Consider the following 136813-nt stretch of genomic DNA (forward strand, 5'->3'; position numbering starts at 1 on the left):
GCTGTGACACCCTGGCACTCTACAGAGGGCAGCTTAGTGAGACTCTGTCTCAAAAGGAAAAAAAGAAAGAGGGGGTCTTGGGAAACTCCTCCTGCCTCTGTGGTCCCTGGACCGTACTTTGAGAATTGCTGCTTTCTCTAAGTGTCAGTGAAGGTGGCACCAACCACAAGATGGCACATCATGTACTTAAGAATTCCAGGTCCACACCCAAGACCTGGGAGTTTCACTCAGACTTCTCTTTCTTTTAGGACTGGAGGACCCAACCTATACAATAAGAGGCTGTGCAACCAAGTCATGGTGCCAACATGTCCATGTGGCTGATGCCTTCCCCATGATGCATCTCAACGTTTCATGCTGTAATGGAAGTGGCTGTAACCACCCAGCCCGGGATGTCCAGCACCGCAGAGCGGGTGCCCCTCAGCCTGGCCCTACCCACCTCAGTCTCACCATTACTCTGCTTATGACTGCCAGACTGTGGGGAGGCACTCTCCTCTGGACCTGAACCCAATCCCCCACCTCTACCCCTTCTAGATCTGGGGAAACTCCTTTGCCCTTCCTTCAGCCCTTGGCCCTGAAGACTTGCTGCATGATGTCAGGCCAGTGTGCTAATGTTTCTGGGTCTCAGTCTTCCCATCTGCCAAACACCTACCTATCTTGGCAGGGTGTGGTAGTTCATGCCTGTAATCCTAGCACTCTGGTAGGCCAAGGCTGGCAGATTGCTTGAGCTCAGGAGTTTGAACAAGACCAAGACCCTATCTCTACTAAAAGTAAAAAATCTAGACAGGCGTAGTGGCAGGTGCCTGTAGTCCCAGCTACTTGAGAGGCTGAGGCAAGAGGTTTGCTCAAGCCCAAGAGTTTGAGGTTGCTGTGAGCTATGGTGTCATGGCACTCTACCCAAGACGACAGAATGAGACTCTCTAAAAAAACAAAACAAAGCCAGCTGCAGTGGCTCATACCTGTAATCCTAGCACTCTGGGAGTCTGAAACAGGTGGATTGCTTGAGCTCAGGAGTTTGAGAACAGGCTGAGCAAGAGTGAGACCCCCATCTCTACTAAAAATGAAAAACTGAGGCAAGAGGATTGCTTGAGCTCAAGAGTTTGAGGTTCTGTGAGCTATGATGCCATAGCACTCTACCAAGGGCAACAGAGTGAGACTCTATCTCAATAGTAATAATAATAATAACAACAAAACAAAGCAAAATGCCTATCTCATAGTAGAGTTGTTGTAAGAACCAGGGGAAAAAAGCTGGAGAAAAACTTTGGGCCAGGAGATATGATATAGAGAACTGTTGTTATTAATAATGTCACTATTGTTATTATTAATTAATATTCACATTATTTATTTTATACTTAAATAAAGGTTTTTGATACTCAGTGATTTTTCTTTTTTTTTTTTGGTAGAGACAGAGTGTCACTTTATGGCCCTCGGTAGAGTGCCGTGGCCTCACACAGCTCACAGCAACTTCCAACTCCTGGGCTTAAGCGATTCTCTTGCCTCAGCCTCCCGAGTAGCTGGGACTACTGGCGCCTGCCACAACGCCCAGCTATTTTTTGGTTGCAGTTTGGCCGGGGCCGGGTTTGAACCCACCACCCTCGGTATATGGGGCCGGCGCCCTACCGACTGAGCCACAGGCACAGCCCGATACTCAGTGATTTTTATATCAGTGAACAAGGTCAGGTGTGGCCTTCTCCATAGCATCTGTGTTTGGGAGGATGAGTGGTGGGGGGCACCTTTCCACAGGCTCTTGGAATTAGAAATCATGTTGTAGGACCCAGGCATTTGTGGCCCCTGCCTAGGGGACAGTCCCTGTGGGCTTCTACACTAAGCTGCCTCCACAGCTATTTCTGTCTTCCAAATGCAACCTTCCAACTCACCCACCCAACACTAACCTTTAGTCTCTTCTCCCAAACTTCAAAGGTTAAGACTATTTTGTTGGTCTAAAGGAGACATGTCTGTGTTTCCCAGGGTGCTCTGAGACAGGAGCTGACCTGAGGGCTAGACCTCCCTTGATGCACTGCAGTGAGAAATAAGGACAAGATTGGGCGGTGCCTGTGGCTCAGTGGGTAGGGCACTAGCTCGATATACCAAGGATGGCGGGTTCAAACCCCACCCGGGCCAGATAAAACAGCAGTGGCAACTGCACCAAAATAGCTGGGTGTTGTGGCAGACACCTGTTGTCCCATCTACTTGGGAGGCTGAGGCAAGAGAATCGCTTGAGCCCAAGAGTTGGAGGTTGCTGTGAGCTGTGACGCCAGAGCACTCTATGGAGGGAGACAGAGTGAGACTCATAAAAAAAAAAAAAAAGGACAGGACTGCATTTCCCCTGATGCTCTCAGGGCAGGGCATAAACACTGGGCTATATTTCCCAGAATGCCTTAGGACCTTCAGACAAAAAGCCACAACTACCATTTCAATGACACTTTTGGAGCATATTATTGAAGAATTTGTGTTTTCTATGGTTCACTGAGGCAACCTATGGAGACAAAATTACATTCCCCATGGGGCCTTGTGGTTAAGGAAGAAAAAAATAGAACATTTTCTACGGTGGTATTTGGGGGCAGGTGAGGGACAGGGTTTCTTTTTAGGACTTCCTGCAATCACATATCACCACTGGTCATTGTGGTGGCTTAAAGAGGTGGGATCCTTTTGAATATGAATGACTTTATGACTGCATGACTGCTTTGGCCAGTAGAATGTGGAGGAAATTTTGCTGTGCCATGTTCCGAAACCAGGCTTTAATAAATGACAAGCTTCTACTTCTTGGTCTGGGGAAGACAGTTGCCATGTAAAAGTCTTACTACCCTGAGACTGCCATGCCATAAGGAAGCCCAAGCTACTCATATGTAGATAAGATACCACATGGAAAGAAAGCACCAGGCGTCTCAGCCATCTCAGCCCAGGAACCAGACAAGTGGCTAAAGGAGTCACCTTCAACATGCAGCCCCTGCAGATATGATGTAGAGAAGGAAACCCAGCTGTATTAGTTTCCTAGGGCTGCTGGAATAATTACTACGAACCTACAAACTAGGTGGCTTAACACAACAGAAACTTATTCTCTCACAGTTCTGGATGCTAGAAGTCCAAAACCAAGGTGTTGGCAGACCTGTGCTCCTCTAAAGCCTCTGGAGAATAATATTTCCTTGCCTCTCCTTGGCTTCTGCCAGGTGCCAGCAATCCTTGGCATTCCTTGACTCACAGTTACATCACTCCAATCTCTACGCCCTGTCTTCACAAGGCCTCTTCCCTGTGAGTGTAGCTGTGTGTGTCCAAATGTTTCTCTCTCTCCTTATAATGATATCAATCACTGGATTTAGAATCCACCCTAATTTTCTCCTCCCAACCCCTGGGCATGGATTAATCTAATCATTAAATTTAATAAAATCTGTAAAGACTTTTCTAAATAAGGTCATTGGCATAGATCCCAGGGTTTAAGACTTCAATATATTTTTTAGGAGGATACGACTCAACACCCACAACACCAACCCAAAGCCTCAGATAATATAGCCCCAGATGAATATTCCCTCCATCTCCAGCTGTTCAAGCCACTTCATTTTTGTTTCTAGTTCATCATGAAATAAATACACATCAATCCTGCTCAAATTCCTGACCCACAGAATTGTAAAATAAAAAGATTGTTGTTTGAGGTCTCTAAGTTTTGGAGTATTTTGTTATTGGAACCGTCTTTTTTTTTTTTTTTTGAGAGAGAGTCTCACTATGTTGCCCTCGGTAGAGTGCTATGGCGTTATAGCTCACAGCAACCTCAAATTCTTGGGTTTAAGAGATTCTCTTGCCTCAGCCTCCCAAGTAGCTGAGAGTACAGGTATCTGCCACAACGCCCAGCTATTTTTTGTTGCAGTTGTCATTGTGGTTTAGTTGGCCCGGGCCAGGTTCGAACCCACCAGCCTTGGTGCATGTGGCCGTAATCACTGTGCTACGGACGCTGAGCCGGAACAGTCATTTTTTGTTTGTTGTTGTTGTTTTGCTAACTCCCCCCGTTATAATCACCATGGAGGGTAAAGCCTTTTATTTGCTTGCTACGGTAGTCCTAGTACCTGGAACGTGGCAGGCAAAGAAGAAAGAAAGGAGAGAAGGAAAAAAGACTACATCTTCCATGGCGCCTCATAACAAAAACTGGGCCAGAACTACTTCTCCCATGATGTTCTACAGCAGAGATGAGGCTAAGATGACATTTTATGAGATGCTCCATAATTAATATTGAGGAATTTCACCTTTCCCATGATCCTCTACAACATATATTGAGGTTTGGGATACATCTCTCAGATGACAGGCATTGAGGTTAGGACTACATTGCCATGAGACCCTCATAGATTGGAGGCTAGCATTATATCTCTGAGTAGTCCTACAGTGGGGCTCAGAGGACAGAAATGCATGTCCCTTGATGCCTTATAGAAGATACTGAGGCTACGTAGAACATTTCGCACGTCCTACACCTTAGCTTGTGATCAGGCCTTCTTTGGTAATAGCTCCCAAATTTTTGTTCAGGAACATTTGGTTGTGAGAAATAAAATTTGTTTATGCTGATTTGGCAAAAATAATGTTATTGAAAGTTTAGAATTTAAGCAAGAGCTAGGTCTCCATGCCTCACCAGGGATAGGAAACAATTGAAAAGCTGTGTAAAGCAGGGTTATCTCCCTCCTACGGAATCTCAATCAGTCATTCTCTCTTGCTCTTGTATTTTCTCTCTCTCTCTTTTTTTTTTTTTGAGACAGAGTCTCACTTTGTTGCCCTTGGTAGAGTGCTGGGGCGTTACAGCTCACAGCAACCTCAAACTCTTGGGCTCAGGTGATTCTCTTGCCTCAGCCTCCCAAGTAACTGGGACTACAGGTGCCCACAACACCCAGCAATTTTTTAGAGACAAGGGTCTTGCTCTTGCTTGGCTGGTCTCGAACTGTCTTGCTCAGGCAATCCACCCACCTCAGCCTCCTAGAGTGCTAAGATTACAGGCGTGAGCCACCACACCCAGCCTGTTCTTTCTTTCTGTCTCTCCCTCTCCATTTCCCCCTAGACTTCCACTTTATTTTTCTGTCTCTCCACAAACTACCTTCTTTTGCTTCACATGTAGTAGCCAAATACAACCATGGAGATGTTAAGTACCAATAACTACTTGAATCTCAGCTCTAAAATTTTAGCCAAGAGACTCTGACTGGGTCCTGTTTGGGTCAAGGTTCTGTTCTTTATTTCCACTCTACTAAATAAAGGGAAATTCACATCAAATCCACTGTATAGACTGGGTGTGGTGTCTCATGCCTATAATTCTAACACTCTGGGAGGCCAAGGCAGGTGGATTGCTTGAGCTCAGGAGTTCTAGACCAGCCTGAGCAAGAACGAGGCCCCCGTCTCTAAAAATAGCCAGGTATTGTGGTGAGCATCTGTAGTCCCAGTTACTCAGGAGGCTGAGACAAGAAAATCGCTTCAGCCTAAGAGTTTGAGGTTGCTGTGAGCTGTGATGCCACAGCACTCTACCCAGGGTGACAAGAGGAAAAAAAAAACAAAACAACCCAAGAGATCATGCACTGGGGCAGTTTCCGAGTTGACTAATGGTGCCCTCATTTCCTAAGAGACTCATTCAGGCTTATCTACCTCATGGCTTCAAAACGGTTGCTGCAGTTCCAGACATCCATGTTCAGAGGCAATAACAAAGAGGCCTGGAAACTTCCATCGTGTTTCATTTTCCTGACTTTTTTTTATAATTGAGGCAGAGTCTCACTTTGTCACCCTCAGTAGAATGCTATGGAGTCATTGCTCACAACAACCTCAAACTTTTGGGCTCAAGCAATTCTCTGGCCTCAGCCTCCTTCGTAGCTGAAACTACAGTCACCTGCCACAATGCCTGTCTATTTTGTTGTTGTTGTTGTTGTTTGTTTGTTTTAGCAGGCCTGGGCCAGGTTCCAACCCACCAGCCCTGGTGCATGTGGCTGGCGCCTTAACCACTGTGCTATAGGCGCCCAGCCTCCTGACTTGTTTTATACACCTATGCCTACAGCAATCATTGGAAGGGGGCATGGAAGCAAAACACATTTGACAAAGTTTATTCAGAGCCCATTCCTGGGGTCTCCCCACATCACTTGGCTATTAAAGAAGGTTGGATAGCTGAGCAAAATCCATATTCTTTTAAGAAGAAACAAAAAGGGAGGGAATAATACTGGGAAACAACTAACAAAGTCTGCACTATCCCAAGACTTCTCTTGTAATAACTTGTGTCTGAGGAAGCTGATTTCACCTCTAACGTGGAAGCAGAGCCTATGGCCCATATCTAATTTAAGCAGCATAATCCTATTACCCTTGGCCATAAGGTATTGCTCCAGGTAAATGGCATCATTTGGGCCAATGAGACACAAAGAAAAAGTTTGTCAGGGGGTGTTCAAGGGACACAAATTTTAGGTTTGGGGGCTTCAAGAGGTTTCAAAAAAGGACACAAAATCCCCACTCTGCTGGGGGAGTTTCTTAAAGTCTCTTCTTTTTCTCCTTTTCTCTCTTCCCCTTCTCACAATCTTTTTATCTGTTTCCCCTGCACCTCCTCAAATATGAATCTGGCCCCAGAGGCATTTGCTAGCTATCTTGTAACATGAGGGGAGTCATCCATTCTTAGGACAGAGAGATGGACAGACCGTGTGCCAAAATAAGCCATACTCAGAACTTTCTGCTATGTGAATCAGTTCTCTTTCTCTCTAGCCAGTTGGGTTAGATTTGCCATTACTTGCAATAAAACCCTAATGGACAGATTACTCTGGAGTATAATGGGGAGTGGAACATCACTTTTGTGGTATCTTCAGATGGAATAAATAGTGGGACTCAAAAATGAGTCCCTACGGTGCCCCATAGCTGGCTCAGGAGACATCAGTTAGAGCCCCGAGTGAAGGGGCCTCTTGGTTATTATGGGAAAATACAACTACTAGTTACCCTTTGAACCAGTACCCTGAATGCAGTCAAACACCTCTCTCCTACCTAGGACTAGTCACAGAATGTGAGCCCTGGAAGGAAAATTAGGAGACTATCCAGACTGACTCTTGCTTTCCCCAGTCTGCAGTAGCTGGGAAGCTGAGAACTGAAAAGGAAAGAAGTTGCTCAGAACTGTAGTCCTGGAGACACAGGAGTTGATAGGAGCTTTGGTCCTGAGGACAGAGAGGATGCTAGGAGCCGTGGTCCTGTGGGGATACAGGAGTTGATGGAAACTTTGGTCCTGAAAACAGAAAGGATGCTGGGAACTGGGACAGTGAGGATAGAAAGGGTGTCGTGGCCAAAGTCCCTCAGTGTTCCTGGATATGGAACATTTTAGTAGTGATAAAGAGTAAGGATTTTCATAATTGACATAATCTGGACCTAGGTTTACTTAATTATCAGACAGGCATAGGAGAAATTGAGGCCTCCTACTTGCCCTGGTTTCTCACTCGTGTGATAATCCTGCATTTGGTGTACAGGGGCACACAGAAGTGGGCTCAGGGAGACCCACTCTCAAGAGGAAGAAGAAAACTAAGTCTGGAGGGTGAGTCAGTATCAACGATGAGGAGAGGAATGAGAAAGCCTGAGTCAAATATTCACGGAGGGGACACAGAGGGACTGGGGCAGGAAGAACAGCCAGACGGGCGGGGAGCTGGGACGCGTCCGCAGGATCCTCTCCCTCTCGGGGCCCAGAACTCAGGCTTCCTTCCAGTTGGTTCACATTTGGGGGCCCCTCCCCGGGAATGACGCGGAAACACCGGGTTTCGGGTCAAGACAGGAGGGAGGGAGAGAGGGAGCGGAGGCGCTGACCCCACCCCATGCCTGAGCCCCAGCTCCTCCCCTCACTGGGAGATCCTAGACCTGCCCGGACCTCCGGTTGCTGCCCTCCCTGTGCTGGCTCAGCTCAGCCTCTTACTGGACTGGACACCTGCACGTTCACGCTCACCTGTCCACAGAACACCTCTCACACTCACCTTTCCCATAACACACTCCTCCTCCCCCAGAGTTCACACCCTTACGACGCACGCAACGCTCTCTCCTGTCACCCCCTCCCGCACACCACGACACCCACACCTTCGCACACTGCCCTTCTGCACAGCACACTCACCCTCACACTCTCACACAATGTCCTTACCCTCGCACACAACCCCTTAGCCCTTTACCAAACGCCCACAACCTCTCACCCAACTCCCACCTGCCTCCACAACGCAATCGCACTCACGCTCAACCCCTCCCGCCCTCGCCCCTGCCCTCCTTTCCCCTCCTCTCTCCAGCGCGCTTACCCCCACCGTTCCCCTCCGTACCCTCCCCCATTGTCTGGTGGCCTCCTTGCGGTCTCCCCCTCCCCTCCCCGGCCCCAGCCCCGCCCCCGCCTCGGCGCCCCGCCCCAGGGCGGGCAGGGGGCGGGGCTCAGGGGGCGGGGCGGGAGGCGCGGGCGGTGCAGGTGCCGGGCCGGGAGCGAGCGGCGGCGGTGGCGGCGGCGGCACCATGGGCCGGGCCCGGCGCTTCCAGTGGCCGCTGCTGCTGCTGTGGGCGGCCGCGGCGGGGCCAGGTAGGGTTGGGGGCTGGGGCAGCCAGGCCGGGCTGGGGCGAGGGGCGCGCCGCGGTGACAGCCGGATCGCCTAGGGGCCGCAGAGGCCGAACAATGCGCGCGGGCCGGGCCGGGAGCCGGGAGCTGGGAGCTGGGAGCCCGGAGCCGCGAGCGGGGGAGGGGGCGCGGGCTCCGGCCGCCGTGCCGCAGCCCCCCCACCCCGCACAGGCCCGCTCCGGCGGGGACAAAGGGCCTGAGCCCACCCCCCCTCCAACAAGCCCGCCTTTCCCAGGCTGGTCCTGCTGTCCTACTGTCCGATCTCTGCGTCCCTCTGTCCACCCGTCTCTGGATCCCTTTATCTCTTTGCTTGTTCCCCTAGTCTTGTCCTCTGTGCCTCAGTGTCGACTCCTGTCTCTCCTTCCGTCTGTCTCCCTTTCTCCTTGCCTCCCTGTTCCCCATCTCTCTATCCTGTCTTTGTCCCCTACCTCTGTCCCCTGGTCTCTATCCCCTTTTTCTGGGTCGCTTACCCCCCACCCCCGTCATCCTCTTTATTCTCTGTTCCCCTGTATTTCTGCCCTCCCTGTCTGCCCCTATTCTCCATGTAGTCCTATCTTGCTGTCACCCTGTTTCTCTGTCCCTTATTCTCTGTCCCCCATCTGCTCCATCCCCTTGTCTCTCTGTGCCCATCTTTCGGTCACCCATTTCTCTAGCTCCTCTGTCACCTCTCTCCCTCTTTCCCCCTCTGTTCCACTGTTTCCCTGTCCTCATCTCTCTGCCTCCTCTCTACCCTTGCAACCTCCATCCCATCCTTCAGTCTTTTCTCTCTGTGTTCCCTCCGTGCCCCTGGAGGGGAATTGAGTCAGGCAGGGCAGCATAAAGAGCCCTGAGGGGGAAATGTCTTGTGTATGTGTGTGGGGAAGTGGGAATGAGGAATCTTGGTGTGTAGGCACACACCTGGATTCAGCAATTGCCTTCCCAAACCCTCCTCACCCATTCACACATCCAGGCTTGACTTACAGAGAAGCCCCCTCCAGGACACCCAGGGAGCTATCCACACATCCTTAACACACACCCCAAGGAACAGATCTTTGGAGGTGAGGTGCTGGAGATAGCCTAGATAGGGTGACCCTGAAGCTGGGGACAAGGTCAGGAAATGTCACCCATACACAATCTCACACTGCGTGTGTCTTGAACCTGTCATGGGTCACCCACTTCCTAGTAGGTAAAAGCCATTCTTTGGAGGAGCAGATTATTGAGAGGTGGCTGGGCAAAAGCAGGAGGGCTGGATGTTCTGTAGAAATTTGGAGAGGCCTTGTAACCAGGTAACACAGGGCTGCAGGCCTGAGTTTAAATCCTGGCTCTTGCCATTTGCCACAGCAGCCAACAGTAAACATCCCTCTCTCCTGGCTTCAGTTTCCCTTTCTGTAAGGTGAGGATGTTGAACTCAGTGACCTGAAAGGGAATCCCAGCTCGGACTGTGAAGGGGTTTGTGGCAAGTTGAGTGTGGTACACTGCCCCACTCCAGGGTTTGAAGCATAGCTTCCCAACCTCCTGTCAAGACAAGGGGCAAGACTGACCTCTCACTCTCTGCCTTTCTCTCTCCTGTAGCCTGTGATTGCTTCAAAACTTTCATCACCACCACCCTTCTTTGCAACAGACAGGTCACAGTTTCCCAGATGAGAACTTTGGTATCTTAGCTACATTTCGATCAAATTTTATTTTTCTTTATTTAATTTTTAGGCTAAAAACTAGGCTCATAGAATCCTGGAGACAATGAATGCAGTAAACAGAACCTGAGGGTAGCTTAGGATGTTGACATCTTTAGCGACTCAAATCCAGATGCTTTTAGAATCTTGACACCTTAGAATTTCTAGAACCGTGATAGTGCTAGCATTCTAGCATCTTAACAACTGTAAAATTCTGAAATCTTGATCTTTAAGTTCTTGGATCTTGACATCTCTGGCGTCTAGTATCTTGACAGCTTAGACTGATAGGACTTTGGATTCTCAGAAGCAATATAGCCTAAGATGACCACCTGCCCAGTTCAAGAATCCTTTCTCCAGCACTTCTGGGAAATAGCTCTACAGCTTTGTCCCTTGTTTGATTTTAAAGTCACTACTTCCTGGCACCCTAATCCTCTCTTAAACCTTCTCTAAATTAAATGGTGTGGGGCTTTATACTAGCTACTAAGAGAGCTAGTAGCTTAGTGATGCAGGAAGAGCTCTGGGCTGGGAGCTAAGGAACTTGGGTCCCATCCTTATCAGGCCTCTGGTATAATTTTGTCAGTCTTTATCCCTATCTGACTCTCATTTTCCCCTTCTGTGAATCATGGAGTTGGGAGCTGTATAGCACCTTTGGAGGGCCCTTCCTGCTTTCCTTGTCACTGGATATTTCTGAATGGCCTTGGCCACCAAATTTTAGAGGGTATCAATTATCCCTGTAGTCACCCTCTTCCCCTCTCACTTTGCCCAGCCAGCAGGAGTGGGAATAGGAGATGAGGACCATTTGTGCCCTTCCAAAAATGTATTCTCTCTTTCCTGGCTCACTCTGGCAAGAATACCAGAAGAGGATGATAAGACTTATGCCAAAAGAAAGAAGAGTCTGAGGTGGGCAGGAGAGAGGAAGTGAGAAAGAGAGAGAGATGGTTTGCCTTCCCAGATATGCACACAGGCAGAGACAGGGATCCACAGGCCAGAAATTGGGTAGAACAGAAAGAAGCAGAGAAAGCAGATATACAGATATAAAGAAAGAATAGAGAGGGTGTTAAGAGTTGGGGGGCCCTGTGGAAGGGGGGGTTGTTGTTCCCAAATATTGTTTCCCTCCCAGTATGACTCACTTTTCCCTGCTGAAATTCTGACCAACCACTCTAAGAATGGGGGGACCCTCCCCCCATTGTGAGTCACCCTAAGGAATAGTTCTTCAGAGATTTCTATCACTGAACCCCCCACCCACCCATGAGCTAGATGCCTGAGTCCCCAGAGCCTGGGCGTGGGGGTCAGGTTTCGCAATGGATTCCAAGACCTTAGACACAACAGGGCTGGAGCCCAAGGGTGGGTTAATGTCGTGCGAGCCTGGCCTGTCCCCATCTTGGAAACACAAAGGCAGCTTTCTCTCTCTGAGATGGGGCGGGGAGGTCCTGGAGACAGTCAGACCTGCCAGCATCCAATGGCTTGTGGCACCAGGACCCAAGCACCCACTGGTCTCCGCCTATGCAGACCCCAGGCCCACAGGAACCAGGCACCCAGGCTCTTCCACATGTACCCAGTGGAGCAAGGGGCAAGGGCAGAGCCTGGGCTCTTCTGGGAAGGGGGTGAATAGAGGACACTGGGGGTGGAGGATTGGACAGTGGCAGCTCAGTGCTTGCTTGTACCCTTCCCAGAGTTGGAATTCCTCTCCACCCCACACCCGGGAAGAACCTCGGAGGACTCCCTGACCCCTGGCTGGGCCTGAGGCTTGGAATCCAGGGAGTCCTGAATATCCCAGGAATGTGGGGCCACTGGGGGGACTTTGTGTGTGAAGCTGCTGACTCACCTCTACGCCCCCACCTGATGCCTAGGTCCCTAGAAAGGAGTGGGACAAAGGACTGAGAAAAGGCAAAACTGTGGTTCTAGGAGTTGAGGACTGTGGACTTAGAGTCAAAAGTTTCCAGGAGTGGAGGGTTTTGGGGTCCCAGACTCTTGGGCCTGAGGGAGGAGGGCTGAGGGCCCAGACCCCTGGGTCTAAGGGAGGAGGGGCTGGGGCTGGACCCCTGGGTCTGAGGGAGGAGGGATTGCGGTTGGACCCCCAGGTCTGGGGGAGGAAGGGGCTGGGACTGGACACCCAGGTCTGAGGGAGGAGAGGCTGGGCCTGGATCCCTGTAGGGGTCTGCAGGAAGAAGGCCTGCGGCCCGGATGGGTCTGAGGGAGGAGGGACTTGGGCTGGGACACCCCCCCTCCTGCCCCCCAGTCCGAGAGCTGGGGCTGGACTCCCCCAGTTGAGGGAGGAGGGGCTGGGGCTGAACCCCTGGGTGTGAGGGAGGAGGGGCTGGGCTGGACCCTGGGTTTGAGGGAGGAGGGGATGGGGGCCTGGGGTCTGAGGAAGGGGAAGCTGGGATCTTAGATTCTCAGATCAAAGGTAGGAAGGTGCCAGGGCCTTGAACTCCTGCTTCCTGAAGGAGAAAGGGGCTGAGAGTCTGCACTCCTAAGTCTCAAGGGAGGAAAAGGAGGGAGGGGTGAGAGTACAGACTTCTAGGTTCTGAGACAGGAAGGGGCTGGGGGGGTTCCACTGCAGGTTTCTGAGGGAGGAGGGGCTGGGACCCTGATGCCTAGGTCCTCCGAATACAGGCGCCTTCAGAAGCCTGAGCAGGGGAAGAATTGACGCTTTGTGCGAGGATGTTCGGACTCCGCCATTGATGGGGGGCCGAGGGGAGGGTTGGTTAGGATCAGGGATGTACCACATCCCTAGGGGAGGAAAAGGGAAGGAGGCATGATGCAAGGAGCCCCCTGGGGAGTGGATACAGAGGGGGTGGCTGTGACCTTCCCAGAAACATGACCTTGAGACTCCCTTGGGTATCTGCTGACTCAGGACCCAGGAAGTGCTCCCCCATCCTGCTTAGTCTCCGTGGAAACATCCACCAGCTGTGTACTCTGGACCCCCAGCTCCTAGGTCCTGAAGGAGGAGGGGTTTGAAGGCCCAGACTTCTGGGTTTAAGGGGAGAGAAAGCTGGGAGCTCAGACTCTTGGGTTTGAAAGAAGAGGACTCTGAGGGCTGGGACTGCTGGGTACTGACTGGACAGGGTGCTGGGGGCCTGAACTTCTGAAGCCTGAGAGAGGAGGTAGTTGAGACCTGGATTCCTGAGTCTAAGGGAGGAAGAGCCTGGGGTCCTAGACTCCTGATGAAGGAGAGGCTGGCAACCCAGACTTCTGGGTCTTGGGAGAGGAGGTCGTTGGGAGCTGGATTCTGGGGTCTGTATACATCACCTGCTCAGCCACTCTGTCCTAAACTCTCCCCATCCCTTTTGCCAGGCACTATCCCCATGACGACCTCTGGCTGTCAACACAGTTTAAAGGGCCAGTGCCCCAGTCCCAAAAGCTCAACCCCTCTCTGACCAGAAAGTCCCGCCCCCACCACCCCCCAAACCCCTGAAACAAAAGCTCCTGGGATATTAATATTCCAAGCACAGACACTGTTGCTTACTGACTCCTCAGGAGGGGGAGGGAATAAGACAAAAGCCCCCACCCTCACCCCATGTGCACCCTCAAGCAGAAAACAAGGGATAGATTTGGGGGTGGCAGGTCCAAAGGACTTGATGGCTCCCATGAGATGCTAAGTTTTGCCACTGACTTGCCTGAGACCCTCTGAGCCTCATTGTCCACATCTGTGAAATGGGGGTCTAGCATTGGACTAGCTCTGAGGGTCAGAATCCAGGGATAGGCTTTGGGATGTTTTTAAAAGCGCCAGAATGTGCATGCCAGTTTTCACGTGCATGGGCAAATTTCCAGAGGTATAATAACAACAGCCTTGCAGAGAGGCTCTCTGTGCTGAAGGGCCTGGGCTAATCCCAATAAGGCAGACACTAAGGGATGCATACTAGTGTCATCCCTATTTTATAGATTGGGGAACTGATGCTCAGAGAAGTGAGGCCACTTGCCCAAAGTCACACAGATGGCAAGGGGTTAAGCTGGGATCAACCAAGGTGTTTAATATGAGAATAATGATGTCATTAATTTGCTGTGAGGACTCGGCGCCCATAGCACAGTGGTTATGGCACCAGCCACATACACAGAAGTTGATGGGTTCAAACTCAGCCCAGGTCAGCTAACCAGCAATGACAACTGCAACAAAAAATAGCCAGGCGGGGCGGCGCCTGTGGCTCAGTTGGTAAGGCGCTGGCCCCATATACCGAGGGGGGCGGGTTCAAACCCGGCCCCGGCCAAACTGCAACCAAAAAATAGCCGGGTGTTGTGGCGGGCGCCTGTAGTCCCAGCTACTCGGGAGGCTGAGGCAAGAGAATCGCTTAAGCCCAGGAGTTGGAGGTTGCTGTGAGCTGGGTGAGGCCACGGCACTCTACCAAGGGAGACATAGTGAGACTCTGTCTCAAAAAAAGAGAAAATTTTGGTGTGAGGCTGAAGTGAAATCCTGTCTGACATATGCAGTTCATTCACCAAACTCCACAGACATTTCTCAAGTGCCAGGCACAGTTCTAGGCAACAGGGGTGCAGCAGTAAACCCAGCAGATTACATCCCTGCCTTCATGGAGTGTTTATTTTAGTAATGGGGGAGAAACAGACAAAACAAACAAATTATTCAGATAATTTCAGTGAAATGTCCTGAAACTTTTATAGATGAAATAAAACAATAATGAGGAAACAAAGTGTTCTGGAGGTGTTCTGGATGGTATGGGGAGTGAGAGAGGGCGTCTCTGAGGAGGTGTTGGTATAATCTCAGACCCTGAGTGTAACAGGAGGCAGCTCTTGGGGGACGTGGGGAGAAGAACATTCCAGGCAGAGGGAAGAGCAAGTGTAAAGGCTCCGAGGTGGGACCCAGCTCAGCGTGTTTGAGGGACACTGAGGCCAGTGAGCCTGAAGTGAAGTGAGGTGAGAGGGGCCAGGCCATGTAGCCCCTTGAAGGATTGGGAAGGAGTCTTGATTTTATTCTAAGTGTAATGGGCAGCCATATGCAGTTTAAACAGAGAGGTGAATTGATCTGATTTCCTATTTTGAAAAATCCATCTGGCCACTGTGTGGAGAATGGCCTTGAAGGAGGCAGACACAGAAGCTGAGAGACCCATAAAGTAGGCTCTTGAAGGGTCCAGGTGAGTGATGATGTTGCTGGATATGGGTGAGGGTAGGAGAGGTAGACAAACACGAATAGATTTGGCATTTGTTTTGGTGGTAGAATGGACATATATTGCTGATAGGATGCATGTTAGGGGTGAAAGAAAGGAGAACTTTAATGATTTCCAGATTTTTGACCTGAACGACTGGGTGGAGGGTTGTGATATTTATTGAGATGGGGAAATGTGGTAAGGAGTATATCTGGGGCAAGGATTGCATGTACTGAGCTTGGTATTACAGGAGGTGCTAGATAAACCTCAAATAGTGGCTTAAATACACAAGTGCTGTAGTCTTAGCTGCTCAGGAAGCTGAGGTGGGAGGATCATTTGAGCCCAGGAGTTTGAGTTCAGCCTGGGCAACACAGCGAGATCCCATCTGTAAAATAATTAAATAAAAATAATAATGCCCAGTGCTATATTCAAATATAAAGGAAGGCTGGAAGGAGGAGTCCAGGGCTGTTACAACAGCCCTATGTCTTCACCAGAAACCCAGGCACCTTCTAGTTCTGGTTCTACCATCCTCTACTGCCCTTGTCCTCATGGTCCAATCTAGCTGCCTAAATTCCATACATCACATCCTAGTTCCAAGTATTACAGAGGTGACTTGGTAGAAAAGAGATTTGTCCCCTTTCTTTAGGAATTCCTCTCAAAAATACCACATGGCACTTTTTCTTATATCCAATTGTATAAAACTTTATCACATGGTCCCATTAAGCTGCAAGGAAGACTGAGCAATAGCCCTGCTGGACATACAGCAATCACAAAATACAATCAAGTTTGTTTTCTTTCTTTCTTTTTTCCTGCCTTCCTTCCTTTTCTTTCTTTTTTTCCTGAGGAGAAAGGGAAGAATGGATGTTGGGATAGGAAGCCAGCAGCCTCTGCCTCCACCCCCCAGAATTAATCTTTTCTACCTCTCAGCCCCCAAATTATGTTACCTACCCTCTTATGGGGAATATAACACTTTTGATGGGATATTACAGTGATTGGTGTTTATTGCTCCCTAAATCTTTTTTTTTTTTTTAGAGACAGAGTGTCACTTTATGGCCCTCGGTAGAGTGCCGTGGCCTCACACAGCTCACAGCAACCTCCAACTCCTGGGCTTAAGCGATTCTCCTGCCTCAGCCTCCCGAGTAGCTGGGACTTCAGGCGCCTGCCACAACGCCTGGCTATTTTTTGGTTGCAGTTTGGCCGGGGCCGGGTTTGAACCCGCCACCCTCCGCATATGGGGCCGGCGCCCTACCGACTGAGCCACAGGCAGGGCAGGGACTTCCTCTGACATGTCTCTAGATACCTAGCCCCTGAAAAAGTACCCATTGCTTAGGAAATACTTGAATGAACTGAAACAATGTAAGAAACATGAATAGTTAGCCACCATTTAAAGACAAATAACCAGATCTAATCATGACATTTCCCTGCTTCAAAACCTTCACTGGCCTTTAGGATAAAAGTGAATTGTCTTGACATTTGAGGCCTATCACAAGCATATCCCATGAACCCTTGCCAGTGCTTGCTACTACACCCAGACAGCCAAGAGTAGACATAGATGCAGGATATGGGATCAGAGAGATCTGGATGCAGAGGCTGGCTCTGACACTCTTGGCTGTGACCTTGGGCAAGTCATTTCATCTCTATAGGCCAGTTTTCTCATCTATAAAAATGGGGATTGGGGTTCGACGACTGTGGCTCAAGCGGCTAAGGTGCCAGCCACATACACCTGAGCTGTGGGTTCGAATCCAGCCCGGGCCTGCCAAACAACAATGATGGCTGCAACCAAAAAATAGCTGGGTGTTGTGGCAGGCGCCTGTGGTCCCAGCTCCTTGGGAGGCAGAGGCAGGAAAATCGCTTGAGCCTAGGAGTTGTAGGTTGCTGTGAGCTGTGATGCCACAGCACCCTACCCAGGGCGACGGCTTAAGGCTCTGTCTCAGAAAAAGGGGTGGGGGATTGGGGAAAAAATGGAGATTAATAATAGTGCCCACCTTATACAGGTACCATGAAGATTAAATGGAAATGATATATAATGCCCTTAGTGCATGGCCCAGCACAGCAAATGCCCAATAAATGGTAGCTATGGCGATTATTGCTATTGGGAAGATGACCATGATAATGATGGTGACACTGATGATGGTTAGTCTTAGCTTTTAGCTTTTCTCTAGGCTGCTTCCTCTGCTGGTGCTCCTTTCTAATCCCTCACCATTTTCCTCTGATGGATTAATCTATCACGGTAGGTTAACTGCTGTAACAAACAGCCCTGACATTTCAGTGGCTTAATAGAAAAGTATATTTCTTGCTTATGTCACAGTCTTATATAGGCAGGTCATGAGACCTGAGCTCCTTCCAGCTTGTGATCCTGCCCTCCTCCAGGCCCCTTGGTGGACTCTCCAGCAACCAGAATGAAGGGTGAGGAAGGTGGGCCAGGCTGGAAGGGGTGTTTCTCTCTTCCACCTATATCCCATTGCCCAGAAATCAGTCACATGGATCCACCTAACTAGAAAGGATGCTGGGAAATGTAGCCTAGTTGTGTATTGTGTCAGCTAGGGTGGAACAGACCACCCAAAACTTAGTGGGTTAAAACAGCTGCCACTTTGATCCAACATGGTAGCTCACATCTGTAATCCTAGCCTCTAGGAGACCAAGGCGGTTCCATCGCCAGAGCTCAGGAGTTCCAGACCAGCCTGAGCTAAAGCAAAACACCATCTCTACTAAAAATAGAAAAACTAGGCCAGGCAGGATGGCTCATGCCTGTAATCCTAGCACTCTGGGAGGCCGAGGAGGGTGGATAGCTTGAGCTCATGGATTCGAGACCAGCCTGAGCAAAAAGTGAGACCCCGTCTGAACTCAAAATAGAAAAACTGAGGCAAGAGGATCACTTGAGCCCAAGAGTTGGAGGTCGCAGTGAGCTATGATGACATGGCACTCTACCCAGGAAGATGGCTTGAGACTCTGTCTCAAAAAAAAAAAAAAAAGTAAATAAATAAAAATAAAAATAGAAAAACTAGCCAGGCATTGTGATGGGTGCCTATAGTCCCAGATACTTGGGAGGGTGAGGCAAGAGGATCACTTGAGCCCAAGAGTTTGAAGTTGCTGTGAGCTAGGCTGATACCACAGCACTCTGCCCAGGGCAACAAAGTGAGACTATGTCAAAAAAAAAAAAAAAAGGAGTGAGACCCCGTCTCAACTAAAAATAGAAAAATAATTAGCTGGGCATTGTGGTAGATGCCTGTAATCTCAGCTCTCAGAAGGCTGAGGCAGGAGGATTGTGTGAACCCAGGAGTTTGAGGTTGCTGTCAGCTAGACTAATGTCACTGCACTCTAGCCTGAGGAACAGAGTGAGACTCTGTCTCAAAAACAAAAAACACGAAAAAATCAACCACCAGCAATTTGGGATGGTTCAGGTGGGCAGATCTTCTCTTGGTTTCAACTGTAGTCACCTATGTGGCTGCAGTCTTCTGGTGGTACACCTGGGGATGACTGCACTCACAGGCTGGCAGTTGGTGCTGGCTGCTGGCTGGATTTCTTTCTCCCTGTGGTCTCTCATTTGCAAAGTGGTTAATTTCAGCACCTTAAGCAACAGTGTTAGGGCAGTAGAGGACAAGAGCAGAGAAGCTACTAGTTCTTTGCAGGCCTAGGCTCCAGAATGCTTACAGTATCACTTCTAGCAAATTATATTGATCAAAGCAAATCACAATGCCTTCCCAGACTAGGGAGGGGCAAAGTGCCTTCTCTGGAAGGAATGGCAAAGGCAATTTGCAAAGGGCATGTCCAGAAGACACGGGAAGAATATTATGGTCACTTTGGCAGACAAGTTACGTGTCCAGGTGTGACGGCTGAAGTTGGGTAGACATACAACACTATTCCACACCTCGTGAATTTCTACTTCCAGAGCCCTCTCTAACCACCCATCTCTCTAGGCCCGTGGTTCTCAACCTTCCTAATGCTGCAACCCTTTAATATAGTTGCTGTGGGTCATGACCCACAGGTTGAGAACCGCTGCTCTAGGCAATTCCTCTCTCCCCTTCCGCTGGGCTCCTAGTACACCCTTACGGCCCCCACTAAAGCATCTACTACTGAATCTTGACTGCAGCTCTTCTGGAGTAGGAAGCAGACTTCCTGCATGTCTTGGACTCTAGCCCACAGGAAATGTTGGGTGTAATGAACTGAAGGAGAGGGGAAAGAGAGGGATTGGGGAGTTAGATGGGAGAGGGAGCAGAGGGAGAAAGAAAAGATTTAATTGCAGCCCTCCTTGAGTCTCCTATCCTGTTTCTGTCTAATGGTTCAGGGGCGGGGCAGGAAGTACAGACAGAGAATGTGACAGTAGCTGAGGGTGGCGTGGCTGAGATCACCTGCCGTCTGCACCAGTATGATGGGTCCATAGTTGTCATCCAGAATCCAGCCCGACAGACCCTCTTCTTCAATGGCACCCGTGGTGAGTTCTGGGGATAAGAAACCTGAGTTATGAAGAAAGAGAGGGCTGGGCCTGGACTCCTGTGTCCTGAAAGAAGAGGCAGCTGAAGAGTCTGTATTCTTGGGTCTGAGGAAGAAAGGGACTGGGGTCTTGAATCCTGGGGTTGCGGGCATGAGAACCCCAAGGAGTATATAGTTGGACACCTCCGACACTTAGGTATGGCTGGAGAAGAGGCCAAGGGCTGTGCTCTAAGCTCCTGGAGGAAGGATGGGACTCTTGAAGCCAGGATTCCCCAAGTTCACGCCTACCCTTTGACTCTCTCTAGCCCTGAAGGACGAACGATTTCAGCTTGAGGAGTTTTCCCCTCGCCGGGTGAGGATCCGGCTCTCAGATGCCCGCCTGGAGGACGAGGGGGGCTACTTCTGCCAGCTCTACACGGAGGACACCCACCACCAGATCGCCACTCTCACTGTACTAGGTAATGCCTTCCGTCTCTTGGACCTATCCCCTGCTCCTTTCTTCTCTGCTTCCCTCTTCTCCTAAGACCTTCTGCCTCTGGCTGATTTTAATATCCTGGACATCCGGCTCCAGTAAATACAGCCGGCCTTCCCAGCCTCTGTCTTTGGCTTCTGCCACCTGGGACCCTGGTTCTCTTTTGGTCTCTGGGATCCGGCAGCCTGATTGCTTTGAACCCACTTCGGAGCCCATCTCGACGCCTTCTTTAATTCCATTATCCCTCTTCTCCCTACGGCAGTGGCCCCAGAGAATCCCGTGGTGGAGGTCCGGGAACAGGCGGTGGAGGGCGGCGAGGTGGAGCTCAACTGCCTGGTTCCGCGGTCCCGCCCGGCCGCCACCCTGCGCTGGTACCGAGACCGAAAGGAGCTCAAAGGTAACCCGGTAGGGATGCTAGGGTAGGGTGGGGGCGGGGCTTGAGAGGAGGTGGGGTTCCCGGAGGCCGGGCTCAGCCCAGACTGGTTTCATATGTGAGCGGGGCTTGGAGAAAAGCGCACCATTTCCAACAGAGCTACCTTTAAATAGGTAGCTACTGAATGAGTTATACATATAACTCATTGTATGTATAGAAAGTCTGGTAGTGAAAGAGGTAAGAGCTTTGGGAAGAGGCACGTGGGCTTGGTTTGGGGAGAGGTGTGGTTCCGCGGTTGAGGCGAGGCCTGTATGTACGGGGCGGGGCTTAGCTAACATCCTGCTTTGGGATTGGCTGAGGGAGTGGGCGGAGCTGGAATCGCTGCCTGACTATTGGCGGGGCGCGGCAGGAGTGAGCAGCGGCCAGGAAAGTGGCAAGGTTTGGAGTGTTGCTAGCACCGTGCGGTTTCGAGTGGACCGCAAGGACGACGGCGGTATCATCATCTGCGAGGCGCAGAACCAGGCGCTACCCTCCGGACACAGCAAGCAGACGCAGTACGTGCTGGACGTGCAGTGTAAGTGCCTAGCAGGCTGGCACCTAGGGGGTCCCAACGCCAGCTGTCCGTCCCCGGGAGGGTCCCCAGCCCCGCGTGATGACCCAGAAACCATTCTCTCTTCTTGCGTTCCCCCAAAGACTCCCCCACGGCCCGGATCCATGCCTCCCAGGCTGTGGTGAGGGAGGGAGACACGCTGGTGTTGACGTGTGCTGTCACAGGGAATCCCAGGTGAGCTCTAGGGCCCGAGACTCCTGGGTCCTGGTGAGACGAGAACTGGGGATCTAGACACCAGATTTAGACTCCGGAGTCTCCAGGAGGGGCCTGGACTTCTGGGCCCCGAGGGAAGAGGGGTCTGGAGGCTCAACCTCCTGAATCCTGAGGATGGAGGCTGTGCGCCCCGCGGATTCTGAGAGTGGAAGTGTGTGGAGAGGACTAGGATATCAGAGACTGGTGATGGGTGGAAACTGGGCCTGGTACTGTTGGTTTTCCGGGAAGGAAAGCGGTGGTAGGGAGCCTCCTGTTTGGAGATCCTTGCAGGCCTAGATTACTGACTGACATGTCAACATTGTGTGCTGGCACCTGAGTTCTAGGAACTCTCACTGTATTTTACCGCCTCCCAGGCCAAACCAGATTCGCTGGAACCGTGGGAATGAGACTTTGCCCGAGAGGGCGGAGGCCGTAGGGGAGACGCTCACGCTGCCGGGTTTGGTATCTGCGGATAATGGCACCTACACTTGCGAGGCATCGAACAAGCATGGCCACGCGAGGGCGCTCTATGTACTCGTGGTCTACGGTGAGGGCAGGCTGCAGTGGATAGAGGGCTGAGGGGGGCGGGCATAGGCCAAGAGACTATGTAATTTGGGGGTGAGGGGGTGAACAGCCAACAGAGTTTTACAATTCTGGGGCCAGAGTTCACCAGCGGTTCAAATTCCGATGGGCTGCATTCTATTGCAGGTAACATAATCTGTCTGCGCCTCAGTTTCCTCATTGGTGGAAATAAACAATAGCACCTGCCTCATAATTATATGACCTAAATATGTAAAGCAGTTGGAGTAGCCCCTCACGCCTAATAAGTGTTATATGTTTAGCTCTTATTACGATGGGGCAGGAAGTTTTTTTTTTTTTGAGAGTCTCATTTTGTTGCTCTCAGTAGAGTACTGTAGCATCATAGCTCACAGCAACCTCAAACTCTTGGGCTCGAGTGATCCTCTTGCCTCAGCCTCCCAAGTATCTGGGACTATAGGGACCCGCCACAATGCCCGGGTATGGGGCAGGAATTTTAGAAGTGATTTGGTCCTAGCCCAGCATTTTACCTGATAACGTTTTAGACAAGGGCAAGGATTTTAGACCTGTTTCTTGGACTTGGACTTTTTCTTTAGTGGGAGAAAAACTGAATCAAATGAAAAGGGATATGCTGCTTCTGTTCTTTGAGGTGCAGGGAGGAAGGTGAGGAGGAAGGTAGTGTATTAGCAAAATGACTTGGGGAGGGATCAGGTAGTATACAAACCAACACGCATTGTTTTGAGAAAGTGGAGCATCTAGAAAGAGGGAGCTATAAGAAGGAAACTAGGTGGCATTAGGTTTTGAGGGGCTTGGCACATAAAGGTTAGACGTGATTTGCAGAACGGTTTAAGTGCATGGCAGCAATGGGTGGACAGAAACCGTCCTGGGATTGACTTGCTTCTGTACCCTACCCCTGTCCCTCTGGCAGACCCCGGTGCAGTGGTAGAAGCTCAGACGTCGGTTCCATATGCCATTGTGGGCGGCATCCTGGCACTCCTGGTGTTTCTGATCATATGTGTGCTAGTGGGCATGGTTTGGTGCTCTGTACGGCAGAAAGGTAAGTGGGGGCGGGGCCTTAATATGTATGGTTGGTTGTGAGATTCAAAGGAGGCAGGGTGAGAACCAGGACTGTAAGTGTGTGTGTGTGTGTGTGTGTGTGTCTGGACCCAGAATTAGAAATCAGGGGACCTGAGGCCAAGATTCCAAGGGAGGAGGGCTTCTGGCCCAGTACTCCAAAAGGAGTGGAACTTAGAAGCTGAATTAAGAGCATGGATTTGAATTAAATAACTTACCTTCCTATTTGCTGAATTTCTTGGAAGCAGAGCAAGGGGATGCCACCAAGAGAAGGGCTAAATAAGGGTAGCTCTCTCTCTCTCTCGTTTTTAATAAGGGTAGCTCTTACCCTGAGCTTTTGGAGTCTTCCTAATTCTGTTTTTCCCTCTTTCTTTGCCACTATTTTGCTATTCCCTGCACATAACCCCCTATGTGTTCTGTTTCTTCCTTTTCATCTGGTGTCTGTCTTGTCTGTTTCCCTCCACCCCTATATTTCTGTTCATCTCCTGGGTCTACCTATGCTTTCCCTCCACTCTGGGGAGGGGTCTGTCACCCCCTCAGGTTCCTATCTGACCCATGAAGCCAGTGGCTTGGATGAGCAGGGAGAAGCGAGAGAAGCCTTCCTCAATGGCAGTGATGGACACAAGAGGAAAGAAGAATTCTTCATCTGACCCCACCCCCAATCCCAGGCCTGGGCCTGGGCTGGGATTCCCCCCACTGCCAGCTGCAAGGAACCAGCAAAGACATTTGCCAGAGTCTGGGATGGTGGGCTTCTCTCCCCACCACTAACACCTCAGACACTTTGGCAGGGATGGGGGTGTTAGAGGTCTGGATCTCTGCAAGGGCCAGAAGTAAGCGCCCAGAGGTCTGGGTCCCCCATGGGGCAGGGGCCAAAGGTCCAGAGCCCCCAAGTCCAGGGAGGGCAGTAGGGATTGGGTTAGGGGAAGATAACTGGGGGAAGGCCAGAGCCCCTAGGCTACAGAACCAGGTAATATGGGGAGGGGGTCAGATTCTGGGAAGGGTGGGTGGGCAGGGAAGGGGAACACAGATTTCTTTGGGGGTCTCAGACCCCATGCCAGCCATTGTAAGAGTTCCACAGAACTCTGGGCACCTCTTTGCAAAGCCATGTTTGCACGGTGGGAGGGGAGGGGCGGGGGAGGGCATGGAAACAGGGATTCTGTGTCTTTGTGTCATAACTTTGATGGGGACAGTGAGTGAGACAGCCCCAACCTTTTTCTCCAATCTTCCCTCTACCTATTTCCCCCACGTCTGTCCCACCCTTATTTGTCTCTGTCCACCCGTCCTAGGGGGGCCTTCCCCATCTCTCCTCCAGGCCCCCCGGGGAGGGGGAAAGGAGTTTGGGGGATGCGTGGTCTCTATGGTTTTATATATAATATATTAAAAAAAAAAATCAAAAATCTGTATGAAAATATCAGATTGCACCCCCTCCCCATTCCTGGCTTTTGCCCCCTTTTTCTTGTTTAGAACAAAAAAAAAAAAACACACATTTTGTACGGGCGGGAAGGGGAATGGGGAGGGGTTTGGCAATCCCACTAACCACCATTAAACTGAGGAGAGAACAAGTGCCAGGGTGGCTGTGTGTCTGTCCCTCTGCCCAGGGATGCACCACAGGGAGAACTAAGGGAGGTGGGGTGGGGGTGGGGGGTTGTAGAGAACAAAGTCTCCCTGGCCCCCTAAAGATCTGTCAAACTGTAGGTAGGGTAGCAATAGCCCCCCTCACATGTTTGCTGAAACATCACTTTCATGGGGCAGAGGATAATAGAGGAAAAATACACATATTTATTTTAACATGCATATATAGTACATGGGAACCCTTAGAATGAAGATGGGGTTCAGAATTTTAATGTTTTTCTGGTAAAATGGGTATGGGAGAGGGGAAAAGTTCTGTTGGCTTGGAGCCCATCACTCAGCAGTTAGGGGTCTGCTAAACAACAATGACAGCTACAACAAAGAAATAGCCAGGTGTTGTGGCTGGTGCGTATAGTCCCAGCTACTTGGGAGGCACAGGCAAGAGAATCGCTTGAGCCCCAGAGTTTGAGGTTGGTGTGAGCTGTGACACCACCAGCACTACCAAGGGTGACATAATGAGACTCTGTCTCCAAAAAAAAAAAAAGAAAAGAAAAGTTCTGTTGAGGGGCAATAAAGGATGCTAGGAAGAGGAAGAGAGATTAACTGATAAATAGTTCTCTTTGAAATTTGAATGAATCTGAAAGAGGGGACTTCTTAAAGTGTCAGGTGTGTTTTGGTCACATTCCTGGTCTCACTGGGAGGGGAAGAAAAGAACAATTGTTCACTAGGGGTGTCTAGTGTCTGGATCATTAGAAGATAAAATTTTGGGGGGGGTGCCAGTGGTGGGGGAGAGAGGTCAGGGAGACTGATGCTGCTGAAATCAGTCCAGCATGTAAAAATGCCTTATTTGGGAGTAAAATATAATTTCCTTCACAGGGGGAATGTGATGGTTGCTGGAAATACTCACTGGGAGTATTTCCACCCTCCCAGGAAACCTGGATTTTTTCCAGGCCACTTCTTCAGACAGATATTTATTAAGTTCTGTCTCTTTGGTAGCTACTGAGCTGTTCTGTCTCCATTCCCATCCTCATGGCCTGGACCCTCACCCTGATTTCCCCCATACTGTTATCATTCATCTCCAGGGGAATTTCAATTACATCTCACCTTGTCTCTGCCCCGTTCAAAATCTTTTCCTAGCTCCCCACCACCTGTAGATCAAGTCAAAGCTCTTTAGTCTCCTACTCCAGGGCCCACATTAATCCATCAAAATTTTAGATGTTTCATTCTAACTTTAGATTAAAAAATAGCCTCTTGGCTCAGTGCCTGTAGCTCAGCAGCTAGGGAACCAGCCACATACACCAGAGTCTGAGGGTTCGAATCCAAACTGGACCCACCAAACGACAATGACAACCACATCCAAAAAGTAGCTGGGCATTGTGGCGGGCACCTGTAGTCCCAGCTACTTGGGAGGCTGAGGCAAGAGAATCGCTTAAACCCAAGAGTTAGCGGCTACTGTGAGCTGTGATGCCACAGCGCACTGAGGGCGACATAGTGAGATTCTGTCTCAGAAAAAAACCAAGTCTTATTTGCCTGCTTCTGCTCAAAGTTCTGGAGAGTCCATAATGGATAAAACAGGTAAATGTTAGCTATAACAGTTTAGCACTAATCTGAAATTTGATCCTGTTCTAGGAACAGAGGACCCAAAATGAAAAAGGATGATTCCATTCTTAGCTTCCTGAAGCTTTCATGAAGAAAACATACTATGAGCAAAGAAGCAAAGAAACTTACATTCACATTGTGATAAGGACTATTAAGATAAAAAGCACAGTGCTGGGGCATGGTGGCTCACACCTATAATCCTAGCACTCTGGGAGGCCGAAGAGGGTGGATTGCTTGAGCTCAGGAGTTCAGCCTGAGCAAGAGTAAGACCCCCATCTCTACTAAAAAATGAAAAACTGAGGCAAAAGGATCACTTGAGCCCAAGAGTTTGAGGTTGCTATGAGCTAGGATGCCAGAACATTCTACTGAGGGCAAAAAAGTCAATCTCAAAAAAAAAGATAAAATGCACAGTGAGTGGGTGTGGGGTTCTGCTTTAACTTGTTATTATGGAAAACATAAAACACCCAGGAATAAACAGGACACTGAAGTCCCATGTACCTGATAAGTTGGGGAAAAGCTCAGTGGTGCTACATGTGAGGTGAGAAAAGAATTTCTCTAGACCAAGATTAGGATGTAGAGTATAAGTTTAATTTTATATTTTAGAAGGAGAGAGGTGAAAGAGAGAAAAGCAGGGAGAGGGCTTAGCATCCCAAAAAAAAGAAAGAATGCTTGCCCTGAGATTCAGGGGGTAGCTGAATTTAAGGGGGACAAAAAAAGGTAATTGTAGTCAAAGTCACTAGGTATTGTGAAAACTGGTCTATCTACTTTTCCTCTGGTAAAGTTGCAGACATACTCTGTTGTTCCTCCTAGACACTCTGGAACTGCTTGAGGCTTAATGGAACAAGTTCTAAAAGACAAAGACTGGTGAATGTAAAAAGAAGAAATTACATTTCCTTTTGGTCTGCTGGCTCCTCTGCGGTTTGTGAAAACAAATCCACAGGGTGCTCAAAAAAAAGGATTTATAAAATTGGTATTTAACTGTTACCAGCAAATTGAGGATTAGGTATTTTCATTATTTTTGTAATTTTTACAAAGGTTTTTTTCCAACCACTTAGGACCAATCCCGCTTTATCTATACCCCACTCAAATATAGAGGTGCTATTATAGATCAGGAAAAGTACCTCAGATTGACATCTGTGCCAACACATGAGCAGCTATTCTGAGAGCAGAGGGAAAAGCATTTTCAGGGAAAGGGGTCAGCAAGAGCAGAGACATGAGATGGTGAAGAAATTGAGATGTTTGAGGGGAAATGTGGCTGGAATGGTTAAAGAAAAGTGGTGGGCGAAGTCAAGAAATCTGAACGTGGGCCAGACATGTATAGCCTCTGAGGCCAATGACAAAAGAGTTTGGGTTTTATTATTATTATTTTTTTCTCTAAATGCAATGGGACGACATTGAAAAGTTTTAAGCCAAAATGTGACAAAGTCACTTTTCTGAAGACTGGAATGTTGCAATAGCTTCCCATACTTGGCATAAAGTCAACCCTTTAACATCACCCATAGGAGACTTCCCCTCCCCAATTCTGTGTTCCAGAAACGCTAAATTGCTTTCACTTTCTCAATCAAACCAAGCACGTTTTTGTTTATTTTTGCCTGTAGGCTTTTGCCCTTGCAGTTCCTCCGCCAGAAAAACTCCCATTCTGGTAGGCTGCCGTTCATACTTGTCTTAAAGACCACCAAGACTTGCAGAACCCCAGGCTAGGACAGGTGTCTCCAAGCCCCACCTACTCCTGGTCCGACCGTCTGGGTAGCAATTGTCTCATTAGGTTTATCTCCTTCCTTTTGGGCACCAAGAGGACAGGGGCAAGATTAGTCTAGTTCACTGCATAAATCATAGTGCCTACTAGCACAGGGCCAGACACGTAAAAGATCAATAAATATTTATCTGGTTGGCAGGGATCCCCGCCCTTGTATTCCCTTCGCAAACTGATTTTCAACTGAAAAAAGGATACCCACTTCCCGCTAGTCTGAACTCCCTGTGTGCAAGCGCGTTCACAGTCGCTCTCCTCCCCATATGCTAATCATTGCGCTCCGGGTAAGGCCTCTCCGGAGAATATGTAAATCACTCGTTCCAGTGAGGGAGGCCTTCCATTGTCCCGCGCTTGAATTATGCAAATAAGTAGGCCTCCGGTCCAGGATCTGGGCTGAGTAGGCGCCCTCCAGCCCCAATGCATCCCATATTTACAAGGCGCATTCCTGTTCTGTGCACGCACGCGCGAGCCCTGCAGCTCCTAGTTCTTTCAGGCCGCGGACTGTACCAAGTAAATCCAGGCAACGAGGGACAAAGCACATCCCGTGCGCGAGTCTCGTCCACAGCCCGACTGGGATAGCCCCTCTACGCGCAGTGCTGCAGGAACGGTCCACCTCGCCGCGCAAGCGCCCTAGGCTCCTGCGCCCCCTCCTACCCTACTTGCAACGCAGGCGCAGAGCCGGGGCGTGCAACCGCCACCGCAGAGCCGGAGAGGGGGTCTGCAGTGCCGGTGAGTGTCCGCTGCAGGGGTGCGCAGGGCATGTTGGGAGCGGCCGCTATGGCCCTGCTGCATGATGGGAGAGGCGGCTCTCGACACCGAAGAACGGGCGGCGATCTTGGGTTGTGATAGCCCGAGGGCGAGACTCACTCCCTTTTCTCCCCCCACGCGGCCCTGTACCGCCCTGGGGCATCCCGGGAAAACCGGACGCTCTGCCTTAAAGCATTGTGGGAGTCGGTCTGCTGGTCGTTATAGGACTGGTGCATTCTGGGACAGATTGTCCCAGCACCTTTGGGAAACCGATCCCTTTTGTCACACACCTTCCGCCGAACATCCTGGAAGCATGGAGTGCTTGTCTGTAGGGTATCTTGGAGGGTGATCGTTATAGGCCTGAGTCATCCCTGGAAGAATTGCCACAAGGAATTATGGGAACTGGTCCTTATTGTCGTGCAGAAGGTTTTGCTCCGGTTTCCTTGCCCTAGCATTCCCAAATAGATGCCTATTGTGTTCACGCGGGGCATCTTGGGTGTTGGTTGTTACAGCCTGGAGCATTGTGGGGTCTCTGGCAGTGTTTGTCTTATGGTAGTGAAGTAGCTTAAATTTATGCTTGGGAGTTAGTTGAGCCACCATAGGTGAGTGGGACTTGTGCACCAACGGATGCCTCCACTTGACAGCTGGGATACTCTGGAAAGGGCCCTGTGTGGGGGAGAGAGGTGGGAAAGGGTAGGCTGGTGGGCATTGTCTCCTGATAATCTCTTCAGAAGTCCTGATTGTCTTTGGTGTATGGTTGCGGGATAAAATATGGAATGCTTGGATGGCGCCTGTGGCTCAAAGGGGTAGAGCGCCGGTCCCATATGCCGGAGGTGGCGGGTTCAAACCCAGCCCTGGCCAAAAAAAAAAAAAAATATATATATATATATATATATATATATATATAGAATGCTTTGTTAAATTTGAATTTCAGATATATTATATTTTATTTATCTTTTTGAGACAGTTGCATTTTGTCGCCCTTGATAGAGTGCTATGGCATCATAGCTCACAGCAACCTCAAACTCTGGGCTCAAGTGATTCTCTTACTTAAGCCTCCCAAGTAGCTGGAACTATAGGCAACAAGACCCAGCTAATTTTATTTTATTTTATTTTATTTTTTTAAGACATTGTCTCAATTTGTTGCCCTCAGTAGTGTCGTGTCACAGCTCCCAGCAACCGCCAAACTCTTGGGGTTCAGCGATTCTCTTGCCTCAGCCTCCCAAGTAGCACTGGCCCCAGCCACAACACCTGGCTATTTTTAGAGATGAGGTCTGGCTCTGGCTCAGGCTGGTCTCCAACTTGTGAACTCAGGCAATCCACCCACTCTCCCTATAATGATTACAGGTGTGAGCCACCATGCCCACCCCAACAAATTATGTTTTAGAAAAGTATGTCCCAAGTATCACATGAAACATGTATATTAGTTATTTGTTGCTTATTTGAAATTCAGATTTAACTGGTGACCTCTATTTTTATTTGGCAAAGCTGGTAATCTTATCCTGGCATAAAGTAGAATTTCCAAATTAAACGTGGCCCTACAGACAGTAAGGTATCATAAGAACCCTCTGCCAATGCTTTCTGTCCTTTAAAAGGCCGGATCCAAGTGTCATGTTTAGGACTTCCCCAGCTAATGATGCCTGTGCTCCTATGCCACAGGCTCCTGTAGACTTCAATCTGAATTTTTTCTTAGTCTCTAGCATTCAAACCTTGATTATAGGATTTGAAGGGACTGTGTATTGTGCACCATTGTAGCCCCAGTGCCTGCCATAAGCCTTGGTGTGTATTAAGTGCAGCTGGCCAGGTGTGGTCGCTCACACCTGTAATCCTAGCACTCCAGGCAGGAGGATCCCTTGACCTTAGGAATTTGAGACCAGCTTGAGCAAGAGCAAGACCCTGTCACTAATAAAAATAGAAAAAATTAGCTGAAACTGAACACCATCTCCCATCACTGAAAGTAGCACTAAGACAGGGAGGGATGTTGCTGCCCTGCATTCATAATCCAACTCTGCCACTAATAGGCTGAGTGTCATTGGGGAAATCATTTTCCCAGTTACATCCTACTTACAATTGTACAAGTGAAAAAAAAATCTAGAGAATTTAGTAAATTTAATTCTTTGGAAAAGTAATGTCTTGCTATGCCTGTAGTCCTAGCACTCTGGGAGACCAAGGCGGGTGGATTGCTTGAGCTCAGGAGTTGGAGACCAGCCTGAGCAAGAGGGAGACCCTGCCTTTACAAAAAGAAAAGATTGTGGTTTGTTGCAGAATTTGGGGCATGGCAAATAAAGGCTCTTAAAAAAAAAAAAAAAGAAAGAAGAAGAAAAAATTATCTAAGCATTGTGGTGGGTGCTTTTAGTCCCAGCTACTCAAGGGGCTGAAGCAGGAGGAACACTTGCACCCAGGGGTCAGAGGTTGCTGTGAGATAGGCTGAGGGCACAGTGCTCAGCTAGCTGAATGCAGCAGAGGCTGCCAGGCCCTTAACTAACCGACCTTGCATGGCTGTATACCATCAGGGAGTACAACATGAGACAAAAGAAGTGTGTAGGGGGTTTGTTGGTAAAGAGGGAAAGAAAGGAAAAGAGTGAAGGAAGCCTTCCTGGGATAGGCAAAACAGTAGTTGGGCTGCAAAGAAGTATAGAGGTCCTTATGTTTGTGAAGGGTGGAAAGGCATTCTCCAGGCTAATAAAGTAGAAGGAGGACATTCTAGACTCCTGACAAAATACCTGACACATACCAGCAATTTAAAGAATGAGCCGGTTGGGGCAGCGCCTGTGGCTCAGTGAGTAGGGCTCTGGCCCCATATACCGAGGGTGGCTGGTTCGAACCCAGCCCTGGCCAAACTGCAACAAAAAAAATAGCCAGGTGTTGTGGCAGGTACCTGTAGTGCCAGCTTCTCCGGGGGCTGAGGCAAGAGAATCACCTAAGCCCAGGAGCTGGAGGTTGCTGTGAGCTGTGATGCCACAGTACTCTACCGAGGGCAACAAAGTCGGACTCTTGTCTCTAAAAAAAATTAAAAAAAAAAAAAGAATGAGGGGCGGCGCCTGTGGCTCAGTCGGTAAGGCGCCGGCCCCATATGCCGAGGGTGGCGGGTTCAAACCTGGCCCCGGCCAAACTGCAACCAAAAAATAGCCAGGCGTTGTGGCGGGCGCCTATAGTCCCAGCTACTCGGGAGGCTGAGGCAAGAGAATCGCTTAAGCCCAGGAGTTGGAGGTTGCTGTGAGCTGTGTGATGCCACGGCACTCTACCGAGGGCCATAAAGTGAGACTCTGTCTCTACAAAAAAAAAAAATTAAAAAAAGAATGAGCTGGTTGAATGGTTAAAAAAAAATGTTTCGAGGCTCAGCGTCCGTGGCTCAGTAGTTAGGGCACCAGCCACATGCACTGGGGCTGGTGGGTTCAAACCTGGCCAGGGCCTGCTAAATAACAATGACAACAATAACAAAAAAATAGTCAGGCGTTGTGACGGGTGCCTGTAGTCCCAGCCACTTGGGGGGCTGAGGCAAGAGAATCGCTTAAACCCAAGAGTTTGAGGTTGCTGTGAGCTGTGATGCCACAGTACTCTACATAGTGAGACTCTGTCTCAAAAGAAAAAAATATGTTTTGATCCAGGAACTCATTTTATGAGAGGTAGGATGACATGGTTTCACATCCTAGTTTAGCCATCTACCAGATGATATCCCCTTTATTTAGTTTTCTCATCTATGTGAGGGAGATAATCTTTCAACCTGGTTGTAAGAAGTACATGAATAAATTAAGGCCTGGAAGCCCCTTTCCTAAAAAGGAAGAAGTAGGTCCTTCATATGACACTACTTCCCACTGAATTCTAGGCTAGAGAAGTTAGGTCCTTCACATGACACTACACAGCTAGAGTGGCAAACCTAGACACTGTCTTGTCAATTGATAAGGAACTAAGGCTCATATTCACAAAGTACTGTCGCAACACCAATTGTATAAATACTGAAATATTTCCAGACTGGTTGGTGTGTTGTTGCTATACATGTACTCTTTTTGTATACTTTAGACTCTCCCACCCCAGATGTCTCCACAGTATAGCAACTACAGGGTTAATGAATGCCTGGTGTAAGCCCCTGGTCCACTCTCAGTTCAGATTGGTGCCATGCCACAGTACCTACTACTAAGTATTTAGAATGTCCTCTCCCTACCCACTGAATAAGAACCAGAAGGCAGCCTTGTTGCCCAGATGGGGAAGTTAAGACCAACAGAGGGGCAGGACTTACAGTCAAGGCCCTGTAGATAGCCAGGGATAGAGCTGAAGCCATCTTTGCCTGACCCCCAGCACTGAGCACACAGTTGGGCTTGTGCTGGGGATGGTAGCTATGTAAAAATTTATTGAGTCACTGCAGGCCTTTCCTTTCCCTGTCCAGCATCCCTCTCTACTTGCCAACATCCTGTATTAGAGAACTTTGACTGGAGGTGTGGTTGTGGAGAGCCGGCTGGGGAGGGACGCTGCTCAGCTGCTGCTCTGCTCCTGTCTCCTGTCCTCTCCCCTGGCCATGACAGAGACCCGTGAGCCAGCTGAGACTGGAGGCTATGCCAGCTTGGAAGAAGACGATGAAGACCTCTCTCCAGGTGAGATGGCCTCAGAGGCTGTGGTATTGGCTTGTCTGTAATCCTGGTTTGGGGTATGGCCTCCACTGGGAAATGTTGATGGGGAGGGGCTCCTTTTCTTGCTAGAGGTTTTGTTCTGACTGGGACTCCTTGTCCTGCTAGAGGATTCCTTCCCACTGGAACCTCTGTGGATTCTAGGTTGACTGGGATCTCTCTCTTTGCTGGGTGTTCTAGATTGGCTATGAGTTTTCTCCTGGCTGGGGGTTCTAGAGCAACCACAAACTCTCTTCTTACTGGAGGTTCTAGATCGACTGTGGCGTATCTCCTTGCTGGGGGTTCTAGATGGACTGTGAGTTTTCTCCTTTCTAGGGGTTCTAGATCGGCCACACTCTCTCTTCTTGCTGGAGTTTCTAGATCGGCTATAATATCGGTCCTTGCTGGGGGTTCTAGATCTACTGTGTGCTCTCTCCTTGCTGGGGGTTCTAGATCGGCTGTAGTCCCTCTCCTTACTGGGGGTTCTAGATCGGCTATAGTCCCTCTCCTTACTGGGAGTTCTAGAATGGCTGTAGTCCCTCTGCTTGCTGGAGGTTCTAGATCTAGATCGACTGTGATCTCTCTCCTTGTTGGGACTTCTATACTGGCTGTGACATCTTTCCTCACTTGGGGTTCTAGACCAGTTGTGACTTCTTTCCCTTCTGGGGATTCTAGATTGGTTTTGACATTTCCCCTTGTTGCAAGTTCCAGAGTGGCTGTGTCTTCTTGTCTCACTAGGAGTTCCCTTTAGGATGTGACTTCTTGCCCTAACATGATTTCTTTTCTGACTGTGACTTCTCACCCTGCTGTGGGTCCTCTTCCGACTGTGACTTCTTGCCCTTCTAGGCTGGCTGTGACTTCGGGTCCTGCTGGGGGTCCTAGACCTGCTGTGACTTCGGGTCCTACTAGGGGTGCTAGATGAGCTGTGACTTCGGGTCCTGCGTGGGGTGCTAACCTGTTTGCATCTCTTGACCCTGCTGGACATTGGGCTGTAACTCTGTTCTCTACTAGAGGTGGTCACCTCACTGTAACTCTTCACCCTCCTTGATGATGATGGAGACAGGCTGTACTGCTTTGCCCTAGAGGAAATTGTAGTTGGGCTGTGACTTTTTGCCCTACTGTGGATTACAGCCAGTCTAGACCTCCTCTCCATACCTGAGGCTCCTGGTGGGCTGTCACTCTTCTCTCTGCGCAGATTTCTAGGCAGGCTGTCACTCCTTTCCCTGCTGATGGTTCTAAGCCGGCTATAACTCTTCCCCCATGTCAGTTTTTGCTGGGAAGTAGGAGTTCTCACCCTGCTGGCAATGCCTGGTCTGGCACCATGAGTTCTTATCCCGCTGGGAGTGCTGGCTCTGCTGGGTGACCTCTTGGAACTGTGGCTTCCCCTTCTACCGGGTGTTCTGCCCCGGCTACGTGTACCTCTCCGTCGGTGGCGTCTCATACTACTGCCCTTGCTGGCTTTGCTGGCCCTGGTGTCGGTGCTTGCCCTGCTGGGTGTCCTCACCTTGCTGTGGACTCGGGACCTACTGCTGTGATGGTTAGAAGGGGCTCTTTTGGTACTTGGTGATTTGATGGACTTGGAACTGCTTGGGCTCGTGACTGAGGTAGGGGATGTTGATGTCTTGGTAGGTACTGATGACCTGTTGGGCGTTGATGATTTGGTGGTCTTCAAGGATGGAGGAGATGTGGGAGCCACAGGGGGCATGGAGGGTCCAGTGGATGCCAGAGGCATGCTGGGCTTCGAGGATCTTTTAGGTGGAGAGGGCATGGTGGGAGCTAAAGAGCTTGTGGTCCTGGAAGTCACAGTGGACACGAAAGATCTGGTAGCCATGGGTAACAATCTCATTGCCTGTCACAGTCCCAACTGTGTGAAGTCATAGTGGCCATTGAAGACCCTGGAGAGTGGATGGTGTGAAGTTAGAGTTGGGAGGAGAAGGGGGGGGCGTGCCTTGGCTAGAGGGTAGAGATGTTTTCTGTGTTTTGCAGTCTTTTGGCAAGTATCTCCAAAGGCTGACTTATGCTTAACATTGTTGGGGTCACAAAGATGAGCCAGACCCAGTTCCTGCTTTCAAGGAACCTCCAGACACAGATCACTACCCAGGGTGACCAGGGTGCAATGGGAGGATGGTCCAGGGGTGGGGGAGCTCAGACCAGAGACTCCCTCTGGGGAAGTCAGGAAGGACTTCACAGAGGGGCTACATATGAGCTGGATCTTAGAGAGGATCAGGAGTTCACCAGCAGGGAAGGAAAGGGTCACCCAGGTGGGAGAGGGGCAGAGGCAGAGACTTAGGGAAGGGATGTCAGGGCCTTGGGCCACAGTCATCTACTGACCTTCATGTCCTCTGCTGGGCACTGTTGGGGCCCCATTATCAGACCTGCCCTTGAAGAGTTGCAGTATGTCTGATAGCAGAGACATACTGGGGCCCAGCTGGCTATAGTCGGCCCCCAGCACAGCCAGGGTGGGGATGTGCTGGGGTAGGGGGAGCTGGAGAAAGAACCTCTGACTGGAGCTGGGTCATCTTGGTGGTGGCTTCATAGCAGATGGAGCCTATGACAGGTCTCAAATGAGGAGCAGGGGTCGCCAGGTGGACAGTTGGGGAGCAGCATTCCAGGCAGAGGGAGCACCTCACACCAAAGCCCCAGGAAAGATTTGTTAAATGGCAGGGAAGCAGGACAGGGCAGGAACTAGTGAGAGATAGAGAGGGAGGTAAAGGGATGGACATCCAGCAAACAGTTAGAACCTGTTCTGGGATGGTGATGCTAAGGACCCAGCAATGAGTCAAACCAGGTTTGTCCTCTGGTCTGGTGGGGAAGGAACCTGGCAACAGACAGCCACGGCCCTGGGTGGTTGGGGCTGGGACAGCATGACCAGTTTAAAAAGTGATTTGTTGGCTTGGCGCTCATAGCTCAGTGAGTAGGGCGCCAGCCACATACACTGAGGCTGGCAGGTTCAAGCCCAGCCCAGGTCAGCTAAACAACAATGACAACTGCAACCAAAAAATAGCCTAGGTGGATGGTGGGCATCTATAGTCCCAGCTACTTGGGAGGCTGAGGCAAGAGAATCACTTAAGCCCAAGAGTTTGAGGTGCTGTGAGCTGCGACGCCCCGGCACTCTACCCAGAACGACATAGTGAGACTCTGTCTCAAAAAAAAAAAAGTGATTGCTTTTTTTTCTCAAAAAAAAAAAAAGTGCTTGCTGCCTGGGATGAAGGACTCTGGGGGGACTTCCTGCTGGGTCCTAAAGGATGGTGGGAAAAACCAGGGCAGGACATTCCCAGAGGGAACAGCATGTATAAAAGCCTCAGAAAACATTTGTCAAACTGAACACAGAGATATCCATGCCACAAATATGTATAAGCACTTTTTTTGCACAAAGAAAGTGATCTAGATTCTGGGGCTACAGTAGTGAATTGAAGTCTCTACTCTCAGGGACAGGCAATAAACAAACATACAAGTTAAGTGTTGTGTACTATGAGTCTGAAGATGAGAGAAAAATAAAAAGATTGAGGGGTATAGAAAATGGTTGGGGAGGGATTGCTAATTAGACCAGGGTGCAAAGGTGTCACTGAGAAGGTGACACTTGAACAGAGACATGGAGGAGGGAAGGGTGTGAGCTTAGTCTGTCAGTAGAAAGAGTGGTTATGGTTAAAAACCCCACGGCAGGGTAGATGGCTGGGGTGTTCAGGAGCCCACAAGTGGCTGGTGAGGATAGAAGTTAGGGTGGGGATAGGGTGCCCTGGTGGGCTCAGTGATAATAGAATCCCTCTGGGCTACTGGGGTAAACTGAAGAAGAGAGGCCATGATGGACACAGGGGAAGGGAGTCCTATAAGATGTTTATGGCCAACCCCTGGCTTGCTGGTATTCCCCATACTGCTGTTATGGGGTTCCCCAACTCTGTCCTGACCATTCCTGTGTGTAGGTCCCCCATAATGACTATTCAACTAGTGATGTCGCCTTTTCCTGTACATCGTCTAGAAACACTTTCTTTTTTTTTTTTTTTCTTTTTGGAGATAAAGTCTTACTATATTGCCCTGGGTAGAGTACCATGGCATCATAGCTCACAGCAACCTCAAACTCTTGGGCTTAAGCTATTCTCTTGCCTCAGCCTCCAAGTATCTGTGACTACAGGTGCCTGCCATAACGCTGGCTGTTTTTTGGTTGTAGTTATTATATGGCAGGCCTGGGCTGGATTCGAACCCACCAGCTCTGGTGTATGTGGCTGGCGCCCTAGCTGCTGAGCTACAAGCGCCAAGCCTAAACTTCCTTTTTGTAAACTAAACTAGTCCTAGGCGTGTCCTTCATACCCATGAGATTACAATAACATATCTATAATTATAATTATTTTCATTCACCTGTGTATGGCCACATATATACGTGCATGTGTGTGTTTGAGACAGTCTCACTCTGTTTCCTCAGGCCAGAGTGCCTTTGTGTCATAGCTCACAGCAACCTCAAACTCCTCTTGCCTCAGTCTCCCAACACTATACCCAGCTAGTTTTTCTATTTTTAGTAGAGATAGTCTCCTTCTTGCTCAGGCTGGTCTTGAACTCCTGAGCTCAGGTGATCCACCTGCCTCTGCCTCCCAGAGTGCTAGGATTACAGGCGTGAGCCACCATACCTGGCTACGTGTATGTATTTTAATTGCACAAATACCCTTTCAAATGTTTGTCTCCTTAGGCCAGGCATGGCATCTCATGCCTATAATCCTGGCAGTCTGGGAGGCTGAGGCAGGTGGCTTACTTGAGCTCAGGAGTTCAACACCAGCCTGAAGGGTCTCTAAAATATAGCCAGTCATGGTGGTGGGTGCGTCCCAGCTATGTGGGAGGTTGAGGTGAGAAGATCACTTGAGCCTAAGTGTTGGAGGTTGCTATGAGCTATGATGAACTCTACCCAGGGCAACAGAGTGAGACTGTCTCCAAAAAAAAAAAAAAAAAAAGTTTTGTCTCCTTATAGTGATCCATCACCTGTGTTCAGCTTTCCATGTTAGAGCTGTGTAACTGTAGGTGATTGAGTCATCTAGACACTCTGAGCCTCAGTTTCAGTTTTCATCAATTAGAAATAGTAACAGACCTGGGCGGCGCCTGTGGCTCAGTGAGTAGGGCACTGGCCCCATATACTGAGGGTGGTGGGTTCAAACCCAGCCCCGGCCGAACTGCAACAACAAAAAAATATATATATATCCGGGTGTTGTGGCGGGCGCCTGTAGTCCCAGCTACTCAGGAGGCTGAGGCAGGAGAATTGCCTAAGCCCAGGAGTTGAAGGTTGCTGTGAGCCGTGTGACGCCACGGCACTCTACGGAGGGCAATAAAGTGAGACTCTGTCTCTACAAAAAAAAAGAAAAAAGAAGAAATAGTAACAGACCTTTCTCAAAGAGTTGTTGTAAGGATTGAGTTGACATAAGAATCGGGCCCTTAAAATAGCAGTGGATGCTGTTGTTGTTTTTTGACTATTTCTGCTTGTGCTTTCTTACCCTCCTTCCGCCATGTATTTCCTTCAAGACCTTCATTTGTTAGCACACAGATACGGAGCACCTGCCATGTGCCAGGCCCTGTTCTACCCTGTTTCCCCGAAAATAAGACAGTCTTATTTTAAGGTGTGCTCCCAAAGATGCTCTAGGTCTTATTTTCAGGGGATGTCTTATCTTTCCTGTAAGTAGGTCTTATTTTCGGGGAAACATGGTATGTCTTGGGGACCTACCTATGGGGAGGGGAAGGGTTTTATGCATGCTACCGTCACTGTACTGTGGCTAGTCTGAAGGGGGCTCAGGGAGGGGGACAGCTGGGCATAGCCTCCTGACCTCTGGTGCCACTGTCATTCCCTGTCTGTCCCCCTTCAGGCCCTGAGCATTCCTCTGACTCAGAATATACCCTCTCAGAGCCGGACTCTGAAGAGGAAGAAGATGAGGAGGAAGAGGAAGAGGAGACCACCGATGACCCTGAATATGACCCTGGCTACAAGGTGAAGCAGCGCCTGGGTGGGGGCCGGGGTGGCCCATCCCGCCGGGCCTCCCATGCAGCCCAGCCCCCAGGCCCCTCAGCCCAGCCCTGCCAGCTCTGTGGCCGCTCACCCCTTGGGGAGGCCCCACCGGGAACCCCACCCTGCCGCCTCTGCTGCCCTGCTACAGCCCCCCAGGAAGCACCAGCCCCTGAAGGCAGGGCCCTTGGGGAGGAAGAGGAAGAGCCAGAGCCACCCCGGGCTGGGGCAGGCCAGCCAGCTGGGCGGGGGGAGGAGGAGGAAGAAGAGGAGGAGGAGGGCGCCTACCACTGCACAGAGTGTGAGGATTCCTTCGACAACCTGGGGGAGCTGCACGGCCACTTCATGCTGCATGCCCGGGGTGAGGTGTAGGCAGAGCCCCTCACCTGGGGAGCTTGGCAGAAGGGTGGGGTGGGAGGAGGGGGCTGAAGGAATTGGGTGCTCACAGTGGACGTGGGGGATAGGGTACCACAATCTGTGTTGTCCTAGGAGTAGATGTGTGAAGGCCAGAATAAAAGCCAAATTCTGTGTGTGTCAGTTCAGTGTCTGTTTGGTGTTTGTGTGTGAGTTTGAGTGTGATGAGCCTGGCATTTATCCCCTCATCCCTCTGGGCTCCTTCTTGGGGATCCTTAGGTCATTGTTGCCAAGATAACTAACACTTACTATGTGCTTATGTTCAGTGTGATGTCCATGTGTCTATTCACAGACCCCGTAAAGTAAAGGCTCGGGCACAACAGAATTTTGTTTCTCACTCATATAATAGCCCTGGGCAGGTGCTATGGGGACTCAACCCATCTCTTAAGCCTGTCATCTTCCCCCCAGCCCAGACCAGGTGGCTATGACAGAAGAAGACAGGGAGCCTGGCAGGGTGCATGTGCCTTGTTGTGAGTTCTGGCTTATTAGGGGCACACACTGCCTCCACTGATGTGCCTTTGTTGAGAAATAAGTTACATGGCCACAGCTAACTGCAGAGGCACCTGGGAGAGCTGGTCTAGTTAAGCACCTAGAAAGCAGAAAAACAGTTTGTGGAGCACAACTAGTCATCTCTGCTGCTTGGCCTAAGAACCTTACACAAAGAGGACTTAATTATAATCATAGATGTGCTTTCTGAGCGCTTCTCAGGTGTCTGGTGCTAGTCCAAGGGCTTTATGGATATTGGCTCATAGAAGTTGTGCATCTAGGAACTTACAAAAATAGAACCTTAATGATAATTACAGCTGCCATTTTCCCAGCACTTATACAGTACTGCACTTTATTTGCATGAGATCATCAGCTTCTAAGAATAACCCTGTGAGGTAGGGACTGTGATCCATTAATTCATTTAACAACTATTTTTTGAGTCCCTGCTATGTGCCAGGGAACACACCAATGAATGAAATAAAATGCTTGTCCACATGGTGCATATGTGAGGGTGGGGAGAGGCTGTGGGTGGAGACAGACGATTAATAAGATATAGCACATGCTGGATGGTGGTAAGTGCAGTAGAGAAAAATAAAACAGAAGGGAGAACAGTTCTGGATGGGGGTTGTGATTTTTTTTTTTTTTTTTTTGTAGAGACAGAGTCTCACTTTATGGCCCTCAGAGTGCCGTGGCCTCACACAGCTCACAGCAACCTCCAACTCCTGGGCTTAAGCGATTCTCTTGCCTCAGCCTCCCGAGTAGCTGGGACTACAGGTGCCTGCCACAATGCCCGGCTATTTTTGGTTGCAGTTTGGCCAGGGCCGGGTTTGAACCTGCCACCCTCGGTATGTGGGGCCGGCACCTTACCGACTGAGCCACAGGCGCTGCCCTGTGATTTTTTTTTTTCTCTTAATTTTTTGAGACAATCTCACTTTGTCACCCTGGGTAGAAGTGCCATGGTGCCATGGTCAGCTTACAGCAACCTCATACTCTTGGGGTCAAGCAATCCTGTTCCAGCGTCCTGAGGAGATCAACACCTGGCTAATTTTCTATCTTTAGTAAAGATGAGGTCTTGCTTTTGCTCAGGCTGGTCTCAAACTCCTGCACTCAAGCATTTTACCTGCCTCAGCCTCCCAAAGTGCTGGGATTACAGGTATGAGCCACCATACATGGTGCGTGTGTGTGTGGCGGGGTTGGGGGGGGGTGCAATTTTAAATAGTGTAGTCCTCCCTGGGAAAGTGACAGGGACCTGAAGGGGGGGAGAGGGAGCCAGCCAAGTATATATAGGTGGGGAGGCAGGAGCCTTTCTGCTGCTCATATATTAAGCAGGCCAAAATGGCTGGAAGTCAGTGAGAGAGGGCCAGCTCATGGCAGCCTCATCAAAACGTGGGCTTTTGCTCTGAGATGGGAAGTTCTAATTCACAAAAGCTTGGCACTGAAGCTACTATGAAAATAGAAGCCTGGGCGGCGCCTGTGGCTCAGTTGGTAAGGCGCCGGCCCCATATACCGAGGGTGGTGGGTTCAAACCCGGCCCCGGGTTTTTGGCTGAACTGCAACCAAAAAATAGCCGGGCGTTGTGGCGGGCGCCTGTAGTCCCAGCTACTCGGGAGGCTGAGGCAAGAGAATCACTTAAGCCCAGGAGTTGGAGGTTGCTGTGAGCTGTGTGATGCCACGGCACTCTACTGAGGGCCATAAAGTGAGACTCTGTCTCTACAAAAAAAAAAGAAAGAAAATAGAAGCCTAATCAAAGTGATAGTAGCTAAGGTGCTTTACATATGTTAACTCACAGAAGCTTGGCAACTCAAGGATAGAACCTTATGAGGTAGGGATAGTTATTTGTTTACTACTTAGTCATTCAACAATGATTTATTGACATGATGGCAGGCCCTGTTCTGGGAGGTGGGAATACAGCGGTGAACACAATGGACAAAAATCCTGTGCCTTTGTGGAGGTTATAATGGAGAAGACACTAGTCAGATATTTAAGTTAAAAAACACAAAGTGTATAGAATATTGGAAGGTAATAAGTGCCATGGAGAAAAATGAAAGGGGATGGTGTGTGTGTGTGAAGTTTGCAATTTTAAATAGGGTAGTCAGGGAAGGCTTTACTTGAGAAGGTGACATCAAAGCAGAGACCTACAGGAGGGAAGAAGTGAGCCATGTGGCTGACTAGGGACAGTAAAGACAAAGGCATGAGGTGGAGCTATTTTCATGACCATGTTACAGCTGCTACAAGAGGAGCACAGAGAAGCTGAATTACCTGCCAGAGGCCACACAGCCAGTAAGCAGAGCCCTGGTTTGAACCTGGACAACCAGATGCAACCAACTTAGCCACTAAGTTATTCACCAGAAATGGCAGTCTGCTCACAACCACCATTGGAATTGTAGGAGTGTATTTGGTCTCAACAGAGCTATTGAGGTTTTTTAAATCACGTTGGTTGCAAACATTGAAAAATGGGTAATTTCACATAATAGTGGAGATTTCTGGCTTCTTTTGAGAAATTGTGAGATCTGGATTGCTGAACCCTTAATCCCGTGGGCCAGTAGTTTGCTGGAGCTAAGGGTTACTTCCTATAGGTGAGCCATTCACTTTGTGTGCCAGGTCCCTGTGGTTCCCACCATCTCACATCTGAATGCCCCGTGCCCTCTCTGCATGGCCCAGAAGAACGTGTGCATGTTTTACTCCCATTACAGGAGTTTAGACAAAAGCCTTTTCAAACCCCACATTTCTCATCCCAGAATCTCAGAACCTGACATCTACCAGTCTTTGAACTGAGACTTTCATAACCACTATAGCTTAGCATCATGGACTCTCAGAATTGCTGAAGCAGAAATTGACAGCTCATTAAAACAATATGGTATCTTAGTCCATTTGTGCTGGTATAACAAAATACCCAAGACTAAGTAATCTTTCATAACCATTATAGTTTAGCATCATGGAATCTCAGAATTGCTGAAGCAGAAATTGACAGCTCATTAAAACAATATGGTGTTGGGCAGTGCCTGTGGCTCAGTGAGTAGGGAGCCGGCCCCATATGCTGAGGGTGGCAGGTTCAAACCCAGCCCCGGCCAAACTGCAACAAAAAAATAGCCAGGTGTTGTGGCGGGCGCCTGTAGTCCCAGCTGCTTGGGAGGCTGAGACAAGAGAATTGCGTAAGCCCAAGAGTTAGAGGTTGCTGTGAGCCGTGTGACGTCATGGCACTCTACCCGAGGGCAGTACAAGTGAGACTCTGTCTCTACAAAAAAGAAAACAAACAAACGAAAAAACAATATGGTGTCTTTGTCCATTTGTTCTGCTATAACAAAATATCCGAGACTAGGTAATTTATAAAGAACAGGATTTATTTCTCACAGTTCTGGGAGGTCTAACAGCCAGGTACCAGTCGATTTAGTGTCCAGTAAAGCTGCTGTCTGCTTCCAAGTTAGTATTTGCTTGCTGCGTCCTCATTTGGATGCAGAAGATGGCAAAAAGAGATGTCCTCACATGTCAGAAAAGATGGAAGGGCAGGAGGCCTACCTAGTTACCTCAGGGTACTAATATTAGTCCCCTTATGTCATTATAAGGGTATTAACCTTATATTGTTTTTTTTTTTTTGTTTGTTTGTTTTTTGTGTGTGTGTGTTTTTTTTTTTTGGCCGGGGCTGGGTTTGAACCCACCACCTCCGGGGCGTATGGGACCGGCGCTCTACTTCTTGAGCCACAGGTGCCGCCCAACCTTATATTGTTAATAGGGGATTAAGGGTACTAATCCCATTCATGAGGGCCGACTTAATCACCTCCTAAAGGCCCCACCTCTTAATACTGTCACATAGGGTCTTAGATTCCCAACATATGAATATTGGGACGACAATCTTCAAACCATAGCACATGAATAAGCATGGTAACAGGTTTTGTTTTCCTGGGGCAGCATGCCTAACTCTTTTGCCATAAGACAGGGCTCTCTAAGCACAGATGTAGAGAATTATCCTACCATCAGCAAATACCAAGGATCCCAAGAGACACTAGCAATAAGGAGTCCTTGGTCTGCTGCCACTTGGGTCATTGAGTCAGTACCCAGTCAGGATACAAAACTAAGCTAGGCATTTCTAAGAGAGGATTACATAGGTGTTAGAAGGCTACAAGTACTAACTTGGACAAGTGAGCTAACCCAAAAATTAATGTGTGCAAGAATCCATTCCACTCTAGGACTGACAAGGGTATGAAAAAGTGAGATTACCATAACCCAGTAGGAGCCTGGAGGACAAGCTGTGTGTAGCTGGTGCAAGGACCAGTGACAAGGTGCCACATGTCTGGGGCTCAAACCTGAAGGAGGCATAGTGCCTCTTGTGCTGAGTATAGAAAGATGCTAGAGGGTGGTGCCTGTGGCTCAAAGGAGTAGGGTGCCAGCCCCATGTGCTGGAGGTGGTGGGTTCCAACCCAGCCCTGGCCAAAAACTGCAAAAAAAAAAAAAAATAGATGCTAGAGTCCACCTGCTGCTGGGGCAGTCTCAGCAGGGCCTCTTTTGCCATAAGACAGGGATCTCTAAGCCCAGATGTAGAGAATAGGTCTTCCATCAGCAAATCTCCCCTCCTTCCATTCTGCCTGTACCTTTCATGGGAGGAGTCTGGCAAACAGTTTGCAGAAAGCACATCACAGAGCTGCATAGAAGGCTTCTGTGAATATTTGCTGATAGATGGATAATTCTTTACATCTGTGCTTAGAATCGTGTCCTATGGCAAAAGAGATCAGGCATGCTGCCTCAGAAAATAAAACCCATTATCTGGCTTCTCTGCTGTGGTCTGAATGTGTCCTCCCAATATTCTTTGGGAACAGTAACTATGAAGGCTTCATCTTGAAGGTAAGAAACAGTAAATAAACAATAGGCACAGTCACCGAGTATTTTTTGAGCCTCATGGTAGGCATTGTTGTAGGCAATGAGGATGAAGTAGCAAGGGAGACAGACTTCTTTGCCCTCAGGAGCTTGGATTCCAGTGTAAGGAAATACTCAAATAAACAACAGTGTGATAATTCCAGATGCTGGAGAGTGGTGGGAAGAAAATAAGTCAGAGCAAGTGTTAGGAGAGCTCCTTTAGCCAAGCAGTCTGGGGACTTTTTTTGTTTTTTTTTGTAGAGACAGAGTCTCACTTTATGGCCCTCGGTAGAGTGCCGTGGCATCACACAGCTCACAGCAACCTCCAACTCCTGGGCTGAAGCAATTCTCTTGCCTCAGCCTCCCGAGTAGCTGGGACTACAGGCGCCCGCCACAATGCCCAGCTATTTTTTGGTTTGCAGTTCAGCCGGGGCCGGGTTTTGAACCCACCACCCTCGGTATATGGGGCCGGCGCCTTACCGACTGAGCCACAGGCGCCGCCCCTGGGGACTTTTCTTAAGAGGTAGCTTGTATGGAGACCTAAGTACTAATGAGACAGACTTGAGGGACTTGGGTAAGAGCACTCCAGAGGGAAGGAAGGGCAAAGGCCCTGAGGCAGAAGCCAACCTGGCTTGTGTGGCTGGAGTACAGTGTAGAAGACAAGCAAGGAGGGCGGCGCCTGTGGCTCAGTGAGTGGGGCGCCGGCCCCATATGCCGAGGGTGGCGGGTTCAAACCCAGCCCCGGCCAAACTGCAACCAAAAAATAGCCGGGCGTTGTGGCGGGCGCCTGTAGTCCCAGCTACTCCGGAGGCTGAGGCAAGAGAATCGCTTCAGCCCAGGAGTTGGAGGTTGCTGTGAGCCGTGTGACGCCACGGCACTCTACCCGAGGGCGGTACAGTGAGACTCTGTCTCTACAAAAAAAAAAAAAAAGAAGACAAGCAAGGAAGGGGTTGAGATTGCTTAGTGGGTTGGGGCCCAGTCATTGGCTGGGTTTGTGGGTCTGGGTAAGGTCTTTGGATGGTTTTTATGGAATGCCATTGGAGGGTTTTAAATGAGTGATGTAAGCTGATTTACATACACGAGGGGCTATGGTAGAGAGACTGGAGGGGGCAGCAAGGGCAACAGATAGAAAACCAGGGCTGGCTGGGCATGGTGGCTCATGCCTGTAATCCTCATACCCTGGGAGGCTGAGCAGGTAGATTGCCTGAGCTCACAGGTTCAAGACCAGCCTAAGCCAGAGCAAGACCTCGTCTCTAAAAATAGCCGGGTATTGTGGCGGGCGCCTGTAGTCCCAGCTACTTGGGAGGCTGAGGCAAGAGAATCGCTTATGCCCAAGAGTTTGAGGTTGCTGTGAGCTGTAACACTAAGGCACTCTACCAAGGGTGACAAAATGAGACTGTTCCGCCCCCCCCCCCCAAAAGGCTGGGCGCCTGTAGCTCAAGCAACTAAGGCGCCAGCCACATACACCAGAGCTGGCAAGTTGAAATTCAGCCCAGGTCCGTCAAACAAAGACAACTACAACAAAAACTAGTTGGACATTGTGGTGGGCACCTGTTGTCCTAGCTACTTGGGAGGCTGAGGCAAGAGAATGGCTTAAGCCCAGGAGTTGCAGGTTGCTGTGAGCTGTGATGCCACAGCACTCTACCCAGGGTGACAGCTTGAGGCTCTGTCTCAAAACAACAACAACAAAAAAAAACAGGCCACAGCTGGGGTGATGAACAGGCTCAAAAGCAGAGTGCACAGTTTACTAATATGATGGCACTTGGGCAGATCAGGGCCATAGGAGTCACACTGACCCATTTTGAGTTTGAGATTTCCATTTCTCATCCATGGGGCATGTCTGGGGTTTGACCTAGAGGTAGAGATTTGGAAATCACCAGTGATGCTATTTAAAGTCTTGGGAATCTATGACGTCGTCTAGGGCCTATAGAGAGAACAGGAAGCCTGGGGAGTACTTGGGCAGGCTGCCATCTACCTCGGGACAGCATGTGGGATTAGATTTGGGACTAGGGGAGCCACCATGGGAGGTGGCATGGAAATATCTGGGTCAGAAACTTCTGGGCTTAGGCCCTGCACAGTGGCTCATACTTGTAATCTAGCACTCTGGGAGGCCAAGGTGGGTGGATTACTTGAGTTCAGGAGTTCAAGACCAGCCTAAGCAAGAGTGAGACACCATTTCCAAAAATAGCCAGGTATTGTGGCAGGCACTTGTTGTTTCAGCTACTTAGAGGCTAAGGCAAGAGGATCACTTGAGCCCAAGAGTTTGAGGTTTCTGTGAGCTGTGATGCCATGGCACTCTACCAAGGGCATCAAAGCGAGACTCTTGTCTTGAAAAAAAAAAAGAAAGAGGGTGGCGCCTGTGGCTCAGTGGGTAGGGCACTGGCCCCATATATCAAGGGTGGCGGGTTCAAACCTGGCCCTAGCCGAACTGCAACAAAAAACAAAATGGCTGGGCGTTGTGGCTGGCACCTGTACTCCCAGCCACTCTGGAGGCTGAGGCAAGATAATCGCTTAAGCCCAGGAGCTCAAGGTTGCTGTGAGCTGTGTGATGCCATAGCACTCTACTGAGGGCGATAAAGTGAGACTCTGTCTCTACAAAAAAAAAAAAGAAAAGAAACTTCTGGGCTTTCACCAGGAGCCAGAGGAAATATTTGACTTTGGTGAAGTTGTTATCTTGGAAAAAACTGATGGCCAACTGACTAATCAGTTTCCTCATACATCACTCCAGCAAAGAAATCCAAGCAACACACATACTCAGTAAAGGTAATATTTCCCATGGTAGGAATCCCTGCTTCCAGACTCTGAGTCGTATGTCAGTTAGACAAGGGGTCAGCAAACTTTTACTGTAAAGGGTTAGATGGTAACTGTTTTAGGCTTTGCCAGCCATAAAAGCTCTGTTGCAACTACTCAAATTGGCTGTTCTATGCAAAAGCAACCATAGACAATACTTAAGTGAGCAAACATTTCTATGTTGCAGTAAAAGCAGGCAGCAGGCTAGATTTGGCCATAGTTTGCAGACCCCTGCCTTAGGCTGTAAATTCTGCTGCATGTAACAAGAGACCCAAAATAATGGTGTTAAATAATACAGAGGTTTATTTCTCTCTTACATAGCAGTGTGGAAGTGGACTGGTATGGTCGTTCTGTTCCATGAAGTTCACCAGAAACTCAGGCTCCTGGTGCCTTGTTGCTCCGCCATGCCATGTGTGCCTCTTGTCCTCATGGTCCAAGAAGGCTGGATACCACATCCAGTAAGAAAGGTGGAGGAAGGGCATATCCCTTTCACAAGCTTGAGGAGTCTACCCAGGAATTTAGCCAGAACTTATGCCTTGTTGCCACAACTAGCTGCAAGGGAATCTGGGAAATGTAGTCTTTTAAGATACCATGTGCCTAGCTAAAAATTAAGAGACAGCTATGAGTCTCTACCACTTCCACCTCATCTGTGGGCTTTAAGAACATTTCTCAATTGAAACAGTATGAGTACTATATGCAGGGCATCAGCCACCGTCTCTAGAAGCAGGGCAGGTAACATAAGGGAGTAAGACTGACTTGGGGGGACTCATCTCCTGTCTGAGGGTGACACTCATTGCTCAGCTCCTGTTTGTTGTAGCTTTTGCCCTGCACCCCCCCCCTTACAATGTACGTCTGGGTTGGGCCTTTCAAGAGAGCTGAAAATAGGATCTTAGTGGAAAAATCTCCCAATGTTGGCCAAACAGAAAATGAAACAGAAGGTATCTCTGTTTGATTCCAAACCAGTTTCCACACAAGGCTAGGCCAACTCTGCCCTGAGCTCCCGCTCCCACACCCTTATGTTCTCTGGAAATTCCCACTCAAAAGCCAGAGCTTCTTCCTTGGACATTCTGATATGGATGTTTTCTGTTGTTAGATACTATTCCTGTTAGTCATCTCACTTCATGTATAAAAAATATTCCACAACTTAGAATGGTACACAAAATTATTTAATTGGGGCATAACTTATCTGAGGGGCTAGTGCCATCCAATGCCATAGCCCCACTTTGAGTGGGGAAGGCTGGTGGGGGTGGGATGATGACAAGGTCTCAAATTAAAACCCCCACTTGATGGGCAGTGCCTGTGCTCAGTGGGTAGGGCACCGGCCCCATATACAGAGGGTGGCAGGTTTGAAGCCAGCCCCGGCCAAACTGCAACAACAACAAAAAAAATAGACAGGCATTGTGGCGGGTGCCTTAGTCCCAGCTACTCGGGAGGCTGAGGCAAGAGAATCAACTAAGCCCAGGAGTTGGAGGTTGCTGTGAGCTGTGATAACAGAGTGCTCTACAGAGGGCGAGAAAGTGAGACTCTGTCTAAAAAAAAACCACTTAATTTAGGATCCAGATCCCGACTCTGCTAACCCATCCCCAAAGGCCCAAGATATTTGATGATTGGAACTCATCTTGCGGCATTACAGGTCAGCAACACCTCACCCTCGCTGCTCCCCATTCAGGCATGGGTCCAGAGCAATTTGTTCCTACAGCCCATGGCTTCCCATCTGGGAAGAATTAAAGGTCACACTCATTGCTCAGCTCCTGAGCTAGTTATAATAATAATCTGAAGCTAGTTATTTGGGAATAAGAGAGATACAAACATTTTTCCCTCTTGCTCTTTCTTGCCCATTGCTTAAAAAAAGATCTCATTGTCTGATTTCAGTTTCCCTAAAGACCCTGTATCCTCCAAAGACTAAAGCTCTAAATAAAAATCTTCTGGGTCCTACTTAACAAGGAGCCTTCTGCCTGCCCAAGGAGTGAAGCAAATCTCTCCAAGGCCCCAAGAGTTCCTGTGCCCCATATCATAGTAGGTCCTGCCCACTACAGAGTCCCCTATCACCAGAGAGGGGGTTATGCTGCACTCAGAGCTCTCCCCGGGCATGCCGAATGTAGTGTTGATGCAACCTTGCTTCCTGTGCAAAGTCCTGACCACACTCGGTGCAGGCGAAGGTGCCAGGAGGGGCGCGGGCCTCGTGCATCTGGCGGTGCCGCTTCAGAGAAGCAGCCTGCCCAAAGATTTTGCCACAGTCTGGACAAGGGAAGGTGGCCTGGCCAGTGGTGAGTGCAACCGGCGGGGAGGGCCTGGTGGCTGGACCGTGGCTTCGCTGGTGGGCAATCAGGGCCTTGGAGGAGGGGAAGGAGGAGGCACAGGTGAAGCAGATGAAGAGTGCCCCCTGCAGCTTCTGGGCCACGAAGTCAGCTGGGTGCTCCCGCTTCATGTGACGCTCCTGGAACTTGGAATCTGCGAAGGTGATGAGGCAGCGGGTGCACTGCAGGGCTCCAGGGTGGCCTAAGGGATGTGGGGAGAGGTTTGGGGAGGCCAGCAGGAGTCTCGAGGACCTCTGCTGAGCCCCAGAATCATGGCGACGATTAATACTGAGTGTGCAATGTGCTAGGCTCTATGCCAGTGGTTCTCAACCTTCCTAATACAGTTCCCTTTAATTCAGTTCCTGTGGGTTGCAACACACAGGTTGAGAACCCTGCTTATGCTAATGCTGGAAAGCAGTATAGGAGAACTGTCAGTGGACTTACGTTATGAATAAGCAGACTGAGGCTCAAAGAGGTTAGGCAGGTTGCTCACAGTCATGAGGCTAGGAAATAAAGCCAGGATTGGAACCCAGAGCATTGCCCTATCCAACAGAGTGGTATGGTGATTAGAGCACAGCCTTTGAAGCCAGACTGCCTGGAGCTGAATCCTGGCACCACCACTTCCTAGGCAATTAGAACAGTTTCCTCATCTGGAAAATGAGGTAATAACAGTATATACTGTAGAGTTGCTGGAAATAATTGATTTGTTTAAGTGCATAAATAATACTATACGATGTTTTTCATTGTATAGTATTTCATTTCAACTTCAATGTTTTTCATTATTACTACTTTTTTGTTGCCTCTGTCACCTTGGGTGGACTGCCATGGCATTGTAGCTCACAGCAACCTCAAACTCCTGGGCTTGACCAATTCTCTAGCCTCAGCTTCCTGAGAAGCTGGAACTATAGGCGCCCACCATGTCACCTGGCTATTTTTTTTCCTCTAATTTTAGTAGAGATGGGGGTGGGTTGCTCTTGCTGAGGCTGGTCTCAAACTCCTGAGCTCAAACTCCTGCCTTGGCTACCAGAGTCCTGGGATTACAGGTGTGAGCCACCGCAACCAACCCAGTTATTACTACTGAGACAGAAAAGCAACCTGACATCCGGGATCTCGCCTGGCACTTCCAGCTGGGCCTTGATATTCTTGATTATGTTTAATATAAACAATTTCATAGAATATTAACAGTCAAGGCCATGCTGTGACTGGAATGAATCAAGAAAGCAAGACAATACCAAAATAATACCTGAACATAGACAAAACGTGAATGTTGTCCAAGCCTGAACAATAACCAAACACCCTATCCTGCTAATGTGAATTAACTGCTGCTGTTTTATCATTCACACCTTTTTTTTTTTTTTTGGAGACAGGGTCTCACTATGTAGAGTGCTGTGATGTCACAGCTCACAGCAACCTCAAACTCTTGGGCTTAAGTGATTCTCTTGCCTCAGCCTCCCAAATAGGTGGGACTACAGGTGCCTGCCACAATGCCCGGCTATTTTTTGGTTGTAGTTGTTGTTTAGCAGGCTCTGGCCAGGCTTGAACCTGCCAGCCTCGGTCTATGTGGCCGGTGCCCTACTTACTGAGCTACAGGCGCTGAGCCTATCATTCATAGCTTAAGCCTCACGTTTTTCTCTTCTCCTTCTGGATAAGGTTTTTAAGGATAGCCAGTCATGGCCAGGCGCGGTGGCTCACATCTGTAATCCCAGCACTTGGGAGCCCGAGTGGGTGGATTGACTGAGCTCACAGGTTCGAGATCAGCCTGAGCCAGAGCGAGATCTTGTCTCTAAAAATAGCTGGGTGTTGTGGCAGGCACTTGTAGCCCCAGCTACTTGGGAAGCTGAGGCAAGAGAATCACTTAAGCCCAGGAATTTGAGGTTGCTGTGAGCTATGACGCTACGGCACTCTACCAAGGGTGACAAAGTGAGACTCTGTCTCAAAAAAAAAATTAAAAAGATAGCCAGTCATGGAATTGCCCCTGCTTTTCCATGAGGCAGCATCCAATCCAAAGCAAAACCCCTTCTTTGAACCCTCCTTAAAATTGCCACACACAAAATCCTGTAAGTCACTTTTAACTCTTTTAATGAGACATCCCAGTTTCCCCAGTGTTCTTTGTTGTAATAAGCAATAAACCCAACTTCATCAACTACAGGTGTGTTCTTCGGCGGTCTTTGACTTTGGGCATTAATACTACCTTTCTTTTTTTTTTTTTTTTTTTTTTATTTTTGGCCAGGGCTAGGTTTGAACCCGCCACCTCTGGCATATGGGACCGGCGCCCTACTCCTTGAGCCACAGGCGCCGCCCAATACTACCTTTCTTGTTGCAAATACTTAACCTCTCTCTGCCTCAGTTCCCTTATCTTAAGTAATAATACCAATTACATAAGGTCAGTTATTAGAAGGGATGAATGAAACAAGAAAGTTAAAACTCATTCATAATATGAGTGCACCTTGCACATAATAAACATCTGGTAGGAGCTGTTTCTATTACATGTCATTAAGATCCAAGCTTTCCTCTTTATTGCAGCTAATCCCCATAACCTTGTGAGGTGGGTAGTTGCAGCCTCTTTCAACAAGGAAACAAAGGCCCAGGTCACACTGAAAGTCAAGGGTAGAGTTGAGACCAGAACCTTGCTTCTCTCACAGTAGAGACATCCCCAGCCACATCTCCAGGCCAGGCCTCTTCTGAAAGCCACCCTATCCCACTGAACTGCATCCCATTTCTCTGTGGCTAGAGCAGGGTGAGTATACATGTGATTGTTGGAAGTGTGAAGGGTAGGGCAGTTCAGGGCCTTTACAGCCCCTTCCCAAATAGGCAAGGCCCTAAAGCATTGTGGACATTGAAATGCTGTAGAGATCTTTTCAGCATCAGCTCCAGCATCCCACCCTCCCTAGCCAGCTAACCGTCTGTACTCACATATGCTGCCTCCTGGACTTTGGGGGCTCCTCTCATTGGGTGAATCCTGCTGCTCCATGGGCTCTTCAGGGTGTGGGTCCTCAAGGGTGACTGTGACCCCACTGGTCAAGAGAGGAGCATACAGGAGTGAAGCCACTCACTTGTCACAATCCTTAAATGGCATGCTAATTCTATGGCCTTTGACATTGGTAGATGTCTGGAATCCAGATGATTGGATTCCCCAGGTCTGTGACTTCCCTAGAGCCTTATTGCCTGTGTGACCTATGACCTCCTGCATCAAACTAACTCCCTGAACTCAGCGTGTGAATCTTGATCTTTGACATTAGCTTCATCTCAGTCTTTAAAAAAAAAAGTGCTGAGCTTTCAGTAACAGTCGCAAGTGTCTTGGGACAGATAATGATACCCACCTTTTAGCTCGCTTCTTCCCAGAAGACATCATTCTGTGACATGTGACTTTTCTTCTACCCAGAGCCCCAGCCTCCCCGTGTTAGCACTGCCTGCTCCTGAGGCCAGTCGTCCAGCCCTCTGCTTTTCTGAGTATAGCAGAGGGGTGCCTTTCGCTGCACCTGTCAATCGCTTGACACAGCGCCACAGGGAAGTAGGGTACGGCCCACTGAGTCTCAAAGTTTCCGTGTTTTCGCCTGAGGAGCCTTTCAAAGGTGAGACCCTGGATTGCCATCCGACAGTAGTACGGTTGTGGTAACCCGGTCCTCAAAAATAACTGGGGGGGGGGTGGTCCTCCTTTGCACTAGGGTGCGTTCTGATGACGTCACCAGCGGTCAGTGCCTTGCAACCTTACGCTTACTGCGCAAGTACGGGTGGCGCGCAAGCGCCTTGGCTCTCATTGTTCTTGGGATACTCTGAGACAGCCGAATCCGGGAGCGTGCACGCTTTGGTCGTTCTGCGCAGGCGCTGAGAAGCTTCCAAGACACACCCCTATTGCCAAGGCAGGGACATCAGGTCTGAGCCACAAGACCTGGTCCCCGCATCAGTAAATCCCGGCAAGTGTTGCCTCTTCGGCCTCCGTCCGTCTGATCCCAGGGGCGGGGTTTCTCGGCAGCAGACCGGTAGCCACCGAATGCGCTCTCCCCCCGTCTCTGTCGGCTCTTTGCTCGGTTGGTGAATTGGAAGGGGAGAGGGAGGGATAAAATCATCAGAGTCTCTGAGGGATGATGAATTGGAGCCCAGATTTCTGAAGCTTGGAAACGGCAAGAGAAATGGTTGCATGCAGAAAGCGAGAACAGGACGCCTAGGTCCCTGGGGAATAGGGCCTGGGCTCTGGATTTCTAGGTCATGGAGAGTGACGCCCGAGAATAAATGAAGGGAGCAGGGTGGAGAACTGTTGGTCTAGAGTGAGGCTCTTAAGAAAGAAAAAGCTGGGTGCTCCCTGACCTGGGTTTTCCCCTCACCCTTGCTTTCCAGCTATGCCTCTACCACAGGGTGACGTGACCGCCTTGTTCCTGGGGCCTCCGGGCTCGGGAAAGTCTGCACTGATCTCAGCGCTGTGCGACAAAGATATCCAGACGTTAGAAACCCACGAGGGACGTCCAGACTCCGGGGTCCCCAGCCTGAGAGCTGCTGGCCCAGGCCTCTTTCTGGGCGAGCTGAGCTGCCCACCTGCAGCGCCAGGGCCCTGGGCGGCGGAGGCCAACGTTCTGGTACTGGTGCTACCCGGATCCGATGGTAACGGGGAGCCTTTAGCCCCAGAGTTGGGAGAGGCAGCGCGGGCTGCCCTGGCCCGAGGGACTCCGCTCCTGGCTGTGCGGATCCTCCGTCCTGGGGATTCGCAAAATGACACCCAGGTCCGGGATCAGACAGCAGCTCTGCTGGACAGCGCGGGATTAGGATCCGCGGCTCTCTACGTGGTACCAGCCGACTGCTGCAGCAGTGAAAGCCACCGGGAGCTAGAGCGCCTGCGGACTGCGCTGCAGAGCCAGGCGGAGGCACTACAGAGGTGAGCGCCGGGTTTCCGGCAGGGTTGAGAGGGCTTGGTCCCTTAGTCTGACCCCATACCCCTAAGTTGCTCTTTGAGGTCCCCGAGACTACAGCTCTAGTGAATTGGGGCGAGGCTTAATTTCATATCTGCAGAGGCCCTGCTTGGTCTTTCAGGCCTCGCCTCTCAGCACAAATTTTTGAGACCTGGGACACTCAATCCCTAGCGTACCCTTGGCGCTTAACCCTTTTTTTGTCATCTAGGTCCCACCCTAGCAGAGAGTCAAGTGTATGTCCCCAGTGGGAGCTCTGAATTGTAGGCGATGCCCAGATCTATTGCTCAAATACGGCTCTACAGGCAAAATTTTGTTTTTTGTTTTTTTACAGGCAAAAATTTGAAGGAGAGCAGCTCCCCTTTGCCACGCAAGTTTGTGATCCTCTCAAAAAAAAAAAAAAAAATTTTTTTTTTTTTTTGCAGTTTTTGGCCGGGGCTGGGTTTGAACCCGCCACCCGCGGTATATGGGGCCGGTGCCATACCCCTTTGAGCCACAGACACCACCCTCGATTTTGTTTTAACCCAAAGATTCAAATTCATTTTTTAAACACATTCAGAGAAATTTATCTAGTAATGAACTATAGAAATGATTCCTGAAAGTATAATCTTTGAAAACTTGAATTCTTGAGCCTTCTCATCTTCCCTACCATCAGCTGAGTTCTCAAGTGACCCCAGTTGCCCTAAAACCACACCCTCGATGAGTTTTATCATTTCTGGATGTCTTCCCCCACTTCCTTTCTTCAGTCTCCTCTCATATCTATGACTACTTGCTGGTTACCTCCTGAATGTTCTCCCCCAACTGCCAGCTGTTTCATTTTCTACATGTCAAAATGAGGCTCAAAGCAGGCAGCCTCTTGTCCGGGTCCACTGCTCACCTTTTATCGTTAGCCTCACCTTAGCCACACCCCTCTGGTAAGAACTAGAGAGACTTCCTCCCCTCACCTGCCCGCCCTAGGGCCAGCCTTAAGAAGGAGCGCCCTTCGGGCGGAGACTGTGGCTCAAAGGAGTAGGGTGCCGGTCCCATAATGCCAGAGGTGGGGGATTGCAACCCAGTCTCGGCCAAAAACTGCAAAAAAAAAAAAAATCCTTGGAGACCTTGCCTGCGCTTAATTTTGGACTTTTTGAAATACAGTCGCTATTCTGTCTTTGCTCTAAGGCACACCTTCTGTGAGCTTTGTCCCACTCAGCACTACTTTTTCTTTTCTTTTTTTTTTTTTTTTTTGTAGAGACAGAGTCTCACTGTACCGCCCTCGATAGAGTGCCGTGGCATCACACGGCTCACAGCAACCTCTAACTCTTGGGCTTATGCGATTCTCTTGTCTCAGCCTCCCGAGTAGGTGGGACTACAGGCGCCCGCCACAACGCCCGGCTATTTTTTTTGTTGTTGTTGTTGCAGTTTGGCCGGGGCTGGGTTTGAACCCACCACCCTCGGCATATGGGGCCGGCGCCCTACTCTCTGAGCCACAGGCGCCGCCAGCACTACTTTTTCTTAACTGGGCAGGGCGTAGTGGCTCACGCCTATAATTCCAGCACTTGGGAGCCTAAGGCGGGTGGATTGCCTGAGCTCACAGCTTCCAGACCACATCTCTAAAAATAGCCTGGCTTTGTGGAGGGCGCCTGTAGTCCCAGCTACTTGGGAGGCTGAGGCAAGAGAATCGCTTAAGCCCAGGAATTTGAGGTTGCTGTGAGCTATGACGCCACCGGACTCTACCGAGGGTGGCAAAGTGAGACTCTGTCTCAAAAGAAAAAAAAAAAAAGGAGTGGCTTGGTACCCTAGCACAGTGGTGCCCTCAGTGTGGCCCTCTCCCTTTCCTGTTCCTGCCTAGCTTTGGGATCATTCTGAAAGCCCTACCCTTAACTCCATCCCTCCCTGCCCCCACAGGCTCTTGCCACCGGCCCAGGATGGTTTTGAGGTGCTGGGTGCAGCGGAGCTGGAGGCCGTACGTGAAGCCTTTGAGACTGGTGGCCTGGAGGCGGCACTGTCTTGGGTGCGCGCAGGCATAGAGCGCCTGGGCAGTGCGCGCTTGGACCTAGCTGTAGCAGGAGCTGCTGACATGGGCCTTGTCCTGAACGTGCTGCTCGGATTGGATCCGGGTGACCCAGGTGCTGTGCCTGTTTTGGTGCCCACGGGACCCACTCCCTTCCCAGCCCCAGAGCGCCCCAATGTGGTACTCTGGACTGTGCCTCTAGCCCCCGTGGGCACTACCACTGTCGCCTCTCACCCGACCCACTACGACGCCCTTATCCTCATCACCTCTGGGGCCCCCACTGAGAAGAATTGGGCCCAGGTCCAGGCCTTGGTGCCACCAGATGCGCCACTTGCCTGCGTGAGAACAGACGGTGAAGGCGAGGATCCAGAGTCTCTGGAAGAGAGCACGGTGGAGAAACCCAGCAGCAAGAGCTTTGAGAACACAGGCAGAGGCGGTGCAGAGAATGCACTCAGTGAGGGAAGGGAGAGATGTGGCACTGGGTCACAGAAAGCAGGCAGTGGGGAAGGTTCTGAGAAATCTGGCAGTGAGAATGTGCAGCACATTGTTGTTGGCCCGAAGAAATCAGGCAGTGGGGATTCAGAGCCGGTAGCAGCGGCTTTGAGCCCAGATGAGACATGGGAGGTGCTAGAGGAGTCACCACCGCCAGTGTTCCCTCTGCGTTTGAGTGGACTCCCTGGGCTGTGCGAATGGCTGCAGCAAGCGCTCCCCTCTGCCCAGGCTGGGGCGCTGCTGCTAGCGCTGCCACCAGCGTCTCCCACTGCAGCCCGAAAGAAGGCTGCGGCGCTCCGGGCTGGGGCATGGAGGCCAGCTCTGCTGGCTAGTTTGGCAGCGGCGGCAGCACCAGTTCCAGGGCTGGGCTGGGCATGCGATGTGGCCCTTTTGCGGGGTCAGCTGGCAGAGTGGCGGCGGGCGATGGGGCTGGAACCTGGGGCGCTAGCACGGCGTGAGCGTGCCCTAGGCCTGGCTCCTGGGGTACTGGCAGCGCGTACGCATTTCCCAGGGCCAGTGACACGCAGTGAGGTGGAAGCGAGGCTGGGCGCCTGGGCTGGAGAGGGCACTGCTGGGGGCGCGGCCCTTGGCGCACTCTCTTTCCTGTGGCCTGCGGGTGGCGCGGCAGCGACTGGTGGCCTGGGCTATCGTGCTGCTCATGGGGTCCTCTTACAAGCCCTGGAGGAAATGTTGGCAGATGCTGAGGCCGTGCTGGAACCCCCTGAGCCCGCCCAGTGAGAGGTGAGATGGGGTTTGGGCTTCCCCAAGTGTCATTTAGAAGGGGGCTTTGGAGTCCAGACCCCGGCATGGGATATCAGGACCTCTATGATAGGAGTGGGGAGACTCACTCAGAATTCTGGGTGCTTGAAGGAGCTCTGGTTTACTTCTGGTTGGCATTTGTGGCTTCTCATCAGCTGGATTTGTGGTTCCTCACCAGGACATGGAATCCTGGGGACAGGACTCCTGATTTCTCTGGGAAACAGAAGACACAATATCTAGTGTCTTATGTCCAAAAGGTGTTGGCCTGAACTCTAGAAGTGGATAGGTCTTGGTCTTCTAGGGAATAGAAGTGAGTTATTGGATGTCTTGTCCCTCAGGGGAGAGGAGGTAGAGGGTCTGTTTGCTAAGGGGGGTTACCATGACTGTTACCTCAACTCCAATATGGGGAAAAGGCCTGCATTGCAGACTCCCAGGTCCCCAAGGACCCTTTGAATTGGCCTTTGAATCTTTTTTTTTTTTTGTAGAGACAGGGTCTCATTTTATGGCCCTCAGTAGAGTGCCGTGGCCTCACACAGCTCACAGCAACCTCCAACTCCTGGGCTTAAGTGATTCTCTTGCCTCAGCCTCCCGAGTAGTTGGGACTACAGGCGCCCACTTGGCCTTTGAATCTTTATTGAGGGGTACCTGGGATCTCAGACTCCTGGCTCCCAAGAGGGCTATGGACCTTGGTGCCTAGTTCTTGGGTGGTGGAAAGTCTACATCTAGAAAAGGGATCAAGGGGCTTTGGGGGAAAATTTGGAGACCTCTTGCTCTCTCTTGGGGAGTAGAAAGGTGTCAACTCTCCAAAAGTCTGGTTGTAGGGAGGATGGTCTGGCAAAAATGACAGAGAGTAAGAGGTTTGGGCATGGTGGACCTGGGGTAGCCAGGGACTGGGATTGAGGCTTTCTGGGTATGAAAGGGCGGGAAACCATACCTCAGAAATTGTCTCCCATAAACCTTATATTTGGATTCTGGCAATTGCCTCTCTGTGAGTTTGACTGGGAAGGGATGTGATGACCTTCGTTTTATAGGTGCCGAGTGATTCAGTAGTCTCTGGGGAATATGTTCCTCTTTCCTTTAGGGTTTTTTAATTTTTTTTCTTTATTGTAGTCTTGGTTACTCCTGTCATTAAACCTTAACCCATTCTGGCCTTGGTGTTTTGAGCACTTGACCTTTTGAAAAGCAGCAGCATTGCTGCACCGGTCCAAACATTTTTGTGTGGCTACCTCAGGTATCCTCAGGAGGCTTGGCCTTCTGGTATACACAGTGGGTGCTGCAGTGAGCAAGGGTCCCACAGAATGGCTAGGTGGTATTCCAGATCATAGGAATGTGCCAGAAGTGAGGCAAAGGCAGAAACCATAGTGCCTGGAATGTACTAGGCTGCGAAATACATGTAGGGGGAAAACTTCAGGTTATATAATTCTTCAATGTCAAAAACATAAAGGAAGGCCTGCGCTGCCATGAAAGAGAATCTCTTTTGTGATAGATGGGGAAATCAAAGTCCAGAGAGGGCAGGCTCAAGACTCAGCAGCACAGAGCAAAGCCCTGCCATTCCCATCCCCAACCAGCCAGATAGGTCTTCTTTCTGCTGCTTGAGGGGGCCACCTTGAGTCCTGCCTCAGGACCTTTGCAGCGCCCTACCCTCACAACTTTCCATGACTGGCTCCTTGTCAATCAGATCTCAGCTCAAATATCCCCTCACAGAGGCCTTCCCTGACCACCCTAACTGAAGTAGCTCAGCTATCCCCATTATTCATCTGGCCAGTTGATTTTTCTTGTAGCAATTATTCCCATCAAAAATGACCTTATTTATTTATTCACCTATTTATTGGCTATTGAGCCTTGCCTATCTTCTTCTCTGCTGTATCCCCAGCATCTAGAACAGCAGGTGCCTGACACATAATAGGTGCTCAGTAAATATTTATGAAAGGGCTGGATGAGAACCATAAATACTTCCTGAGATCCTGTTTCCCTCCATAGCTCTGTTCGTATATGGAAAGGAACCTGTGGCCTTGGGGCCACATGTGGCCTTTCTGGATTCTTAAATGTGGCCTTTTGACTGAATCCAAATTTTACCAAACAAGTCCTTTTAGTAAAGGGATTCATTCTTTACTATGAAGTTTGGATTCAATTGAGGGGCCATACTTGGGGTCTGGAGGGCCACATGTACAGCACAGGGTTATTGTGAGAATTCAGTGTGTGGATGTGCATATGTGCATGCTTGCACACACACAATATACTGTCCCCTTTCCTGAGAAGCCTGGCACACTGGGATCTCAAATATGGGTCCTATTGCGCCTGCTCACACACCCTCCATCCCAGGCAGCACCAAGACGACTCTAATCTGGGTGCCTCTGTCCCAACCCCATGCCTTTGCTCACAAGAGTGGCCTCTTCTTTTTTCTGCCCCTGTGAGGCCGTCTCTGATTTGTTCTGTTTGACATCTCTGCTCTGTGCTTCACTGCTCTAAATTCCCTCTGCCCTCATGTCAGCAGGCAAATCATACCAGAGATCATATCTGAGAAAGTATGATAATCTTGTTTGTGTGTCTGTGTCCATTGAGGAGTGTGTGTTGTGCTTATATTGTTGTATATTGGCACCCTTGAGTGTCACAACTACTTTTTGGGGTGGTTGCCTCTGAAATCATGACAGGATTGAACTTTAGGCATTGTGAAGGCATAAGGTTGCTAGTGATTCATATCATCTCTGGGAGTATCCAGGCGGAAAAGACTTAAGACTCCTTTGTGGACAGATCACTGGCTACCATCAGAGTGTGTCACCGTAGCACCACAGGGCTGGAAGACCTTTGAAGGCAGGAATTCCAGGAAATGTTTGATGATGAACGTTGCTGTTGCCATCGCTGGAAGGAGGATAGGCACAAAAAACTTGGGTGAGTGGATGAGACAACCTCATCACCATAGCTGAGTTTCATACATTCTAGATAATGATGGAGGGACTTGTGTCTATTGTAGTGGGGAACTGTGAAGGACACATGAAGGGTGTGGTCAACCTGTAGTGCTTTTTCAAGGGATGAATAAAAATGAGTAGAAATCCCATTGTGTGTCTGTTCTTTTGGGATTTGACTGGGCTGCAACCTTGGACTTCTGGGTTGGAGGGAGGAGAAAGTTGGAGGCTTAGACTCCTTGGTCCTGGGATAGTGGGGAATCTGTCCAGGAAAGCATTTCCCAGCATTTTTGGCTGGGATCAAGACTCTTTATTTACATCTGAGTTTTGCCACTTTGGAAGGAGTGACTGTTTAAACATTGGGAGTTTGTAATGATAATGCACCTTAGCTCTGGACCCTTCTCAGCCCATTAATGTCCTCAGTTTGTTCAGCCTTCCTATAGCCAGGCCCTTGAATTATCCCTCTCATCCTAACTCTAGAGTTGGCTGTGTGATTTTTTTTGGTCACAAAAAAACAATCACAACAGCAATCATGATATAAGCAGAGACTTGAAAAATGCTCATGTACTGGCCATCCTCGCACTGCCTTTGGGACCCCTGCCATCCCTGCCACATCAAGATGCCCAGGCTGGCCAGGTGAGGTGGCTCACACCTATAATCTTAGCACTCTGTGAGGCCAAGGTGGGAGGATCCCTTGAGCTCAGGAGTTCAAGACCAGACTGAGCAAGAATGAGACCCTGTCTCTACTAAAAATAAAAAATCTAGCAAGGAGCATTGTGGCAGAGGCCTGTAGTCCCAGCTACTCAGGGGGCTGAGTCAGGATGATCACGTGAGCCCAGGAGGTCAAGAGTGCAGTGAGCTATGATCCTGCCACTGTACTCCAGCCTGGGATACAGAGCAAGGCTCCATCTCTAAAAAAGAAAGAAAGAAGCTATATTTCTCAAGATGGATCAGAAGTAATAGTAAAAAAGGAGTTAATTCTCTGAGAAGATGTAACCATCCTTAATGTATAAGCACTTGGCCAGGCATGGTGGCTCCTGCCTGTAGTCCTAGCATGCTGGGAGGCTGACACAGGTGGATTGCATGACCTCAGGAGTTCAAAACCAGCCTGAGCAAGAGTGAGACCCCATCTCTACTAAAAATAGGAAAACTAGCCAGGCGTTGTGGCAAGAGCCTGTAGTCCCAGCTATGTGGGAGACTGAGGTAAGACAATAGCTCGAGCTCAAGAGTTTAAGGTTGCTGGGAGGTATGACACCAGGGCACTCTATCCATGGTGATAGAATGAGATTCTGTGTAAAAAAAAAAAGTATAAGCACCTAACAAGAAAGCATTAAAATATGTAAGTCTAGAACTTCAAGGAAAAATAGATGAACCCAATGATACAGTTAGAGACTTTAACACTATTCTATCAATAATTGACAAATCCTGGGTGGCGTCTGTGGCTCAGTGAGTAGGGCGCCGGCCCCATATACTGAGGGTGGCGGGTTCAAACCAATTTGGCCGGGGCCAAACTGCAACAAAAAAATAGCCGGGCATTGTGGTGGGCGCCTGTAGTCCCAGCTGCTCAGAAGGCTGAGGCTAGAGAATCATGTAAGCCCAAGAGCTGGAGGTTGCTGTGAGCCGTGTGACGCCATGGCACTCTACCAAGGGCAGTAAAGTGAGACTCTGTCTTTACAAAAAAAAATAATAATAATAATTGACAAATCCAGGGTGGCATCTGTGGCTCAGTGGATAGGGCGCTGGCCCCATGTACTGAGGGTGACGGGTTCAAACCTGGCCTCAGCCAAATTGCAACAAAAAATAGCTGGGCGTGTGGTGAATGCCTGTAGTCCCAGCTACTCGGGGAGGCTGAGGCAAGAGACTCACCTAAGCCCAGGAGTTGGAGGTTGCTGTGAGCTGTAACATCATAGCACTCTACCGAGGGCAACATAGTGAGACTCTGTATCTAAAAAAAAAAAAAAGGAAAAAAGTAATTGACAACTCCAGCAGGCAGAGCATCAGTAAAAAATCAGTTGGGCTCAGTGCCCATAGCTCAGTGAGTAGGGCACCAGCCACATACACCGAGGCTGGTGGGTTCGAGCCCTGCCGGGGCCTGCTAGACATCAATGACAACTGTAACAACAACAAAACAATAGCTGGGCATTGTGGCAGGCACCTGTAGTCCCAGCTACTTGGGAGGCTTAAGGCCAAGAGTTTGAGGTTGCTGTGAGCTGTGACACCCCAGCACTCTACCAAGGGCAACATAGTGAGAGTCCGTCTCAAAAAAAGAAAAAAAAAGAATCAGTTGAAATGAGCACCATCATCAATCAAATGGATCTAACTAATATTATAGAAGAATTCATGCAAAAAACAGCAGACTACACAGAACTCTCAAGTTCACATGGAACATTCAGCAAGATACACCACATTCTGGACCAATAAAACACACCTTAGCAAATTTAAAAGAACAGATATCAGAGAAAGTTTTTTCTCACACCACAATGGAATTAAGTATAAATAAACAACAGGCAGGTAGCTGAAAAATCCCAAAACACTTGGAGATTAAACACTTCTGAGTAACACATGGGTCAAATAAAACATCACAAGAGAAATCTAAAAAATGGTTTTTTCCTTAGCAGAAGGTGGCTAAAGAAAAAATAAAAAAAAAACAAAATTTTAATACATTTGGCTTTTGCGCTCCTGTGCTCTGCCATGAGAACATTTTCCTAGGAGCCACTGATCGCAAAATATTGTGTAATCCCAAAGAGAAGACCTGAATCACATCCCAAATGGGAGCCAAACCCACAATGCCTTAGAAAGAAGAATGCTTGTTACTAAAAGTTTCAGTTTGGAAATGATTTGTTACACAGCATTATTACAGTGCTAGTTGACTAATATGATTTTGTTATTTTAAACCACAAGGTGAGGGACTGACTTGTTACTATAGCATCATCTAGTCAGTCACAATTTTGCCAATGTTTAGCACCTGTCAACTAATAGCCACTCAGTAAGTGGCAGCTATTATAATGATTACTGTTTACTCAGACATACATACTGTCTCTAGAATCAACAATGTCTTAAAGATGTCAGGACCTGCACTAAGTGACTTCCACCGCCACCTCTGCCCTTTCCTTCACCTGCACTAAGTACTTTTTAAGTTGCCTTTTATTTGACACAACAACTCCATGATGCTGTAACTCAGTGATTTCCAGCTGGTGTGCTTGAAAGGATTTTAGGTATGCCATGAAAAATTTTAAAGATGATCAATTAAATTATTTTCAAAACTTCAAAGCACAGGCTTGGCAGCTAGGGCGCCAGTCACATACACCAGAGCTGGTGGGTTTGAACCCAGCCTGGACCTGCCAAACAACAATGACAACTACAACCAAAAAATAGCCAGGTGTTGTGGGCGTCTGTAGTCTCAACTACTTGGGAGGCTGAGGCAAGAGAATCTCGTAAGCCCAAAAGTTTGAGGTTGCTGTGAGCTGTGATGCCACAGCACTCTACTGAGGTTAACGTAGTGAGACTCTTTGTCTCAAAAAAAAAAAAAGTTCAAAGCACAGTATTTTTTTTACTTTTTTTTTTTGAATCAACATAATTTAAGTGTGCTGTGGAAGTTTGTACGTTCAATTGTGCCATGAGATAAAAAAGGTTGGAAAACACTGCTATAACTATTAATGTCTACATTTTGCAGGCATGAAAAATGGAGCAAAAAGAGAGAGGGGTTAATCAGGAAAGGTGATCTGGAACCTGGAGTCTATCACATTCAGGTTCCAATCAGGGCTGTTTCCTAGCTGTTTGACCCAAGGCAAAGGCAAGTGACACCTACACTCTGTGCCCCAGTTTGTTCATCTGTAAAATGGGGACAACACCAACTTCATAGAGTTGTGATCATGAAATGAGATATACTATGGGAAACACTTACCATAGGGACCTGGCAAAGAGTAATCCCTTATAGAAGGAAAGGTATTCCCTCACTTCCTTGAAAAAAGGGGATTTGAAAAGATTATGGCCGGGTGAGGTGGCGTATACCTATAATTGTAGCACTCTGGGAGGCCAAGGTGGCTGGATTGCCTAAGCTGAAGAATTCAAGACCAGCCTGAGCAAGAGCAAGACCCTGTCTCTACTAAAAAAAAAAATAGAAAACTAGCCAGGCTAGTTTTTCTCCCTACTTGGGAGAATGAAGCAATAAGATCACCTGAACCCAGGAGTTTGAAGTCGCTGTGAGCTACCATCCCACAGTACTTTACCCAGGGTAACAGAGTGAGACTCTGTCTCAAAAACAAAAACAAACAAAAAAAAAAAGAAAAGAAAGAAAGAAAAGATTAAGACCCCTACTCTCTGCACACACCCCCTTCCCAAGATGCATCATATTACAAGGACTCAAGCTTGCTCTCTCTTGTTTAATTTATAGGAACATGGGGAGCTGCAGACTACAGACAAATGGGGACTTCAAGCCACATACATACTCCTCAGTTCTTCACTCAGCCCTGCCAGGGGGCTGGGGGGCTGGTAGGCAGTCTGCTCTGCGGAGGAAGTAGAGATAGGAGGCTGAGGGTACCTCAGCCCCAACCTTGGTGTAACAGGCACTCTCTGTGGCACAGCCACGAGTAGCAAATTTGGCGTTGAAGATACCTGTGAAGGAGATTTCAGATGAGAATTAGGAACTCCAACCCCTTTTTCCTCATGACCCAGGAATCCTGGCTCCAATCACCTCCTTACCCACTTCTCTAGAGCCCCCTCTTCCTCCGGAATCTAGAAGTTTGGCCCTCTAGTTCTAGGGACCCCATCTCCTGCTCCAGAGATCTACGCAGCCTCACCAGCCTGCACGCTGCCAGCAAAGTAGATGCAGTGGGTTTCCTGGCCAACACAGCGGGATGCCTGGGTCCCTGGGCATGTCTCCTGGAAGGGTGCAATGCAGGCAGGGCAAAGCAGGCCATTTTCAGTACGATTGTTCTGGGGAGCTGAAGGTGAGGATAAAGTGTAAGGTGAATAGGGATGTTTAAACTGTTCCCAAACACCCTAGAACCCTGGAGAACACCAGGGTTACTAATGGACCCTGCATTTTACAGGTAAGAAAACAGAGGCTCAGAGCAACCAAGGTGCATGCCCGTTGTTACAGCGCTGGCTGGCGGTGAGCCAGAGCACACACTGCGGGCTCCTGGGGTGCAGCTGAGCTGGCACTTACGCGGAACAGAGCCACGGTTACAGCCATCACTCTGGCAACAGTGCGCGTTGGATACCATGTAGTCCTTGGGGCTCATGGTGGTGGACACAAAACCAGAGTAGCAGTCACTGAACTTGATGCAGGCCTTGTAGGTGTTCACCGACTGTTGGCCCTCTGTCCAGTGGGGAACAGAAAGAGGGGGCTCTGGCTGACCACTTCCTGGCCTACTGCCCATGCCTCAGGGTCTCTCCTAATCCTACATCTCCCCAAACCTGCAACTTCCTGATGTGGTCCCTTCCACTCCACTCCACAGCCATCCTTCTCTTTTTCAGGCCAATTATGGCCTCCCCAGGGCTGTGTGACACGTTCTCTTCCAGCCTTCATCACTTTGCCCTTCCCTCCCTGTGCTATAATCTCTTCCTACAAACCCCAGGATGCTCCCTGCACCACATTCTCAGATTCTTCCATTGTCACTCCTCAGACCTTGCATTTATGGTCTCATTGCAACCTCAAATTCCTGGGCTCAAGTGATCCTCCTGCCACAGCCTTCCAAAGTGCTAGGATTAAAGGCCTGAATTACTGTGTCCAGCCAACAGCATTTAATTCTCCTTCCCTCCATCTGGGAATAGTCCTTCACACTTTCTTGCCCTCCTCTGATTTTCTTCCCACACCCAACCCATCCTGAGAACTGTAATGGTTCTGTACCCCCTCCCCTCCCCACAGTATCTTCTACTTGGATGGTACACCTTCCCCTCCCCCACTCACACCCTCGTACTTGTACTGGACTCCCCCACAAGGATGACGCATGCGTCCTTGCCAGCATCACACGTCTTCAGTTTTCCACTGCACGTGGGCCCAGAGCCCTTACATACCTCGCAGCTTAGTGGGCACCCTGCAGTGTAGAGGGTGGGCTTTAGTTATGGGTCACAAAGTCTTGGGACTTTGACTTTGGAGACCAGAGGGAGAGGGGGGCAGGAGAGATGGACTTTGGGGTCCTGAGGAAGGAAAGGACTGGTGTCTCCTGACTTTTTACTGGTGGGATATTGACCACTCTCCAGGGAACTGTCCAGAACCTGATAAGGAAGTGGTGATGATGCCCTAAAAGCTGTTTTGAGGAGCTGGAAGCAACTCCACCAAGAAGCCTGCTTCCCTAATTACAAGGTTGAGGACTTTGGACGCCAGGGTTCCCGGAGAAAGCCCAGGGGCAGGGAGGGGTCAAGGTGAAGGTTTTCATGGGCTTTTGTGAAACTTCAGGTCCAGCTGGTTCTTGGGTGTGGGACTCCCCCTTGCAGGTACCACATAAGTCTTGCAGACAATAGGAGCTCAGCAGGGGTGCCTGGGGCTTGGGTCTGCATCCCAGGTCAAGGAGGGATGGTGAGGACGGAGGGCTGAGGGCATAGACTCCTTGGTCCTATGAGAGGAGGCAACTAGCGCCCATAGATTCCTGGGGCCTGGGTAAAGTGAGGTTTTCCTGGACTCCCATGTCCAAGAGAAGAGGGAACTAGGGCATGAACTCCTTAGAGGGCAGGGAGAAAGGAAATATCTCCTCCCTTTATTATTATTGTTGTTATTACTTTAGAGATGGAGATCTGCTAAGCTGCCCAGGCTGATCTTGCCATACTGGCTATTTTTTTTTATTATTATTTTTAAAAAAATAGATTTCCCTTCTAGTCATGCTGTCATTTGATTTTCTAGAATTCAGGTATCTTATTTTGGGACTCTGCCTGGGAGACAGAAGATTCAGAGCCCACCAAACACCCTCTCTCAGGGATCCACTCACATGAGCTTTTCTTCCCTTGGAGCCCTAGGCTTTCTGTTCCTTTATCTCTCTGCCTCCTCCACGAGCCTGAATTGCCAGATGCCTCCCTTTCCCAAAATCCCCTGAAGACCTTGCTGAGTGCTCTCTCCCAGTCTTTCTTTTCTTGAGGTCCCACCAAGGAGTCCAGGTCCCTTGTCACTCACCAAGACCCAGGAGGGTGCAGAGCAGCATGAAGGCCAGCAGAAAGGTCCCTGGTCTTGTGGAGGACCTCATGGTGTGTGAACCTGCAGTCCCAGGTCCCCAGCCCTTATAGGAAGCTGAGGAGGGGCGGGTCCAGACCCACCTTCACCCGGAGGTCAGAACCCAGGGCAGTCCTCTGTGGCCTGGTTGGGAAGGCTAAACCTGCATCCAAAAGGGACCTAGGCATCTTGTGCCCAGGCCCCTCCTCCACAAGGGACCCAGGAGATCAGACTTCCAACTCCCTTTTCCCTCAGGTCCAAGAAGATCAGTTCCTTATTTTATCACCTTCTCAGCACATCTTTCATTTATTTATTTGATGGAAGAACAAGGTCAGAGTTGGGTCACTTCATTCCCTGCGGGTGTAGAGTGGCTGCAAGACTGGGATCTCCGGCGCCCAGCATGGCAGTGTGGGTGGACCCCTGTCTGGGAGCGTCCAGCACGTCCAGACTCGTCTTGCGGGGCCTGGGTGCCTTGTCTCCCTTCCTTTCTCTTTCACGTGCTTGGCTCACACTTCTGTGTCTGAGCTGTCTACAGCTCCGACCCGCCCGAGGGTGCACCCTAGTCTCCAGGGGACCGAACAGAGGGGAGCCTGTCAGCGCTCAGAGGCGGGCGTGGTAGGGGACAGATGCCTGCAGGTCATATATTGGGAAACTGAGGCATTTGTGGAAGCACCCTATGCTCGGAGAGTGTGTGAGTGTGAGGTTTGGGCTCATGCTTTGTGTTTTATTTAAGGACCTTGACTCACTCTCTCTTGGCTTCAGGCATAAGGCTGAGTGAGATCTGAGAGATTTTTGGGGTGGGGGGGCGGCACAGGGGAGGATGGGGAAGAGTGTAGCAGAAGGAGCCAGCGCGGGAGGATAGTGCCATAGCCGGATTTGGGCTCCCCGCGAAAATTCACTCAGGTGTGCGGCCCTCCTACTTTCTCGGGTTCGGTTTGGGTGGTGACTGTGTTGTCCAATGAGAATGGCGAGTTTCTTCTAGCCACCAATCTCGGAGACCGCTCCTGTTGCTAGGCTCCCAGAATGCTGGGTGTAGACGTCATCAGGAACAAGGGCCTGAGAATGGTGGAGCCCAAGAGAGGCGGGGCTAAAGAAAAAGCTCGTTGCTAGGGCAAACAGCGCTTCATTGCCCACCTCCATGGAGAGGCTAGAATGGGCATGCGCGGTGTCGACGCGCGCTCCGGCGCGCCGCGTTTTGAAAGGCCCGACCCTCGCGCGCTTGCGCACTGAAGCCCGCGCAGGACGCCCCTCCTCTCCGCCCCCCAATTCAGGCCCTCACTTGTCCTTTGGGCCAAGAAAAGCCCACCACTTTGACATGCCCGAGATCCGCCTTCGCCACGTCGTGTCCTGTAGCAGCCAGGACTCGGTGAGGGACCGGCGTATGGGAGGTCGGAAGGCATAAGGGAATTAATGAGAGAGCACTAAAAGAACTTTTGGGATTCTTGTAGAAGTGTAAGGAGGGTCATTGGGATTTCCAGGAGGTTCAAAGTGAATTCTGAGAGAGATGTGGAATCCGGGAACTTCCAGCGTCTCTGTGCAACTTCCGGAGAGAAAAGGAGGAATAGGGGAGCCCATATGTGAATTTCCAGGGGAAAGTGTCCGGGAAGTTTAAGGCAGAGTGCGGGGCGGGGGGAGATTAACGGGGGAGTTTAAATCTGGAGAATTGCAGTAGAGTTGGGAGGATTTGAAATAGTCTGAGAGCTGGAGGCCTACCTCTCATCTCTGTGCCCTAATTCTCCTTTCCCACTCTTGTTTCCAGACTCACTGTGCAGAAAACCTTCTCAAAGCAGACACTTACCGAAAATGGCGGGCGGCCAAGGCAGGCGAGAAGACTATCTCTGTGGTCCTACAGGTGATCCTGACCCGCCCCTATACTTATTTACTAGGAGCCTGGAGTCCCACGGTCCAGATTCTGCTCCGGAGCCAGCTGGCAATGGGTTGAGCCACTTTCCCTTCTGGGCCTCAGCTTCCTTTTTTTTTGTGGTATTTGGCCAGGGCTGGGTTTGAACCCACCACCTCCAGCATATGGGGCCGGCGCTGTACTCCTTTGAGCCACAGGCGCCGCCCAAGGGCCTCAGCTTCCTTACCTGGAAAATGGACAGCATAATCCCTGGGCCCCTAGGCAGAGTAGAAAGGAGACCCAAGAAGGATGAGGTCTAAGATGACCACAGGAATCAGTGAGTGGCCTCTGTAGGTTGCTTTCATTTTCTGAGCCGTAGTTTCCTCAGCTGGAACAGAATGAATCGTTGCTGTTTCTCCTGCCTCCCGAAGTCAGTGGGCTCAGGGCTGGAAGGTGTCCTGGAAGATCAACTAAGCCAAATTAACTGCGTTTTAAAGCGGGGGGTGGGGGGGGCCGACTGAAGTGTAGGCAGGGGAAATAAGTGGCCAGTGTAAGCTACTATTCTGGAATGCCGGCTGTGTCTTTCTGAGTGTGTTCTATACATATAATCACTGAATCCGAACCACAGCCCTGTGAATCTGGAGGGAGACAAACAGGAAAGATCATAGAATTCCAAACAGGCTGTTCCTGTCAGAGATAAGAAACCATTGAGAGAAGAGAGCTAAATGGGTTTTAAGCGTCTTCTCCTTGCCAGGAGGTGGCCAGGGTGTTTTACCTGCATGATCTCACCATTCATAGGAGTGGTATGATGTAGGGGCTGTGATCACTCCTAATAAATAACAGTGCCAAGATCAGAGCCCACAACTGAGTGTTGGTGCTCAGCATCATACTGCTTTGTGTTCACATGCTGGCTCTCTTGATTCGGGCCACATTTCCTTAGTTCCGAATGTAGAGGTTTTAGGGGAGGGATGTTGGGGAAGCAAGGCTTACAAGATTGTGTTTGATAATTGGACATATTCGTGTTCTCTCTCTTGCTCATTGGTTTCAAAAAAGTTTTGGGTCACAATGCCTTTTGAGAATTAGAAGCCGAGAATTCTTTTGCCAGGAAAAATATACACACTCACAAATTGTCGTAATGATTTTAGGATTTTAAGCATCTCCTAAATTTCTTTTCTTTTCTTTTCTTTTTTTTTTTTTTTGCAGTTTTGACCAGGGCTGGGCTTGAACCCATTACCCCTGGTATATGGGGTCAGCACCCTACTCCTTGAGCCACAGGCACTGCCCGCATCTCCTAAATTTCTAATCTAAGAATAATAATGAGGCTTGGCGCCTGTAGCTAAAGTGGCTAGGGCCCCAGCCACATACTCCAGAGCTGGAGGGTTCAAATCCAACCTGGGCCTGCCAAACAACAATGACGAACGACTACAACCAAAAAATAGCCCAGCCTTGTGGTGGGTGCCTGTAGTCCCAGCTACTTGGCAGGCTGAGGCAAGAGAATCGCTTAAGCCCAAGAGTTTGAGGTTGCTGTGAGCTGTGACGCCACAAGCACTCTACCCAGGGCGACAGTTGAGACTCTGTCTCAAAAAAAAAAAAAAAAAGAATAATAATGAGAGCTAATATGATTCAACATTACAACCTGCTGGTCATTATTTTATACACCTCACATGGATTAACTCATTGAATTCTCACCAAAATCCCATGACCTAGGGTCTGCTTTTGTCTCCATTGTACAGATGAGGAAACTGAGGCCCAAAGGTGTGCAACTTGCCTGACAGCCAGTTTTTTAAATTGTGGGAGATACAGGTTGCTGACTATTTAGTCCTACGACCTGGATTCAAGTCCCCAGCTCTTCTTCTTACTCTGTGACCTCAGGCAAATTGTTTTCATTTCTTTTTTTTTTTTTTAACCCACCAGCCTTGGTGCATGTGTCCAGCGCATAACCAATGTGCTACTGGCACTGAGCCACGTTTCATTTCTTTAAATCTGTTTTCTCATCTGTCCTTTGGGACTAATGACATCTAAGCCCAGGGATGTTGTGAAAATTTCATGACATAATGTCTGCAAAAGTGCTCTGTCAACATGTAGGTGTTTGTGTAAAGGGAGGGATTTGTGTTTTTATTACTGGCGGATGATTCTGTGGGCTTTCTTATGATCAGGTGACACCAAAGAAGTCACATTCAGTTCAGTTATCTCAGTTGCTTTGGGAACAGAGAGACTGGAGGCAGAAGAGGCAGGACATGGGAGGTGGAAACCAGAGAGGTGAGGCAGAGGATTCTCTGGCCTGGGAGAGACGGAGTATTTTTGTGCCCACAGAAGGCACAACTTGCATTTCAGTTAGGATTTCCAGCTTTGATGTAAATTTGGGACATTGGAGGGATCCCCATCGTTAGGAATCAGACATGGAACTATAGACAGGGCATTGTCAATACAGGGCTAGGACCTGCAGACTTGAGAGTAGATGATAGATTTGTTAGTTCATTCATTTGTTCATTTATTCAACAGTTATTTATTAAGTGCCTACGATAAGTGAAACATTATTTTAGGTACTGAGCCTACATAGCAGTGGACAGCATTAGACAAGTATTCAGTTGTGTGGAGCTTTCATGTTAGCAGGGAAAGACTGACAAGTCGAGAAGGAAATTAAACTATTTAGGGAAAAGGGAGTACCTCAGCTAGGTGTGGGCTGTGGCAAGAGGTTTTTGTTTTTTTTTGAGACAGAGTCTCACTTTATCACCCTCAGTAGAGTGCTGTGTCGTCACAGCTGACAGCAACCTCCAACTCCTGAACTTAGGTGATTCTCTTGCCTCAGCCTCCCGAGCAGCTGGGACTACAGGCACCTGCCACAACACCTGGCTATTTTTTTGTTGCAGTTTGGCTGGGTCTGGGTTCGAACCTGCCACCCTCGGTATATGGGACCAGTGCCCAACCCACTGAGCCACAGGCATCGCCTGGCAAGAAGTTTTTTTTTTTTTGTAGAGACAGAGTCTCACTGTACTGGCCTCGGGTAGAGTGCCGTGGCGTCACACGGCTCACATCAACCTCCAACTCTTGGGCTTACCCGATTCTCTTGCCTCAGCCTCCCGAGCAGCTGGGACTACAGGCGCCCGCCACAACACCCAGCTAAGAAGTTTTTATTAAAATGGGAGGTCAGAGAAGGCCTCCCCAAGAAGATGACTTTTAAAAATTTTTATTTTATTTATTTATTTATGTTTTTGAGACAGAGTCTCACTATGTCACCCTGGCATCACAGCTCACAGTAACCTCAAACTCTTGGGCTTAAGCAATTCTCTTGCCTTAGCCTCCCAAGTAGCTGGGACCACAGGCTGTTTTTTATTGCAGTTGTCATTGTTGTTTAGCTGGCGTGGGCTGGGTTTGAACCTGCCAGCCTTGGGGCATGTGGCTGGCGCCTTAACCATTGTGCTATGGGTGCTATGGGTGTCGAGCCAGAGGATGACATTTAAACAAATGAGCTACACATGTTTCTGGGGAGAAGACAAAGACTCTGAAGTGGGCTTGTGCCTCTCATGTTGGAGGACAGGAGGGAGGCCAGTGTGGCTGGGTTGAGTTAGCTGGGATGGGGGGAGAAGTAGGAGAGTAGCTAATGGAGTAGTTGTGGAAGTCCCTCAGACACCTGGGGTCTGGAAAACCACTGTTAGTACTTAATCTTTTACACTGGGTGAGACAGAAGCTGCTGGAGGGCTCTGAGCAGACAAGAGACACATTCTGACTTAGGTCTTCACAGGATCCTGCTAGTTCCACGTTGAGAATAAATTGCAAGGGTCGGGCTTATGCCAGTAATCCTAGCACTCTGGGAGGCCAAGGCTGGTGGATTGCTTGAGCTTGGGAGTTTAAGACCAGCCTGAGCCAAGAGTAATATCCCATCTCTACTAAAAATAGAAAGCTAACCAGGTGTCATGCCAGGCCCCTGTAGTTCCAGCTACTTGGGAGGCTCAACAGAGTGAGACTCTGTCTCAAAAGAAAAAAAGAGAGAGAGAATAAATTGCAAGAGCCAAGCACAGAAGCAGGGGGACCAGTACTGCCACAGCTGTTAACTTATGTCACATTGGAGACCCTTTGGAAAGTCTGATTACATGTGGCGATTGCCAATATGTGGGGTAACTGAATCACTAACTGCTAATTTGGGTTCTTCTAAAGTGAAACTCTGAAAGCAGAAATCTCTGGGCACCAAGACAGTAGGCTCATCTGTGAGTTTTTCTACTACCCTTCATTTTCTCCTTCAAATACTATTATGCAACATCTAGATACTACCACACAGGGTTCAGCCTTCTGCTCGTGACAGCCTCACACACCTTTTTTGTTTGGTGCAGCCACAGCAGGCTCTGTCACCAACCTATCACCTGTTGGTGGGGAATTCCACCTTCTTTGCTAACCACTCCTGGGCCGGAGGGGATGGCTGGGACATGGTTCAAATGGAATTCCCATGTATCACTGGAGGTGCATTTTTTTTTTTTTTTTTTTGAGACAAAGTCTCATTATGTTTCCCTCAGTAGACCCATGGCATCAGAATTCACAGCAACCTCAAACTCTTGGGCTTAAGTGATTCTCCTGCCTCAGCCTCCCAAGTAGCTGGGTCTACAGGCACCTGCCACAATGCCTGGCTATTTTTTTTTCTTTGGTTGTAGTTGTCATTGTTGTTTGGCAGGCCCTGGCTGGGTTCAAACCTGCCAGCTCCAGTGTATGTGGCTGATGCCCTAGCTGCTGAGTTTCAGGCACTGAGCTGTGAATTCAGGTTTTGGACTAGAGGAGTTGGATTGGACTAGAGGAGTTGAGAAGAGTTGTTAGAGCTGGGTGTGGTGGCTCACGCCTGTAATCCTAACACTCTAGGAGGCCAAGGTGGGTAGATTGCCTGAACTCAAGGGTTCGAGACCAGCCTGAGCAAGAGTGAGACTCTGTCTCTAAAAATAGCCAGGCGTTGTGGCAGGCACATGTAGTCCCAGCTGCTCGGGAGACTGAGGCGAGAGAGGATCACTTGAGCCCAACAGTTTGAGGTTGCTGTGAGCTATGACGCCAGTGTACTCTACTAAGGGCAACAAAGTAAGACTGTCTCAAAAAAAAAGAGTTGGTATTAGACAGGGCTTTGCACTCAGGTATGTGAATCCACATTGCCCTGCTAGTTAGTACCTTGTGTAATGTGTAAGTTGTTGATTTAACTTGCCTGAGCCTCAGTTTCCCCATCTATAAAACTGGAGTGGTAACAGACCCTTCTACTTAAAGTGGTTCTGAGGCTTCGATGATGCCTAGCCTGGTGATGCTTAACTGTGGTAGGTGTAGCAGACTAGGTCCTAGTCACCAGAACCTGTGATTATCTTATTTTAATGACAGAAGAAACTTTGCAGATTTGATTAAGTTAAGGATCCTGAGGTGGGGAGAGTACCCTGGATTACCCAGGGGGCCTCAGGTAATCATGAGAGTCCTTGTAAAGGAAAGAGGGAGGCAGGAGAGCCAGAGTCAGAGACAGAGCCATGACGACAGGAGCAGAGGTCTGAGTGATGCTGTCGCCAGCTTTGGAGATGGGGAAGAGGCTTCAAGTCAAGGTCACCAGCAGCTTCTAAAAGCTGAAGAGACAAGGAAACAGATTCCCCTCTTGAGTGTTCAGAAGGAGCATGGCCCTGCCCACACCTGCATTTTAGCCTCATAAGATGAAATTTGAGACTTCTGACTTCCAGATCTATAAGATAATAAATTTGTGTTGTTTTTAGCCATGAAGTTTGTGGTAATTTGTTATAATAGCAATAGGAAACAATAGGAAGCATACCAAGCACCTGGTACACAGTGAGAATCTAGAAACATTAGCCTTAGTGACCACTTTATGACTTGTGGGACACTGAGGCAGGGAACAGAGAAGTGACTCCCCAGAGCCCCTTAGTGAGGGAGGGCAGAGCCAGAGTTACTACTCAGGTGGTGCTTGTTCCATTAGAAAATGCCACTTCCAGGGCGGTGCCTGTGGCTCAGTGAGTAGGGAGCCGAGGGTGGTGGGTTCAAACCCAGCCCCGGCCAAACTGCAATCAAAAAATAGCCGGGTGTTGTGGCGGTGCCTGTAGTCCCAGCTACTCAGGAGGCTGAGGCAAGAGAATCACTTAGGCCCAAGAGCTGGAGGTTGCTGTGAGCTGTGGTGCCACGGCACTCTACCAAGGGTGACAAAGTGAGACTGTCTCAAAAAAAAAAGAAAGAAAGAAAGAAAGAAAATGCCACCTTCCTAGGGTGGCGCCTGTGGCTCAAAGGAGTAGGGTGCCAGCCCGGCCCCATATGCCAGAGGTGGTGGGTTCAACAGCCCTGGCCAAAAAAAAAACTGCAAAAAAAAAAAAAAAGAGGGCGGCGCCTGTGGCTCAAGGAGTAGGGCACCGGTCCCATATGCCAGAGGTGGCAGGTTCAAACCCAGCCCCGGCCAAAAACCAAAAAAAAAAAAAGAATTACATCCACTGGTCATCCATTGCCCCCACTTGGCCATGCAGCCAAAACCCATCCATTTGGGCGGCGCCTGTGGCTCAAAAGAGTAGGGTGCCAGCCCCATATGCTGGAGGTGGCAAGTTCAAACCCAGCCCCGGCAAAAAATGGAGAAAAAAAAAAAAAGAGAGAGAAAGAAAGAAAATGCCACCTTCCTGTTCATCCACCTGTCTATCTCATCAGGAATGTATTGAAGACCACCTGTGGTGATTGTATTAGCAGCTGACATTTACAGTGTGCCAGGCGCTATTCCGGGGACTTTGTATGTATTCCTCATGTAAATTTTCATAGCAACTTTATCAGATTGAAGTTGTTCTAGGTTAGGAAATAGGCAGAAGGGGTGGAATGAAAGCATTTGCTCTAGACTCACACAGCATACCAGGTGCAGTGGCTCAGGTCTGTAATCCCAGCACTCTAGGAGGCCAAGGCAGGATTGCATGAGCTTAGGAGTTTAAGACCAGCCTGAGCAAGAGCAAGAGCAAGACCCCATCTCAACTAAAAATAGAAAAATTAGCCGTACATGGTAGTGGGCACCTGTAGTCCCAGGTACTATTTTTCTTTCTTTTTGAGACAGAGTCTCAAGCTGTTGCCCTAGATAGAGTGCTGTGGCATCATAGCTCATAGCAACCTCTAACTCTTGGCCTCAAGCGATCCTCTTACCTCAGTTTTTGTATTTTTAGTAGAGATGGGTCTCGTTCTTGCTCAGGCTCGTCTTGAACTCCTGAGCTCAAACAATCCACCGGCCTAGGCCTCCCAGAGTGTTAGGATTATAGGTGTGAGCCACTGCACCCAGCCTTAGTCCCAAGTACTTAGGAGGCTGAGGTGGGAGGATTGCTTGAGCCCAAGAGTTTGAGGTTTCTGTGAGCTAGGCTGACCCCATGGCACTCTAGCCTGGGGCAACAGAATGAGACTATCTCAAAAAGAAAACGTCTAGTGGGGGGGAGATAGATGCTATACAAATATAAACAACAAAGCTGGACACAGTTGTGTGCACCTTTAGTTCCAGTTACTGGAGAGACTGAGGCAGGAAGATCACTTGAGCCAGGAGTTCAAGGTGCAGTGAGCTATGATTGCACCACTGCATTCCAGTCTGAGTGACAGAGTGAGATCCTGTCTTTTAAAAAAAGGACAGATATAAACAAACAAACAAAACGTGTAATAACAGGTGGTGATAATGAAGAAAAATAAAGCTGAGTCAGGGGATAGAGAGTGGCACCCATAGGTTGTGAAGGAGGCTACTTTGTTTGATTTGAAGAGTTAACATTTGAATAGAGACCAGGATGATGGAGGGTATCAAATCAACCATGGGAGGGTTTGAGGGAAGAGTGGCCCAGGCAGGGGGAAATGACAGCTATAAAGGCCTTGAGGTAGAAGGAGCCAGCCTGTCCTTGGCACAGAAGGAAGGCTGATATGGTTGGAGGAGAGTGACCAAGTCTGGCAGGAGGCTGAGCAGCAAGACTGGAGCTTCTTGTGTCTAAGCCACACCATATACTGCACGGGACCAGGGCTGGGAGCAGATGGGAGTCATCAGGGGGCCACCTGGCCTCACCCTGGGGAAGGCCCTGCGCTCTGCACTGCCTTTTTTTTTTTTTTGAGACAGAGTCTCAAGCTGTCGTCCTGGATAGAGTGATACAGTGTCACAGCTCACAGCAACCTCAAACTCCTGGGCTTAAGTGATTCTCTTGCCTCAGCCTCCCAAGTAGCTGGGACTACAGGCGCCTACCACAATGCCCAGCTACTTTTTTTGTTTTTGTTGCTGCCGTCGTCCTTGATGTTTTAGCTGGCCCTGGCCAGGTTCAAACCCTCCAGCCTTGGTGTGTATGGCTGGCGCCCTACCCACTGAGCTACAGGCACCACCCTGCACTGCCTTTCTCTAGTGGCATGGTGGAACAGCACACACGACTTTAGCCATCTGCCTGGGTTCCGGTCTGGCTTTGCCACCCAGCAGCTGTGAAGTTACATAACTACTTCCTGCCTCCTTGTGCTCATGTGTAAAATGGAGATAATTATAGCACCTGCCTGCAGAGCTGTAGCGAGGAGAATAGTACGAGTCTGGCACATCGTGGACACTCAGATGTCAGCTGCAACTGTTGTAGTTATTCTGTGTCAGCTCCCTTCAGAAGGACGGTTATTATGACAATCTTTTCCTTTTGCATATGAAGAAACTGCTTTTCAGAGACGTTGGTTTTGTCACCTAGGGTTACACAGCTTAGAAATGGCAGGGCTGGATTTGAGCCCAGGCCTGACTTGCCCCAAGTCCAGTCTCTGATACAGCACCTGTGTGTAGGTGTGTGCAGGTGATGTTTTGGTGACCTCCTGATAGGGATGTGACAGAGCAGATTAGAAAATAAGATAGTCTCAGGGATGAGGGAGGGAAGTGTAGGGTGATGGATTAAATATGTTGGAGGATTTTAATAAATTGTGATTCTAGGATCCTAATAAAAGAGCCCCAAACTGGAAGACAGGAGACTTGCTTCAACTGTTCCTAACTGCCTTTCATGGACACACAACGTTCTGCACCTTCAGTGTCACATAGGAATGGCAGATCCTTTGAGGGAAGCCTTCCTACAGATAGATAGCACTTTTCTTCTTCTAATAGACAATTATCGGGCATCAACTAATAATGCCTCCTAATTGACAGCATGCCAGGGCCACTTAGTGCCATGCCTCATAGCCATTATTTATGTGCATGATCTTAGGTAAGATGATCAGTCTAATTTACAGATGAGAAAACCAAAGCTCCAGGTTAGCTGGCAAGGCCATTTAGCTAGTGTACTGCAGAGCTGAGATTCAAACCCAAGAATCTAGGGAAAAGTGTTGAAATCTTTTACCGTTAAATTTGGTGGTGAGCAAAACCAGACAAAGCCCTGCCCTCAGATTGCAGGTCAGGGATGACACATGCTGTTAATCTGCAAGATGACTAGAATAAAGTTATAACTCTGGCAAATGCCACTAAGAAGAGCGCCGTGGTGGTGACCTGTTACAAGCCAATCTGGTAGACTCTGGAGTGCTCAGGAGAACAGGTACATGTAGGGTGGGGGTATGGGTTCATTCAGCCAGTCTTTTTCAGGCTCTGCTCTGTGCTAGGCCATGTGCTACATGCAGGGACACAGTGGCACCACTCAGCTGTGGTTCCCACTGTCAGATGACATTTCAAGGTACATGGCACTCCAGATGGGGGTTATCCTCAGGTCTCACAGTGAACCCGAGGACAAAGAAGGCACTTACAGTGGCCTTTCTCTGCCCACAGCTGGAGAAGGAAGAGCAGATACACAGCGTGGATATTGGAAACGATGGCTCAGCCTTCGTGGAGGTGCTGGTGGGCAGCTCAGCTGGGGGTGCTGGAGAACAAGACTATGAGGTAAGCACAAAAGTGACACAGGTCTCCTGCCCACCTCTGGCCCACATTCCCCCATGAATGTTTCCCTTGGGGCCTCTGGGAGGGCCACATGGGGCACAGGGACACCTGACTGATTGCTGCCCTCTGGCGCTCTGGAGGATCTCTTAGTGTACTGAGGGGACAAAGGGCAAATACAAGGTAGTAATCTTCCTACATAAGGGAGGAGACTGAGTTTGCATCACAGCTTAAAACAGCACAAATTTGGGCTGAGTGCACTGGCTCATGCCTGTAATCCTAGCACCCTGGGAGACCAAGGAGAGTGGATTGCTTGAGCTCAAGGGTTCAAGACCAACCTGAGCAAGAGCGAGATCCCCATCTCTACTAAAAATAGAAAAAGTAGTTGAGCGTGTGGTGGTGGACTTCTGTAGTCCTGGGAGGACTTGGGAGGCTGAGGTAAGAGGATGGCTTAAGCCCAAGAGTTTGAGGTTGCTGTGAACAATGATGATGCCACAGCACTCTACCCTGGGTGGCAGAGTGAGACTCTGTCTCAAAATTTTCTTCTTTAGAAGTTGGATTTCATTATGTTGCCTAGGCTGGTCTTGAATTCCTGGCCTCAAGCGATCCTCTTGCTTTAGTTTCTCAAATTGCTGGGATTACTGGCATGAGCCACTACATCCAGTGCTATAGGTAATCTTTATGTCTTTATAGTAGAAGTACATACTGAAAGTAAGTTGCGTTGGGCTTCCAATGCTAGTCTTCTTCAAGATTCTCTTGGCTATTCTTTTTTTTTTTTTCTTTGAGACCAAGTCTCACTCTTGCCCTGGATAGAGTGCTATGATGTCAGCCTAGCTTACAGCAACCTCAAACTCCTAGACTCAAGTGATCCTCTTGCCTCAGCCTCTCAAGTAACTAGGACTTCAGGCGCTTACCACTACACCCAGCTAGTTTTTCTGTTTTAAGTAGAGACAGGTAGTAGAGACAAGGACCAGCTCTTGCTCAGGCTGGTGTTGAACTCCTGAGCTCAAGCAATTTACCTGCTTCAGCCTCCCAGAGTACTAGGATTATAGGCCACCATGCCCAGCTCTCTTGACTGTTCTAGATCCTTTACATACCAATTTGTCAATGACTTTATCTTTTTTATTTCAGACCTACACAAAAGTTGCAGAAGTAGTGTCTATACTCTTCACTCAGATTTCCCAAAGTTAACAAATTTGTACACATTTTTGTCTGAACTGAGTAAGTTGTACACATGAGACCCCTTTATCCCTGCATACTCCAGTGGGTGTTTCCTAAAACCAAAAAAATTCTCTTACTGGGCGACACCTGTGGCTTAAAGGAGTAGGGCGTCGGCCCCATATACTAGAGGTGGTGGGTTCAAACCCAGCCCTGGCCAAAAACTGCAAAAAAAAAAAAAAATTCTTTTACTTTTAATACAATTACCAAAATTACAAAATTAACACTGATATAATACTATATCATCTGGCCTCAGAACTTATTCAGATCTCTGTCCTTGTCCCAATAATGTTCTTTATGGCAAAAGAAAATTCAGCATCATGTATTGCTTTGACTAGTAACACCTCCTTGGTTTCCTTTGCAACAATTTCTGTGACTTTCTTTGTGTTTTGTTCCATTGACATTTTTAAAGAGCAGAGGTTAGTTAACGACTTTTGTCAGATATCACTTATTTTACAAAACGTCTCATGTTTTCTGTGGTTAAACTTAGGTTACACACATTTTTGTGTGTTGACTTTGTATCTTGTGACCTTGCTGAAGGTACTTGTGTTGTGACCTTGCTAAATTCATTTATTAATCCTTGTGGTTTATATAGATTCCTTGGGCTTCTCTACATAGACAGTTGTGTCTGTGAATAGAGGCAATTTCCTTTTTTTCCTTTTTCTCACCTTGTCACACTGACTACCTCCAGTACCATGTTGAATAGAAATAAAAGTGGAAATCCTTGCTTTGTACTTGATCTTAGGGGAAAGTGTTGAAATCTTTCACCATTAAATATGGTGTTAGCTAGCTGTAGGCTGTTTGTTTTTTATAGATACCTTTTGCTAAGTTGAAGAAGTTGTTTTTCAGTTTGTTGAGAGCTTTTTTCTTGAATGTTTATTGACTTTTTTTTTTTTTTTGGAGACAGAGTCTTCACTATATCGCCCTCAGTAGAGTGCTATGGCATCACAGCTCACAGCAACCTCCAACTCCTCGGCTTAAGCGATTCTCTGGCCTCAGCCTCCCAAGTAGTTGGGACTACAGGCGCCCGCCACAACACCTGGCTTTTTTTGGTTGTAGTTGTCATTGTTGTTTGGCAGGCCTGGGCTGGATTCGAACTCGCCAGCTCCAGGGTATGTGGCAGGGGCCCTTAGCTGCTGAGCTATAGGCACCAAGCCGAATGTGGACTTCTTATATCCAAGTTCAGGAGAAAGGCATCCTTCTCCAGGGAAGAGAGAAAATTCACCCTTCTTTTGCCTGTTCATTCTATCCAGGGTGCCCACTCATATTGAGGGCAGATCTTTCCTACTCAGTCCACAGGCTCACACATTGGTCTCCTCTGGAAACACTCTCACAGACACACTAGAAACAATGTTTCACCAGTTATCCAGACAGTCCTCAATCCCCTCAAGTTGACACCTAAAATTAACCTATGCTAGGTCAAGATTTGTCTCTTCAAGGAGACCTGTGCCAACAGTCTCCCATTTATTAAACTTCTGCTGGAGTCTCAGGTTTCTGTTACAACTTCTAGCTAAGACTGAATTAAAGACTCTGGGGCTTATAATATTTAGTTTCCACCCAGAAATTAGAAGATTAAACTTCCAGATATAACTGGAAGAACCAAGAAAGAAAAGGAAAAAGGGCAGAGTGGGGATGGTCAATATTAATGTCACCTACAAATCAAGTATAAAGCACATTTTTTTGTTGTTGTTTTCATTTTTTTTTTGAGACCAAGTCTCACTCTGTTGCCTTGGGTAGGGTGCTGTGGCATCATATTGCTCACAGCAACCTCAAACTCTTGGGCTTAAGCCAATGCCTGGCTAGTTTTTCTATTTTTAGTAGAAATGGGCCAGTCTTACTCTTGCTTGGGCTGGTCTTGAACTCCTGAGTTCAGGCAATCCACCCAGAGTGCTGGGATTACAGGCCTGTGAGCTACTATGCCCAGCCATTAAATATATATATAATAACTAATACTGTTGTCTACAAAATCAACACGTTCGGCTCCACCCACCAAATTCTACAAAGGAGATTCATAAACTTTTAAAGTTATCACAGACTAGAGTTTAAAGGTTTAATTCCCAAAGTTTAGACAGTGTTAGATAATATAAGTCAGACAACTAGAGTTGTTCTCTCTTTTTTTTTTAATTCAGAGACGGGGTCTTGCTATGTTGCTCAGGCTGGTCTTGAACTCTTGATCTCAAGGGATCCTCCAGCCTTGGCCTCTCTAAGTGCAGGGATTACAGGACTGAGCCACTGTGCCCAGTCAGAGTTGTTTTCTCTATTCAATGAATAGGAGTAGAGTATATTCAGAAAAAATCTACCTCTTAGTGTGGATAGCAGCTATCAACCATAGCTTGCCTTATGCCTTCATTTTAGTCACTAAATGATAAATTCAGCTTTCCTGTTAGCTCAAAATAAGGCATTTATAAACCAGTCTAGTCAAGGCCAGGGAGATAGCTTTCCTTCTGTGTAATTTTCTGCCTTTGTTATTTCCTTTTCACAATAAGCTGGATGCAAAAAGACAGATAGTTAATTATATTCTGTGTTTTTCTCAGCAAAAGGCTTTATTTTCTAATTTTACAAATTTCACAGTATGGGCTCGGTGCCTGTAGCACAGTGGTTATGGCGCTGGCCACATAGACCGAGGCTGGCGGGTTCAAACCCAGCCTGGGCCATCTGAACAACATTGACAACTGCCACAAAAAAATAGCCAGGCATTGTGGCGGGTGCCTGTAGTCCCAGCTACTTGGGAGGCTGAGGCAAGAGAATAGCTTAAGCCCAAGAGTTTGAGCTTACTGTGAGCTATGACACCACAGCACTCTACCAAGGGCGACACAGTGGACTCTGTCTCAAAACAAAAAACAAAACAAAACAAAATTCACAGTATGTCAGTTAGAAAAGAGACTAAGTAGGTAACACAATATACCAACTAAAAGTAGCTTACTGTGTGAGTGAGAACATTTTTTGTTTTCTTTTTTTTTTTTTGTAGAGACAGAGTCTCACTGTACCGCCCTCTAACTCTTGGGCTTATGCAATTCTCTTGCCTCAGCCTCCCGAGTAGCTGGGACCACAGGCGCCCGCCACAACGCCCTGCTATTTTTTTGTTGCAGTTTGGCCAGGGCTGGGTTTGAACCCGCCACCCTCGGCATATGGGGCCGGCACCCTACTCACTGAGCCACAGGCGCCGCCCTTTTTTTTTTTTTAATTTTTTTATTGTTGCAGTTTGGCCGGGGTTGGGTTTGAACTCACCACCCTCAGTATATGGGTCCAGCACCCCACTCACTGAGCCACAGGCACCACCCACATTTTTTGTTTTCACAGGAGAGGGAAGTCTGGCATTAGGCAGACCTGGAGTTTATCTGGCTGCTCAACAACTCAAGATAATGGTTGGCATTTCTTTTTTTTTTTTTTTTTTTTTTTTTTTTTGTGGTTTTCGGGCAGGGCTGGGCTTGAACCTGCCACCTCCGGCATATGGGACTGGCGCCCTACTCCTTTGAGCCACAGGCGCCACCCGGCATTTCTTTATTCTTTTGGACTTGCACTTGTCACTGATGATTGCTACTGCTCTATCATTTGGTAGCATCCAAAGCAGAATGTGGGGGAGGAGGTAGAATGGCAGAGATGAAGCAGCTGTCTTTCTGCCTCTGTTTCTCTTTAATCAGGAAAATCTTTCTCAGATTCCCCTGCAGCCTTCCTCTTAGATTTTATTGGCCAGAACTGTAAATTTTGATTGTCATTCATTCCTTCATCATACCACCAATATCTTCATATATTTCTTTTTTTTGTAGAGACAGAGTCTCACTGTACCGCCCTCGGGTAGAGTGCCGTGGCGTCACACGGCTCACAGCAACCTCCAACTCTTGGGCTTACGCAGTTCTCTTGCCTCAGCCTCCCGAGCAGCTGGGACTACAGAACACCCGGCTATTTTTTTGTTGCAGTTTGGCCAGGGCTGGGCTCAAACCCGCCACCCTCGGCATATGGGGCTGGCGCCCCACTCACTGAGCCACAGGCGCCGCCCAACTTCATATATTTCTTTAAATACTATACATACTTTAAAAATATTCTATCTTATAATTTCAAATAAGTAGCTTTTGTACATATAAGTCTATAGTCTGCAATATCTGCTGACTCTAAGTCAGGGCAGCTTGTGTTCTTGTATTAAAAATATGTGTGTATTTTTAATCATTAACTTCTGTTCTTCAGAATATGTCTGTGGAAATTCTTTAATGACCTGCTTTGAGGTACCTTCCTTCAGAGAAGATCTGCCCTGCCTTCAGGCAGGACTGTGGACATAGGACCACTTAATATTTTCAGCTTGAGTTTGCATTTCCTTTCCCTTTCCTTTCCTTTCCTTCTTTTTTTTCTCTCTCTCTTTTTCTTTCTTTCTTTTTTTTTTTTTTGTTGAGACAGAGTCCCTCTATGCCCTGAGCAGAGTGCAATGGCATCATAGCTCACTGCAACCTCAGACTCAGGCTGTGGGCATCCTACTGCCTCAGCCTCCAGAAGCCACTGGGATTACAGGTGCTTGCTGTGGCACCTGGCTGGGTTTTTCCATTTTTTTTAGGAGTTGGGATCTCACTCTTGCTCAGGCAAGTCTCGAAATCCTGAGCTCCAGCAATTCTCCCTCCTCAGCCTCCCACAGTGCTAGGATTGCAGGCATGAGCCACTGGGCCTGGCTGCTTCTTTTCTTTCTTTCAAGACAGAGTCTCGTACAGCCCTAGGTACAGTGCCATGGTATCATAGCTCATAGCAAACTCTTGCCTCAGCTTCCCGAGTAGCTGGGACTAAAGGGACCTGCTAGTTTTTCTATTTTTTGTAGAGACAGTCTCACTCTTGCTCAGGCTGTCCTTGAACTGAGCTCAAGTGATCCACTTGCCTTGGCCTCCCACAGCTTGGGCTTTTCAATGCAGATAGCTAGTATAAAATTGTGCTCTAAATCCTTGTGAGTACAGACTTGTGAGGAGTTCTGCATAGAGACTTTTTCATCTTTTCTCTGCTGTTCCCCAGAGCTGAAACCAAGAAAGACATCCCACTGACTCTTTCCCAGACACATTACCTCCCTATTTACTTACTGAAGGTGTCGCCTTTTGGGTAGGGATGCCAGTGATCTCAGAGATGTTGTTCTTCTGCGCTTGGAGCCAGGTTTGGTTTTCTGTTCTCTCCTGACCCACCACACACAGCTCTTTAAAATCATGTTCTGGGCCAGCCAAAGTGGCTCACACCTGTAGTCCTGGCACTTTGGGAGGCTGAGACAGGAGGATCCCTTGAGCTCAGGAATTCAAGACTAGCCTGAGCAAGAGTGAGACCCTGTCTCTAACAAAAATAGAAAAACTAAAGGCCAGGTGCGGGGCAGCGCCTGTGGCTCAGTGAGTAGGGCGCTGGCCCCATATAATGAGGGTGGCAGGTTCGAACCTGGCTCTGGCCAAACTGCAACAAAAAATAGCCAGGTGTTGTGGCGGGTGCCTGTAGTCCCAGCTACTCAGGAGGCAAAAGCAAGAGAATCGCCTAAGCCTAAGAGCTGGAGGTTGTTATGAGCTGTGATGCCATGACACCCTACCGAGGGTGACAAAGTAAGACTCTGGCTCTAAAAAATAAAATAACAAAATTAAGTAAAGGCCAGGGGCAGTGGTTCATGCCTGTAATCCTAGCACTCTGGGATGCCTGAGACAGGAAAATTGCCTGAGCTCACAGGTTCAAGACCAGCTTGAGCCAGAGTGAGACCCCTATCTCTAAAAATAGGTGGGTGTTGTGGTGGGTGCGGGTAATCCCAACTACTTGGGAGGCTGAGGCAAGAGAATCTCTTAAGCCCCAGAGTGAAGTTTCTGAGAGCTGTGATGCCATGCCACTCTACCAAGGGCTACAAAGTGAGACTCTGTCTCAGAAAAAAAAAAAGAGAGAAAAACTAGCCAGGCATTGTGGTGGGTTCCTGTAGTCCCAGCTACACAGGAGGCTGAGGTAGGAGGCTCATTTGAGCCCAAAAGTTTGAGGTTGCTGTGAGCTAAGCCAATATCGTAGTACTCTACCCATAGCGACACAGTGAGACTCTGTCTCAAAAAAAAAAAAAAAAGAATCTTGTTTGTCACCTGGAATCAGTATCCAGGCAAACTACCAGCTGCCAGATGATGAGACAACACAAGTTATCTTAACAGAGAGAATTTATTTATGTATTTATTGAGACAGAATCTCACTTTGTCACCTAGCCACAATGCCCAGCCAACAGAGAGAATTTATTTATTTATTTATTTATTTTTGTAGAGACAGAGTTTCACTTTATTGCCCTCGGTAGAGTGCCGTGGCATCACACAGCTCACAGCAACCTCCAACTCCTGGGCTTAGGCGATTCTCCTGCCTCAGCCTCCCGAGTAGCTGGGACTACAGCACCTGCCACAACGCCCGGCTATTTTTTTGTTGTTGTTGCAGTTTTTTGGCCGGGGCTGGGTTTGAACCCGCCACCCTCGGCATATGGGGCCAGCGCCCTGCTCACTGAGCCACAGGCGCCGCCCAACAGAGAGAATTTATTATAAAGAACTAGTAACTGGGCATTACTAGAAGACTAAGGTATGACTAAGAAGCAGGGAGCAACCACTCGTAGGATTGGGAAAAATAAGTAAAAGGTTGAAGTTACTTTATTTTATTATTATTATTATTATTATTATTATTTTTTGAGACAATGCCATGGGTAGAGTACCATGGCATCACAGCTCTCAGCAACCTCTAATTCCTGGGCTCAAGTGATTCTCCTGCCTCCGCCTCCCAAGTAGCTGGGACTACAGGCGCCTGGCCATTTTTTTGGTTGCAGCCGTCATTGTTGTTTGGCGGGTCCAGGCTGGATTCGAACCCACAGCTCAGATGTATGTGGCTGGCACCTTAGCCACTTGAGCCACAGGCACTGAGCCTGAAGTTATTTTATTATTATTTTGTTGTTGTTTTTGTGAAGTTATTGTTTTTGGTAGAGATGGGATCTTACTATATTGCCCAAGCTGGTCTTAAACTTCTGGCTTCAATTGCCCCTCCCACCTTGGCTTCCCAAAGTCCTGGGATTACAGTGTGAGCCATTATCCCTGGCCTAGGTTGGAGTTATTGAAATATGGGTGTTATAAATCATCGCTATTCAAACACCTTTTGGAAATACACAAATGAGTCAGCAGAAAGGTAAAAGGAATTACTGGAGGCCAGAATCGAGAGAACAGAGTCCAAAGATGCAAGGGAGCTGCACTAATTGCTGACTTTAGCTCAAACCCATTCTCTACACTCAGTTCTGAGTTTCATGAGCTGAAACTCAAACACTGAGGGAGTACTGCTCTCGCTCCAGGAGAAAGGCTGGATGAGGCTGGTGCTGTAAGGTATTAGGACCTGCAAATTGGATTCATCTGCTGTTGAAGAAGGAACAGTGCACAAGCGGAAGTGTCCTGGGGTTGATGCTCATGGGATCTGCAAAAGCACAAGCAGCGTCCTCCTAACTCATGCAGCTCTGCAGCTTCTCTCTAGCTTCCCCTCTTAGCGGAGCTGAAAAGGAGCAGATGACAAAGCAGAAATGCAGGTTGCCACATTCCCCATAGTGCACAGAACTGAGTGTAGAGGGTGGGTTTGAGTGGAGAGTCAGCAACTAGTGCAGGTCCCTTGCATCTTTGGATCCTGTTCTGTCAATTCTGGTCTCCGATAATTCCTTTTACCTTTCTGCTGACTCACCTTGCATTTCCAAAAGGTGTTTGAGTATTGTGCCAGTCACTGAATAGTCTGCTAGGAAAGTTCCTTAGGTAGTGCAGCCCCTTGTATTGTCAAATATGGAAGACTCGTGGAAGAATTTGAGAAGGATTGTTCAGTTCTGGAGGTTGGAAAGATCCTTCTAGGGCCTGTGTTAGGGCAGACCTGACTGGAAGCCCAAAACAAGGGAAGGGGCTAGAGATGTCCAGGCTAGAGCTGGACTCTAGTGATTCCCTATGTGGGCCCCTACTTTGGCGCTCTGCCCACCTCCCCAACACATAGGCAGGATTCTCTAAAACAGCCTGCCCTGGTTCTCATTCACTATGCCTTCTCCTCCCCAGGTCCTTCTGGTCACCTCATCGTTCATGTCCCCTTCGGAGAGCCGCAGTGGCTCCAACCCCAACCGTGTTCGTATGTTTAGTCCTGACAAGTTGGTACGGGCAGCAGCTGAGAAGCGCTGGGACCGTGTTAAAATTGTTTGCAGTCAGCCCTACAGCAAGGTACCAAGGGGGAAGCTAGAGTGTGGAGTCCTTGGTCCTGGGCAAGGAGGGAACTGAGGTGCCAATATTGGGTCCCAGAGGGCTGGAAGGAGTCGACAGCTGGGATTATATGGAAGATTATGTGGATGCTGGGTCCCTGTGTTCCGTGTAATGGGTTTGGGAATCTACCTTAAAATGAGAAGCTTCATTTCCTGCAGGGAATCTAGGAAGGATGAATAGTAGCATGTCAGAGGGATTTAGAGGAGGGAGCAGTCGACTTGTTGGAGAAGTGGTCTAATAGGGTGTGCCTAATAGTTAACATTAGGAAATCTAGTCTGACCACTGAGTTGAAATTCTGGTTATACCACATCTAGCTGTGTGATCATAGTTAAGTGACCTACCCTCTCTGGGCCTCTGTTTCCTGATCCTTTTTGGGTTGCTGTAGATAACCCAATGCTGTAGTAACAGTGAAACATGAGTATCCATTGTCACACAATAGAGATATATTTCTTACTAAGGTAACTGTCCTGAGGAGTATTTAACCTGTCAGCTTCACAGGGTCATCCAGGGACCCCGGCTTCTCCCATTTTCTGGTTCTGCATCCAGCTAGCAGTGGAAGGGAAAGAGCCTGGAGCATTTCTTTGTTCTGGAAGTGGCACACAGCACTCCCTCCCTGACAACAGGCAGGAATTTGGGCATGGGGGAGTAAATTGGCTTGGACACCTAGCATACTTTGCCAGTTGCAGTGAGGACTAAGGCAGCTACTGCACGTAATGGCTTAAAGCTGAGCCTAACTCAGAGTTAGGACTCGGTAGTGACAGCTTAATAGTATTAGTTGTCATTATCAGGGTACCTCCTTAGACGTGGGTATCCATGAGAGAGAAAAAGAGCCAGAAAGGCGTTTCCCTAAGTGAAAGGGTCTTGGGGCCCTAACTCCCACCCCTCCTTTTCCAGGATTCCCCCTATGGCCTGAGTTTTGTACGGTTTCACAGCCCCCCAGACAAAGATGAGGCAGAGGCCCCATCCCAGGTAGGATCTATCTGCCACCCCCAGAGCCTTCTCCCTGCCCCTTCACCCCCACCTGCCAGCGGCCCGCCCATGGGCACTGACCTTGTGGGACCTTAGAAAGTGACAGTGACCAAGCTCGGCCAATTCCGTGTAAAGGAGGAGGACGAGAGCACCAACTCCCTAAGACCAGGGTCTCTCTTCTTCAGCCGGATCAACAAGACATCCCCAGGTGACTGGAAAACCTGAGTCCTGAGTGAGTGGAGGGTTGAGACCCCGACTCCTGGGTCTGAGGGGCTGGGCGCCTAGACTCCTGGATCACTGCTGGGTTTGGGGAATAACACCCCTGTAGACAGGAGTGGAAGGGGCTTAGGGGCTCGCCCTCTCATCCTGGATCCATTTTCTCCCTTTGTAGCCACAGCCAGTGACCCAGCAGGACCCAGCTATGCAGCCGCGACGCTCCAGGCCTCTAGTGCCATCTCCTCAGCCTCTCCAGTTTCCAGGGCTGTGAGCAGTACCTCTAAGGTGAGACTGTCACAGTTTGGAGGGTGGAGGAGGAGAGAACCTGGAGGCCTCACCCCGTCCTACCCTCTTAGCCTCAGGAGTCTCCCAAAGGGAAGAGGAAGCTGGATTTGGGCCAAGAAGAAAGGAAGGTCCCCAGCAGACCGTCAGTCCTGCTGTTACCACCTGCTATCAAGAGACCCAAATGTGAGCAAACGAGATCCCTTATTCCCATGCGGGTGGGGGTGGGGATCTATGCTCTTATGTCCTAAAGGAAGAGAGCTGGGGGCCTAGACTCCTGAGTCTGAGGGAGGAGGGGTGGACCCTGGACTCCTGGGTCTGAGGAGGAGGGGCTGGGGCCAGAACTCCTGGGTCTGAGGGAGGTGAAGGCTAGAAGGTGCTGAGTGTCTCCTCTTTGGCTTCCCCAGTGCCAGTTCCCACCCGTACTCCAGCCACAGCCCCAGTATCTGCCCCAGCACAGGGGACAATGCTAGGGAAACCCCCGGAAGAAGGCACTGAACCTAGAGGACACCGAGCTGGCTCGCAAGAGCTGGGGAAGATCCTTCAGGGTGTGGTGGTGGTGCTGAGTGGCTTCCAGAACCCCTTCCGCTCAGAGCTCCGGGACAAGGCCCTAGAGCTGGGGGCCAAGTATCGGCCAGACTGGACCTCGGACAGCACGCACCTCATGTAGGCCTGTGCCCTCCTTTCTATGCCTCCTGCTGCTTCTACCCCGTCTCCTCTGTCTCTTCTATCTTGCTTTCTATCTCCGTTTTTTATGTTGTGCTCTCTCCTTGCCTCTCTGTAGCCTCTATCTCTTTTTTCTCTCTGATCTGCCTCTCTCTCTCTCTCCCTCTTCCACCTCTTTTTCTGTTTCTCCCGTATTGATCTCACTGTCTCTCTTCACTCGTCCCTCTCTCTCTCTCTGTCTTCCCTTCTCTCTCTTTCCCCATTGCCCCTGAGACCACAGCTAATAGACACTCCTTGATTCTGCTCCCCACCAGCTGTGCCTTTGCCAATACCCCCAAATACAGCCAGGTCCTGGGCCTTGGAGGCCGCATTGTGCGTAAGGAGTGGGTGCTGGACTGTCACCGGATGCGGCGGCGGCTGCCCTCCAGGAGGTGAGACCTCCCTGTGTGCACATGTGTGACGCATACTCATGCTTATACCCTCCCCCAGCCCTCTCCCTCATCCTGTGCTGGGCAATGCCAGGAATCTGGAGAGAAAGTGGACTGGAACCTGCCGGCAGAGAGCATGGGAGTTCTAGCCCAGAGTCAGCAAATGCTTGAGAAGAGGAGAGCAGAGGCTGGGGGCACCAGCTGAGGGAAAGAGGACTTGGCTGGGAGGGTCATGGAGGGTTCTGCGAAGTCTGCTTTTCGGAGAAGGAAAAGGACATTACAGGCAGGAGGAACAGCAGATATGAAGGCCCAGGAGTGGGAGAATGAGTGCTCAGGCCTGCTCACATTCATTCCAAGCAAGTCCTAGAAGACTCCACTTAGCACCCGGCTGGGCTGTGCAGTGCTAGGGATCCAGATGTTGAGCCTTGAAGGCCCTTCACTTTGATGAGGAGTCACACTTGTTATAACGGAGGTAGAAGGCCCTGGGGGAGGCCCAAAGCATGTGAGGGGTCTTCCAGGATGAGAAGAAGTTTGCCAGGCTGAACAGAGCCTGAGAGCATGCTGGGCAGAGGAGACAGGTATCACAGCCTGGTGCCTTCCCAGAGGAGTTGCAGGTGGGGCTGAGCTTACAGGGGGAGGCAGGAAATGACAGGATAATGAGGCTGGGGCAGTAGGAGCCATGGGAGGCTTTTGAGCCAGGTCAGCACAGGATCAGATCTGAGGCCCGTGGGTGGGAGGGGAGATTTGAGTCGTCTTCTGTGTTCTGTGTATGCTCAGAATTCACAGTCAGATTCACTTGGCATGTTTGAGAGATGATCTACTGTGGGGAGAAAGTGAGGCTGAAAGGGCCTGTGGGGCCAGGTCAGTAAGAGCTGCTGATGCCTGGCCAACATGCTGGGCTATCCCACTCCATAGACCTCTCATCTGTTGTTTGAGAATCCACATATCTCTGGAAGCTGAAAGTTCTCTAGGTAGCACAAACGTGGCTACATTGTCTTGAACTAATGTGAGGCTATTTATTGACTTTATTTATCCCCTTAAGTGTGTCATGGTATCTACCACTGAAATACTAATGGTTTGATTACTGGGTATTCCCCTAGACTGCACTGGAGGTGTCATGTAACAACATGTGCTCCCCACTTGCTTCTCAGAAATCTGAAAAATTCAAACTTCTGACACCTATCTAGCTCCAAGGGCCTCTCGTTTGAGCAGGGGAGAGCCACAGAGGGTTGTGGGGATAAGGGCAGCGTCTATTGGGAGGGATAGAATATCAAGGGGAGTCTGAAGGTGGAGATCCCAGAGCAGTCTGGGGTCTCACGGGTGGAAAGAAGGGATGGATTGGTGATATAGTCACGGGAGAAGGAACTAGATTTTTTTGTTGTTGTTGGTTGAGACAGTTTCACTCTGTGCCCTGGGTAAAGTACCATGGTGTACTAGCTCATAGCAATCCCTTGCCTCAGATTCCCAAGGTGACTACAGGTGCCTGCCACCCTGCATGGCTAGTTTTTCTATTTTTAGTAGAAACAGGGCCTCGCTTTTGCTCAGGCTGGTCTCAAACTCCTGACCTCAGGCAATCCACCTACCTCAGCTTCCCAGAGTGTTGGGATTACAGGCGTGAGCTAGATTTGGTTTATTATCTCTGTGCCCAACTAGATTTGGTTTATTATCTCTGCCTGAGAGATCTCAAGGAGCCCATAGAAGAAAAGGGAACAAGACAAACAACTTTTGGATTTGCAACTTCATTGTTTTTTTGTTTGTTTGTTTGTTTTGAGACAGAGTCCCTGTTGCCCAGGGTAGAGTGCTGTGGCATCATCTTAGCTCACAATAACTTCAAACAATCCCCCCGCCTTAGCCTCCCAAGTAGCTGGGACTACAGGCATGCACCGCCACACCTGGGCAATTTTTAAATTTTTTCTTTTTTTAGAGATGGGGTCTCACTATGTTACATAGGCTAGTCTCAAACTCCTGAACTCAGGTGATCCTCCTGCCTCAGCCTCCCAAAATATTAGGATTACAGGTGTGAACCACTGTGCCCAGCCTGTTTTTTTTCTTTAATTAATTTTTTTTTAATGCTCAAAGATCAGAACCCTTGACTCGTAATCATTTGCTACACTTTAAATCCTTTGAATTTCCCACGAGCTACCATTTCACAATGAGTGTGACTTACCTTAAATGTTTCACCAGCTTTGAAATAACCAAACCACATGGAAGAGGGTCTTATTGCATTTGTCTCAGGAAAGTAAAACCAACACATTCATCTGCTCCTTGCCCTGTGGTTTGGAGCAAATATCTCTCTGTGCCTTAGCTTCCTCACCTGTAAAATGGGACTTAAAATAGTATCTACCTCAGGATTCATTGACTCATGTTTGTTGAGTACTTATAACAGTGCCTAGCTCGTAGGATGTCCCATGTGTTAGCTGCTACTGATGTGACTAGAGCTAGGAAAATTTCCCCAGAGTGTCAGTGGCTTAAAGAATCATGAATATAATGTGAGAGTCTTTAAAATGTATTTGCTTTTGAGAATTTTCCCTTAACTAGTAGGCATTCTCCTAATGAGAAACTGCCTTTGATTCTCAAAGGAGAGAGTTGTTTCTGATTTTTTCTTTCCTTTCTGAAATGGGACATTTCTTCCCCAAGAGGGAGGGAAGAGAGGGTGTGCTTAGGTTTCCATGTGGGTGGCTAGACTGGATGGGCTTCATCGGGGCCTTCCTGAACTGGGAGGTGGACAGGCTGGAGGAGAGACCATGAGTCCCATCCCATACTACCCTGAGTGAGTAGTAAACGCCTGTGGCTGTTGCTTCCTGAACACTCTTCCCCAGCTCCTCAGGGGACGTGGTACCCTGTTTATCTGAGGCCTGATTCCTCCCGTAGGTACCTCATGGCAGGGCTGGGCTCAAGCAGCGAGGATGAGGGGGGCTCTCACAGCAGCAGCAGCAGCGGGGATGAAGCCCCCAAGTTTCCCCGAAAGGTCTGATGCCTCCATCTGGGTAGGGGAGGGAATGGGGGATGATGGGTCTGCTGTGGTATCCCAAATTCTTTACTCCTGCCTCTTGCAGTCATCCCCTCACTCACCCACTGACTATTCTCCTCACCAACTGACTCTTCCTCCTCAGCGCCCCCAGGCCAAAACCAAGACTCCTCAGACAGCTAGACCCAGCTCACCCCAGAAACCTCTAAGCCCCAAAGAGACCAAGGCAGCCTCACCCAGGCCCCAGGAAGAGACTGACACTGAGGCGGAGCAGTCAGGTCAGAATCTGAGGGAGGGGCGGTGCCTGTGGCTCAGTGGGTAGAGTGCTGGGCCTGAACCCAGCCCCGGCCAAAATGCAACAACAACAAAATAGCCGGGCACTGTGGCAGGCGCCTGTAGTCCCAGCTACACAGGAGGCTGAGGCAAGAGAATCACCTAAGCCCAGGAGTTGGAGGTTGCTGTGAGCTGTGATGCCGCAGCACTCTACTGAGGGTGATAAAGTGAGACTGTCTGTACAAAAAAAAAAAAAAAGAATCTGAGGGAGGAGATCTGGGGGCCTGGACCCCTGGGTCTGAGGGAGGAGGGGCTAGGGACCTGGACTCCCATGGCTAAAGGGGGAAGGGGCTCAAAGCCTGGACCTCTGGGTCTGATGGAGGTTGTGACTGGATCCAGACAAGTGGAGCAGAAGAAAGTGATGGCTGGGTTCTGGATACCTGGATCTGGAGGACATCTGAGGTTGGCAGTTAGGATGCTGGCTCTATGCACAGGTGCCATACTGGGAGGTAGGGCTGTGCCCTGTCTTGACTGAGCTTCTCCTTGCAGAAGGACAGAACAGTGGAGCAGAAGATTCCGAGGACACTGAGGATGAGCTGAGGAGGTAGGGTTGGACTGAGGTTAGGGTGATGCAGCCTTGGGCGCAGGGGGAGTTGCTCATCCCTCCCGGCTCCCCCAGGGTAGCCAAGCAGAGGGAACAGAGGCAGCTCCCTGGCCAAGCGGAGAATGGTGAGGACCCGTATGCAGGCTCCACCGATGAGAACACAGATAATGAAGATCCCCCGGGATCTCCTGACCTACCAGTTCCCGAGCTCCCAGGTTGGAAATCCATCCCTGCTGAACTGGGATTTTGCCCTCATTTGTGACTTGCCCTAGGGTGTCATTGCAGTCCCTGTGACTTGTCTCCCTCTTATTTACCCACGCACTCCCTGCCTTGGCCACTTCCATGTTCTTGGCTTGTTCCTCTTCTCTTCAGCATCTTCTCTTTTCTTCCCTTTTTGTCTCTTCTTTTTTTTTTTTTTTTTTTTTTTTTGTAGAGACAGAGTCTCACTGTACCGCCCTCGGTAGAGTGCCGTGGCGTCACACGGCTCACAGCAACCTCTAACTCTTGGGCTTACGCGATTCTCTTGCCTCAGCCTCCCGAGTAGCTGGGACTACAGGTGCCCGCCACAACACCCGGCTATTTTTTGGTTGCAGTTCAGCCGGGGCTGGGTTTGAACCCGCCACCCTCGGCATATGGGGCTGGCACCCTACTCACTGAGCCACAGGCACTGCCCATCTCTTCTTTTTTTTAATTTATTTTATTTTTATTTATTTTGATTTTTTTTAGAGACAGAGTCTCACTTTGTCGCCCTTGGTAGAATTCTGTGGTGTCATAGCTCAGAGCAACCTCCAACTCCTGGGCTTAGGCGATTCTCTTGCCTCAGCCTCCCAAGTGGCTGGGACTACAGGTACCCGCCACAACGCCCAGCTATTTTTTGTTGCAGTTTGGCCGGGGCCGGGTTTAAACCTGCCACCCTCAGTATATGGGGCCGGCGCCCTATTTCCTGAGCCACAGGCGCCACCCCTTTTTGTCTCTTCTTAATTTCTTGCTCTGACCATGCCTCTACAGCCACGTGTGAACCCCCCCCTTTGGTGTTGCACTACAGCTGTGAGGCACCCTCAGGCCAATGCTTCACCCCCTGGGGTCAGTTTTTCTGGTCTAAGGTGAGGCCAGTGCTCCAGAGGACATGGGCAGTGTTCTCGGTCAAGATCTTGGTGGTGGGCTCACCAATATTCACTTTAACATTGGTCATCACCGTGGACACAGGTGCTGTCTGCTCATGTTGTGTGTGGGTTTGCATTTCCAATCTAAAAGAATAAGAAAGAAAGGAAATGGGAAAACTATGCAAGGGTGGTGGGATGGGGGACATGGGAATGGAGTTTCTTCAAGAATGAAGGGAGCAGAAGAAAGGCAGTCAGGATCTGCTTGGAGGCGAGGTTCAGGGCCGCTGGAAGAGCTTTTTCCACCCTGTTCTTCTTCTTTTTTTTTTTTAGAGAAAGTCTTACTTTGTCACCCTCAGTAGAGTGCTGTGGCATCACAGCTCACAGCAACCTCCAGCTCTTGGGCTTAGGTGATTCTCTTGCCTCTGCCTCCCAAGTAGCTGGGAGTGTAGGTGCCTGCCACAATGCCTGGCTATTTTTTGGTTGCAGTTTGGCTGGGGCTGGGTTTGAACCCGCCACCCTTGGTATATGGGGCCGGTGCCCTACTCACTGAGCCACAGGCACACACCACCACCACCCCCCCATTCTTGAATGATGGACAGGAAAGTACTTTGCTCCTCCAAAGCCAGAAATGGCATCAGCAGATTGATGACCTGGAAAGTCACATTAAAATGGAAAGAACAAAGAGGCACCTTGAAGGTCAGAGCAATAAAAGCACTTTTTGTAAAGGAACGAGAGCAATAGGTGAAGAAGTAGGTGGCAGATGCTGAAGTTTCCAGTCTTGACCAGGCTTATCAAGTGGTTCCAGCCCATCTGTCAGAAGCAGGTCACAATAATAATTGTGTCTTCTATTGTTAATGCAGACAAACAAATAGACCTTCTGGTGTGGGAGCTGCTGCTTGCCATCAGTTCCCCACCCACATGTACATAGCCCTCTCCTGGCTGGTGCCTTGGAACTCCAGGGGCCTCATGCTGGCCTTCTGCACCTTCTCTCCCGCAGACTTCTTCCAGGGCAAGCACTTCTTCCTATATGGGGAATTCCCTGGGGATGAACGGCGGAAGCTCATCCGATATGTCACAGCCTTCAATGGGTCAGTCTCCAGGGAGTGGGGTGGGGAATGGGTGATGGGCCCAGGGAAGGGCTTAGGGTGGGAGGGGTGGGGGTTATGGGTAAGAAGGCCATTGGAAGGGTGGGAAAGGGACATATCCAGCAGGTGGGCACAGATTGTCAAGCCCAAATGTCTGCCTCCACCCACTGTGCGGGGCAGCCCTGGTCGTATTGCTTCTTGGTTTCCTCTTCTCAAAGGTGAAGATCCCCACCCCACTTTTTTTTTTTTTTTTTTTTTTGAGACAGAGTCTCACAATGTCACCCTCAGTAGAGTGTGGTGGCATCACAGTTCACAGCAACCTCAAACTCTTGGGCTTAAGTGATTCTCTTGCCTCAGCCTCCCAAGTAGCTGGGACGACAGGCGCCAGCACAATGCCTGGCTCTTTTTGTTTGCAGTTGTCATTGTTTAGCAGGCCCGGGTTGGGCCAGAACCCACCACTTTTGGTGTATGTGGCTGGTGCCTTACTCAATGAGCTATAGGCATTGAACCGCCACCCCACTTCTGAAAGGCCTTTACCAGGATTAGCCACTATGGGAGCCACTGTCATTGTGGCAAAAGCCACATGAGAGAGTGGAGGCTCACAGGCAGCCTAGGGGAGGAATAAGTGGGGATAGAGAGAAGACAGCCACTGAGAATGGTTGGGGAGAAAGAAGTCAAGACAGGGGATGCCGATTCCCTGATGTGCCCTCTGCCTCTTTTCTTTTCACTAGGGAGCTTGAGGACTATATGAGCGACCGGGTCCAGTTTGTGATCACAGCACAGGAGTGGGATCCCAGCTTTGAGGAGGTTAGTCCCAGAGGGGCAGAAAAAGGGAGACTCCTACTCAATTTGAGTCCCCTCTGCCCCTTCTTCTCACACATTCCTACATGGACTCCTACCCCACCCTGCAGGCCCTGACGGAAAACCCCTCCCTGGCATTCGTCCGTCCCCGATGGATCTACAGTTGCAACGAGAAGCAGAAGTTACTTCCCCACCAGCTCTATGGGGTGGTGCCCCAGGCTTGAAGTATGTGCTTGTGAGCATGTGCACACACATGCACACACTCAGAGATGAGTTTAATAAAGATGACTTAGTGTGCAGCAGCTGCCTCTTCTACTCAGGAGTCTTCCCAAAGTCTTAAGAGGCTTCCAGCTTTCTGTCTTACATTGAGCTTTTGCTTCCTCTGTATGAGTGGCAGGTCTATGAGCTGTCTTAAGGTTCCTGTCCTGAGATCTGGAGAATAATGACGGGTCATCTTTCAGAGATCTGGCAGGGAAGGACCTCTTTGTCTCTTCTCTCTGGCCTCTCATCTTTGTGCTGGCAAGAATGGGAGTTTGCAAGGAAATTGGGGATCTGACCAGCAGCCCTGCCCTTCAACTTTTTCTGACCTGCTGAGCCTTTCCTGCGTCTCTGATGTGCCTCTGTGTGTTGTAGGATAGAAGCCTGGATGCTCGGGAGGTGTGCCACTTTCTTGAAGTCTCAGTGCCCCCTGGCTAGGGATATTAGCTTTTCTCTAGGGTTTTCAGAAGTAGCTATATATATCCTCACCAGCATGGTTTTACATCACTCAGTTTAAGAGGTGGACTGGGATGCAGGGGTGTTTTAATCAAGCCTCCACCACTTTTAATAAGGGAACTAAGTTAGAGAAGCAGGGCAGAGAATGGGACAGTGCCCACAGCATGGGCCAGGAAGTGAGAACTAGTCTGAGGCAGTCAGAAGAGCATCGCTGCCTTTGGAAGGGGGCTTTAGGTGAAAGGTGGGGACATTCCTTGCAGTCTTGCTATGCAGAATGGTAGACAGAGGACACAGGGGGTTAAATTTAAATCCATTAAAATGAAATTAAATGGAAATTTCACTTTCTCAGTTGCACTGGCCACACATTTCAAGTGCTCAATGGCTACTGCATTGGACAGCACAAAGAACGTTTCTATCACCGTAGAAAGTTCTTTTGGACAGGGCTGGCCTGAAGGGCCAAGGAGCAGGGCTGGCCCAAGGAGCTTGGACTTTATCCCAGGGGTGGGAAGGTATGGAAGGGGTTTGAACAGAGCAAAGCCCAGGGTCAAAGGCAGGTTTGAGATCTGAGCTTTGCGTAATCTTTTCTTGGACATTTTAAACCCTTTCCCAACTTTCACCTCATCAAACAACTGAGGGCTGTCAATGTCACTCCTGTCCTTCCTGGTCCTTTGGTTTTTTATCTTCTAAGGTGAGGGTGGCATTAACCTCTGCATTCACTCCTTCCTTCATCCAGTCACACTCAGGCTGGTAACTCACCGGATTGGTTCCCTATTGGTGCTGCAACAGATTACCACAAAATCAGTGGCTTAAAACAGACATTTATTATCTTATAGGACTGGATGTCTGAAATCCAAAATGGGTATCACTGGGCTAAAAATCAAAGTAGGCAAGGCTGCATTCTTTCTGGAGGCTCTAGAAAAGAAACTGCTTTCTTGTCTTTTCCAGCTTCTAGGTGGCTGCCCACATCCATTCCCCTTTCATATTCAAAGCCAGCAATGGCCACTTGAGTCTCACATCATGTGTCACTCTGATATTCTTCTGTGCCATTCGTCCACATTTAAAGATCATTGCAATTACAGTGAGCCCCCCACCTAGATCTCCTGGGATAACCTCTCCGTTTTAAGTTCAGCTGATTAACAACCTTAATTCCTTCTCCTATCTTTTTTTTTTTTTTGTAGAGACAGAGTCTCACTTTATGGCCCTCGGTAGAGTGCCGTGGCCTCACACAGCTCACAGCAACCTCCAACTCCTGGGCTTAAGCGATTCTCTTGCCTCAGCCTCCTGAGTAGCTGGGACTACAGGCGCCTGCCACAACGCCCAGCTATTTTTTGGTTGCAGTTGGGTTTGAACCTGCCACCCTCGGTATATGGGGCTGGTGCCTTACCGACTGAGCCACAGGCGCCGCCCTCCTTCTCCTATCTTAATTCTCCTTTGCCACATAATACATTCAGAGGTTCCAGGCATTAGGATGTGAATATCTTCAGGAGGCTGTTATGCTGCCTACCACACCCCCATGTGAAAAATCAGACACAGTCCCCAGTCCAATGGGATTGACGTTGTGCAGGAGGGCGTGATGCAGCCTCCAGCAGTGGGAAATGCTGTGAGAGCGAGTAAAAAATAGTGGGGACAGAGCAATAGCAGGGTGGGGTAGTTTAGATAGGGTGACCTGGGAGAAGTAAGGGAGTATCTGGGGGAGCCCTTCTAGGCAGAAGGAAAGGAAGTGCAAAGACCCAGAGCACAGCACTGTGGGAGGCTGAGGAGGGAGAATTGCTTGAGCTCAGGAGTTCGTGACTCGCCTGAGAGACAATGAGACCCCAACTCATGAAAAAAATGGAAAAACCCAGCCGGGCACCGGCGAGCACCTTAATCCCACCTGTAATCCCAGCGGCTTCCGGAGGCCTGAGTTTGCGGTGAGCTACCACGCCACTGTACTCTGCTCAGGGGCATAGGGTGAGACCCTGTCTCAACAACAACAATAAAAAGACCCAGAGCAGGAGCAGTTCTGACATGTTCAAGGAGCAGGCGAGGGTTAGGCCGTGAAGAGATCCAGGACCCATCCAGCCACTGCCCCAGTGACCTCACCTGGCCTCGTTTTACTGATCTGTACAAAGTAAGACTAGAGCAATCCCTCTCAAATGAGTTTGTGTCCTTAAAACTTTGCTGGTGGCATCTTTGCTTCGGAGAGACTCCCAGGACAGCTTTCTATGTAAACTGCTGGGTTTGGAGGAGAGTAGAATCCTTAGCTCTCCTTGAACCTTCCCCATAACATCTTAGAGTAGATTACAGTACAGCAACCTGCTCAGTTCTGCCTCTTATGTCTGATACTTTCTGCACACTTTCTCATTCCATTCTTCACAACTTTACGATCTCAGCTCCAACATTACCACCCCAGGAAGACCCTTCCTAACCTCCTTTGTGTAATAGGTATATTCTTACAATACTGTCTCTCTTCCACAATAGTTGTAACTTTACATTTGTTTACTGTCAAATTTATCTTTTCATCCGTGATTTATAGGTTTTTTTTTGTTTGTTTGTTTTTGGGGGGGTTTCGGCTGGGGCTGGGTTTGAACCTGCCACCTCTGGCATATGGGGCCAGCACCCTACTCCTTTGAGCCACAGGCGCCGCCCTTTTGTTTATTTCTTAAGGATACTTTCTCTTCTTTTGTGATTACTAAGATTATTTTCCTTTATTTCCATCTAAATGTTTTAGAGTTTTGCTCTTCAAATTTATCTCTTTAGTCCTATGTTGCACACTCATTTTATAGTGGGGGAAACGGCCACAAAAGGGAACCGGCTACCCAAAATGACGCTTTTGCCCCCTTAAAATGCCTTATAACACATCACCGTTTTATAGCTAAGGCATCTGAGTCCAGAGAAGTGACAAAGGTTGGCCAAAGCCCTGGAACTCTTAAAAGTAGGTGAGGAGGCCAGGCGCAGTGGCTCATGCATGTAATCCCAGAACTCTGGGAGGCCGAGGTGGGCAGATTGCCTAAGCTCATGGGTTCGAGACCAGCTGAGCTTGAGTGAGACCTCGGCTCTTAAAAAAACAAGAAAAGCCAGGCCATTCCTCACCTATTTTTTGTACCCATTTTTTGCTACCCTTCAAAAGCCACTGTGAGCTTTTGTAAAAATGCCATGTAGGGTACCATTTTTTTGCTACCCTACAAAAGCCACTGTGAGCTTTTGTAAAAAAGCCATTCCTCACCTATTTTTTGAGACAGACTCTCACTTGTTTCCCTCTGGTAAAGTGCTATGGCGTCATGGCTCACAGCAACCTCATACTCTTGGGCTCAAGCAATTCTCCTGTCTCCTGAGTAAGCTACACTACAGGTGCCCACCACAATGCCCAGCTATATATATATTTTTGTAGTTGTCATTGTTTAGCAGGCCCAGGCTAAGTTCAAACTTGCCAGCCTCAGTGCCCACTTAGCTACGGGCACTAAGCTTATACCCTTTGTTCTTGCTGTTACCACCTAGTACATCTTGCGGGTCTTTCTTTTTTTTTTTATATAAATTATTTTTTTTTATTGTTAAATCATAGCTGTGTACATTAGTGCAATCAAGGGGTACAATGTGCTGGTTTCATATACAATCTGAAATACTCTCATGTGGGTCTTTCTATATCAGGACACAGAGCACTTTTTTCCTATAGTGGCAAATGACATTTCATGGCTATTATAATTCATGAATTAGTCCCCTATTTATGGCACTTCAGTTGTTACTGATCTTTGGCCACAACCTCCACACCACAGTGAACAGCCTTACCTTTATGCCTTTTTCACATGTGTGAGCTTATAGAATAAATTCCTACAAGTGGAATAGTTGAAACAAGCATGTGTGTATTTAAATATTTTAGATAAAGTCACATGGTCAAAGTGGAGATACCAATTTAAATTTTCAGCAACAATAAGGAGCGAGCCTTTTCTCCCACAATTCCCCTAAACCTAGGGTGTTAGCAGACTTCTTACCTTTGACATATAAGTATGTGGTGGGGAGAACCAGAGGTAGTACTGTCAGACCAGATGGATCATTTGGGACCCAGTACTAAAACTGGTTGACACCTTGCCATCCCCAAAGCAGGTGAGCAAAGAGTTCCTTAGTCTTCTTAATTTGAGCCCAGTATCAATGGCCAAGTTGTCCTTGCCAGTTATCTGAAACAGGAAAGCTCATACAGCCGGGGTTAGAAATACCACCTCTTTTTTTTTTTTTTTTTGCAGTCTTTGGCCAGGGCTGGGCATATGGGGCCAGCGCCCTACTCCTTTGAGCCACAGGCACCGCCCAGAAATCCCACCTCTTTATTGACTGGATCTGGCGACAGAGGGGGCTAGTGAGAGAAGGGGACAGCTCACTCTCTCTCTCCCCGGCCCTCTGCCTGGTGGTGGCTGCGTTGATGAAGGAGGAGGAGGCGTCTCTGGCCAAAGGCTTGGCCGCAGCTGGAGCATCCGTGTTGGGTGGTGACCTGGTTGCCTGGTGCTGTTGGGGGATCGTGACATAGGCGGTGGGCGGCCAGCTTGGAAGGAAATGAGAAAGCCTTGGGGCAGTGCGGGCAGGAATAGGGGCGGGAGTCTGTGGCGTGGTGCGTGTGGCGGTGGGCCGCCAGCTTGGAAGGGTAGCAGAAGGACTTGGAGCAGTCGGGGCACGGGTAGGGGCGGGCGGGCGCGTGTGTCCAGAGGTGAGCCGCCAGCTTGGAGCGGTGGCCAAAGGCCTTCGGGCAGTGTGGGCACGGGTGTGGGCGGGCGCCACTGTGAGTGAGGCGGTGGGCTGCCAACTTGGAGGGGTAGGAGAAGGCTTTGGGGCAGTCGGGGCATGGGTGGGGTCGGGCGCCGCCGTGGGCTAACCGGTGCGTAGCCAGCTTGGACGGGTACGAGAAGGCCTTGTCACAGTCGGGGCAGCGGTGTGGGCGTTGGGGCGGGGGCCGCCGGCAGGACCGGGAAGGCGTGCCCCCCGATGTGACAGGCCGCGGAGCCGACTGACTGGGCTTCTGCGGTGGGCCCTGGTGGGGAACTGGGGGACAGAAGGGCTGGTGGGCTTCAGGAACCCGCCAATGCCCTGCGCTTAGGCCAGGTTCTACCACCGCCGTGATAATTGAGGGGCCCCTCAAAGTCTATCTGGGGACCTCAGGTGTCAAACAGATTCCCCAGTGGCACGTTTCTGCTCCCCCTCTCCCGCCCCCATGCATCATCCTGAGGGGCTCCAAAAGGTTACCTTCCTGGGTCCCCCGCTAAGGCGTCCTCAAAGCTAATGTATCTGTTGTAGTAGTTTCTCAGTGATCACCCTGAAATCCCATGTTATTCCCCTGTTTCTTCTTCTTTCTGAGCCCCAGCAAATGATTGCTGAGAGTCCCCAAAAGCCACATGGGAGAGTTCCCCAGAACGTCGCATTTTGGAGGATCCAGGTCATTACCCTGGGCCCTCAAACTTTTACCATGAGGTTCCCCCGAAAGGTGATTCTCATAGCCCCCATTCCTGGAAAATGCTCCCTACTCACAAGTAGGGCCGCTTTCACCTCCTCCTTGGGTCACCGGTTCCTTGTCAGTCAAAGCTCTGGTGGGCCTCGCCGCGTATTCCGCGCCTCGCTTCAGCATCTTGCTGGCACAGGAACCTCGGGGGCAGAGCATGGGGCAGAGGATGACGCCGTGATTACCGAGCTGATGGGCCTGAGGATGTAGGGCCTATAATCGGGGGTCAGTCTGTTTAGGAGTGGAGTTTGCGGGGAGGGCAAGCATAGCAGGAAGGCGGAGCCTAAGAACACACAGAGCGGGCCTATGCAAATCTAAGCCAGAGTCAGACAGTTTGCAACTTAAAAGCCAGGGTTGGAGCTTTTGAGCAGAGTAGGCGGGGCCTCTACAACTCAAAGTCAGGGGTCATACACAGCGCTCAGCGGGCCGGACCACCAGATCCCCCCTGGCCGCGGTACCTAAGCCGGAATCGGCGAAAGTATACAAGTAAAACCAGGCTCTAGCTCTGCTTCTTAGACCCAGGGGCGGAGCCTTCAAGAGAAGTGGGAGTGTCTTTTCCCACGGTGCCAGGGGAGAGGCCAGTGCTCACAGGGTTTCGTCTAAGAAGAGGTAGCTTTACCTGGCTTTTTGGCTTAGGCTCAGTCCACTTAGGCCGCGTCAACTGCGATCTTACTGCAGCGAAACTTGATCCTGGCGTGGAGTTGGGGCTGTGGAGGATACAGGGGAGACCTGGAGGAAAACACAGAAGGAAAGTGGCGTGTGTTGTGATCCAGACACCCCTAATGGACTTTTCCCCAAACGTCCGCGATTCATTGCAACCTTCGGGATGCTGGCATTCGGGCACCAATGCACTCTCCTAAGGCTCAGGCACCAGTGCACAATCCCTCCCGAACCCAAGCGTTCGGACCCTAAATGATCCCACTCCAAGAGATGCCTCCTGGCATCGAGCTCTCAATCCATTTCGATGCCCCAACTCCTGTCCGCTCACCTGCACCACGGCTCCTCCCCGGGGGCGGGGCTCCTCCCGCCGCGGTCGGAACCGTGCCAACAGCTGCTGCAGCCTCTGCGCTGCCCTCGGACCCCGCAGAGCTGCCCAGCCCGGCGCGCGCTCGGCGACGAGGGAAAGGAGGGGAGGGAGCGCGCGCGAGCTGCTGGGCCCAGCCTCATTTCCATTCCTTCCTCCCACGCTGGAGCCAGGGGCTGTCAGCACGCATGCCCAGTCGCGGCCAGCCGAATCTGCGGAATGGAAGATGGAATCCAAGGAGGTGCCGGGTGCTGCAGGCCCGCAAGTTCGTGACCAAACGTGAAACTACCAGCTGAAAGACCGTAGGGTAGGGTATAGCCGGTTGCGGGACCTACGGAGGCTGACTGGAGTCAATCGCGTGCAAGATTAACGCGAACAAACTGCTTTCGGAGATCAGTGAGACTGCTCCCAGCATATGCACCCCTCTTTTCATGTCCTTCTTCCTTCTTTTGGAGAATTCCCCTGGGAGCCTGAGTTCCACCTCCGAAAGCAGTTTCCGGAGATCGTAGCCCGTTCCTCCCACTTAAGGCGTTTGCAAAAACTCTACACATTACTTCGAAAGAGGTTGGGGGCGGGACTCTGGGCTTAGACGGAGCTAGTGCCTAATGAAAAGGCTCGTTATTTGCATAGTCCTCTGGCACGCTTCATCATTGGGTAATTTAAGATTCTCAGTCACCTCCCCTCTACCTCCTTTTCCGCAGCCAGGGTGGTCCTGTATTGCCCAGGCTTCTGGTGCCAGGCCCAGGATGGCACGCGGCATTCTTCCCAGGCGGCAACAGTGCACTTTCCTGCTCATTGCCAGAATGACCCCGTGAGTGCCCAGAAAAGTCCTCTGCTTGGGTGGGTCTCTGGTGTAATAACCCATAGGGTCTGGCGACCTATGGAAGTCATTTAGCAGGTTATTTGGACTCTGGAGCCTCATTACCTGGGTAACTGGTTTGGAATCTTGGTTCTGCCACTTTGCAGCTGTGCGACCTTGGGGAAGTCATGTCGTCTTTCTGGGCCTCCATCTCTTCATCTATAAAATGGAGAGTTGCTAGGATTAAATACGATAATCAATGGCAAGTGTTTAGAATACAAAGTGCCTAGAATGCGTAATAAATGTTATCAATATACTTTTTGTTTTGGCTCGGTGCCTGTAGCACAGTGGTTATAGCGCCAGCCACATACACCGAGGCTGGCAGGTTTGAGCCCTGCCTGGGCCAGCTAACCAACAATGACAACTGCAACAACAAAAAATAGCCGAGTGTTGTGGCGGGCGCCTGTGGACCCAGCTACTTGGGAGGCTGATGCAAGAGAATCACTTAGGCCCAAGAGTTTGAGGTTGCTGTGAGCTGTGACGCCAGAGCACTCTACTGAGGGCAACATAGTGAGACTGTCTAAAAAAAAAAAGAAAATTATATACTTTTTGTTTTTACTATGCATTAAACTAGGCCTCATGAGGTCAAAGTTGTTCTGGGAACAACTGCACAGACCTTAAAGTAGGAAAGAGTATGCTGTGTCCAGAGAGTCTTCCCTATACTATGTACTACCATGCTCCAGGACTCTGGTCTTCTTGCACATGCCATGGTCAGCTCTACATCAGGGCCTTTGTACTAGCTGTTCTCTCTATTCCCAATGCTCTTGCCTGAATCCTCCCTCAGGTGTCAGTTCAAATGTTAGCACAGCAGATATCTCCATCCCTCTGTTGTCTTTTTTCCCTTGTATGAACTTAACACTATCTATGTGTCTTCCAGAATGTATGCTCAGTTAAGATTGACACGTTATCTATCTGTTCATCTGTCCCCAGAATCCAGGACAAAGCTTAGCACACAGTATTCTATGAATCTGTGTAGAATAAATATTTTAAAGAATTTTAACAACCAGAAACTCTCTGTAATGGGAAGAAGATAGAATGATGGAGAGAATGTAAAACCCTAGGTCAGGGAACTTGGGAAGAGGCCTAAGCTGAATGAGAAACCAGGAGAATATTTTAAACACAGAAACTGGCATTAACTAGTTTAGGTTTCATATACTTTTTTAATCATATTTTTAAATTATAGAAAATTTCAAACATAAGAAAAGAGATGGAAAAGAGAGTATAAGCAACACCCATATACCTATCACCCAGGCTCAGCCTGCCATCTTATTTCATCATCCCCCTAGTACCCCTTTTTGAGCCCCTTGGATTATTATTTTTCTCAGAATTCAATTTTTTATTGAACACATCATAAAAGAGATTTAGTCAAAAAGACCAAAGACCATGTCATCATCAGATTCCTCAGAGTCTTCTTTCTTTGCTTCCACTTTCTTCTCTTCAGCTGGAGCAGTGGCAGCAGAGGGGGCAGGACCAGATCCTAGACTTTTGTCCAGAAACCCTTCATTCCATGTCTCTAAAAGATAAGGACCCTCTCTCTTTAAAACAAAAACCAAAAGAATGCTAGGCTTGGTGGCTCAGCTAAGGAGTTTGAGATCAGCCCAGAGCAAGAATGAGGCCCCATCTCCATAAAAATAGAAAAACTGAGGGGGTGGCTCAAGGAATAGAGTGCTGGCCCCATATACCAGGGGGTGGTGGGTTCAAACCCAGCCCTGGCCAAAAACTGCAAAAAAACAAAAAAAAAGAAAAAAGAAAAACTGAGGCAAGAGGATCACTTGACCCGAAGAGTTTGAGGTTGCTGTGAGCTATGAGGCCATGGCACTCTACTCTGTCTCAAAAAACAACAACACCAATAACAAAAACCAAAAGAAAAACAAAAGAAAGACACATAGCCACAATACCACATTTTCAGACTATTAAAAATTTATAATTTTTCTTTTTGTTTTGTTTCTTTTTGCCCTTGGTAGAGTGCTGTGGCGTCACAGCTCACAGCAACCTCAGACTCTTGGGCTTAAGCGATTCTCTTGCCTCAGCCTCCCGAGTACCTGGGCCTACAGGCACCTGCCACAACACCCGGCTATTTTTTTGTTGTAGTTGTCATTGTTCGGCAAACCCAGGCTGGGTTCCAACCTGCCAATTCTGGTGTATGTGACCGGTGCCCTAGCCACTGAGCCTATAATAATTTTTTTATGTTATCACATACCCCATCAGTGTTTTACTTTTCTCATTTGTCCCATTAATATCACTGCCTTCTTTTCCAAGCACCAACCTTTTATTTCAAACATACAGAGAGGTAGTATAATAGAATCGTTCCCTGCATCAATAATAGAATTGACCAGTGTCAACAATTATCCACTCATGGCTAATGTTGTTTCATTTACCCCCACTCACTCCTCCCAAATGATTCTGAACCTAAATGTCAAATATCATATCCCATAAATGCCTTTTTATTGCATTTAGTTTGTTTGAATCAGGATCTAAACAAACTCTACACATTGCATTTATTTGCTATGACTCCTCAGTCTCTTTTATTGACATTTTAAAAGGCTCATTCTAGTTGCTGCATGGGAAATGAATTGTGAGGGGCCCCAGTGGAAGTCAGAAGACCAGTAAGGCCGCTGTTACATATTTGTTACAATATTGCTAGAATTTATTGCACATATGCCAAAACCTGTCTTTTATGCATCCCATCCTTTATGCATTAATTTGTTTAATCTCCACAGTAAATTTTTAAGAGGAGGTGCTGCTATTATCCTTGTCCAGAAGAGAAAAATGAGACATAAAAGGGAAGGTCACTTGCCCAAGGCCACACAGCAAGACCCCAGCCAGGAACTAGCAGAGGCAGCATTTGAAGACCTCAGCTTGATGGGGGAGTCCAAACAATTTGCATTTCTACTTTGCTGACTGGGGCAGAGGGTGCAGTGGCAGAAGTTAATTTGATAGGCCTTAGTGATAAATTGAGTGGAGGTGATAAGAGTGGAGAAAAGTCAAAGATAGTGATGAAATAAATGACAGCCAACTCCCAATGAGTGCCTATTCGTGGCAGGAGCTCTCCCAAACTCAATAGATTTTTCATAGAGGAGGGAAGAACTATTTTCAACCTCATTTTGCAGATGATGAAACTGAAACCCATAAAATTACAAGTTTTGGCCAGGGCACAGTGGCTCAACACCTGTAATCCTAGCACTCTGGCAGGCCAAGGTCAGTAGATTGCTTGAGCTCAGAAGTTCAAGACCACACTGAGCAAGAGTGAGACCCTAGATCTAAAACTAGCCAGGTGTCATGGCAGGTGCCTATAGTCTCAGCTACTCAGGAGGCTGAGGCAAGATAATCAATGAAGTCCAAGAGTTTGAGGTTGCAGCGAGCTGTGATACCATGACACTCTACCAAGAGTGACAAAGTGACTCAAGGAAAAAAAAAAAAGAATGCAAGTTTTCAGCCGAAGGTCATACAGCTGAGAAGAGTGAATCTGAGATTTCTCACTCTTAGGACACCCTCCCCCACCCCCACCCCGTGGGCCTTCAAGGGACAAAGCTACCAGAGTGGGATGTCCTAGTCTCAATACTGATAGGAATCCCAAAAGCAAACTTTCTGACAGTCCATGATTTTATTTATTTATTTTCTTTTTTGCTCTCTCATCCAAGCTTTTTCAGACTTTGGGAAGAACTAGAAGAAGGTCACAGTCCATGACTTTAGACAGCACAGATTTTTGCTCTATGGTACTTGTGCAAATGAACAAAAGCTGTTTTTAGACATTCAGACTCCAGCATAAGACAGATGATTCTCAACCCAATTCTGCAAGATATAACGCAAAATTACTGGGGTTTTGTTTTGGTTTGGTTTTTTTGAGACAAAGTCTCACTGGATAGAGTGCCCTGGCTTCACAGCTCACTGTAACCTCAAAATCTTGGGCTTGAGAAATCCTCTTGCCTCAGCCTTCAGAGTAGCTGGGACTACAGGTGCTAGTTTTTCTATTTTTAGTAAAAGTGGGATCTCACTCTTGCCCAGGCTGGTCTCATTCACCTGCCTTGGCCTCCCAGAGTGCTAGGATTACAGGCTTAAGCCAACGTGCTTGGCCCCAAATTATTGTTTTTTTCAAAAAGATTTCTTCCTAGGGTGGCGCCTGTGGCTCAAGGAGTAGGTCACCAGCCCCATATACTGGAGGTGGGGTTCAAACCCCGGCCTGGCCAAAAAAAAAAAAAAAAAGATTTCTTCCTAGGAAGAAACATTCCTGATAAAATGCTTAAGCAATTTTTTGTTCTGATGACCAGGCACCCACTTAAAAGTCCCTCAACACACTAGTGACCAAACATCTTTTTCTTTCTTTTTCTTTTCTTTCCTTTTCTTTCTCTCTCTCTCCTCTTTCCCTCCCTCCCTTCCTTCCTTTCTATTTTTAATTGTTCAGTATTCATTGAAGGTACCGAGAACCAGATTACACTGACATCTTTTTCTGATTATCCAACCACCCACTAAGGAATGGCCCCATGGCTGTGAGTGTACGGAGTTCTCTTGTTGGGCTTCTTGTCTCTATTCATACAGGAGTACTTCTGTGTGTCTCCTAGCCGAGCGTCTTTCCCTCGCTCTTTGAGGGTCTTCCTGTTTTCTATTTCTCTGGGTTTCAGACCGTCCCCACGTCTCACGCGGTCTTACTTGATTTCCAGGGTCTAGCCTCGCCCCTGGCCGGTTTCCGCGGCCCCTTTAAGGCAGGCCCCGCCCCTTCCCCGCCTCCCCCGGATCAGTCCGGGAGCACCCGGCACCGTCTCAGTGTGCACCCTGCGGAGGGCGCGATGGCGGTTTCTGCGCTGAGAGTAGCCTGGCGGCAGCTGAGCCAACAAACCAAGTCTGGAACTCCTGTCCTCCTACGTCAGGTGCGAGATGGCTGGACCCGGGAGGGGATTCCTAGGCTGTAGACGGCAGGAGGGACGGAATTCCTGGGTCCTTTAGTGGGGCGAGGTCTGGGGGCCCCTCGCCTGGCTTTTGAAGAATGGGGATGAGAGCTTGGAGCTGGACTCCTGAGTCCTTTAACGGTGAGTTGTCTGGGGATCCTGGGCTTGGGGTCGAACTCCTGGATTCCTGACGAAACAATGTACTGGGGACCCTGATTTGGGGGTGTTAGATAGTTGGAACTTATTGTTCTGAAGGAGGAAGGTGGTGCACCTCACGACTTCAGGGGAGAGAAGGGTTTGGGATTTCTGGATCTTAAGAGGATTGAGTCAAGGCCTTGACTCCTGGGTCCCCAGCTGGTGGGAATCTCGTTCTGTGCTCTCACTTATGCCCCATCCCCATTTCCAGTTGTTTGAGCCCCAAAGCTGCACCTACACTTATCTGCTGGGTGATAGGGAGTCCCGCGAGGCCATTCTGATTGACCCTGTCTTGGAGACAGCGCCTCGGGATGCCCAGCTGGTCAAGGAGCTGGGGCTGCGACTCCTGTATGCTGGTCAGTGTGGGAACCAAACTCTTGGGTCTGAGGGAGGTGGGCTGCCCCAGTAAGTGGAGTGGAAACTGGGAGCCTGGACTCCTCGGGCTGAGGGAGAAGGGGTGTGGGGATGGGAATCCTTGGTCCTCTATGCCCCCTTCTGGACCTGTCTCTCCTCTCTCTCTCCCAGTGAACACCCACTGCCATGCAGACCACATTACTGGTTCAGGGCTGCTCCGTTCCCTACTCCCTGGCTGCCAGTCTGTCATCTCCCGCCTTAGTGGGGCCCAGGCTGACTTGCACATTGAGGATGGAGACTCCATCCGCTTCGGGCGCTTTGTGAGTTGTATACTAGGTTCCCAAGAGGGTGGTGGCCTGAACTCCTTGAACAAAAGGGAAGAGGGAACTAGGAGCCTGGGATGCTGACTCCTGCTGGGGGGGAGGAGAGACCTCACCTCCAGGACCTGGGTTCCTGACCCCTGAGCTCATGTCTCTGGGAGGAAGGCATTATAAACTCAGGTGTGGCTCTGGGGCTAGAGGTTCTGGGAGGTGTGTCTCTGGCGGAACACCTTAAGTCAACAGCATTTATGGAGTTTTCTAAGGCTTTAGGGCAACTCCTTTGGATTGACATCTCCATAAAAGTTGATTGAGGGCTGGAATTCTGAGTCTTAGCTTGAGAAGGAGACCCAGTCCTGTCCTCTGAGAACCACTGGTTGGTTGGAGGAAGGAGCATCCCATTGCCCTGAGTCAAGACTAGGGTGAGGCAAGTGAGGCCACTGTAGTGCAACATTTAAGGAGGCACTCACACTTAGGGTCATGTTGACACAGATTCAGCATTGTGAGTGAGCGCCTCCTTAAATCTTGACCCTAAGTCTCACCCTAGCCCCAGCCCTGTGGTTTCCCTGGCCTGGTGGTTTCCTCACACAGGAATGGTCCAAGGTTCCTGCCTTTTTTTATTTGTTACAGGCAGAGGCAGGGGCTGATTTCCAGGCAGAATTGCCACCCAGGACTACATGGGGGATGGTCAGGGGAGTTGCCCACAGAGGGAGGGAAATAGCTGACAGGGCTTTTTTCTGATTGGAGTTGCTAAAGATGTAGAATTTCTTTGACTTTGGGGACAAAATATCAGGTGACATGGTGAGGCCTCCAGGTTAGAGGGTAGAGGGTGTTGCTGAATGGGGCAGTTTGAATTAGAGTATTTAGTGGAAATGTGGGTGAGAGTGTTTAGCTGCAATGGTTATGGAGAATTTCAAGCCTTTTTCTGGAAGCAGGTTTGTGCATGATATACGTACAAGCATTTCTTGGATTTGAGAGTGATGTTTTCAATAAATGAATGTTGAAGGGTTTAGCTGTAGTAGATTTATCTTTAGTGTTTTTTTCTTTTAAGAGATAATATTGATATAATCCACATACCACACAAATTTAAAGTGTACAGCCAGGTGTGATGTCTTATGCCTCTAATTCCAGTACTCTGGAAGGCCAAGGTGGGAGGATCATTTGATACCAGGAGTTTGAGGCCAGCCTGGGCAACATAGTGAGACCCTAGCTCTACAAAAATAAAATTGGCTGGGCATGGTGGCATGTGCAGGCTGAGGCAAGAAGATCACACGAGCCCAGGAATTCCAGGTTACAGTAAGCTATGATTGTGCTGCTGCACTCCAGCCTGGGTGACACAGTAAGACCCTGTCTCTAAAAAGAATAAATAAATAAACATGTGCTCTATCAAGCCATAGTTTACCAACCCCTCATGTAGAGCATTCCATCATGTGACTATACTACTGTTTATTTATCCATCCTCTTTTTGATGATCATGTCTTATTTTTTTGTTACCGTGTATAATGCTGCTATGAAAATTCTTGTGCAAATTCAAGAAGTGTACTTGCTGGTCACAAAGTTTACATATGTTTATTTATTTCTATTTTTATTTATTTGCATTTATTTATGAGACAGAGTCTCCGTTGCCCTGGGTAGAGTGCCATGGTGTCATAGCTCACAGCAATCTCAAACTCTTGGGCTTGAGCAATTAACCTTCTTTTTTTTTTTTTTTTTTTTTTGTTGAGACAGAGTCTCACTTTATGGCCCTCGGTAGAGTGCCGTGGCATCACACAGCTCACAGCAACCTCCAACTCCTGGGCTTAAGTGATTCTCTTGTCTCAGTCTCCCAAGTAGCTGGGACTACAGGCACCCGCCACAACGCCCAGCTATTTTTTTGGTTGCAATTCAGCCGGGGCCGAGTTTGAACCCGCCACCCTCGGTATATGGGGCTGGCGCCTTACCAACTGAGCCACAGGCGCCGCCCCAATCAACCTTCTTGCCTCAGCCTCCTGAGTAGCTGGGACTACAGGCACCTGCCACTATGATGAAGGAGAGGGGGAATATGGGAGATATGTGTGTGTGTGGGGGGGGTATCTCACTCTTGCCCAGGCTGGTCTTGAACTCCTGAACTCAAGCAAGCCACCTGCCTCAACCTCCCAGAGTGCTAGGATTACAGGTGTGAGCCACCTCTCAGGTCTATATTTATTTATTTTACCTCCATACACTATATTCATGTAAACTGACGTATGTTTATATGTTTAATGTTAATAGAAACTGCCAAATAGATTTTTGAACTGCTTATACATTTTATACTCAAGCTGGGCCAAATTTAGGTGGTTTCATTGCAGGATGAATTTTCTTTTTTAATAATCACTGATTGAAAATTGAATACTTTTGCAAATTCAGAAAATTAGGCTTACCTGTTAAATACGTTGATTTAGAGAGGTGCTGCTCAAAATACTGATTCCCCAAGTCCTACTTTGGAGATTCTGATTTACTCATTCACCAATGGACACGGGTAGTCAGCATGTTTTAAAACCTCCACAGGTGATCTAACTGGCCCACATATAGGTTTCAGTGCTTCCTCCTATTTGGAATTAAATATTTAAATTGTGGAACAAGTCATTTCCTGCCCCCCCAACCTTTTGTTTGGAAAATTTTCAAGCATAGAGAAAAGTCGAAAAATTTTTTATGTATCCATCCCACTTCATCTTATTTTTTTGATGTATTTCCAAGTTGCACTTATTAGTTCATTGTCCCCTAAACAGAACAAATACTTTAATTTTGGTTTTGTTCACAAAATGAAGAAAGATGGTTTAGCTGATGGAGGTTCAGGGAATTTAGCTATAAGGGAAAATGACGTTTGGGTTTGGGGTTAGAAGGCACAGGAACAAGGTTAAAGTACAGTAGTCCCCACTTATTCATGGTCTCCCTTTTCTTCGTCTCAGTTATTTTCAGTCAACTGAGGTAAAAAAACATTAAACAGAAAATTCAGAAATAAATAGTTCATAAGGTTTTTGTTCTTTTGGGAGGGGAGTTGTTTGTTTTGAGATGGAGTGTTACTCTGTCACCCTGTCTATACTAAAAATAGAACAACTATCCCAGCATTGTGCTCAGGAGCCTGAGGCAAGAGAATCACTCAAGCCCAAGAGTTTGACATTGCTGTGAGCTATGATGCCATGGCACTCTTATCAAGGGTGACAGAGTGAGACTGTCTCAAAAAAAAAAAAAATCAGATTATATACCATTAAAAAAACGTCCTACAGGTTTGGGGCCTGGCCAACTCAATGAAAACCAATGTTTTATACCAGGATGGGGAGGAGTGTTTTGATTCTTTTTTTGAGACAGAGTCTCATTTTGTCACCCTGGTGGAGTGCCGTGGCATCAGAGCTCACAGCAACCTCCAGTTCTTGGGCTTAAGCAATTCTCTTGCCTCAGCCTCCCAAGTAGCTGAGACTACAGGCGTCTGCCACAACACCCAGCTATTTTTTTTAGAGACAGAGTCTCACTCTTGCTCAGGGTGGTCTCGAACCTGTGACCTGTGAGCTCAGGGCAATCCACCCACCTCAGCCTCCCAGAGTGCTAGGATTACAGGCGTGAGCCACTGCACCCGTTTTACTGTGCCTAATTTATAAATTAGACTTTGTCATAGTATGTATGTTTAAGAAAAAAAATAGCAACCATAGGGTTTGGTACTAACCCGCTGGGGTCTTGAAGTGTAGCCTCCGCGGATAATAGGGAGACTACTGTCTTTCTGAATAATGGAAAAAAGAATTATTTGGGAACCAAATGGAAAGGAAGCCAACAGCCTTCTTGCCACCAGGGGGCAGTGTAGGCCGTGAGATCTGCAAAACCGTTGCGCTGCACGTTTGCACTGCCTGATGTCTTTTGTGGCATTATTAGGTCAAGGAGTTAGGTGCTCCCCACTGACAACTTTTTATTTTGCCTCTTTTCACATCTATAGCAAAATGAAATATAAGCACAAAACACAAGAATACACAGCCATCAGACCAATGACATCATCAAGGGTCAGAGCACTTTTGGAAAACACAGTGTGCTTGTATGGCAATGAGAGTGAAAAGGAGCAAAAGGCTTTTTGAAGTCTGTTAGGAAAAGAGTTTTGATCTTGCAGTCCCTCAGAGTTCCCCCAACTGCACCTTGAAAACCACTCTTTCAGAAAACCTTTGTCACCTCTAAAAAATGTGCAATAATTTTATATCATTATTAAATAGCCAGCCTGGCTAGGTTCAAATTTCTCCGATTTCCCCAGAATAATTTTTGTAGCTGGTTTTAGGACCCAGGACCCATGTGCATGGTATGTGGTGATTATGGCTATTTAGTTGCATGTGTGCACATTAGTGTATTTTTTCCTTTTTCTTTCTCTTTTTTGTATTTTTTAAACTTTTATTTTAATTAATTTAGTTTTTTTAAAGTCTCTCTCTCTTTTTTTTTTTTTTTGTATAGACAGAGTTTCACTTTATGGCCCTCGGTAGAGTGCCGTGGCATCACACAGCTCACAGCAACCTCCAACTCCTGGGCTTAAGCGATTCTCCTGCCTCAGCCTCCCAAGCAGCTGGGACCACAGGTGCCCGCCACAACACCCGGCTATTTTTTGGTTGCAGTTTGGCCGGGGCCGGGTTTGAACCCGCCAACCTGGGTATATGGGGCCGGCGCCTTACCGACTGAGCCACAGGTGCTGCCCTTTAAAGTCTCTTTTGATCTAGAACAGTTTAATATTCTTTTGTCCCATGACATCGGCTTTTGAAGCTTCCTTGTCTGTCCTGTAAAATGTCCTGCATTCTGGATGTGTTTGATTTTTTTCCTCTTGGAATGTCATTTACCTTGTGCTCCTAAAACTCCTCTTTCCTCTTTTTTTTTTTTTTTTTGGACAGAGAGTCTCCCTGGGTAGAGTGCTACAGCAACCTCAAACTCAGGCTCAGGCGATCCTCTTGCCTCAGCTTCCTGTGTAGCTGGGACTACAGCTACCTGCCACAATGCCTAGCTAGTTTTTTCTATTTTTAGTAGAGATAGGGTCTTGCTCTTGCTCAGGCTGGTGTTGAACTCCTAAGCGTAAGCAATCCACTTGCCTCAGCCTTTCAAAGTGTAAAACTCCTCTTTCCTATAGAATGAAGTAGATTGCAAATGTTTTTGTATTAGTTAGTCACAGTAATTTAATAATGGGTAACAAACATTGAGTGTTTACTTCTCACCAGTGTTTAAATTCACCAGTGAATTTTCTCAGCGCTTATCTTGAAGGATTTTCGGAGTCAAATATCATCTCTTCCCTGCCCTTATTTTGAAAGCCAAGCACATTCAGGGTTCTCTTAGCTTGGAAATGAGGGAACTAGGATTTGAACTCAGGCCGGCTGGCTTCAGGCACCACGTTCTTTTTTTTTTTTTTTTTGTAGAGACGGAGTCTCACTATACTGCCCTCGGGTAGAGTGCCGTGGCGTCACACGGCTCACAGCAACCTCCAACTCTTGGGCCTACGCGATTCTCTTGCCTCAGCCTCCCAAGCAGCTGGGACTACAGGCGCGCGCCACAACGCCCGGCCATTTTTTGTTGCAGTTTGGCCGGGGCTGGGTTTGAACCCGCCACCCTCAGCATATGGGGCTGGAGCCCCACTCACTGAACCACAGGCGCCGCCCATGGCACCACGTTCTTAATCACCAAAGTCTTTAGCTCCCCACCTAACAGAAGGAAAATTTAAAACCAATGGCCTTGCTGTAGGGTTGGTGCCTGGGTTTCTTTTCTCAGAGATGAAACCCTCTCACCTGCCACCAAAAAATGTGCATCTTTTTTCCTCAGAGTCAAAGAAAGGCCAGAGTTCTCTTTCTGACCACCCTATATCCTTTCCTTTCCTTTTTTTATTTTTCTTGGGACAGAGCCTCATACTGTCACTGTGGGTAGAGGGCTGTTGCATCACAGCTCACAGCAACCTCCAACTCCTGGGCTTAAGCAATTCTCTTGCTTCAGCCTCCCAAGTAGCTGGGACTACAGATGCCCGCCACAACACCCGGCTATTTTTTGTTTGTAGTTGTCATTGTTGTTTGGCAGGCCTGGGCTGGATTCGAACCTGCCATCTCTGGTGTTATGTGTCACTTTAGCCACTTGAGCCACAGGCCCCGAGCCTTTCCTTTCTGATAATACAGAATGATAATAGCAACTGTTGAGCCCCGATATACAAAGGTCACAACCTTGAATGCCCACAGAGGCTGGGCAAGTGAACAAAGTTTTCTGCCACTTCCTGCTGTATGACCTGGAGCAAGTATTTTACCCCTCTGGAGCCAGTTTTTCCATCTGTAAAATGGGTACAATACCGATGACCCTTGGGATTGTGAGGATTAAATGAGTAAAGCCATGAAAGGTGTTCAGAGCAATGCCAGGCATGTGGTCAGTTCCAGGCAAAAGTATTTGTTCTTGACACTCTGGGGATTTGTTGCCACAGAGAAATACGTCCCCCCTCTTTCTTTTTCTTCTTTTTTTTTTTTTCTGTTGAAACATGTAGCTTTCTTTTTTTTTTTTTTTTGGTTTTTGGCCGGGGCTGGGTTTGAACCCGCCACCTCCGGCATATGGGACCGGCACCCTACCCCTTGAGCCACAGGCACCACCCGAAACATGTAGCTTTCACAAGACTCTGTTTTGATTGAAATGTTCGCCTTCCTTCCTAACTGTATTCTAGGAGAACCAAGTGCACAAGTGAAGTAATATAGGATGTTCCTAAGGTCACCATACACAGGGAAAATGGGAAATTATAGCAAAATGTACCTTTAGTTACAAAAGGTTCATTACAAAAATTTAAAAGAGGTAGCCAACACGAGGAGGTTTTTTTTTTTTTTTTTTAATTTTGAAACAGAATCTGACTCTGTAGCCTGGGCTAGAGTATCATGGCCTCAGTCTAGGTCACAGCAACCTCAGATTCCTGGATTGAAGTGATCCTTCTGCCTCAGCCTCCTGAGTAGCTAGAGATATGGGTGCTCATCACAATGCCTGCTAGTATTTCTATTTTCAGTAGGGATAGGGTCTTCCTGTTGCTCAGGCTGGTCTTGAACTCCTGAGCTTAAGCAATCCACTCACCTTGGCCTCTCAGAGTGCTAGGATTACAGGGGTGAGCCCCTGTGCCCAGCCATGTAGAGAATATTTTGTAAATATTTTGTAAAATTTTGTAATGACTGTTTTGTAAATAAAGATACATTTATCTATAATTTCTCATTTTCCCTGTGTATGGCGACTTTATGGGTGACTTTTGGGACACCCAGTAGATAGCAACTGACATTTGGCACTGGGCTACAGGGAATGCTGGGTCTATGGCAGATTTTGAAGTTCATGGCCCATATGTTCACTGTATAATTCAAGTTAATTATTTGTGTTTAGGAATATGGTCCATCTATTGTCAAACCTTCTTTTTCTTTTTATTCTTTTTTTTTTTTTTTTGGTTTTTGGCCGGGTCTAGGTTTGAACCTGCCACCTCCGGCATATGGGACCGGTGCCCTACTCCTTGAGCCACAGGCGCCGCCCTCTTTTTCTCCTTTTTGAGAGAGTGTCACTTTGTTGCCCACAGTAGAGTGCTGTGGAGTCATAGTTCACAGCAATCTCAAGCTCTTTGGGCTCAAGCTATTCTCTTGCCTCAGCCTCCTGAGTAGCTGGGACTATAGGCACCCGCCATAATGCCCGGTTATTTTTAGAGATGGGGTTTTGCTCTGGCTCAGGCTTGTGTCCAACCTATGAGCTTGGCAATCCACCTGCCTCAACCTCCCAGAGTGCTGGGATTATAGGCGTGAGCCACTGCTCCCAGCTCTTCTTTTTCTTTTCTTAAAATAAAAGTTGAGGCTCGATACATGTAGCCCAGGCAGCTAAGGCGCCAGCCACATACACCAGAGCTGGCGGGTTCAAATCCAGCCCTGGCCTGCCAAACAACAATGACAACTACAACAAAACAATAGTCGGGCGTTGTAGCGGGTGCCTGTAGTCCCAACTACTTGGGATGCTGAGGCAAGAGAATCGCTTAAGCCCAGGAGTTGGAGGTTGCTGTGAGCTGTGATGCCACTCTACCCAGGGCAACAGCTTGAGGCTCAGTCTCAAATAAATAAATAAATGTTGAAAGTATACATTTTTGAGAAATCTCTTGCTTTTTAGAGGGTAAACAACAAATTGAGGCTTCTCATAATTTCTGAGCAATCTAAATAGGACAATTCTGTGGGTTGAATCTGGCTTTTGGGCCTCCACTGTCTTTTCTGACAAGTGTGATAGATCTCACTGAATTTCATAAGCACATGGTGAGATCAGAAGTATTTTTCCCATTTCTCGGGTAAGGAAGCACAGAGAAGGAAAGTAACTTGCCCCCAAATCAAATCCCTCGGGTAAGGAAGTGGCTAAGGATTTAACACAGGAGTCCTTGTGGTTCTATTTGATCAGTGATTTTTCAAATTTTAAAACATTATTCTTGGCTCAGTGCCTGTGGCTCAAGTGGCTAAGGCGCCAGCCACATACACCTGAGCTGGTAGGTTCGAATTCCAGCCCAGCCCACCAAACAACAATGATGGCTGCAACCAAAAAATAGCCGGGCGTTGTGGCGGGCGCCTGTAGTCCCAGCTACTTGGGAGGCAGAGGCAGGAGAATTGTTTCAGCCTAGGAGTTGGAGGTTGCTGTGAGCTGTGACGCCGTGGCACTCTACCCAGGGTGACAGCTTAAGGCACTGTCTCAAAAAAAAAAAAACCATCATTCTTTTTATTACATAGCATTTGTGTGCTGAGTGCTTTACATATATGAAATCTAACCTTTCTAGCAGCTCTAATAAGGGGAAGTCATAATTAGTCCCATTGTGCAAATTGAGCAGACAGGCTTGGAGGGATGAAATAACTTGTCCAAGGCCATGCAGTTAATACTAATGGAGCCAAGATTAAAACCCATGCCATCTAGCTCCAGAGACTTCTTTTTCTTCTTCCCTTTTTTCATGAAATTCTACCAATTACATGAAATTCTACCATTCAAGCTGATCTATAATAGCAGAAAGCAGGTCAGTGGGTGTCTAGGGATAAGGATAGAAGAAGAATAGATTGCAAAGAGGCACGAAGAAACTTCTGGAGGTGGTAGAAAGTTTTGTCATCTTGATTGTGTTGGCGGTCCCTTATTAAAGATGTGCAAGAAGGAAAAAGAAAAAAGAAATCACCAAGCCCACAGTGAACCCACCCAGTCTTTACAAAAGCAATAACTCCAATGCTATTTAAAGTGTTTCAGTGCCTAGAGATAGAAGAAAAGTTTCCAAATTCCTTTTATGAAACGAGCATAACTTTGGTAGGAAGAACCACTTGTGAAGTTATTATTAACCCTCTAAATCAGCTATACCGCATCTGACCTAGTTTCAGGTTTTGGGGTTTTTTTTGTTTTTTTCTTTTTTTGTCTTTAGTTTTCAGAAGTTTAATTACAATGTGTCTTCCCAGCTTCGCACCAGCCACATACGCCAGAGCTGGTGGGTTCGAATCCAGCCCAGACCTGCCAAACAACAATGACAACTACAACCAAAACAATAGCCGGGCTTTGTGGTGGGCACCTGTTGTCCCAGCTACTTGGGAGGCTGAGACAAGAGAACTGCTTAAGCCCAAGAGTTGGAGTTTGCTGTGAGCTGTGACGCCATGGCATTCTACTGCGGGCGACATAGTGAGACTCTGTCTCAAAACAAACAAACAAACAAAAAAAACAATATGTCTCTCAAGGATTTCTTTCCTTGTTTTTTTTTTTTTTCTGTTTGGGGGAATGGAGCCACCAGGTAAGATATCACAGGGAGAGGGAAGAACGTCTAGATTCAGAAGTGAAACCTCAGCTTCAGGACACAGCACTTCCCCTTAGTGTGGAACGGGCACTGTGAGGTTCCGTTCCATCCTATTGCCTCCCACTTCTTCCATTCCACTCCAGTCCACTCCCTTCTCCTTTACGGTAGTGCACTCCACTCTTAGTGCCTGGACCATTTGCTCAACCTCTGAGCTTCACCCATGCTGTCCTGTGTAGTTATAATCACTAATAGTCATTCTGTGTCATTTTTGATTATGCAAATGAACCCCAATTTATTTATCTATTCTACTGTTGATGGGCATGCAGATTTTGGCTGTTACAAATAGTACTGCTAGGAACATTCTAACACATGACTTTGTGAACATCCATATGCATTTCTGTTGGGTGTACAGAGCATACTTAAGATGGGTTACATCCCAATAGACCCATCACACATTGAAAATATCATACGTTGAAAATGCATTCTTTTTTTTTTCTTGAGACAAAGTCTCACTCTCTCACCTTGGTAGAATGCTGTGGCGTCATCATAGCTCACAGCAACTTCAAACTCTTGGGCTTAAGAGTTTCTCTTGCCTCCCAAGTTGCTGGGACTACAGGCATCTGCCACAACGCTTGGCTAGTTTTTTTATTTTTAGTAAACACAGGATCTCACTCTTGCTCAGGCTGATTTCTAACTCCTGAGCACAAGCAATCTACCTGCCTCAGTCTCCTGGAGTGCTAGGACTGCAGGCATGAGCTACCGTGTCCAGCCTTTTTGTTTGTTTGTTTGTTTGTTTTTGAGTGAAAATACATTTAGTCCACCTAACCTACGGAATGTCCCAGTTTAGCCCAGCCTACCTTAAATGTGCTCAGAACGCTTACAACACTCAGGGCAAAATCATCTTAAGCACATTTGTAATAAGGTATTGAATATCTCATATAATTTATTGACTACTATACTGAAAGTGAAAAACAAAAGCGTATACCATTATAAAGTTGAAAAATCAGAAGTTGCACCATCATGAGTTGGGAGAACCATCTGGGAGAACCATCTGTTGGGAGAACCAAGAGCTGAGCCAGTAGTTTTGTATGTGCCCTCCCATCACTATACATGAGAGTTTCCGTTTCTTTACATCTCTCTTTCATTCTAGCCATTCTGGTGTTGTATAGTGGTATCCTGTTGTGGTTTTACTTTTATTTCCCTGTGGATAGATGAAGTTGAGTAGCTTTTTTTTTTTTTTTTTGGTAGAGACAGAGTCTCATTTTATAGCTCTTGGTAGAGTGCCACTGTGTCACACAGCTCACAGAAACCTCCAGCTCCTGGGCTTAGGCGATTCTCTTGCCTCAGCTTCCCGACTACAGGCGCCCACCACAACACCTGTCTATTTTTTTGTTGCAGTTTGGCCAGGGTTGGGTTTGAACCCGCCACCCTCCGTATATGGGGCCAGCGCCCTACCCACTGAGCCACAGGCTCCACCCAAAGTTGAGCACCTTTTAATGTGTTCCATTTGTAAAGTGTTTTTTCAAGTCTTTACTAATTTTTCTGGTATGTAATCTATGTTCTTTTATAGATAATTTGTAGGTGATCTTTTATATTCTAGATCAAGAACTTATTTTATTTTATTTTTTTGCAGTTTTTGGCTGGGGTGGGTTTGAACCCGCCACCTCTAGCATATGGGGCCGGTGTCCTACTTCTTTGAGCCACAAGCGCCACCCAGAACTTTTTTTCTTTAGCGACAGAGTCTCACTTTGTCACCCTTGGTAGAGTACTGTGCCATCACAGCTCACAGCAACCTCCAGCTCTTGGGCTTAGGCCATACTCTTGCCTCAGCCTCCTGAGTAACTGGGACTATAGGCGCCCGCCACAACGCCCGGGTACTTTTTTTTTGGCCGGGGCTGGGTTTGAACCCACCACCTCCGGCATATGGGACTGGCGCCCTACCCCTTGAGCCACCAGCGCCGCCCAGCCCGGCTACTTTTTGTTGCAGTTTGGCTGGGGCCGGGTTCAAACCCACCACCCTCGGTATATGGGGCCAGCGCCCTACTCACTGAGCCACAGGCGCTGCCTTAGATCCAAGAACTTTGTTGGATTCAGTAGTCCCCCTTTATCCATGGTTTCACTTTCTATAAGTTTCAGTTCCTCACAGTCCACTTCAGCTTGAAAATATTCAATGGAAAATTCCAGAAATAAACAATTCACAAGTTTTAAATTCCATACCAATCTGGGCAGGATGATGAAATTTTGGCACCATCTTGCTCCATCCCACTCGGGATGTGAACCATCCCTTTGTCCAGTATATCCACACTGTATACAAACATGTTACCTGCCTGTTAATCTTAGTGGTCCTCTTAGTTATCAGCGCCAAAAAACATAGTATACAGGATGGACATAAAGTTCATGAAGTGCAATTTAAAATAGTTTAACATAGTAAATTGCACAGGAACTTTATGGACACCCTATATATAGGGTTTGATACTATCTGAGGTTTCACGCATTCACTGGCAAGTCCTGGAATATATTTCTTGCAGTTATGAGGGATATTGTATATATTTTTAAATACTTTCCTCCATCTATAAACAGAATTTTCTTTTTTAATTCACTAAAGACTAAGAAATAATAGGAACAGAAGTTTTTAAGTTTAATATAGTCTAGTGTATTCATTCTAGCTGTTATCATTAACACTTTTTTTTTTGTAGAGACAGAGTCTCACTGTACCGCCCTCGGGTAGAGTGCCGTGGCGTCACACAGCTCACAGCAATCTCTAACTCAGGCTTACGTGATTCTCTTGCCTCAGCCTCCCGAGCAGCTGGGACTACAGGTGCCCGCCACAACGCCCGGCTATTTTTTTGTTGCAGTTTGGCTGGGGCTGGGTTTGAACCCGCCACCCTCAGCATATGGGGCCGGCGCCCTACTCACTGAGCCACAAGCACCGCCCCATTAACACTTTTTGTGCTAAAGAAATCTTTGCCAACTTTAAGTCACAGTGTTTGTTGTTCTGTTTTTTTTAATTTATTTTTGTGTGTGTGTGTGTGTTCTGTTTTTATCTAGGAGCTTTGTTGTTTTGTTTTTTTTTATATTTAGATCTGTAAATTCATTGAGAATTTATTTTTGTATATGGTGTGAGGTAAGGATCAAGGTGATCTTTTCCTTTCCAAACAGATATGCGGTTGACCCAGAATACTAATAAAAAGACCATTCTCTCCCTCCTATCCACTGTATGGCAATGTCATAATCTTAAATCAGATGAACCAATGTTGGATTTTTAAAAACACAGATAATTGATCTGGTCACATCTTGGTTCAACTCCTCCCATGGCTTCACTCTCACTTTACTGGATCTGAGCCTCTCATTATCTTTCTGTCATATCTCACTACTCATTCTTGCTTCACTCCAGCTCCTGCTGTTCCTCTAGCATACCAAGAACTGAAAAACCCACGTGGTGGCTTAAATAAATAGGAGTGTAATTTTCTCCTATAACAGGAGATTTGGATGAAGGTAGTTGCTGCTTTTAATTGGGCAGCACTATCATTCGTGGGAGTCGCTTAGCTTTTCCTTCATGATTGCAAGATGGCTGCTGCAACTCCAGCTATCACTCCTTGTGTTCAGAGCCAAATGAAAGGAAAGGGGGTGGTGCCAGTTCCTCTTAGAAGGAAGAGAAAAGTTTTCCCAGAAATTCTTGGGAGACTTATTGAGATCTCACTGACCAGAGGCTGAGAAAGTTCTTGGCTGGCACATTAATGCCCAGAACCAAACTGGAGATCTGTGAGGTAAGAAGGAAGGAATGTAAGCTGGGTCTGCACATGGTGCCCTTGGATAATCAGAACTTGACTGACCTGGACAAAGATGCTAGTTGATAGGAGGGGCTTCTACTGAGAGAGGAGGAGGGACGTGTGAGAGGATACTGATCTTGTCAGCGGTTGTTAGACCATTAGGGTAATAATTTTTTCTGACACTCTCACTTCCCTGGAGCTGAGTGTGGGGATTTAAATAACAAAGACTTCCTGTGTGGGTACTTTTTTGCATGTGTGGCAGGATTCTTAACAGCAGAGTCTTAGAAGTGGCTCAGAGAGGTTATCAAATGGGCACATCTGAGATGGTGATAACTCTGCAAAGTTGCCCTCCAAAATGACAACACTAAGTTGTACCCACACCCCAGGAAATAAAAGGGCTTGCCTCAAACACACTAAGCAACTCCGATAGTTGCCAATCTCCTAGGTAAAAACAAAGACTTTCTAAATTTAAATCTCTCCCTCCTTTCCTTTTGAGGGAGGTTGAACATCTTTTCAGGTGGTCTTAACTATTTTTTCTTCTTCTGTGAACTGCCTGTTCTTTTGTTTTGCCCACTTTTCTTTTGGGAATTATTAATGCTTAGGGGCTGTTTGTATACAGGGTGTCCATGAAATTCATATGCAATTTAAAATAGTTGCCTAGTTCTCTATTTTAAATTGCACACAAACTTAATGGACACCCTGTATTATGGTTATTTACACTTCATGATTTTTTTTTTTTTTTGGTGGGTTTTGGCCGGGGCTGGGTTTGAACCCACCACCTCTGGCATATGGGACTGGCGCCCTATCCCTTTGAGCCACAGGTGCCACCCAATAATTTTTTTTTATTATTAGAAGTGGGTCTCCCTTGTTGCCCAGGCTGGTGCTCAAACTTCTGGCCTCAAGTGCTCTTCCTGCTTCAGCCCCTCCAGGAGCTAAGACTGCAGGCATGCATCACCATGCTTTGCTGTCTCTGAGTTTTTTGATCTTCTAACTCAGATTCCCCACCCCCCACCCTCACCCTGCCGAGACAGAGTCTTAGCTGTCGCCCTGGGTAGAGTGCTGTGGCATGATAGCTCACAGCAACTCCAACTCTTGGGCTCAAGCAATCCTCTTGCCTCACTTTTTCTATTTTTGGTAGAGATGGAATCTCGATTTTGCGCAGGCTGGTCACACTGTATATATTTAGAGTTAATGAATAAAAAAAATCTTTTTTTTTTTGAGACAGAACCTCAAGCTGTTGCCCTGGGTAGAGTGCTGTGGCATCACATCTCACAGCAACCTCCAATTCCTGGGCTTAAGTGATTCTCTTGCCTCAGCCTCCCAAATAGCTGGGACTACAGGCACCCGCCATAATGCCCGGCTATTTTTTGATTGTAGTTGTCATTGTTGTTTGGCAGGCCCGGGCTGGATTCGAACCCGCCAGCTCTGGTGCCTTAGCCGCTTGAGCTACAGGTGCCAAGCCAGTTTTTGCCCTTATTGGATATTAAGCACCTTTTTGGGTCACTATATATTTGTGTAAATCATCAAGTTTTATTTCAGCAATATTACTTTTAATGACTATTTGGTATTCTGTTATGTATTAATTTGCTTTTATTTTCTTATTGATTTGTAAGATCTCTACATATATTCAATATGTTGCCCACTGTGGGGTATATAGGTATTACACATATATTTTTCTAGCATATTGGTCCCTTTAAATTTTGTTGGCCAAGTATGGTAGCTCATGCCTGTAATCCTAGCATCATGGGAGGCCTAGGCAGGAGGATCCCTTGAGATCAGAAGCTGCAGACCAGCCTGGGCAAGAGTGAGACCCTATCTCTACTAAAAATAGAAAAACTAGGAGCGCATTGTGGTGGGTATGTATATTCCAGTTACTTGGGAGGTTGAAGCAAGAGGGTCTCTTGAGCCCAGGGCTTAGACGTTGCTGTGAGCTATAATCCTACCCACAGTTCTACCCAGGGCGCTCTACTCAGGGCGACAGAGTGAGACTGTGTCTCAAAAAGCAGAAAAGAAATAAGTAAATTTTGTTTATGGTGTTTTTGCCATTAAGAAACTTCTTTGATTTAAAACCAAACCATTAATCATTTCCTTAAAGATTTAGACTTTAGGGATCACATTTTTATTTTCTTTTTTTGAGACAGTCTCACTTTGTCATCCTTGGTAGAGTGCTGTGGCATCATAGTTCACAGCAACCTCAAACTCTTGGGCACAAGTGATCTTCTTGCCTCGGTCTCCTGAGTAGCTAGCACTACAGGTGCCCACCACACGCTCATCTATTTTTTCTGTTTTTAGTAGAGATGGGGTCTTGCTCTTGCTCAGGCTGGTCTCAAACTCCTGAACTCAGGGGATACATCCACCTTGGCCTCCCAGAATACTAGGATTACAGGCGTGAGCCAATGTGCCTGGCCCAGGGATCACAGTTAACTTTTCTTGCCTAACCAGACATCAGATATTCCTTTGTATTTTTATTGGTATTGTTGTTGTCACAGTTTTAAGGTTTTATTTTATTGTATTTAAGGCTTTGGTGCATTTAGAGTTTACTCTGGGATAAGGTTGGAGCCTGGGTATCTAAATTCATTTTTTACCAAAACGTTTATTTAGATTTGACCCTGAGGTAGAGTGGGGTTTCTGGGGCCAATTTCATCTTCAAGAAATGTTGATGACTATCTCTGTATTCCTCCATCCCTGCTAGGCCTTGGAGACACGGGCCAGCCCTGGCCACACCCCAGGCTGTGTCACCTTTGTTCTGAATGACCATAGCATGGCCTTCACGGGAGATGCCCTGCTGATCCGAGGGTGTGGGCGGACAGACTTCCAGCAAGGTGATAAGTTTCTTATTCATTCTAAGACCTTTATATAGTTCTATGTATGTCAGGGTTTCAAGGATCAGTAACAAGAATGAATGAATGCATATTAGATTTTTTTTTGGGGGGGGTCAATATTAGATTCAAGGAATTTAGTTGTCAAAATATGGGAAGAGTTAAGATTCAGGGGTTTAGCTGTGGAGGACAGTAAGATTCAGGGGTGTATTAGTTGTCTATTGCTGCATAACAAACATCTCCAAAATTTAGTGGCTTAAAACAGTGATTAACATTATTATCTCACAAAGCTTCTGAGAGTCAGGAATCTAGGATCAGCGTAGCTGGGTGGTTCTGGCTTATGGTCCCTCATGCAGTTACTGTCAGACCATTAGTCAGAGCTGCAGTCATCAGAAAGCTTGACTGGGGCTGCAGGATCCACTTCCAAAATAGCGCCCTCAAATGGCTGGCAAGTTTCTGCTGGTTGTTTGCAGGAGGCCTCCCTTACTCGCCTCTTGGACCTCTGCCTGCTTGAGTATCTTGGTGACACAGCAGCTGGATTCTCACAGAAGGGATGATCAGAGATAGAGACAGATAGATAGAGCCCTATTTTCTTTTGTTATGCTCTAGATTCAGAAGTTAAACTCTTGTCTTTTCTGTAATATCCTACTTATTATTAGATGCAAGTCAATTATTGCAGATCACTAAGTCAAGGTAAGGGGAATTGAATGTCACATTTCAAAGAGAAGAGTATCAAAAAATTTGTAGATGTATTTTAAAACCATGTCAAAGGGTTTAGTTGCTGGAGTTTATGCAGGGTGGGGGTAGAGTTCTATTCAAGAGTGGTCGCTGTTCTGGGGCGCTGATATTCAGGAATTTTTTTTTTAAGAGACAGAGTCATACTCTGTCACCCAAGCTGGAGTGCAGTGGCATGATCATAGCTTACTGCAGCCTCAAACTCCTGAACGCCAGGGATCATTCCACAGCAGCCTCCCACAGGGCTGGGATTACGGACATGAGCGATCACAACTGGCCAGATTGAGGGATTTAGCTAAGAAGATGTTAGTGGTTTAATTGCTAGAGGGCAGCGATACATTTGGGATTCAGCTCCTAGGGGTAGTTATATGTAAGGATTTCCCTGTGGAAAGAGAGTTTAGTTTCAGAATTTCAGTGTTTGGAGCATGTGTGTGAATGTAGGGTTGACATTAGGTTTGGAGGATTCAGCTGCCTTGCAGGGAGAAGTGAGAAGAGAGAGAAAAGATGGAAGGCACGATGAGGTGGCTGTGGAAGCCAGGTCCCTGGCCTCTTGCTCCCTCTTTCCTTCCTGTTTGTTTCTGCATCTCAGTCTTCTTTTCTCTCTGAGGCTTCCAATTTCCCGTTTCTCTATTTCCAACGCAGTCGCGGCATCGATGGATTTAGGCTAAAATGAAAGAGAGGTTTGCCCTAGCCCAACTTAGGACTCAGAGCTCATGTCTTTGACCTCATGTCTTTGGTTTCTTACCTTCTAGTCCACCTTCCTTGCCCAGATGCCTTTTTGGTCTCCCCAGAGTGAGGGTACTACACCCTGGTACTCTGGGGTCTGATCCCCGCCTTTTATAGCCATGCTGAATTTCTCATTATTCCTCCATTACTTGTGCATGCTGTTCCACCCGCCTAGAATGTCCCTCTCCTTCTCTGCCTAGAAAAAGGGGTATTGGCAGGGCCTGGGGAAGAGGGTTCAGCTACAGTGATTTTTATTCTCCTAGCCTTGTCTTGCCTTTTCTTTTCATTGTGTTTCTTCCCCCCTTCCTTTTCTTTTCCCTCCTGCCATTCCTTCTTCCTTCCTCCCTTTTTTTAGAGACAGGGTCTCACTCTGTTACCCAGGCTGAAGTGCAGTGACACAGTCATAGCTCACTGTAACCTCGAAATCCTGGGCTCAAGAGATCCTCCCACCTCAGCCTTCCAAACAGCTGGGAATGCAGGTGCATGCCTCCACACCTGGCTAATTTTTCATTTTAGGGTCTTTCTATGTTGCTCAGGCTGGTCTTGAACTCCTGGCCTCAAATGATCCTCCTGCCTTAGCTTCCCAAAGTGCTGGGATTACAGGCATGAGACACTGCACCTGGCTCCCACTTTTTCCTTGAGGGAAAGGGCTAGGGTCTTCTCCCATCTTGTTGATGCACTGACCTCTGATCATTCTTCCCCAGGCTGTGCTAAGACCTTGTACCACTCCGTCCACAAAAAGATCTTCACGCTTCCAGGAGACTGTCTGATCTACCCTGCTCATGATTACCATGGTGAGGGCTTCCTATAGGAGATGTGGGGCGTACATTACTTTTGAAAGGGTGGCACAAAGACCACAATTCCCAGACATTCCTTTTAAAACATTAAATGCTTGAGTGTGCTGTGTGCGGATGTAGATGCTGTAGGACTGTTAGAATTCTGCAGGGCATGGGTTTTCCTGGGACTTATTGTAGATCATAGGGAACTGTGGGTAACTACATTTTCCATGGTGCCTCTGAGGGAAAGACATCTCAGGGGCTTTCTCAGAAGAGCCTGTCAGTCTCAGGCTGGAGAGGCACCCCAAGGCCTCCTGTTCTGGAGGCCCAAACAGAAATGCTGTTCTGAGGGGCCCGAGATGCACCCATTGACTTTTCTTCCCCTCCCTTGGCCACTAGGGCTCACAGTGTCCACTGTGGAGGAGGAGCGGACTTTGAACCCTCGGCTTACCCTCAGCTGTGAGGAGTTTATCAAAGTCATGAACAATCTGAACCTGCCCAAACCTCTGCAGATAGGTGAGCAGCTGAGGGCCCAGACCCAGGAATATGAGGGAGCAGGGAGCTGGGGGCCTCGACCCCTGGATCTGAGGGAGGAGGGACTGGAACCTGGACCTCTGGGTCTCAGAGAGGAGGGGCTGGGGGACTGGACCCCTGGGTCTGGGGGAAGTGAGAGTTGGGGCCTAGACCCCTGGGTTTGGGGGAGGAAGGGCTGGGAGCCTGGACTTCTGGGTTTGTAAGAAGAAGTTGGCTCAGGGCTAGAAGTCTAGTTCCCCTGAAAAGAAGGGCTTCTAGGATTTCTGGGTCCCAATGGAGCCTGGAGGTCTGCCCAGGCCACTTAATTTTAACTTTGGTTTCTTCCTTTCAGACATTGCTGTTCCAGCCAACATGCGCTGTGGGGTCCAGAGCCCCCCTTCCTGACCTTGTCTCTGTCAGGTGCTAATAATATCCACTAAGAATGCACTGGGTGGCATAAGAGGAGAGGTGTCACCATGGCACCTCTCCTCTCTCACCTCTACCCCCTAAATCAGCCCCCTGGAACTTCTGAATAAAACTTTTTTTGGCATAAATCTGACTTCTGCCTGTTTTCTGGAGGAACCAGTTGGGTTTCTGGGCTGACAGGCTTGTGGGTAGTCTGGTTCCCTGGAGAGGCCAGCGGAGCAGGCCAAGCTGAGGATATAGGTAGCCTGGAAGGAGATTTCTAACTCACAAGCTCAAAAGCAAACACAGATACCTGGGCTGGTCTTCACGTGGCCTCTTGTTAGCATACAATCTTGCTTTTGAGCCATTTCCCTCTGTGGGCCCCAGGGTTAGGACTTAACTTCTCTAGGCCTCGGTTTTCTTATTTGTACATGAAAATAATAATAACGGGATGTTGTGATGATCTGATGAGTTCATATATGCGAGTGCTTGGCACACTGCCCTATCAGCATTCACTATTATTGTTACTATCATTTGGAATGATCTTTTAGGCACTTCCTGACTTGGAATGACAGCATACATAATGGTTAAAAACATGGATTTTTGAGAGAATGAAGCCTGTGTTAACGTTTACAACATGCTTAGGCTTTCAGTATATCTAATCTCCTCAGCCTGCTTCCCCAAGTATAAAATGGAGATAGTAATCCCTTTCTGCCTAGGCTGCTGTAAGGTTGAAATCAACACATATAAAGTATTCCCCACTGCTCTTGACATCTAATAATCCCTTTTCATATACCAGTAATTTTCCTGTTTTTTGCCCAGAAAGTAAAGGGTCTGGCTGAGACCTATAACCTCTGCCTTTCATCCCATAGCAAAGTGGGAGGGGGGCACAATCACTGTCTTTGGGCGGGTCTCTGACTCAGCTCAGGGAACCCCTTCCCCTTGTCCAACTCCCCAAACCGGTTGGGGCCCTTTAAAAGGGCTCTTTAGAGAGGAGAGGTCCCCATCTCCATTCCTGTCGTCTTTTCAGGACTCCCAGGGTCTGGGCATTAGGTAGGCGCCTATACAGCACTGGCCAAGACACCTGGCCCTCCAGGGGACAGGTGTGGGGCTCCTGGAGGGAGATTGGGAGGTCGTGATGCTGGGTTCCCCAAGGGTGGGGCCGGTGGGGCCGGGATGCCCGCATGCCTAGGCTGCGGGCGGGACAAGCTGGTCGCTCCCTCCTCCCTCGAGAGCTGTTGGACCTGTTGTCACCCCCCTCCACTTCCGGGCTGCTGGGGAGGGGGACGGGGCGGCCTTTCTCTCCACTCTCCTCCCCAGCCACCTGTCTTGTGGGCAGAAGCAGCAGTGACCAGAGCACAGAGCGGAGCGCGCCGAAGCCTGAGCTGGTGAGGGGCCGAGGCTGCAGGTTAAGAGGGCTGGAGTTCGGGAGACAAGGAGTCCCTACCCCTGGATTCCTGGGGTAGGCGGCACAGGCTCCGCTCCCCTACACTGGGGGGTCAGGACCAAGACTCTGGGGCTCCAGGAAGTAGGGGGCGGGAGCCGGACCTGCGTCTCAAAAGGAGAGGACGGGGTTGCTCTAAGATAGTCTGAGAGATCCTGGCGGGCGGCTGAGAAGGTACGCCAGCCTGACACCTGGAGAGAAAGGCGGGGTCGGAGATGCCAGTAGAGGGCATACTAGAACCCGGGACTCAAATTCCGGTCCCGCCTTCGGGGGCGTGTTGCCCAAGGAGCCCTTCAACTCCCGCCCCAACTACAAGCCTAGCCTCTGGAAACTTAAGGCCACGCCCTATAATGTTCAGTTCCCTTCTTTTAACTATTAGGCCCAGCCTCCTAGGTGGTGCTCCACGGATCCGGTCAGAAGGGCCCAGCACTCAGGGCTCCTAGGCTCCGCCCCCACGCCGCCAGGCCCCGCCTCCATATTGCCGGGCCCCGCCTACCCTCAGTAGTCCGAAGCGGCCATGGACAAGCCAAGCACCCTGGAGGGAATCCCTCCGCTCCCGGTACCGGAGTGCCATGCGGTGGTCCAGCCTCGAGGGGCCGCCCAGCTCCAGGGGAACACCGAGGATCCCCGCAAGCAGGAGGCACCCGAGGACCAGGTGGAGCTTCCGAACCACCGAGGAGCTGAGCAGCAGGCCGAGGAAGAGGAAGACGTGGGAGAAGGCAGCAGCACCGAGAGCAGCCGCGACGCGGTGAGAACCTGGAGGACGACAGTCATAGAAAGACCCAGACAGACTTAGATCCAAGCAGATGACCTGACACAGAGAGATGTCTAGAGAAACCATGTAGACAGAGACCTGGATATAGGGAAAGACTCCTGAGAGACAGACCAGGACACGGGGTGACAGAGACAGAAACCAGATAGACACAGATCCATGGAGAGGCCCAGAGAACAGAGATAGACCCAAACGGGTGACAAAGACATAGAGAGACGGTGATAGAGAAACCAGAGAGATAGAGACCCAGAGATAGGAGAGACTACTGATGAGGAGATGCAGGTACAGAGTCAGAGAGGGGAGAGAGAGAGAGAGAGAGAGAGAGAGAGAAAGAGAGAGAGAGAGAGAGACTGACTCTTGAGGGAGGAAGTCATCTAGTGATTTAGAGACTTTATTGACGGAAGACCGATACTGAGTCGAGAGACCGTGGGGCGGCGGACGGGGAGGGAAAGAGATCCAGGGGCTACAGGAAGGTTTTGCCAAGAGAATGGGACTTGGATAGACAAAAAGAACACTTTCCACAAGGGGGCTCAGTACTTCCTCCCTGTCCTGCGACCTCTGGGGTCGAGTGGTCGCTGGATCTGCACCCTCCCCCACTCCGTCTTTGAATAAAAGAAACCGAGAACGATTATGGGCGTGGTGGTCGACTGAGGGCGAGCGAGATCCGCGGGGGGCGGGTGTGGATGGGGACAAGACTTACTTAGAGACTGCAGGGGGCGAGGCCTTTCTGCTTGACCACGTCCTATCCAAATTCAGCCAGAGGCTGCGCCTCGGGTAAAGACCCCCGCGGCATTCCCAGCGTCCACCCCTTTTGGGGACGGAGCGCGAGAGGCGGCACGGCGGCTGCGAGGGCAGCAGTTGGAGGCACTGACTCGCGTGGCCCTGATGGAGCAGCGGGTGAAGGAGCTGCAGCGTCAGAGGAAGGAGCTGAGGATCGAGGTGAGGCTGGGACCCCTTTGGAAGTCTGGCCCCAACTTTAAGAGAACCCGCAAGGCTGGACTCCCAACCTTTTCCTCCTGCGGAATCAGATTCTAGGCCCCCAGCCGTTCCTCCTTCCACATCCAAATCCCTGGGTTCCGCCCTCCCTCCAGACTCAGGAGTTTAGGCCCCTGGACTCCTCTCTCAGGCCTAGGCGGCGTGCGAGGCCCCAGCCCTTGCATTCTCTCTGCAGATGGAGGTGGAGGTGGCCCTGCTGAGGGGTGAGCTGGCAGGGGAGCGAGTGGCCGCTCGGCGGGAGGAGGAGCAGCTCAGGGAGCTGCTGGGACAGCAGGTGGCCGCAGAACAGGGCGGCCGAGAGCAGCGCGAACAGGTCTGTTTGGCCCCTTGGGTCTTCATCATCAGTTTCCTTCCTCCTCTAGTGGATATTACTGGTGTGCTCCTGGCCATCTGGCGCCAGGGTTGTCCCCATTCCCTGCATGTGGACACTTGGGCTTGAGAGAGAGTGGAGGGGCAGGCGCTTCTCCTTGTTTTCCTCCTCCCTCTCTGACCATGATTGTTTGGGCCAGCTTTCCAGGGCCCCTTTGCCCTCTCTCTCTTCCCAGTTTAAATGTTGGCGAGGCATGGTGGCTTAGCCCGTTATCGCCCCGCACCTTGAGAGGCTGAGTTGGGAGGATCCTGAGCAGCATTGGCAGGTGCCTGTAGTCCAGCTGCTCAGGAGGCTGAGGCAGGAGGATCTCTTGAGACCAGGCATTTGAAGTTTCAGTGAGCTATGCACTACACTCTAGCCCAGGCAACAGAGCAAGATGCTATCTTTCTTTTTTTTTTTGAGACAGAGTTTCACTATGTTGCCCTGGGTAGAGTGCTGCTGCATCAGAGCTGAGACTACAGGCGCCCACCACAACTCCCAGCTATTTTCTTGTTGTAGCCATCATTGTTGTTTGGCAGGCCCGGGCTGGATTCGAACCCGCCAGCTCTGGTGTATGTGGCTGGTGCCCTAGCCACTGACTACAGGCGCTGAGCCAGCAAGATGCTATCTTAAAAATAAATAAATAGGGCGGCGCCTGTGGCTCAGTGAGTAGGGCGCCAGCCCCATATGCCGAGGGTGGCGGGTTCAAACCCAGCCCCGGCCAAACTGCAACCAAAAAATAGCCGGGCGTTATGGCGGGCGCCTGTAGTCCCAGCTGCTCGGGAGGCTGAGGCAAGAGAATCGCGTAAGCCCAAGAGTTAGAGGTTGCTGTGAGCCGTGTGACGCCACAGCACTCTACCCGAGGGCGGTACAGTGAGACTCTGTCTCTACAAAAAAAAAAAAAAATAAATAAATAAATAAATAAAGCAAAATGGTATCACCATATCATTATCTCACCTTATGAATTAATAAGTTAGTATCATCTCACGTGTAGTTAGTTTTCATGTTTTCCAGATTGCCACAAAATGCCAGTTAATGGGTGGATTGTTTGAATCAGGTCCCCCCAAGGCCCAAGTGCTGTAATCAGTTGATAAGTCTTATGTGTTGTTTCATCTAATGATTCCTATCTACTGTATCTTCTCATATTATTTATTGGAAAAACTGCCTTCTCTCCCACAGACAGGATGTGGCTGATTGCATGCCTCAAGTCCTTTG

General features: G+C 48.7%; 11 protein-coding genes and 1 pseudogene across 22 annotated transcripts in view; 7 read left to right on the plus strand and 5 right to left on the minus strand.

The window, feature by feature from the left end:
* Positions 1–1359, plus strand: part of PLAUR (plasminogen activator, urokinase receptor) — a 19822-nt gene extending 18463 nt beyond the window's left edge. Inside the window, exon 8 of the mRNA XM_053607143.1 lies at positions 249–1359. Coding sequence (XP_053463118.1) covers positions 249–502 — 254 coding nt within the window. The 3' untranslated portion in view covers positions 503–1359. The remainder of the gene's footprint in view (positions 1–248) is intronic.
* A 7006-nt stretch (positions 1360–8365) lies between these two features.
* On the plus strand, positions 8366–24547 carry CADM4 (cell adhesion molecule 4). Its single transcript, XM_053607135.1, has 9 exons — positions 8366–8512; positions 19582–19728; positions 20033–20185; positions 20462–20596; positions 20982–21146; positions 21266–21356; positions 21749–21921; positions 22840–22968; positions 23526–24547. Exons 1-9 carry the CDS (start codon positions 8449–8451, stop codon positions 23633–23635), a joined length of 1167 nt encoding a protein of 388 aa, XP_053463110.1. The 5' UTR covers positions 8366–8448; the 3' UTR covers positions 23636–24547.
* An 8559-nt stretch (positions 24548–33106) lies between these two features.
* On the plus strand, positions 33107–39754 carry ZNF428 (zinc finger protein 428). Its single transcript, XM_053607147.1, has 2 exons — positions 33107–33239; positions 39089–39754. The coding sequence occupies exons 1-2, from the start codon at positions 33164–33166 to the stop codon at positions 39595–39597; spliced, it is 585 nt and encodes a 194-aa protein (XP_053463122.1). The 5' UTR covers positions 33107–33163; the 3' UTR covers positions 39598–39754.
* Positions 33199–39082, minus strand: SRRM5 (serine/arginine repetitive matrix 5). Its single transcript, XM_053607125.1, has one exon. It carries the CDS (start codon positions 35095–35097, stop codon positions 33199–33201), a length of 1899 nt encoding a protein of 632 aa, XP_053463100.1. The 5' UTR covers positions 35098–39082.
* A 9924-nt stretch (positions 39755–49678) lies between the features above and the next one.
* On the minus strand, positions 49679–53519 carry ZNF576 (zinc finger protein 576). The gene is made up of 3 exons (XM_053607148.1): positions 53381–53519; positions 52974–53074; positions 49679–50262 (listed from the first exon to the last, which is right to left on the minus strand). The coding sequence occupies exons 1-3, from the start codon at positions 53410–53412 to the stop codon at positions 49835–49837; spliced, it is 561 nt and encodes a 186-aa protein (XP_053463123.1). The 5' UTR covers positions 53413–53519; the 3' UTR covers positions 49679–49834.
* Positions 53520–53540: 21 nt separating this feature from the next.
* Positions 53541–61247, plus strand: IRGQ (immunity related GTPase Q). The gene is made up of 4 exons (XM_053607124.1): positions 53541–53632; positions 53726–54088; positions 54396–54927; positions 56843–61247. The coding sequence occupies exons 2-4, from the start codon at positions 54052–54054 to the stop codon at positions 58176–58178; spliced, it is 1905 nt and encodes a 634-aa protein (XP_053463099.1). The 5' UTR covers positions 53541–53632; positions 53726–54051; the 3' UTR covers positions 58179–61247.
* Positions 55444–55569, minus strand: LOC128597759 (uncharacterized; annotated as a pseudogene).
* Positions 61248–65534: 4287 nt separating the features above from the next.
* On the minus strand, positions 65535–68332 carry PINLYP (phospholipase A2 inhibitor and LY6/PLAUR domain containing). Of its 2 annotated transcripts, XM_053607151.1 has the most exons (5): positions 68211–68280; positions 67024–67140; positions 66270–66422; positions 65902–66045; positions 65535–65716 (listed from the first exon to the last, which is right to left on the minus strand). In XM_053607151.1, exons 1-5 carry the CDS (start codon positions 68278–68280, stop codon positions 65562–65564), a joined length of 639 nt encoding a protein of 212 aa, XP_053463126.1. In that variant the 3' UTR covers positions 65535–65561. The 2 variants fall into 2 exon arrangements, with proteins under 2 accessions (XP_053463126.1, XP_053463124.1); XM_053607149.1 differs by lacking the exon at positions 67024–67140 and having other exon boundaries at positions 68211–68332.
* A 1086-nt stretch (positions 68333–69418) lies between these two features.
* On the plus strand, positions 69419–99035 carry XRCC1 (X-ray repair cross complementing 1). 4 transcript variants are annotated; one of them, XM_053607118.1, is made up of 17 exons: positions 69419–69612; positions 70006–70098; positions 79802–79912; positions 89149–89307; positions 90241–90315; positions 90412–90523; positions 90707–90816; positions 90894–90999; positions 91221–91479; positions 91794–91910; positions 94779–94875; positions 95021–95153; positions 95698–95752; positions 95828–95967; positions 97853–97943; positions 98672–98747; positions 98852–99035. In XM_053607118.1, the coding sequence occupies exons 1-17, from the start codon at positions 69562–69564 to the stop codon at positions 98963–98965; spliced, it is 1899 nt and encodes a 632-aa protein (XP_053463093.1). In that variant the 5' UTR covers positions 69419–69561; the 3' UTR covers positions 98966–99035. The 4 variants fall into 4 exon arrangements, with proteins under 4 accessions (XP_053463093.1, XP_053463094.1, XP_053463092.1 ...); XM_053607119.1 differs by having other exon boundaries at positions 69420–69612; positions 90451–90523; positions 90888–90999; XM_053607117.1 differs by having other exon boundaries at positions 69421–69612; positions 90888–90999.
* Positions 99036–100760: 1725 nt separating this feature from the next.
* On the minus strand, positions 100761–106086 carry ZNF575 (zinc finger protein 575). 5 transcript variants are annotated; one of them, XM_053607137.1, is made up of 5 exons: positions 105902–106086; positions 105533–105620; positions 104943–105111; positions 101424–104459; positions 100761–101381 (listed from the first exon to the last, which is right to left on the minus strand). In XM_053607137.1, exons 1-4 carry the CDS (start codon positions 106084–106086, stop codon positions 103801–103803), a joined length of 1101 nt encoding a protein of 366 aa, XP_053463112.1. In that variant the 3' UTR covers positions 100761–101381; positions 101424–103800. The 5 variants fall into 5 exon arrangements, with proteins under 5 accessions (XP_053463112.1, XP_053463111.1, XP_053463115.1 ...); XM_053607136.1 differs by having other exon boundaries at positions 104943–105126; XM_053607140.1 differs by having other exon boundaries at positions 104943–105056; positions 105533–105642; positions 105902–106039.
* A 38-nt stretch (positions 106087–106124) lies between these two features.
* On the plus strand, positions 106125–132178 carry ETHE1 (ETHE1 persulfide dioxygenase). 3 transcript variants are annotated; one of them, XM_053607144.1, is made up of 9 exons: positions 106143–106244; positions 106639–106748; positions 111455–111661; positions 112086–112230; positions 112400–112548; positions 128756–128885; positions 131048–131137; positions 131519–131635; positions 131985–132178. In XM_053607144.1, the coding sequence occupies exons 3-9, from the start codon at positions 111581–111583 to the stop codon at positions 132035–132037; spliced, it is 765 nt and encodes a 254-aa protein (XP_053463119.1). In that variant the 5' UTR covers positions 106143–106244; positions 106639–106748; positions 111455–111580; the 3' UTR covers positions 132038–132178. The 3 variants fall into 3 exon arrangements, with proteins under 3 accessions (XP_053463120.1, XP_053463119.1, XP_053463121.1); XM_053607145.1 differs by lacking the exon at positions 106639–106748 and having other exon boundaries at positions 106125–106244; XM_053607146.1 differs by lacking the exon at positions 112400–112548.
* Positions 132179–133325: 1147 nt separating this feature from the next.
* Positions 133326–136813, plus strand: part of PHLDB3 (pleckstrin homology like domain family B member 3) — an 18776-nt gene continuing 15288 nt past the window's right edge. Inside the window, exons 1-4 of one of the 2 annotated variants that reach the window (XM_053607121.1) lie at positions 133326–133425; positions 133861–134229; positions 135010–135192; positions 135425–135562. In XM_053607121.1, coding sequence (XP_053463096.1) covers positions 133999–134229; positions 135010–135192; positions 135425–135562 — 552 coding nt within the window. In that variant the 5' untranslated portion in view covers positions 133326–133425; positions 133861–133998. Of the gene's footprint in view, positions 133426–133651; positions 134230–135009; positions 135193–135424; positions 135563–136813 lie in introns of those variants that run through there. The other variant, XM_053607122.1, reaches the window with a different exon arrangement.

Source organism: Nycticebus coucang, chromosome 10, assembly GCF_027406575.1.
Source record: "Nycticebus coucang isolate mNycCou1 chromosome 10, mNycCou1.pri, whole genome shotgun sequence".
NCBI lineage: Eukaryota > Metazoa > Chordata > Mammalia > Primates > Lorisidae > Nycticebus > Nycticebus coucang.

Bases quoted from the DNA above. Each gene is read 5' to 3' on its own strand.
- ETHE1 (XM_053607145.1), top strand. From the start codon at position 111,581: ATGGCGGTTTCTGCGCTGAGAGTAGCCTGGCGGCAGCTGAGCCAACAA. The intron at 131,138-131,518 runs GTGAGGGCTTCC...CTTGGCCACTAG, and splicing joins CCCTGCTCATGATTACCATG to GGCTCACAGTGTCCACTGTG. The intron at 131,636-131,984 runs GTGAGCAGCTGA...TCTTCCTTTCAG, and splicing joins GCCCAAACCTCTGCAGATAG to ACATTGCTGTTCCAGCCAAC.
- ZNF576 (XM_053607148.1), bottom strand. From the start codon at position 53,412: ATGATGTCTTCTGGGAAGAAGCGAGCTAAAAG. The intron at 53,075-53,380 runs GTGGGTATCATT...TCTCTTGACCAG, and splicing joins GGGAAGAAGCGAGCTAAAAG to TGGGGTCACAGTCACCCTTG. The intron at 50,263-52,973 runs GTGAGTACAGAC...CACATCCCTTAG, and splicing joins AAGTCCAGGAGGCAGCATAT to GCCACCCTGGAGCCCTGCAG.
- IRGQ (XM_053607124.1), top strand. From the start codon at position 54,052: ATGCGCTCTCCCCCCGTCTCTGTCGGCTCTTTGCTCG. The intron at 54,089-54,395 runs GTTGGTGAATTG...CTTGCTTTCCAG, and splicing joins CTCTGTCGGCTCTTTGCTCG to CTATGCCTCTACCACAGGGT. The intron at 54,928-56,842 runs GTGAGCGCCGGG...CTGCCCCCACAG, and splicing joins CAGGCGGAGGCACTACAGAG to GCTCTTGCCACCGGCCCAGG.
- PINLYP (XM_053607151.1), bottom strand. From the start codon at position 68,280: ATGAGGTCCTCCACAAGACCAGGGACCTTTCTGCTGGCCTTCATGCTG. The intron at 66,046-66,269 runs GTAAGTGCCAGC...CCTCACCTTCAG, and splicing joins TAACCGTGGCTCTGTTCCGC to CTCCCCAGAACAATCGTACT. The intron at 65,717-65,901 runs GTGAGGCTGCGT...TCTCCTTCACAG, and splicing joins TGCTGGCAGCGTGCAGGCTG to GTATCTTCAACGCCAAATTT.
- CADM4 (XM_053607135.1), top strand. From the start codon at position 8,449: ATGGGCCGGGCCCGGCGCTTCCAGTGGCCGCTGCTGCTGCTGTGGGCG. The intron at 20,597-20,981 runs GTAACCCGGTAG...GGGGCGCGGCAG, and splicing joins AGACCGAAAGGAGCTCAAAG to GAGTGAGCAGCGGCCAGGAA. The intron at 21,147-21,265 runs GTAAGTGCCTAG...GTTCCCCCAAAG, and splicing joins GTACGTGCTGGACGTGCAGT to ACTCCCCCACGGCCCGGATC.
- ZNF428 (XM_053607147.1), top strand. From the start codon at position 33,164: ATGACAGAGACCCGTGAGCCAGCTGAGACTGGAGGCTATGCCAGCTTG. The intron at 33,240-39,088 runs GTGAGATGGCCT...GTCCCCCTTCAG, and splicing joins CGATGAAGACCTCTCTCCAG to GCCCTGAGCATTCCTCTGAC.
- SRRM5 (XM_053607125.1), bottom strand. From the start codon at position 35,097: ATGAGATTGTTACCCATGGCTACCAGATCTTTCGTGTCCACTGTGACT.
- XRCC1 (XM_053607117.1), top strand. From the start codon at position 69,562: ATGCCCGAGATCCGCCTTCGCCACGTCGTGTCCTGTAGCAGCCAGGAC. The intron at 95,753-95,827 runs GTAGGGTTGGAC...CGGCTCCCCCAG, and splicing joins ACTGAGGATGAGCTGAGGAG to GGTAGCCAAGCAGAGGGAAC. The intron at 97,944-98,671 runs GTCAGTCTCCAG...TCTTTTCACTAG, and splicing joins TATGTCACAGCCTTCAATGG to GGAGCTTGAGGACTATATGA.
- ZNF575 (XM_053607136.1), bottom strand. From the start codon at position 106,086: ATGGAAATGAGGCTGGGCCCAGCAGCTCGCGCGCGCTCCCTCCCCTCC. The intron at 105,621-105,901 runs GTGAGCGGACAG...TATCCTCCACAG, and splicing joins GGGGAGGAGCCGTGGTGCAG to CCCCAACTCCACGCCAGGAT. The intron at 105,127-105,532 runs GTAAAGCTACCT...CCCCGATTATAG, and splicing joins AGCCTAAGCCAAAAAGCCAG to GCCCTACATCCTCAGGCCCA.